Here is a 121936-nt window from a genome sequence, read left to right as displayed (position 1 = left end):
ACATACTCCTAATAGTGTTGACCATCATTCTTTCTATATACAAAATTTAATAATCTTCATTGCGTAGTTCATTTAACTACTGGATTGACAAGCACTTAAGTTCCAGAATTGTTAAATTGGGATTTTAAGACTAGAACTAAATTATTGAATAGCGAATAGAAGAGAAAGTCATTTACTTAGAAAAGCCATACATATATTTTTTATATTACATTTCTCATAGCATAAAGTATATGTATATTCATTTTCCCATAATACCTAACAAAAAGAAATGCTTACTTCTTTTAAAATACTTTGACTACTCACTAACAGCAGTACCTGAAAAACTTTCAGAATTTGTTAATACTGAAAGAAAACGTTCCTGTTTGTTACCATTTCTTAAGGACAAAGGTAACCTGATTTCCTGTTTCTGGTGTTAATTTGCATCACATTAGAAAGAAGGAATAGGCAGGGGTTCCAGGAAGGTATGGTGAGTCTGAATTCGGTTTAGAAGCTGCTGTGCCACAGGTTTGAATTCTGTTTCCCAGTGGAGTTTGTGATAGTTTTTTAGATCTTGGTCAAAACTGCCATCCAGTGCTAATTCTTCATCTGTATCAGAAAAATTAAAATCACAGCAATTATTTGGAAATGTAATCCCACTGAATAAAGTTTAATTTTCGATGGCATGAGTTAAACTCATCCTGGGTCATCCCTAATTCCAACATGACACAGAGAAGACTTGGGGGTTAAAAGGCTTTTTTCTGTTTTTATTTATAAAGGCTGTTTTATTGGAGAAGTTATTTACTCTCTTCTGTTCTTTACAGATATGTTAAATAAGTATATTTTAGTCTTAATAGAAAAAGGACAATAGTCTTCTCAAAAAAAATTCAAAACTGCATTGAGCTTTAATTTCAACTAATCTCTTATGTGTATAAATCCACATCCAAAAGTCAGGTCACAATTGGTCAGAACAAAGTATTAATAGGTTCTTTCCTTAACTGCATTTAAAAAGTTAATTACTTCTTTAACGCACACACAAGAAATAAAAGTGGTTGACAGATATAAAAGGAGTCATGCAACCTTTTGGGAAAGTAGCACAGTTGAATGTGACAATTAAAACTTTACTAAAAATCAACTCTACTGTCTTCAAAGCAGCCTGGACATAATTCTTTAAAAATACCTCTGCCCCTGTGTTCTGATCCCAAGGACTGTAAGAATCCCAAGTGAGTGGGGAATGCAGAAAAGCACTTATTAAAAAAAAAAAAAAAAAAAAGGAAAATTACAATTTTAATTTGCATCTAATTCCAAAGGCATTCTGAATTCTGTAATCATGTCTATCCAAGTAGGGAAATAAATGGCCACTAGGTTTTCTGCGCTGACCTGCCTCTGCATTTTTACTCATTTATGTTGGTCCCATGGGAAGTACTTGAGGAAACTGCAGTGCGTGGTCTGCCAGTCAGAAGACTGGCTCCACCACTTTCTAGGCCTGCGGCTGAGGCAGGCTTCTAAAGTGGTAACCACTAAGTCCTAACATGACCACAAATACTGCTACTTACATAATTTGAAAACTTTCTTCATAGGGCTAATTAAAATCCTATTACATATAAACTGCCTCATTACTGTTTACACCAAATCTTCTGCACTGAATATTTCTGTGCACCGCGTGCTTTGGCACTGGTGGTGCTGGCATCCCCACCCAGAGTAAGATAAGGCGGTCTGGAATCCCAGTTTGTGCCTTCCCCTCCTCCCCTCACAACCAAGGGAACAGCTATGCAGCTCCGAGATAAGTTCTGGGCAGACAAACACCTCCCAGCAAGGTGCTCCAGGGAGACCCGGTAAGCAAACCTGGATCTCCCCACCCACAAAAGTAACCAGGCCCTTGGAAGGACAGGGCTGATAGTGTTTGCTGCCTTCAAAGCCCTTCCCATTGGGCTACTTCTGGACAAGAGGAGTCTGTGAGACTCAGTGGTTTCAGATTTCTAGACCTTCTTCCGGCTCACTCTTTTTCCAGGATTTTCTGAACACTAAACTTCCTTTAATGCCCTTGTGTTATGCACTTCTTTCTCAAGATGCTTAGGGATGAGGGCTGCACCTGCACCTCACAGTCCCCTCCTTTGCCCTGGGTTTTGGTTGGAGTTGGTGGTTTTAGCAAATCTCTATTTTGGTGCATTAAAAAAAAATCTAGTATCGAGACTGTTACTTTTCTTGAGGCTCAGACTATAATTGGTTAATTGACACTTGGACCCTATTAATTCTTAACTGGATTAGACAAGATAATAAAAGTGGCCTAAGAGCTACAGGTAAGAGAACAGCAGGCTGAAACTTCAAAGTAATGACCGCAAATGCACTTTTTAAATGCCATATTACACTAGGTATTAACATTTGGAACTTGTATTGCAAAGAGTGGCAGAGATTAATGCAAGAAAAATTTTGATCTATGATTTTTAAGCTTTTTTGGACTATAACCTAAGAAATACAAATTAGATCATAACTGTATACATATTTCTATACAACTAAATGAATGTTTTATAATAGAATACTTATCTTTACTACATGTTACATATTCCGATATTTCCTTTCTTTGCTACTTCATTTTTTAAAGATGCTACTCATAGTATGAAAAGCACTGACTTAGAAAACCAATCATTCCTAAGTGTTCTTTGTGCACAGGACACTTCCAAAGGCTAGCATTTTAGGCAATCTACTAGAAAGAATTAAAGGACTCAAAACACTGAATGTGTTGGTGATCATTATAACACAATCTCCATTATAGTTTGTGTCCTGCAGCATCAATAAAAGCTTCTCCTACTCACTGCACTGTTTTCTAGCTTGCTGTTCAGCACCGGGGAGCTACTGGAAGGATCTAGCATTGACCTATTCTCTTATAAGGCCCAGTCCTCACGTGTTGCAGATGCACCTGTTGGCTCCTCGGCATTGGGTAGACCATGCGATCCTCTGACTTGAAGCCTGGGCCCCGCTCTACCCCTTGTCACACAACCTAGGTGCTAAGTTCCAGGTACCTTATAGTGAACATACGAAAACCTAGTGTATTTTACATTCACAGTAACAAACTGCACACACTGATCCCCAGTCGCCAGCTCCCCTGAGAGAAGCCCACGGTAGACTAGTGTGCTAGGGCACGCCACTTAAAAACTTCAAGATAAACACACTGCTAATGAATTTAGAAGTGATTGCAATGCATCAGGAAGTTTTAGACAGCTTTTTTTTTTTTTAAAAACCACTTTCCAAAGAGTCTGCCAACATCCCAACCATGTTGCAGACCATAAATTTATGCTTTTATTTTCCTCCCAGTCACCCATCAAAGAAAAGCTGGGTAACTTATATTACTTCATGAATTGTCTTGCCATTATTTCTAAAAATGGTGCTCACACTTCAACATGAGACTTTGTTATTTAACAGCTCATCCTGTGTTTCAAAATGGCATGATGTCTAGCTATCTTTGTAATAGAATCGAAATTCAAATACATTGTCAACCACATATCCATTTCACTTGCTGCTGCCCAACTGGCCAGATACGGCCACAACCCATCAGGAGTAAGGGCCTGAGGCCCACACTGCAGAGACCAAAGCTCGGAAGCAGCCCAGTCCTCAGCGGTCATAAGGAGGGGCCTGTGATGACGTGAGAAATCCTGACACCGTGCTGGTGACTTGGCTCCCGGACCTACTGTGTTTGCTTTTGTTATCCATGCCACAGCCCCCTTTCATGGGGTGGGGTAAGGGGATACAATGCAAAGGAACAGAAAAACTCAGGGCTAGAAGTTTATTTTCTGATGGAAAGTCCTGGCTTTGCTACACTATGACTATAGGCAAAGTCACTTAACCCTCTGAGACCTACTTTCTCACTGCCACCTAGCTGGTATCCTCAGAAAGATCCTATGAGGGTAGAGTGAACATGCTTTTAAAAGCAGACAGCGCTATTAAAATAAAGGCACCGCTAATGTGAGTCAGTCCACGTGCATCTGTCAAGAACCTACTTTGCATGAGGCAATATCCTTTTCTTAAAGTGGCTCAGCTGGAGTAGGGAAATAAAAGATGCAAAGCAATAGTACAGAAGTCACACAGTTCATGATTAATTGCTGTATAAGTACAGATTCCTATGATGAGATGGCAGGGGAAGGGGGAGGGATTGAAAAGTTCCATGAGAAGGGCCTGCAAGGACAGACAGCAGCTGGCTAGGCAGGCCAGGGGTATGCACATTACAGGTGCAGAGATGGGGCAAGCGCACGCAGAAGCCCAGCCTGCCTTTAAGGGGAGGCTGAGGGTGGGGGGTAGTATGCAGTAGGCCCGCTGCCATGCGATGCCTGCTTGTCATGCTGCCCCTGCTGAGAAGCTGGCCATGCTGACATCCCCTTCGAAGCTGTCCTTGTGCCCTGTGGCCCCACCACTCTCATTAGTTACGGTGGATTGTCCCAGGCTTCGGTGCCAAAGGAAGCCACAGATAGCCTGTGGGTAGAGGCAGCTGCCACATAACACATAAAGGCCCTACGGCCCAGAAGAGTTACTCTCTTGGCTGACTCTTGGACCCAACCACACCTTCTCCCCAGATGGGAGACACAAAGATGCGCCAGCAACATAGGAAACTTAGTCACACACTCTGAGTACAGTAAGAAGCAGCCTTGCGTTAGTTGAAGCAATGACCGAACAGGAGCCTAGAGGGAACAAGGCGGAGAAAGGACAATTTCCTAACGGCACAGACGGAGCAGAGCTGGGTCTCCAGCAGGGAGGAGATGATGCCTGCTACTGAGGGGGCCGCCCCAGGACTCTGGTTCCATCCACAACAACCTCCCAGGTCCTCTCTGGCCGGCTTTGAACAGTATGCTGGTTTCCTGGCTTCCTTCTTCCCTGCGCACCCCTCCCTAAGCCCCCTTCATAAACCAGGGCATGGGTTCTTCTCAATCCTGGCTGTGTTAATAGACCCTCCTTTGCAACTTCTTAAAAACACAGATTAATGACCTCACCCCAGAGCTCATGAATCAGAATTCCTGGGGGCGGGGCCCAGATAAGTGTGTGTTTTTTTTTTTTTATTCGCAGCTGATTCCAATGTTCTGCCGCAGCAGAGAACAGAATTAAGGCGAGTCAGTGAACCTCAGTGATTAAAAACCACACACATTTTTTTCTTACTCTTACATACACAAAATTATATTTATCTGGAAAAAGCAAATTTCACATCAACCTAGCAAACTTCTATTTCTGAGTTCCTGTTTAATAACATATTGTTACAACACTTGGGATCTACGAAGAGCTTTCACAACCACGTTTTGAGGGCTTGCTGTGGGTCAGGCACCATGGCAAGCTCTATTCTACACGTCAGCTCATTTATCATCCTATCAAGTCTGCAGAGAGGATATCCATCATCCCCATCTTTGCGATGAGGAAATACAAATTGAGACCGGTTAAAACCTGTAAGTGCTAACGCAAGGACTTAAACTTAGAACTGACTGAAGCCTCTTGGTCCTCCCACTGTGCTCTCAGGATGTTTCCTTGACCCTTGTGAAGATCCCCTGTGGCACGGCAGGGATGGTCACGTCCCCACTTTAGAGATGGAAAGACAGGTCCTAAGAGATTATCTTATCAAATGATACCACCTGAACCCCAGCTTATGCACAAACGGCACCTTTCCTCAAGCCCTGGCTATTCCAAAATGGTGGCTGGGAAATGGTAGGCATCCCATTTTGGGAAAAGGATTCTTGAACACACTCATTTACTACCCCCAATCACTGTTGCTAGATTTAACCCAGTAGGAGAACAATTATCCTAAAAAATGGAAATTTTAAAAATGGAAGAAGCTATCCTCTTGCCTTTGGTCTATATCAATGATTTCCCAAAGGTATGGACCCCACAATAATGTCAAGTAGTTTCACAGGCCCTAAATGCACGCAGACCAAGAGAGCTCAGCTGATAATTAGCACAGCTGCTAATTCAAAGGTATAGATTTACTTAAATGCATGGCTTAATTCAGAGTAGCCTTTAGTCATATTTTCTCAATTACAATGATGTCTGTATACTTTTAAACAACAGCATCCTGTATTTGTGCAATCTGTTAAAAATGCAAAAAAAGAAAAGCCACAAAAGAAATCATGACAGTGCCCAATGAATTAAAAGTCTTTTTGCTCCCATTATAAATAACATTCAGCCTCTTCCAGATATTTCTAAACTGTAATAATCTTTATAGATTGTTATAGAGGCTTACAGAAATCTGGCCACCCAAATACATACCAATCTCTATCCATACAGGGCACAGAAAAAAAAATTTTATCTCACTCTGATAACACAGTCACAGTGAAGAGTCTTACCTAGAAATGATGAGAGCAGCACTAAGAGTGTGTTGGTGTCTTCATCTCCAAAACACGATGAAGCATTAGTAATATTTTCACTGAAGTTCCATAACGTTTTGCAAACCAAACAGGCCAGCTGCCAATCAGTAGGACCAAACTCTCTTAAACACTCCACTAACCTGAGTTAATAAAAGTCAAGTAGGCAAGGTATTAGGTCAGAATTTCTTCAGCTTTTTTATTTTTAGCACAATAATGATTATACTTCTATAATATTTAATTTGTATTGTGTGTAATTCAGTGACTATCTAAAAATATTTTCATATCTACAAATTTAAATAGCTAGAAAGTCGCAGTAATCTACTGATGAATTATTTTAAGTGTCCTGTGGAACCTAAATCCCCTCTTCAGCCCTAAACTTGGCTCTTACCAAATGTTAGAATACCTCCACCTGGAGGAATGATGAGAGGGGCCTAAGCTCCCTGGAAAACTATGTCCTCGGAATCTGGCGAGCAGGAACACCAGGCCTTAAAACTTACTTTTTAATGCTGCCTCCTTCTTTTAGGATGACACGCTTGTCTTCATCCACAGTGAGATTTAGAAGAACGCCACAGGCAGAAAAGCAAATATCCTGATGCTTAGCATCCAGCAGCGCAATCATGAACTTGTGTACTGGGAGGGCGGAGAGCAAACGCAGACCAGTAAAGCCCTGGTTCTCAGCTGTATCTTATGCCCCCTTATTTAAAGGGAAAGGGCACAGGGGAAATGGGGAGTGGCCTGCAAAATGGAAAACCCGACTAGCGGATTTAACCCGTTCCCCAGCACCCACCACATCCAGAATCTGCTCCCCACACTCTAGGTCCCTGTCCCCAGATGCAGCTGTATCTGACCCAGAAAGCGGCTCCCTCCCTACAGCAGCGATGGAGTCCCTGCTGGTGGGAAGGAGGAAAACAAGGACTTCCAGCCACACAGGTGACATTCATCTCTAACATCCCAAGGACCTTTCTGAACCTCCAGCAGCAATTTTCTCCACATACACAGCCCTGGGAGAGGGCCCCTGCTGAGATCTTCCCTGAAGTCTTCCAGGGCCACCGAAGTCTTGGTCAGAATCCTGAAAGCCAGCCTGTGGCAAGGCAGGACCTCCTGGGTAGCGGACACCTCGGAGGGGACAGGCTCCTTGCCTTTGAGAACCAGTTTCCCTTTACTCCTAGGAAATAGAACTGTCTTGTTTTCGCATCCCCAGCAGGGGCTGGGCGAATGGTTGCGGGGGACTGGACAGGCACGTGCTCTGCCTTCTCCCGTTTTCCTGAGAGGCAGCCGCCCTATTCTGACCTTGGCCCCGTTGATGGATGTGGCAGTGAGCTTGGCAAAGGCTGCATCACATATATGTGTTTCTAAGAGTCTAAAGAATGTACACCAAAATGTGAAGAGTTATCTCTGCGGTAGGGAGATGACGGGCGACGGTGTGCCGCCGCTTTGTTTTTCTCTCTCTGTATTCCCTAAATTTTCTACCGTGAACATGGATAATTAGGTATTTGTGGATGAAAAAGGGGTGCTGTAATAAATCATAAATTCCTAACGGAGGGGACAATTTTGGTGGGTAGTCACTCCCCGGGCCTGGACCTTCTTTACTGAATGGCGAGTAAGCCAGCCCTGCCATCTGGGTCGTTCTTGTGCATCTAGGTCAACACACCTTGGAGGTGTCAGGAGTAATAGCCCTCAAAGGGGTAGCCATTCCTAAGAAAGCATAGAATCTTGTAACCCAATCCTCACCTTGCTTTCTCCCACCCTCATGTAATTCTTCTTACATTCCCTCCTTAATTTCAAATGCATAAGAGAAACTGCAAAACTGTTATTCTCAGGAGCATTGGAGCTCTTGTTCCCCAGGATATGTTGTCAGTCTGACTCAAATAAACTCATAAAATTTCTCTACAGGTTTGGACGTTTCTTACTTCAACATATTTTTAGTTAGTGTTCTTACATGAAATATGTGAGACATATAGAGGATAGTATAAACTCTTGTGTACCTGCCACTCAGTTCTTAAGAAATAAAACATTACATATCCAGTTTTATATCTGTGCGTTCCTCTCCCTCCAAAGGTACCTTTTGCCTTAAGTGTGGAGTTTATCAATTGCAAATACCATTTATACCTGACACCATTACTACATGAGTGCATTACATAGACAATACCCAAGATTGTTTTGCATATTTTAAAACTTACCTTAATGACATTATTCTGTATATATCCCTCTAGGAGGAATATTTTTGCTCCTAGATTATAAGCATTTGAGGTTGAATCATGTTGAACCATGGAACTCTAGTTCACTTATTTTCATTGCTGTAGAACATATAGTGGTATGAATATACCATAATGTATTTATCCTCTTGCCTCTTGCCATTTAACTTGTTTCCATTTTTTGCTGTTATAAGCAGTACAGTAATGAACATTCTAGTACATGAAGGAGAATGTCTCTTGAGTCCATTCCCATGGACAGAAATGAGAGTACAGATGACTTGTTTCTCTCTCTCCCTGCCCCCGCCCCCATCCTGGAGCTCAGAAGACCGCTCCCAAGGGAGCGGGAACACAGAGAACACTCCCTAGTCCGCCTTGGCATCCTGAGCTGACAGCCTTACGTACGGACGGAACAGAATGTAAGGCACTTACTCGTCCCAAAGCAGAAACAAGTATCACATTGTCATGACCCAAGCTCCGAGACTGCTTTGCTGTTTATTGGCAAGAAGTGCATGTTTATGAACGTATGTGTCATTCACTCACCATTCTTCTGCACAATGAAATCGCAGATGTCATGGTCCTGGGAGAGATTTCCAAAAACACGCACCGCCTCCAGGATTCCATCCATGTTATTACTCACAAGAAGCTTTAAAAGCACTGGGTTGGGTGACCAGAGGGGAAAAAAAAATCAGTGAATTTAAGCTTTGATTTTAAAGCTATTAGAAACCAATATCATAACTCAATAATCATAATAAATACTGATAATTCAAAAATTAAAAGTGAGAATAAAATATAAATTTCAGGGGACTTTAGCAAGAACTAAGAAGCTAAACTTTCCCCATATTCTAATGTTTCAGAACCAAACCAGGCTCTTAGATATTTGTACCAGGAAATCAGAAAATATGAATGCTTCTAGTACTATGTTTAGTTAATAAAACCAAAACCTTAACTGAACATACATCCACCCAAACCCAACTCTGAACCTTACATTCAGCAATATGTAGCTTTTTGTTCTGGATTATGGAATTCTTCACTTGGTAGTAAGATAAGTTGTTGATTGTTGCTGTAGTATTGATCACCAGCTCCTCACAATCATCAATTGACTTGTATTCTGAAACAAAGGAAGGGTGTCACAGTCTCATAGCATGGCTAGAAACAATGCCATCCTAATTCCAGCAATGACTCCAGCTGCAGCAGGGACAAGCCACTGTCCTAGGCAAGGTCCGGGCAAGGGCATCCTGGACTTGCTGTGTGCCGCTTTATTTCCCTGACTCTTCCTGCAGGGAAATGCACCAAATGCAGGGGATCACTCCTGCTCAGGTATCAGAACACTCCAAGCTCCATTCTCACAACCAGGGGGCCTGGAAAAGTTGGGCCTATCCAGGCCCTGTGTCTGCAGTAAAGCAAAAATGCCAAACACACCAGTGAGCCCCGGCATCTCTAATCCCCTTTAGTTTCCCCTGACCCTAAACACACAGCACCTGGTCACTTCTCACCTACTCTACTACCATCTAGCCCATCTCTCATTGGTTTCTCTTCATCCACCTTTTCCTTCCTGAGTCTATCCTCAGCATGGTGATCCTTTATAAGTTAGTCAGATAATGTCACTGGCCTCAGTTGGCCCTCCGGCCCTCCCCGGGGCTGCCCCAGTCCTGACCTGTCTGCTCTGATTTGGTGCTCCGACCCTCAGGCCCCCAAGGCCAGCCACACTGCTCTTTTTACTCTTTATGAACTTGTCAGCATGATCCTTCCTGGGAATGTTTTTCCTGCTAATCCCTCTGTCTGGAATATATTCTTTTCCCAGTTATCTACTTGGCTCACTCCTCACATGCTTCAGGTGGTTGCTCAGATGTCATCTTAAGGGACATTCTTTCCTTAATCACCCTATGAAAAATGGCTCCCATTATTCTCTCTTCCCCTTACTCCAGTTTAATTTTCTCCATAGAAAGTGTGACCACTTGACTTGTATGTTTAATGTATGTCTTCTGGCCCTAAAAACATTAAGTTCCACAGGACTAGTGATTTGTCTGTTTTACTCATTTCTACATTCCCAGCACCTTGAGCAGCATCTGGTACATGTAAGGTGCTCAAAAAATGATTGCTGACTGCAAGAATAAGTGAGTAAATGAGTGGAGGAAGGAAAGAGGGAGGGAGGGAGGGAGGGAGGGAGGAACACTTAACTTACACACCTCAGTAATTCTGTCCCTGCCTTCCACTCAACCTCCAGACTTATCTGGCCATAGTGCAGAGAAGGGCAGATGCAAGGATGCCAGGGAGAAGCCTCCTGTGGTATTCAGGTGACAAATAATGCAGCTTAGACTTGGGTGATGATGGAGATGGAGCAGATGGACAGACTGAAAAATTATTTAGGGAGGAAAATGGACAGCATGTGATGAAGACTAGATTGAGGGGTAAGAGAGAGGAATCACCCAACACGATTCCTGGGTCTCTAGGTTACATAAATGGACAAACAGTGGTAACATTCTCTGAATTAAGGTTAAGAAGTGCCTGTTACCTCTTATGTGAAACGAAACTTTCTCATGGAGTAAGAGAGTGGCTGTGAGCTGAGGAGGAGGACCATGCTAGCTCTTACGCTCTCTGATTTCATTACTTCTCCTTTTGGCCTTTGTTTCATTAAAGGGAATGGCCTTTTAAAAGCTTACTCTCTTACAAAGGAAAATCCAGTCATTCATATGCCACAGAAAACATATACTCATTTATTCTTTCTTTCTGCGAGTATTCATGTAGTGTCTACCATGTACTGCCCCCCATGCTAGCCTCTGTGCATGAAGGGAGCACTGGCTGAAGGACCAGCATAGATTTTAAGAGCTGATGGAATTCCTTGTGAGGTTTTGGGCTTGCTTGGGGTCTGACAACCATCCCTTTTTTCCTATTTCTCCCTTTTGGAATGAGAACGTCTGAGAATGTCTGAGAATGTCTGTCCTGTGCCTCTCCCATCATTGTGTGTTGGAGGCACGTAGCTTGCCTGGCTTTACAGCTCTACAGCAGGAGAGGAATGTTTTTTGCAGGATAAATCATACCTCAAGTCACACAATAGCTGATTAAATGATATTTAAATGAGATTACTGATCTTGGGCTTTAGAGTTGATGATGCAATGAGTTAAGACTTTGGAGGCCAAACAGTAGATTACTGGAAGTCTTGAACAGACTGCCTAAGGTTAGACAGCATCAACATCTGGCATTATCAGAAGCAGATCCAGAAAGAAAAAAAGTGGTCTCCAACCAAAGAAGTTGATACCACAAAGTCAGGAGATCAAGAGAGATCAACCTAAGAATCAGAAGCAAAAAAGAAGAGTCTCAAATAATGGGAAGACAAACAAATACGCTCCACTCGAAGGGAAAGGAGCAATCCCCAGAAAGAGAACTAAATGAAATAGAGGCAAGTCAACTATCAGATATTGAGTTCAAAACAATGGTTCTAAGGAAGCTCAACGAGCTCAGTGAGCTTAGAGAGAATTACAAAAAGACTACAGAGAAACTACGAGGAACTTACTGCAAACTATATCAGCATGAAAAGGGACATAGAAACTATCAATAAGACACAAGAGGAAATGAAGAATACAATTTCTGAATTGAAGAACACAGTAGAAGGAATCAAAAGCAGGCTAGATGAAGCTGAGGACCGAATCAGCGAGCTAGAGGATAAGGTAGAAAAAAGCTCCCAGAAAGAGCAAGAAAATGAAAAAAGACTCAAAGAGAATGAAGGGGCATTTAGGGAAATGCAGGACAACCTGAAACATAATAATATCCATATAATAGGGATACCAGAAGGAGAAGAGGATGAGGAAGGGATAGAGAACCTGTTTGAAAAAGTAATGATGGAAAACTTCCCCAATTGGAGGAGAGAAAAAGTCACGCAAGTCCAGGAAGCACAGAGGGTCCCATTCAAGAGGAACCCAATGAGGCCCACTGCAAGACACACGATCATTAAAATAGCAAATATCAAAGACAAAGAGAAAATCCTAAAGCAAGCAAGGGAGAAAGAGGTAGTAACATATAAGGGAGCCCCAATACAGCTAGCAGCTGCCTTCTCAACAGAAACTCTGCAAGCCAGAAGGGATTGGCAAGAAATATTCGAAGTAATGAAAAGCAAAGGTCTGCAACCAAGACTGCTCTACCCAGCAAGGCTCTCAATTAAAATGGGAGGCAAAATAAGGAGTTTCCCACACAAAAGAAGGCTAAAAGACTACACTTCCACCAAACCAGCACTGCAAAATATGCTAAAGGGACTGCTTTAAGATGAAGAAAAAGTTTCTATGAATACCCAGTTCCTTTCATAGTTGCCAATACTTGATATTTCCAATATTTTTAATACTCATTAATCTGATTGTGACAATGATGTTATTTTAATTGTTCCTTTACTATTTGTTTAAACTAAACTTGTTTTAGTATATTTCTTGCTTATTTCTATTTTTTTAAAAAAAGCTTTAAATGACTTTTTGGTATTCTTTATGCATTTATTGATTTAAGGTTTTTTAACTTTTAAAAAAGTTAAAGTTTGGAACTTTTTTCCATTAAAAAAAATAACAAACCTATTAACCATGTTTTAGATGTGTTACAAATACTTTTCTATTCTATTCCTTGTCCTTTAACTTTTTTATATGTATATTACTATATAGTTAAATATTTAATATAGTCATATTGTCAATATCTACTTTATAACTTCTGGGTTTGAATATTTTACTTCAGGTCATGAAAAATATTAGTTCTATTTTCTTCTAAAACTTAGGTTCTACATATTGATTTTTAACTCACCTGAATATTTCTTTTATAATGTGTGAAATAGGGCTCTGTATGTGTTTTATTTCAAGTAATAATGGTCCATGCACCTTATTTGTTGAATAAGCCTTATTTTACCCATTGGTTTGAAATATCAACTTAATCATATATTACATTGTTAGATATATACGCTTGTCTCTAGAATGTTCACTGTATTTCATTGATTTACTTGATTATTTCTGTGCTGGTGTCATGTTGGTTTAATTGCTGAGACTTTATAATGGTTTTACTTTTTAAAAATATTTTATAATTAACTTTGACATCTAAAAAAATAAATAAAATCAATCTGCATTTAAAAAAAAAAGAAAGAATGAAAGAAGGAACTCCTACCTTTTGCAACAACATGGATGGAACTGGAGAATATTAAGCTAAGTGAAATAAGCCAGTTGATGAAAGACAAATACCATATGATCTCACCTATAGGTGGACTCTATTCAACAAAATAAACTAACAAGCAAAATAAACCACAGGCACAGAAACATGGAGCAGACTGAAAGTGACCATAGGGGATGGGGAAAGAGGACAATGGTGGAAAGAAGGGGAAGGAACTAGACAAAGAACATGTATGAATGACCCATGGACATGGACAACAGAGTGGGAATTGACTGTGGGAGCAGGGGGTGGGGGTGGGATGGGTGTAGGGGGATAAAGGGGTAAAAATTGAGACAACTGTAATAGAATAAACATGATTTATAAATTTAAAAATAATAATAGTAATAATAAATTTGTATTGAAGTTTTGAGACCATGACAGGCCCAGGAAGACCAAAAAAGATATCATTATCTGGAGAAGAGGGATGAGGACAAGCCATGTCAGCAGTTACCCCACCAGCATCAGAAGCCAGGGACCACCCTGTTCCCCCCACCTTGCCTACATTTAGTAAAAACCAAAAGACTTCCAGTCAAGATGAAGGTGTAGGTAGATACACATTGCCTCTCGCACAACCAAAAGAAAAAAAACAGCAAACTTAAAAACAAAAAATAACCAAAACTGCCAAAAAATTGAACTGTATGGAAGTCTGACAACCAAGGAGCTAAAGAAGAAACATTCATACCATAGGAGGGGCGGAGATGGGCAGCCGGGGCAGAGAGGACACGTGGCAAGCTGGCAGCTGGCAGACCAGGCGGTCTCACATTTGTATCTGGATAAACCAGGAGGAACAGCTGGGAAGCAAGACAGGCCCCACAATCCAGGTTTCCAGTGTGAGAAAAGAAAGCGTTAAACCTCTGGAGATAAAAACCTGTGGGGGTTTCAGCAGCAGAAGAAACTCCCAGCCTCACAGGAGAGTCCGTTGGAGAAACCCTCAGGGTTATAGAACATACACAAGCCCACCCACCCAGGAATCAGCACTAGAGGGCCCAATTTGTTTGTGGATGGAGGGGGAAGTGACTGAAAGCCAGCAGAGAGCCAAGCAAGCAGCATTGTTCCCTCTTGGACCCCTCCCCCACACACAGCATCACAACCCAGCAACCTGGATTGCCCTGCCCTGGTGAATACATAAGGCTCTGCCCCTTCCAACATAACAGGAGCACTGAGACAAAGAAATATGGCCCAAATGAAAGAACAGATCAAAGCTCCAAAAACAGAACTAAGAAATAAACAGATAGCCTATCAGATGCACAATGCAAAACACTGGTAATCTGTATGCTCACTGAATTGGTTGAGCATGGTCGTAAACTGGAGGAAAAAACGAAGGCTATGCAAAGTGAAACAAAGAAAAATATACAGGGAACCAACAGAAAAGGGAAGGAAACTGGGACTCAAATTAATGATTGAGTGTAGAAGGAAGAGATAAACATTCAACCAGAGCAGAATCAAGAAACAAGAATTCAAAAAAATGAGGAGAGGCTTAGAAACTTCTGGGACAACTTTAAACTGTCCAACATCCGAATTATAGGGGTGCCAGAAGGAGAAAAGGAAGAGCAAGAAATTGAAAACTTATTTTAACAAATAATTAAAGAGACCTTCCCCAATCTGGCCAAGGAAATATACCTCCAGTAAGTCCAGGAAGCTCAGAGACTCCCAAAGAAGTTGGACCCAAGGAAGCACACACCAAGGCACATCATAATTAAGTTACCCAAGATAAAAGATAAGGAGAGAATCTTAAAAGCAGCAAGAGAAAAGGAGAACCTTTGTTACCTACAAAGGAGTTCCCATAAGACTATCAGCTTATTTCTCAAAAGAAACCTTACAGGCAAGAAGGGGCTGGCAAGAAGTATTCCAAGTCATGAACACCGAGGACCCACATCCAAGATGACTCTATCCAGCAAAGCTATCATTTAGAATGGAAGGGCAGATACGTGCTTTTCAGATAAAAAAGGAAAAAAAAAAAAGATTTTGGAGGCCCTTGAGAAGGAATGAATGTCTCTTGCACATGAAAAGGACATGAATTTTGGAGCACTAGGGAGAGTGTACTTAACTTACTAAATTGTGTCTACTTCCCCCAACTCATATATTAAAGCCCTAAGCTCCAATGGGATAGCATTTGGAGACAGGGGTTTTAGGAGGCAATGAAAATTAAATGAGGTCATAAGGACAGAGACCTTATCAGATAGGACTGGTGGAGTTTTAAAAAGAGGCCATTCTCTCTCCCCACGTGCACATGTCGAAGAAAGGCCACGCAAACACACAGTCATCTGCAAGCCAGGAAGGGAGCTCTCACTCTAACCAAATAGGCCACACCTGGCCTTGGACTCTCAGCCTCCAGAACTCTGAGAAATAAATTTCTGTTTTTCAAGCCAACCAGTCTGTGGTATTTTGTTATGGCAGCTTAAGCTAATACAGGGGAACAGATAAGACCTGAATGACTGGGGACTGTGCTTACAGATAATGTAACAACCTGAAAAATAAAAAGATAAATACACTTTAATCATGTGGACTAACCATGGAAAAATTTGGGATTTTAAACTCTTTGTGGTTATACTGGCCAATTTTTTGTAATTTGATCACTATATTTAAAAAATATTGCGATGTAATTCACATACCATAAAATTCACCCTCTAAAGTGTAGTATATACAATTCAATCAGTTTTAGAAATAATATGTATTACCATTTTTATATTTTTTAAAAATCTGGATTACTTTTGAGGCAGTTCTGTACAGAAGAGGAATTTTCTTTCACAGCGCTGAGAAGTCTCATTAAAGTGAGCCGATCACACTAATAAATCCCTCAGCACACCCAAGACTCAGAGCTGTCTCGGGCTGCGGGGCACAGCTGCTGCCCGTGTCTACTGCAGCCTGGCGGGCCGAGGGTCTTACCCAACGTGGTGAGGAGCAGGCCCACCACGTGCGGATTGGCAGCCATGGCCGGCCCGATGCCCGGGTGAATGGCCAGGTTGGCGAGCACGCGGGTCAGCTTGATGAGCACGTCCTCCACCTGAGGCTGCAGCTTCTGTTCCTTGGGCTGCTCATCTCCTTCACCAGCTCGTCTCTTGGGGTGCAGATCCAGTTTGTAGAACGTACGGAATAAGGACAGCAGAGTTGGGATGCTCCCGTCCTCTTTGAAAAACTGTTCACGAGCCTGGTTATTTTTCGCTGTCAGGTTGCCAAGAATGAAAATGATACGAACAACTAAGTCCTGAAATAAATGAAAGGCAATGAGTTACAATTGCACAGCAGCTGGGACACATTGTTGGAAAGAGTACAGTATTTATTCATGATTTAATTAATAGTAAAATTGAACACGTCTGGCTTCAACTAACTTGTACAGGATTTGATTCCCAAGACTGGTGCAGATCGACAGGCAGTAGGGCATTTGGCAGGAGTGAAAGAAGACAAACTGGTTGATGCTATTAGAAGGTCTATTAACTTCAGATCCTTCATATGAAATTCTGGCTAGCATTTTTTTTTTCCTGGAGACCAACTAGTGGAGTGAAATATCATTATTAGGAATTATGTATTACTTAAATCTAAGTTTTGATGCTAACAGGTTTCTGGAGCATCTGAGTCTTTTCCTGAAAGATCACCTCCCACGTTTCTAAGCATCAGGCAATAAATAACAGCTAGATAGATTATATTAGCAGTAGGGTTTCTCAGCCTGGGCACCACTGACATTTGGGGTCTCGGTAATTCTTCGCTGGGGGCAGGGGCACCTTGTGTTTATCAGCATTCCTGGCCTCTTCGGCTAGATGCCAGTAGCACCTCCCCAGATGCCACAGACCAAGATGTTAAATGACCCCTTGGGTCCCCCCCGGCCCCCCGGTTGAGAACACTGCTTTATATATCTGTGCCTCACTTCAATGTCGTACTGTGCTTGTCTTTCTTGATCTGGGTAGTAGTTACGTGCATGACACCTTTATAACTATTTGCTACCTGGTACATATGTGTTTCATGACCTTTCCTTTATGTATGATATATTTCACAAAAATAAGTAAATGTTTCTAACTTCCCCAATGTGTGAACACTTTACAACTAAACCAGATACAGAAACAATTACACTCTTAATTCAACAACGGACAGATGAGTACAGTCGGCCTTACAAGGGGTCATGAAGGAAGTCCTGGGAGGGGGAGACTTGAAAGGAAAACTTACAACTGGCCACAACCGGCTTGGGTGCTAACACTTACTGTGGCAGGTGCTGTGCTGCTTTACAGAAAGGAACGGGCTGGAGAAGTGCCGGGCCACACAGCCTGTGAGGGTGGAGTCAGGATTTGAACCTAAGGCAGGACCCAGGCCTGGAGTCCTTCCTACGCCCATGCCCTACTTTCCGCATGTTTGTCATTTAATAACCTTCTCCTTGAACTTGTCTTCTCTCAGAACAGTTATGGAATTATCTCCTTTTAAAATGCAAATATGGCACGAGGAGGGATTCTAAAAAACCTTTGTTTATCAGATTAGTAATTACCAGCAGCCTTAGGAAGAAGGGACAAAAGGCAGAGGGCTGGGCTTGTTTTTATCAGGGAGCCAGGTTGCCGGGGACGGGGGTGGGGGGGGGGGGAGGCTTCGGGGCCGGGGCAGCACGGAGACTGCGTGTGTGGCAAAGAGACAAGGAGGATCTAGGACAAAGTATAAGACTTGGATTTGCCGGGCGACTCTGCCAATGCCAACTTGTTCCTGCTTGTTCTTGAAAAACAGTTTTCCCTGGCCCTGGCTGCAAAGCAATGAGGCTGCTGCTTGTGCAGCTGGAAACTATTTGCCAACATTAGGAAAGGTCGGAGGCTGGGAGTCTTAACACGATGGCGAGAACTGCTGCTGGCCCAGGAGAGAATTTGCTGGGAAGAGCCTCGGCTCAGTGTGCAACCCACCGCAGCAGCAGTCCAGTCAGGAGAACGCCACCGAGGGCCCCGGGGACAGGGGTGCTAGTCCTTAGGCAACTCTTGAATGTGAGGGCTTTAGAGGAATGCATTCTGAGGACAGAGGGAAGATATCGAATATGTAAAATGGAATGAATATTTATCGGAGATGCTAATATTATTAACATTATGAAGGTTTACTCCATTCTTGTCCTAACTGGCCTGGAAAGCTAAACTTTTAAAAACTGTACAGTCCTGTGTCAAAGTCTGGAGGAGATATATATATCCAGATTACCTTCTAATTGTCCCCTGAAGGACTCACGCATCTAGGCCACCTGGCATCCATCATCCAGACTGATAACCATCTGGCTGATAACCATCCTGGACCAATCCTAGGGCTCAGAATGTAGGACTGATTAATCTCAAGGAAAGCACTTTTTCCTTGGAACACTTATTGGGGTTTGCCTTGCTGCGCTCCCAGTTTGCAAACCCTGCTTTGGTAAATCTTTATCATTCATTCCTAGCCAAAGCCTCCAGACTCTTTTTGTTCGACAACACACATTAAGCAAGTTTGAGAGAAGGTGCTCTGAAGAGCTTCTCATCTATTGGAGAGGACAGACTATCTGAGGAAGAAGCTAGGCACCAAAGGGGATTGTGACTCCCAGCTCAAGGGCCAGGCAGTCGGGGTTCGTGTTTGTCCCTTTGCTTAGCTCCTCTGTGCCTCCATTAACTCACTGGGAAAATGGGGAAAATAACGTATTTTGTGACTGATGCAAAACATGTAAAGCACAAATTGTAGTCAATAATGATTCAGGCATTGTTCTGAACCTTTTTCATGCACTATCAAAAAATTGTTAGTGGCATGAAACTATGTGGGATTGGCCCCGCGGTCTTAGAAGGATTTAGGTAAGAGGGCGCTCAGCGAGCAGTGTGTGTGTGTATGGGCGGGGGGCGGGGGGCAGCAAAGTTGTCACACATAGATTTGAGTTCAATTTTGAAAATATATGAACCGAACATATGTGGGGGTGGGAGGAGGGTTTGCAGGGGGAAAGAATACCCTGGGACAGTTCCTTTCCTGGTGCCTGGGGTCACCTTTTCTGTCCCTGATCACCAGAGGGCTCCCTAAAGAAGCTGAAGCCTTCAGGTCACAAATCTAAAACAAGCACATCCAATTTCATTATAACACTTGAATTTCACTTCACCGAAAACCAGCCGTTGCTCCGAGTAACGCGGACAGCGCGGCCCCTCCCTGGGCTCTGGAAGGAAAGCGCACCTCCAGCCCGGCCTCATCCAGCAGGGGAGCAGGCGGCTTTCCAACCGGCGCAGGGCTGTTTCTGAGAGTTAGGCTCCTCGAAGGAAAATTCCATTTTCTATTTGCTAAGCTGAAGAATAGGAGCTTTTTGCATAAACATTGATATAGGAATTCTGATTAAAGACATTCTAAATAAGCTCTACCCTGAAAGCTGTAATAATACTAGTCATAGTAGCAACTAACACATGGTGGCTTGTGATGTGCCAAGCACTGATATATAAATTAACTGATTTACTAAAAGTGATTAACTTGTAGTTCTTCAGACTGAGCAAAGCTGTCCCCAGTCTCTGCAGTCGGACAGCAACTCCCCTTATGCACTTGACAGTAGTTAAGTCGAACATTTTTGAACTTCACGCTGTCCCCTGGATTGGGCTCTTCTCCCATTTCCACAAAAGCACATTAAATGAGACAGGAAAGACATTACATGTGACTTCAAATGACTTCTTAAAGAATTTAATAAATAGTTGTACTCTATTCATGAAACCATTACCATAACTAATCAATATACCTCCTAAAATGTCTCTATCATCTTCTGAAGAATGCTAGACTATTTTTAATTCCCATGTATATACATATACATGAAAATATATATCCCCATATATATTAAATTACAGTTAGCGTTCCATATTATATTAGTTTCAGGTGCACAGTGCAGAGTTTAACATTTATATAACTTAGAAAGTTCTCCTTTGTTTGTTTTTTCCTGGTAGTCTAACTCAGCAAGCGTCTATGGCCCTATTCCACCTCCACCTTTCATTGTCGATGTGTCAGGAGTATTTAAATCCCGGCTGTAGGTAAAAGCAGGTTTCCTTAGAGATGATTATTCTTCAGAAAACAAATGACCTCCACCCACTGTCACATGTGGTCTAATCTAGAAAAATTAAGTGCTGCTTTCCTTTGAAAAATTTTCTCGCCACCCCCCCACCCCCCCCACTCCCGCCCAATGTCTAAGATTCTTTGATTTTAACATCTCTGTGGGTCCTAACATGACCTAGATAAACACATCTGATGTGGGGAGAAAAAACCCGAGGCTTGAAGGCAGAAGAGTTAACACTGCCGGAAAACCTCTCTCCCTGCTTTCGGAGGGAAACGGGAGGGGGTGGTTCCTGGCAGCAGGGATGCCAACTGCGGGACGGCACGCGAGATCCACGGATGGGGACGGCAGATTGCATCATCTGCGGCAACAGACTTCCAGCAACTGCTATCTATGCTCACTGTTTCTGTCCTCTCTCTCAGGTTTGGCTAAGGTTTTCTTCCCCTCTCCCCCTTCTCAAATATATTCCCCAAGAATCAAGGGAGCACAGAGTAGGCCAAAATAGGAGCCGTCTTAAGGAGGTTGGCAGAAGTGGTGTTTCCTTACTCCCAAGCCAGTGCTTGTCTTGACTCATCTGGAATCCTGACGGCGGAGGCCGAGCAGGAGGGCGCTGCACGACCCCTCAGCTCCCCTCCACCGGCCTCTGCTCCGTGCAGAGCTGCACTGGGACAGTATTATGGAGAGGCTGATTGTTGCTCTACAGCCACAATTCATATGTAAAATATGAATTGTAATATGTAAATATGTAAAATATGTAAAATGGAATGAATATTTCCATTCATTTATCTAAATCATTTATCCAAATCATTTATCTAAATCATTTCCATATCATTTATCTAAAATCCTCTTAAGATTTGAAAAGTTGGACAAAAGCCAAAATCACTGATTTGCAGAGACCACTGATTCCACAGCAGAAAACTCTTTTGATATGCAATTCTTCTTTTGAGGTACAGATTCTCTCCTTCGTTCTTAGACAAAATCTGAGAACAACATATAAATCAACACTGTACTTTTATAGCACTTCTACCAAATTTAGCACAAGGTTGCATATTCCTACCACAGCTAGGAAGCAGCAAAATGAAGATGAATCAGGAGAGAGAATTTTTTTTAAAAAAGGCAGTCTAGCTCTGACAAGTGTAGCTCAGTTGGTTGGGTGTCATTCCACAGAAGGAAAGGTCACCAGTCCCGTTTCCGGTCAGGGCATGTGCCTACATGCCTCGGTTGCAGGCCCAGTCCCTCCCCCACCCTCTCCCCATGCGGGGTGAGTGCAGGAGGCAACCAATTGATGTTTCCTCATCGATATTTCTCTCCCTCTCTTCCCCCCTCCCTTCCCTTCTCTCTAAGAATAAATAAAACCTTAAGAAAAAAAAGAAGGGAGTCTAGTATAACCAGTTCATATTGACTTTCTAATTTTGCTTTAAATGGAATCAGCCTAGCAACAGCTATGGCCAATCAGAGCCCAAACAGGTACACCTATTCTAAGAAGCCTGACCTCAACTGTGAGTTCCAGTTATAGCCTGTGGGATGTTCTCTTTAATTTCACATATGTTGTGCCCTATTGAGTAAGCATATCACTCAATCTGAATGAGCTCCTCATGACTGTAAATAAAATTACTTTAACTAGGAAAAAACAAGAAGCAGGGCATTGCGAGCAAAATTGTCTAGGGGAGTCCAGCCCATGGCCCTCGGGCCACATGTGGCTCAAGATGGCTATGGATGCAGCCCACCACAAAATTGTAAATTTACTTAAAACATTATGAGGTTTTGTTTTTGTTGTTGTTGTTTTGTGATTATGTGTCACAGTATTTTTAACGTGAAGCCCAAGACAAATCTACTTCTTCCTGTGTGGCCCAGAGACACCCAAGGTTGCGCACCCCTGGTCCAGCAGCAATGGTAGGAGTTGTTAAATGTTACTGCTCTCCACATGACAGGTTGGCCGAAAGTCAATGAAAGAGATTTCCCCTACTCAGGGATCTGGAAACTGAGGCTTCAAGAGGCTCACTGACCCCGTCAGCCCATCTTCTCATTCCCAATGACCCTCACCTTCCCAATCTGCCAGACTCAGCCCTTGGGACATCTTTGATTCCTCCCTGTCTTACTCCCCTCAACAACCAGTCGCCAAGTTCCCTCCACGCTATCATCTCAAAGTCTCCCCCAACTCCCTCCTTCCCATGTTCCCTCTGGTTAACCTGTCTGGAGACTCCTGTCAGAGGCCCTTGACAGGCTCCTCCCTGTGTGATCAACATTAACACCACTTCTTGAAGCACAGTTCTCACATCATCCCCTTGCTCAAAACATCCACTGCCTATTAAATGTGAAAGCCAGTATCTAATGCGCCATCTGGCCCCATACGACCACTTCTGCATTACCTCATACTACTCCCCGCCCACAGCCAGTCGCAGAGAACACACTCCTGCCTGACTCCTACACCCTTCCTATTGTACCTTAAAATAACTGATGTGCAAAATGTTGACCATGGGGAAGAAGCCACCTCATGCCACCCCAGAAAATACACTATGTTCAGCAGACTTTACTTAGTAGAGAACTACCTCTAAGTAAAGGAAAACAGTTTAGAAAGATTTTCAAGAATGGGTTGAAATTGAAGGGGTTGTAGAGATGTGCTTAAAGTTGCCTAAATACTCCAAAACCTTCTTGCAACCAAGAAATTAAATTAATCAACATGCCCTGTATAAAACTTGGTTAAAAACTTCTTATGCAATCTGGATTTGAGAGCTGAATCAGGATTTGCAATTTGCAAAGTTTACCAACTTCCCATCCTCAATCAAAACCCCAATATAAATTGACCTTATAGGGGGCCAGATGACCAGATAACTTTGACCAGTCTGGCAGACAGACTGCACTACTGTAAAAATGCTAATTAACCGTAGGGTACAGAAAATGGGTCAACAGTGTGATGAATGCTGAACCATATACAAGCATCTGAGACACAGGGGACTCAAAATGCAGAATCTAGTAGAAAATTATTTAAAAACCAGAGGAGATTACGCTTGATGCCTCCATCCCTCTGTCCATTCCATTGGCAATTATTCACTGAGCATCCACTATATGCTTCTGAACATGGTTATCACTCAAAGCACCAAGGCAATGCTAGAATTTCACTGTGTTCCATTCTTTAAGTCAGCAGACATAAATCAGGCATTTGGGTTCTGCGCTGAGTAGGGGAAGAGCCAGTTCCACAAGGGCAAAGCAGCAGGAGCTGGAAAGAAGGAACAAGCTGAGGGCTTATTGCGCTGCCCGCCCACCCGGTCAGGGGTGCAGACCAAGGCCAGCACTGAAAAAAAGGAGGAGGCTCAGCCAAATGCTTTCGGCACCCACTGGGAATGTGCCTGCAGAGGGGCTGGGAAGGGAGCCACAGAGCACACTCCTGCCAGGCAGGAGGCAGAGGGCGAACCAGGAGCCAAGACACCATATAAAGGCGCCAGGGTTAGGGGTGGAGGGGCCTCCCGAACCAATCCTCACTGGCCCCAAAGAGGATGGAGGGGGAGAGAGGTCATGTTATTTCTGGACGGTCGCACGCCTGTGCTTGCATTCGAGGTGCACAACTCAAAAAATGGCAGATATTTGTGTGCTTTGAGCCCACACTGTCCAGACATTCCATGTCTCATTTTCAACACCACGGATGCCTAAACACTCTGCATCAGATGGTGTTCACATGGTCGGAGATAGCCACTTAAGAGGAAGTCTGAATGGAATGAGAGAGGCATGACTTTCAAAGCAGCACAAGCAAGGACATGTCCAGTGATTCCCAGACAAGGTTTGTGAAGGCTCTGATTATGTCCTGTGTCTGGAAGTTATTTTCAACTCTCCTCTCTCCAAACTGACCATTCCTAATAGTGGAGATGGTCAGACAATGCATACAAGTGATGAGAATATAGATAAAGGTTATTATTTGGGGGGACAATGACCTTTGCAAAATATTGCCAGCCTTAAAAGTCATACTGGAGGCTTTTTACCAGATATCCTGCCCAGTAGGTATTTACAAAAGAAATGGGAAAAATCCTTTTATGTTCTTTCAAAACACAAACCCAAACGTATTTTGCTGAGATGCTAAATGCAGCAATGCTGACGTCAGAGGCACCTCCTAAGGCAGGCTCGGCTTTGCAAGGCTGCTATCCACCCTGCTCATTCCTTCGTTACTACGCCCATCTGTTTCACATTTGGTTTGTAACAAATGCACTTTCCATCACAAAACATACAATATGTGCATATTTCTTAAATGAAATGTGTCATCGAATTGAATTTTGGTCAGCATTTTTAATAGATATTTTACTTAATGCTAAAGTTTAGTTTTCAAACTGCATTAAACCAACTGAAATGTGTTTCTGTCTCACTTTTTGTGGGTACGGAAACTGGAGTTATTAGCTGTGCTGTGGATCTTGGACAAACGAACCTCATAGACATGAGCCAAAGACGTTTCCCTCGTTCTCCCTGAGGAAGCCCTTTGTTAGAGCTGGGAGGAGTGGATTCCTTTTCTCTGAGATGGTTGATGGACCAGAAACCACCAGCTCATCCCACGACCGACCTATACAGACAGGCCCACGTTAGTGTGCCAAGAAGGGTGGTATAAACCTGACCATGGTTCATTTTACATAAACTAATGTCCCTCAAATTTATTAGTTGCACACTTTCAAAGTCCGGACTTTCTTGAAACAGGTTATCTGCAGGAATATTTTGTGATTATTTTAAAATAAAAGTTGGTGGTTGTTTAACAAATGAATAAACTTGTGGCTGGTCTGGCCAAGTTGAGGTTAATGAGTTCTCCCTTCGGCAGGCAGTTCTGAGGGTCCCGGGGGGAGGCCCTGTGCTTACCACTCCCGAGTGGCCCCCTCTGACCCGCACCTGAAGTCTCATCATTGTGATGGGTAGCAATCCATTATCAATGTTATCGGTGGGTTTGGCCCCAGGACCACTTCTTTTGACACAAGTCCAGTGGACAAAATTTATGGAAGAGTCTAGGGCACCATCTCATTTTCTCTAACTAAGAAAGCACTCCTCAGCTGCTGCCGGGGCAAAAGGAAAAGGCGTGTGGTTGTCACTCCTTACTGGGGAAACTTACACCAGCCCTTGGCATAGCGTACTTGGTTCCTACTTTGTGAGATTCGCTTTCAGCCACATGCCTGTAGAGAAAGACGACCTTGTGTGGCTGATTTGATTAATTACTTTAAAATCTATTGAGGTTTTGTGGAAAACCCTCTGCTGTTAATATTGGGGAAAAAATGTTTTAAGGGGCCACCTCAATTTATACCATAGGTTCCCAAACCTAGCGTTCATTTGAAACCCTTGAGGAGCCTCTTAAAAAATAGGTTTTTGGTCCCCATCCCAGACCTGAATCAGAATCTTCTGGGGAGGGGCCTGAGAACCTGTATTCTCAAAGCTGCCCAGGTGATTGCGATGATGAGTCACTGATTTAAATCAAGAAAGAATTAGAAATCTCGTTACCTTAATAGCTACTTTTAAAAAAGAATATCACTTTATAAGAATACTTTAAGTCAATGTTCCTTGTAAATAATTCTCTCAACACAGATGTGTAGAAAATAAGTGCAAGTCTCATAGAGGCAGATTTCTAAAAGATCCATTCTTATATGCTGAAGTAAGACTTTACCTTGACAAAAGATAAATATACATAATGTCAAAAAATGAGAAAAATTTTTATGTGCTTACTTGGTTCCAAGCAAGGTATCTACACTGGTAGACTGTGGAAACAGCTTGCCGCAGCTTCCTGCAAAGCTCCTCACTCAGTGTGTGTAAGATATTTCATTTATTACTAGAGAGGGTCTTTCTTTTTCTTTCTTTCTCTCTCTCTCTCTCTCTCTCTCTTTCAGAGTTTTGTTTCTGTTCTTTGAAAATATAGTTGGCCATAAACATGATTTAATTGAAAAGTAAGTCTCAGAAAAATGAAATCTCTGCTGGCTCCAAACTTGCCCTTCAGGCTGTTCCAACAGAGGCAACACTAATTTCTCAGAACAAAGATAAGGTGTGAAGACTTTCTGACTGTTTAATCGCTTGGTGGTGGCTGTGTATGTTAAGAGAATACAAAGATTCTAAAGTCTGTGTCTACAACCCATGGTTAGTGTTGCAGAAACATTTCCTGAAGCTGGAACAAAAATAGTTATGGGAAGTGATCATTCTATTTAAAAAGTTACTGGAGAGCTGATATATGTTTCAAAGGTCAGTTCCAAGCCTGGGCTGTTCAAGTAAATCTCAGGTGTAACAAAGTTTTTAGCCACCACAGATTAATACACTCATATCAGAGCATGGTGTAGAATTTCTGGAAATTACTTTTCTTTCTAGGGAAGGGAGAAAAACAAAGGGCCAAAGGGAATGAAGTGATTTTAATTCGATCGCTTCTGTTTTGCTGTTGTGGAAGGCAGCCCACCAATGGGAAAAATCTGGCAAAAAAATTCTTTTTTCCTCTTCCAAACTAGAAAGAAAGTAAATATTTATGGAAGAAGAACTAGAGTACTAGAAAAAATATTTTACAATACTTTACAGACTTCAAAACATTTCACATACTCAAAATTCATTCTTTAAACACTTGTCATGAGCCTACTATGTCAAGTATCATCTCAGGTTTATCAAGGTCGGGCTGTGTCCTTGAGGAACTTCAACTAGAGGATGAGGCAGCTACACAAGTGATAGCCATTTGCAGAATCACAAAAGAAATATGTATTTACAAAGACCTATGGGAGCTTTTGGTTAATGATTTTAGGAAGTAGTTGGAACACATAACAACTTCCTTGTAGTCCAAACAGTTTCCATGCTCTTCTAAAACAGTTTGGTTTGAGGAAAATATAAATTATGTATGTATTCCTCTTACTAAAAAAATCAAAGACGGTTCAAAAAGGTAACATTGCATTCTTTAATATAAGTAAAAGACAGTATAAAGTTAAAGTATAATTTTAGGAAAGTCAACAACATGATCCTCATACAAATATAAAATTAACATATTTTAAAAATTATTTCATTAATGAAGAATCCAATACAATGATAAAGTTGGTTCCAAGAACAGTAAAAGAACTGGGTGTTTATCAGCATTAAAAAGAACTGTTGGGATAAGATTACTAGATTAGATACAGACCTGGCTGATAGCCTACAGCGGTGATTTTCAACCAGTGATCTGCAGGAATTTTTAAAACGTGTAATATATCTGACTATTTAGTCAGGAGCACTGACCTCTTTTTCCTTAGACTGTCAAATTAAAAAATGACAACAGCCAATAGCTGTCCAGTGTGAATGAATCAAAATTATACCTATTTTTCTGTCAGACTGGCAAAAAAATATATTTGTGTGTGTGTGTGTGTGTGTGTCATAGAATTTTAGTAATTAGTTTATGTGTACCATGAGACATAAGAGGTTGAAAATTGATGGCCTACAGAGTAATAAAACCATAACTTTTGAGGTTACCTTGTCTACCAGAGAGAGATCTACAAATTAATGTGTAACTTCACAATGTCTGGGTTCTTTCTAATCAGGTAGTAAATAGCAAGTTTAAACACAGATGCATTCTCCTCAGAGTTAAGCCCTGCCCATTAAACAATGCCCCAGCTTGACTTTGTCAGGACATGCAGCCTCCCACACCACACCCTTCTTCTAAGTTTTGCATAATTTTTTTCTTTTCTTTTTTAAATTCTCACCTGAGGGCTTAAATCAATATATTTATTGATTTTTTTTTTCTTTTTTAGAGAGAGAGGAAGGCAGGGGCAGGGGAGAGAGAGACATTGATGTGAGAAGGAAACATGATCAGTTGCCTCCCAGATCAGTAGCCCGACTGGGGGTTGAACCCACAACCTTTTGGTGCATGGGACAATGCTCCAACCAACTGAGCCACCTGGTTAGGGCTAGAGGTCACAGATATACTGCTTGGATCCTTAGTTCTGGGTATACTAGCTAGGTGTCCTAGCTACATTAAAGTCTTTAAAATCATGCACTGATGAGGGAGGAATTGACTGGTCTTGAAAAACTTCACAGAGAAGAGCACATGAGAGGTACATCTTGAAACATAAACTGGCTTTTGAGGATGAGAAGTAACAAGAGAAATTTCATCAGAGTCTCTTAGGCCCTTCTCACTAAGGGCCTATTCATATTCAATTATATTTTAGACTTTTTAGGTGTTACTTTTAACAAGTTTGGCTATGATGTTTCCCTACTCACTGCAAGCAAATACATACTTGCCAAAGGCAGAGGTGAGGACCATTAGAAAGGGAAGAGAGAAGAAGACAAAAAGAAGACAAAAACATTGAGAGAACCCCATCAATAGACCCACGTTCCCAAAGTGGACACAGAGCCTCTAAAGCATCAAAAAGAGGCTAAATTATTTTTTAATATCTTTTATAATACATTTGTAGTATATTTGAATATAATTTTTACCACAATGATTAAAATAAGTTTGGTGATTAAGGGGATACAGTGTGTATTTTCTTGATGGTTCTGAATAAACAGTGTGTTACTATATATAGTTTGCAAGGTGCTCTTTTTTCTTTGGACCAAAATAATTCCAATAGAAACACAAAATTATAATATAGGTCAAAAGATAAAATATGGCTTTTAAACACCAATTTTGCTCTGCAGATAACTATTGGACTACGGGGAAAAAGTAGTTCAATGAGAAGTGTGGTAAAAATGTAGTCAATTAGATTTTAATTAACTTAGTCTCTGGAACCAGAAAAATCATACCTTTACCATACTGTCATCGCAAATATCTCCTCTTGGCAAGCTACCAGAAATTTTGTCTGTTTATTAAACATGGCTATCTGATTGTACCTATGCTACAATCAGAGGAACACACAGTATGTACTAGTGATGCCATAAGGCTCTTTGTCAGTACTCAACTGATAGGTTTTTTCCCTTTTTAAAAAATTATAGGTTATGACAACTTGAAAGCAAACTGTTAAAAACAAGTGTTTTCTTTCATCCACCTTTGAAAATTCTAGTGCAAAGCAAAGAGGTCTTCTCCAGTTACAGTCATCTAAGTCACGCATGATCAAAATGTCAAAGCAAAAAAGAATAATTATGGTAAAATAAAATTACAATGAAAATCCATGAAGTAAATCCATGAAAGAAAATTACGAAACAAATTCCACAACTAAACTGTTTTTGTATAATCTAAAATAATTCTCTTAATGCTATGGTAAACTATTGTTTCTACCATTTTAATTTTTTTCCTTAAAAAAGAAAACCAATATGTGTGCCTAAGCTTTTCATGGGGTCAGCTCACTTGTCCAAAGACTTAGTTTTGATAATATATTACACCAAAATCTAAATTAGTAAATGCTCAATAGACACATAAACAGCAGATTGTGAATACCTTAAGGTAAATGAATCAAAAGTCATTTTTGACATGGAAAATTCTTATACCTTGAAATCTGTCAAAGTATGTAATTTAGAGAAAATACAAAGTGCACAGAGGAAAGTCTTTGTAAGCCAAATATTCAAAATCAGAAACTTAGGTGCATATTTAAAAATCAGTGTTTAACAATTAAATAAAAACTTAATCCTTTAAGCAAGGTTTTATCTTTAAATTGTAGTAATGATATAAGAACATAGAATTTTCTCTGTCACCTATATAACCAAAAAGAGACCTGTAACCTTTTAATAAATAGCCCTTAATAATGCAAAATCTGACACATTTTGTCATTCTCAGCAGAAGTACTTGGCTGACTAAAAATAAGCTCAATGCTATTTGTGGCAAACAGGGATTATGTTTTGAGGTGGCTTTGATATGGTTAATATAATAATAACAAACATAAATATTCTTAGTATACATTTAACTTACTTATTAGCTGATGAAACTTACTGTGTGATTTTGAAAATTTACCACATCTGAAATGCATACATATTGTCTTTGACTATAAAATGTCTCCTCTAAAGAGTTGGTGTCACTTTAATCATTTATAAAGGTAAGTAAAATTAGACCACATTTAATGATTTAAAAACATAATAAAAATTCATATTTGTACTAAGTATCATAGTTTTATTAAGGGGAAGTCTTTGTGAATTCTTCCTTTTTTTAAAAAACAACTATACAGGTTTTTGCCCAATCCATTATAAACAAATAATTTCCTTTAAATACTTACCTAGAAATTTTATTTTCTAAATACAAGGTCAAAGAATTAGAGAATTTCAGTGCTAGAAGAATCTTTAGTGTATACCAAGTGCAGAGGTATCTCAAACTGCAATTTGCATCAGAAGTCCCTATAGTCTTTGTTGAAATGCGGGTGGCCAGGCCTGGCCCCGCCCATCTGACGGCGTAGGCTTGGAGCGGGGCCTGGGACTTACCAGGACACCCCCCACCCCGCCCCGTCCCCCGTCCCGCTGCTTGACCCCAATGTGCTTCTCACGAAGAGGTCTCCAGATCATGGGGAAGAACAACACTGTTGGAGTCTACCCACCCCCTCCCTAAATCAGGAAACTTCCCACCACATAGACGTTTTATTGAGGCCTTTTCTCCCTCAAACAACTCCTTCCCCAACTGCTGCAAGTAACTCTCTGCCTCCTGGGGCAGCCCATTACACATCTAATGGAAGCTTCGAATAGAAATATTTACATTTAAAACATAAAGTCATTCAACATGACTACATGAACACACCGATTCAGAGACACACTGAAAAATCAAATGCAAAATCAAACTGACCTGTTTCTTCTGGTATTTGTTTATCAGATTTAAAAACAAGGCATAACATCTGGAGTCGTTGGCCAAGGTGACACAGCAGTCATGGTAGGTAGTAAGTTTGCTGCAGAAATGCCAAATGGGAAGATAAAAATACACTTTGTTTTCCTATAAAATTCAAGTACACATTGTTTTACCTTAAATGCAGACCTTCAAAGCATTGCCCAGTGCATGAAAAGGAGTCTAGAAATATCCCACACACCAGTGCAGAGAAGTCTGAGGGAGGTTTGCTGTCTGCTGTAGACTCTGGGGGCATACGGTGGGGAAATAAAAAAGGTTCTTTGAAAAACAGAAACCTGAAGCCTGTAACACATGTATATGGTATAAATTTATATAATCAACAAAACCCACATGATTCAGAAAAAGGAAGCCAAGAAATTTACGCAAAATCTGGTTGGATACCAACCAGTGAATCCCTAAGACCCCATCAGCAGCAAATGTTCTAAGTGTATATTCTAGCCTGGCAGTTGTATATTAATATCTGTCAAAATAGACCTTAAGGCAAAAAGCCTTGAAAATAGCTTCAAAATTTCTATAGCAGGCAAGCATGAAAACAAATAAAACTAATAAGGTAAACATATCAAATTGGCAGATATTCATAAATTTCTCATTAATTGATAGATTAATAGGTAAAACATCACTAATATTTGAAAAATGTGACCATGTACCAGGCCATTAACAAGTCTCAGTAAATGTTCAGAGAACTGGTATCTCATAGATCACATTCTCTGGTCAATGAAATTAAGTTAGAAATCAATTTTTAAAAATACTTTACAAACATACTTTTGGAAATTTAAAAAACACAATTTGCAGGTCAAAGAAACATGAAAATAAAAAAGCACTTAGATATACTACAAATACTATAAGATACTACCAATCAAAATTTGTGGGATGTAGCTTTAGCTATTTATGGGAAAAATTATAGCCTTAAGAAAGTTGAAAAGACAGGAATTGAGTTTCTACCTACAACAGTTAGAAGAAAATATATCCAAGAACAGTAGGTGAAAGGGATTAATAAGGATAAGAACAGAAGGAAGAAAATAGAAAACAACATATAACAGGGTGGATCAATAAATCTATTGGTTCTGCAAAAACTGGTAAAAAAAAATATTGGCAACACTGATAAAGAAAAAAGAAAAACATCATAAATAATCAAAATTAGGAATGAAAATCAATACCAACAATGAAGAGGTAGAATAAATCATGGTTAAATGCATGGATTCTAGAGCCGACTAGCTGGCTAGAGCTGCAGCTCTGTGATTTGCTCGCTGTGTGACTGTGGAAGAACTAGCAAACCTCTCTGTGCCTCAGTTTCCTCATATGTAAAAATAAAGATAAAAACAATAGTCTGCATCTTTTAAAGTTGTTATAAGGAGTAAACGAGTCAGTATTTGGCAAGTGCTTAGACTATTGCCTGGCACATAATAGGCACTATAAAGTATTTATTAAATATATAAAATAAATAAAAGGAGACATAATTAGAGATCTAACAGAGGTTAAAAGGATAACAAGAGAATATCTGAGACAACTTTATATAGATTCATATAAAAATACAACTTTTTGAAACTGATACAAATAGAAATAGGAAATATGGTTAGATATTTAAACATTAGAGAAAGTACTCAGTAGTCAACAATATTCACCCCCACACACACCAGGATAAAATAGCTTTTCAAGTAAGTTCTGTAAGCTTTTCAAGAAACAGAGGAGTTTAATTTTCATAAATTCTTCTAGAAAAGAAGTCAGAACACTGTCCAGCTCATTTTATGAGGTTTAAATAAACTGACATGAAAACCAGACAAGGCCAATGTGACACAGGAAAAGTAAAGGTCAGTCTAACTCATGACCATGAATGAAAAATCCGAAACTAAATGTTTGTGAACCAAACCTAACAAAATGTAATGGTTTAAAATGAGAAAATCTATTATATGTAATCCACTATTTTAATGAATTAGAAAAAAATCCACATAATCAAAAGAGATTTAGGGCAAGCATTTAAGAAAATCCATCAGCCATTAGTAGAGAAAATTTTTCCTTCTAAAGGGAACCTATAAACACCTATAACAAATATTATTTTCAACTGGTAAAGCCTCAAAAAATGCTTTCTTTAAAGTCAGGATAAAGGCAGCAGGCCAAACACTCTTACCACTTTGGATTGGACATCCTAAGTAGTGTGCGAAGAAAGAAACAGGGACGTGGAAGAAGAATTGCAATAACTGGGAAAAAATCATTCTCAAAGAGAATCTATAGATAAGCTCTTAGACATTAACACAGGGTCTGGCACAAAAACGTCCCTCTTTTATGAGCTGGTAATCTATATCAAATCTTTTATTACAAAATCTTACGTATGTAATTCTGAAACATAATAATATCACATTCAAGCATACCATGTGACATTTGAGGTGAAATGTTCAAATTACTGTCCATTTCGTGCAAGACATTCACATACCCTACCAACCACACCCTAGCAAGCCTTACTTCTGCTGGACCCTGTATTCATCAAGATCCCTGGATACTTAATAAGCAAACATCAATACTATTCATATATACCAGCAACAACCTATTAGAAAACAATTCTTAAAGATTATATTAATAATCACAGCAAAAGCCATGAAGAAATAAATCTAACAAAAGATGTGCAAAATACTTTTGGAGAAAATTGTGAAATATTATTGAAAGATGTAAAAGAAGACAAAAATGTCTATGGATGAAAGATTTAGTATCATAAGGATGTCAGCCTCCCCACTGCCACCCCAATTACACTACACTCTCAGTGTAGATCCATAAAAAACCACAAAGGTCCTATCAGGGACCTTAGCTGATTATCATATTCATAAGGAAGAGAAAAGAAGAATTTGGATTTTAAAGGAAAAAAGAAGTGATAGATTCATCTCCTCTTATAGCAAGACAAATTAAATCTGTAATAGTAAAACAGTGTGGTGCTGGTCTGAGAATGGACCAAATGAATGCCCCAAAACAGAGCTTCAAGTGCATGGAACTTTGTGTTTGGTTGACCAGGCATTCAACATCCGTGAACAAAGGATGGTGTAGTCAATAAAAGGTGCTGGGACAATGGACCATCCATGTGGGAAAATAGTAAATCGGATCCCTACACGTCACCATACTCAAAAATAAACTTCATGATTTACTACTGTTTCAAAATGAGAGTTATCAAGTACCCAGCACAAAGCTCAGGAAAGTGCCTTCTCAAACTAGGGTCATTTACCAATTCAGTCTTTGGGAAATTTTCCATTTCTTTAAACAACTACAGAGGTATAGTTCAAGCAAGGGCCAGCTCTCTTGAGAAAGATCATTACATAAAAACACTGGCAAAGAGCAATGAAGAAGGAAATACAGAGGAATAACTTAAGGACACTTCTTAAATTTGGCATCTTGCTTTGAGGCAACCTGGATTCAGATGATCATCATCTCTGCAGTGAAGGGGAAACATGACTAGTTAATGTGTGAGCCAACGTTCACCCAAACAACTGAAATAATATAAACTTCTCTTACCAATTGTCAGATCAGACTTTCTCAGAAATAGTCCCCTTTCTGAGTTAAGACCCTGAAGTATTGTTTCCAAGTGTATCAGAAAGTTTGCCATGTTTTGTGATGTAATTCTTCATCTTCAAGAAAATACAGAAGTCTTTTTTGTTTCCTTCGTAAGAACACTAGGCTAACTCACAACTCACCGAAGAACTGAAATGACCTATAATCGATGACTTTAAAATCACATTAGAAATATATAGGAAATGGAGTCATTAGTTTAAATTATTCATTTTAAACTTGGGCTCTTAGATATACCTTCGCTACTGGGTGAAGAAGAGGAAAATAGGATTCCTTGCCTGCCACACACACAAATATTAAAGATAACCTGAAGTCCAAGCATTGGCATTTTTGTAAGGTACTGTTTTCTTAGTCCACCTACCTGAATATTCTGGCAATATTGGTGCACACGTCCTTGTCACTCATGAACTGCCCCATCACTGTGCAGAGCTGGGCAATGGCACCGACACTCAGCAACTTGCTTCTTGCTAGTGGTGAATCAACCAAGTTTCTCAATGTAGCAGTCATCTAGGATAAAAGCATGTTTTTGCCATTTTTTTTAAACTGGAAAATAGAGCAACACTAATCAGCCCAGCATAATTCATCCTTCAAGTTTCATTATATCTGTTATGCATCTCCCACCAGAGACTGTGGGTCTAGGCAAGAACAGAATAAAAGGAAAACCAAGAAATGAATACAAAGAAAACCTACACTGATTCAAAGGTAAAGAATGGAATATTCATGTTAATAATCAGTTAGTATACCAACACCCCAGGTTACAGAAATCACCATCTGAGTTTGTAAACAGACACAAGATCATCAATGGACCCTGCGACATGCCACATTGGTTCCACAGATTAGAAATGTCTCATTCCAAATAATGCTCTGGCCAAAGAATACTACTTAAGACTGTTAGTTTCATTCATTTTCTACTAAGAGGCAATTACTGATTTCTTGCAAATTTGTCTTATTTTGTAAAAAAAAAAAAAAAAAAAATGTTGAGAAAGCTCTCTACTTTAGCCTTTGTCTGAAAGTTGAGAAGTGAATAATGTAGTAAATCCCTAAGACTGATATTGCTGTTACCTAATAATTTTATAATATGCACCGAGATCTTTCCTCGTAGGATAGTGTAGGCAGGTTACTGGTTAAGAGAGTCACTCAGGAGTTGGATGGCCTGGTCAAGTCCCAGCCCTGCCACTCACTAGCTTGAGTTAGCAAGTGAACCTCCTTGGGCATATTCTCCCTCATCCGTAAAGCGGGGTGGTGATAACTGCCATGGGGTTGTGAGGGCTGGATGAGATGAGGTGTGGGAATGGCGTCGCCAGTGCCGACTACCTAGCGATGGCCAAAGATCCTGGGCGTCGTCCCCGCCTTTGCTGTGGGACTTCACATCCAACATGCAGGAGAGAGATTACGGGTCTTAGAGTCAAATGATGGAGATTCAGGGCCCAAATCTCTTCTGACTTATGTGACTGAGGCACTCCCTCTTTCTCAACTTCCTCATTTCCTGATCTGTGAAAAGGGCGTTGCAACCCCTGCTCACAACTAGGTAGTTGTGTATCTCCAATGGAAAACATGTGACAATGCTTTTGTACACTGTAAACCATTATGTCAACACAAAGCAGCTATTTTCAACCTTTTTCATCTCATGACACACATAAACTACAATTCTGTAACACAACATCATATATTATATTTTTTCTTGATCTGACACAAAAAACATAGGTATAATTTTGATTTATCCACACTGGACAGCTATTGTTGTGTTAGCCGTTGTCATTTTTTAATTTGACAATCTAAGGGAAAATGAGGTCAGTGCTTAAGACTAAATATTTGGGTATTGAATGTTTAAAAATTCTTGCCGCACTTTTGACACTGGTTGAAACTAGCTGATACAAAGCATCATTATAGCCATAGTTTATAAACTTTAAAATCAACTATTAAAATACGATTCTTTGATTAGTTTTTCTTTGTCATAACAGTAACAAAGTTTTTCATTAAAATGTAACTATCTTGAAAGCAGAAAAAAATATACAATGCTTCAGATAAATGTGTACAAGTCTTTTATACTCAATTGCACATCAATTCAGTAAATGCCTCCCTGAAAGTTTCAGTGTCCAAAATGTTGGAGGAGAAACACACAAGGAGAGCATTTCACTTGACCATGAATTTACATGGTCTCCTAGGCTAAGGAATGGGTCTTCTGTGAAAGCTAATAAACCATTTTAGGCATCCCTGGCCGACACCGCCATACAGTGGAAAATTCTCATCATCTAAGCCTGGCTCTACCTGTTCTCCTTCTTCGGAGACAGCCCAGACAGTCCAGCAAGTGCTGCTGGTTTCCGTCAATCCAAGGAATGACTCACCAGCTTTCCCACTCAGACACTAAAGAACAGAGATGCCCGAATGAATCCTGGCCTAAACCCAGGTGGTCAGAGACCATGGAAGACTGTGGAACATTCATTCTAACCTTACACACAGGGGCAGTTCCTCCTTCCTTGTCCCCAGCCCTTCACAGATTGACACCTTGACCTACAGTCATCTTGCTCCTCACATCTAACCTTCAGCAGAACACACTAAGGGACAGTAGTTTTCTTAGGAGCTTTTATTTCTTTGTCTCAACCTCAGTTTTTCTCCATCAACCCTATTTCTCACCACATTACAAAATATTAAGATAGTTCAAGGTTCTTTTGCCCCCAAAATGCAACTTTTACAGATGGTCCAACTCAATAGTGAAAGCACACATTTACATGTAACACATCATCTGATTTTAAATCCCTATGCATTTACTGCAATACCACAGTATGTGGACAGTTCAGTCAGATATAATACCTTGAATATTTCCATGCTGGTAGTTGTGATGCTGATAGAACATCTGAAACATACACCACACACTTGAAAAATACACAGTAATACCTAGATGTATGACACCACCATCAACTCAGTTGCTTAAGTTCCAAACCTCAGAGACATCCCAGAGTTCTGCCTTCCTGCTTTCTGTCACCGTAAGCCCTGCTGGCTTTTTGTCCATTGCTCTGAGGATAAGATTCTGTTTCCTGACCACAATTTATAAGGTCCTGAACAATCTGACTCTTATCAACCCCTTAAACCATACCTCTCATACCATATACAAACAATTTAGTATTAAGTCTATTGTCTGTCTACTCCTCTATGCTAGAAGCATCAGTGAGGGCATGGACCTATCTGTCTTTCCACCATTGGCCCCCAGGCCCAAATCCAGTGCCTGGCACACAGTGGGTCCTCAATAGACATTTGTGGATGGAATAAATGTCAAGGTGAATACCTACAAAGGAAAGGCTTGGGTGTAAACAGAAAGGTTAGGGTATCAGAACACCATAGATTAATATTTCTGGGGTAGATGCATTTTAAGATGGTTTTAAAGGAAAAGAGGAATAAAAAATAATGGATAAAAGAAAAACAGACTTCCTAGAGGAGCGTCTGGTCCTCTGTGTATTCCCTATTTTATCTCATTCATGACAACAGTTCCTTTCTAGGCACCAAACTTCCTTCCCCCTTTCTTTTGTCACACCAGATTAGTCATCTGGTCTACCACTTCTTTCCATTCCCAGGTTGCTGATTCAGTTTAAGCCTGCTTTATCTCTTTCCCCAACTCTACAACTCACTGTCCCAGCTTCTTCCACAGTCTCTCTCTTGTTCAGTTCATCCCCACAGTGTCTCCCTGCTGCCAGAGGGAGCATCTCAAGACTCAGTCTTTCCTGTTCAAAGACATCCTCTGACTTCCGGTGGCCTATTGGGCAAAATCCATATCCTAAAGGCACTTCGTTCTCTAAAGTACAGTTCATCCCTCCAGGCTCATCTCTTCCCTCTTCTCCCCATCTTTCAGACTCTGCACCACACACAATGTCCTTTCACAATTCCAAGCCTTTGAAGAAACCATTGCTTTTGCCCAGAATGTCTTCCTCTATCACATTCCTGCACACTTTCTCCAACCTGCTCATCTCCTGCTCATTTTTCTGGACCAATCTCAGGCTCACTTGTCTGTGAGGAGACTTCAGCAGTTGATCACGTCCTCTTCCAGGTTAACAAACCACCCCCTTCATGCCTGCACCACACCCATCACAGACTCATAACTATTTGTTTCATGCATCCCCTCTCCTATGATGAGCTCTCCTGGGGTACAAACCATTTCTTGCTCCTCTTTCAACTCAGAAAACAAACATGCCCATGAAAAGCTGGCTGGATGAAACACAGAAGGAGAAGGGGGAGAAAGAGAAGAGGAGGAGAAAAACAAGAAAGGAGGGGGAGGAAGGAGATTAAGGAACAAGGTAGCCAGAAAGGGAGGCATTTCCCCTTTAAGGAGCCTCTGGCAAGAAAGTGCCTGGATTAGCAGAGGCTTGGTAGTAAACCAGAGTTTAAATCCCTGAGGGGGGAGGATCAGGAGGAGGTCACCAGGCAGATGCAGCCATGAAGGCCCCCATTTTGAGATGCTGGCTGTGAGCCACCAATCTCGCTGTGGGGGTGGAGGTGGAGTGAATGCTGAGTACAGTAAAGTGGCTTTTTTCTGGGAAAAATGTAAAAAGATCGGTGGGGGAGAGTCTAGCTAAATACTGTGGTAACAGGAGAGGCAAATTCCAAGTCAACCCACTTAACTCTCAATATTGTTCCAACTTTTAACAGAGATAAATTTGCGGAAATCATGAGTCGTGTGCTCTGTAGCAGTCTTTGTTCCTAGCCCCCTGGAAAGCCCACCCACTGGGCCTGCAAGAGGTCACCGAAACCCAAGCTTTATGCTCAGAAAAACGTATTCATTTCTTTCTTGATTTTCTATTCTAATTTATAGGGTCACTAACTCCACTTAGTTATGTACTCTTCTATTTTATTGTATATAATCTTTTAAGCCATCTCAAACACTTTATGACAAAAAAAAAAAAAAAAAAGAAGTAAAAGTTAGATATCTACGCAAATGCTTGGTTAGCTTCTAAAGGGTTTACTGGAACAATTCCCAGTCTCTTAACTGTCATCTCATCAAGAACTGGAAAACACAATACATGAATTTCAATTTTTATTTTTCCCATCTCCTAATCTGCAACCCTTTGGGACAGCTATACTGAGTTAGAAGGCAACCAGGAGGAAGAAGAAAAAGGAGAAGAATGCGGAACTGGTAACCCACAAAGAGGATTAATAAAATTTTGTGTCCTTGTTTAGTAGCAGTTAGATGATGTCTGGGACAAAAGGGAACCTAACTTTTCAGTGTATGTCAAGGAAGAAACATTCCAGTGTGATTCTGGTTACTTGTCTGTTGAAAAATGACTGAGCTACCCTCCACAACTCATGGTATTCACTTGTTCAAGGGAGTTCTTTCTCTTTGTATTTCCCCAGATTCCTTGACATAGCGGGTACTAATCCTTTCCTCCAGCCACAATGTCCAAGCAAAATGCCTGGTGAGTTTGGCAAAGCTGTTCTATTGCACATTGAATTCAGCCTCAAAGTTCTCACTGTGCAGTCAACATTAGGAGATCCATTTTAAAGGGAAAATTAAGTTAAGAAGTGATTAGATGTTATAAAGGCTAAAACAGCATTTTAACACAGCAAAATTAGAAGGCAAAAGATTTAGCATCTTTTTTTTCCCAAATTGATTATAGGTACTTGATTTTCAATTTCAAGTAGTTTTCAACTGGTAGTTCATTGAAAAATCTTAATAAACACAATATGAAGCCCTTCTGATTTAGATCAGTGGACTGACAAACGACAATACAGACCCAGCAGGTATGGCTCCATTCCCAGCATCCTCTACGCACTGGGGTGAGCACAAGTGGGGAGGGCTGGTTGGCCCACCTGAGCCTCCACATACTGCTCATTTCCCTGGTAGGTGACCCTTTCTCTTCCCTTTGCACTATTCTTCCAACTGAGTCCCCAGTCCCCAGGGATCTCACCAGATTCAGAAGTTAAAAAGGCATTTCGGCTAGCCCAGGAACTTCACCATCAATCGTTAATTGTTTGTTGGAGAAATGTTTTCCCGATTTCAAAAAACTGGCTTTCAAAGAAATCTTCGGAACATAATACAATTGAAAACTGTACCATTGATATTTTGAAAGTTGTTTTTCTTCCTCCACCAAAATTAGCATCAAGATTTAGTTTTATTTATTTTTATACATTGAATGTTATTATGAAAAGGATTTGAGCAGCTACTTTATGATTTACAAAGCTATCTCATGTGCTTGATCTTATTTGCTCCCTAAACCAACCCCAGGAGGCAGACAAAAAGGTATTATGAGCCTCACTTTTCAGGTGAGAAAACTGAAGCCCAGATAGTTCACCAGCCACCAGGCAGGTGGGCGTAAAAGGCTCCGATTCCTTGTCTGTTGTCTCCCCCACTCCATTTGGCTGCCTCTGAAAGCATTTTATTCCTCAGTCATCTGCAATATCCATAACCAAAATCCCTCGAGCTTTATCTCAACTTAACTACCGACTGCAATATGGCTCACTTCCTGCTGATGTGAAAGAATAAACACAGCAGCCAGAGACCACAAACAGTGTCAAATGATTTAAGACCAAAGCCACACCATTTTCCAACCTCAGCAAAACCATGTCCCTCAATTAATAAAAGCACATTCATTTTTTGGATTTGTGCCCAACTGAGACCACATATATGCCAAAACCAGAGCCTATGTGGTAACCCAAGAAGTTTCAGATTGTCTCATATATGATTAGTACAGTTCTGGCCGACAAAAAAGAAACCAATGACAAGATGCTACTATATACATGAAACCACTAGTACCAAAAATCCCTAAGCATTTCATTGGAGTTAAGATATATGCATATGAAAGTAATATTCATTCATAATCCTTGATAACATGTGGTGCCTGGCTATGGAGCCTGTTTGGCACATTCCTTCCGTGGGTGTCCCACATCAGCCACAGGAAGCGGTTCTGTCCTCCTCAGACCCTCAGCGTCCTACTTTGAGGTTCTATTTAATGTGTTTGCCTATGTTTATTATTATTCCTCTATTTACTGCCCCTAGGTCAGTAACCTTGGTAAAATGAGTAGGTAGCTGGCTCTTCCAGTTGTGGCTATTAAATGTGTCAGTGTAGCTGAAATTTTGAATGTCATATAAACTATATAGAAGGCCAATGCAATAAAATAAGGAAAGTGAGTCTGAAGAGGCATGCATTAAGAACTATCAAATAATAACACCGATTTTCACAATGGCATGTTAAAGGTAGTGATGTTCCTTTATTGCCACACTAAATATGTCTATAAGGAAGAGATGAGGCTGAAGCTGATATGACAGCAATTGAAAGCAAATGGCTCCCCCCAGAAACTGCAGGAGCAGGATTACTCATTTCCCACTCTTGGTGTTCCTTCCTTGTGAGGAGACTTCCTTCAGCATATACTCCTGGCCACTCTCCACCTCTCGCTTCCTGTTGGTGAGCACGGGTGTCCTCTGCTCCTTCAGGGATGGCAGCAGCCTGTGACTGGGTGGGCAAATCTGATTTGGGGATTCAGGAGTAAAAGGCATGTCTGCTGAAGCTACAATCCTTCAGCCATGATGGTAACTTTCCCCTCCTCCCCTCTGCCTTAGTTTTTCCTCTTACTTTCTAGTTCAAAACCTCAGGCATTGCATGTTTGGGGCCTGTGAGTCTCCCCAAATCTTCAGACATGTTGTCTCTGGAGAATCTGAGGTAAAGCAAGTTGCCTATATGTAGCTCCTTACCAAGCAAGGGAAGAGTTAGGCTCTGACTGCTTCCTCTCTCACGCTGTTTGGGTAAGAGGCTGGTTAGTTATATTGCTGGGCATCCTTTATAGGCACACAGGAAACTCATAAGGAGAAAATAGTTGTCTTGTTCCCACTAACAAACATATCATTAAAAAATTAGCAAGCCTAATAACCAATACCAAAGATTGTGACCAAAAGAAAATTTCATCTAATCTCAAAATATATGTTAATAAGCAAAATAAGCCAGACAGCACTCTAGTCAACTATGTTGCACCCTATCGCGTCCCTCGTTTTAGTAATGGACTATGATTATGGCAGAAGCTGGGCGGTGGGCACACGGGACCTCTCTGTACTATTTTTGCAACATGTTGTGAATCTATATTTAGTTCAAAATGAAAGTTAAAAAAAGGCAGACACAAAAAAGTACACACTGTACAGTCCATTTGTATTAAATTCTAGAACAGCAGAGCTTATCTATGATGAAAGGGATCAGGAAAAAAACGGTTCCCCTCTGTGGGGGTGGGGAGTAGGAGAGTGGGAATTAACTGGCAAGAGGTGGGAGGAAAGTTTTGAGAAATCTGCATCTTGACAGAGGTATGGATTACAGGGCTGTATGCTTTTGTCAAAACTCATCAAACATATCAGATCTGAGCATTTCATTGTATTGTAATAAATTATATACCTCAAGTAAAGCAATTAGAAGAAAGTAAATGGCCTCATCTGCTGCTTTCTATTCCAGCAAAATCTTCAAAAGAGATGCTTTAAATTTTTTTTCTGTTTAATTATTAAATCTCCAATAAAATTATCTGTATGAATTTAAGAAATATAATCATGGAAATATTTGCTCCCACTTTATAAGTATGCAGTTTATTCCCTCCAAAAACCAGAGCTGGGTTCCATCAGGTAGAAGTTACTGCTGTGGTTCCGATTTTGTGGTTTGAAGAGGGGCAGGCTTCCCATAGGCAACTTAAGCCAGAAAATGAGAGTTAACATACTTTCCAGTTTAGTATGTATACTCATAATAATTAATTACCTAAATACACATTTATTAATCTTTACATTTTAAAACTATTAAATATAACTCAAGTATGATTTAAAAGATCCCAATCACCTTGGTACAATCCTTAATTACTAATATAATTTAAATCACTGCTTAGTTGAGTCCCCAGACTTTGGTCAAAGGCCTCTCTTAAATCCCCGAAACTCTCATAAAGCAGAGAATAACTACCCAGAATTCTGTCTTGCTGACGTAACACACCCCCCTTCCAATTTTAGTTTCTCTCCAGCAATCTTCACCACATAGCTTGTCAAAGCCAGAAAAACAAAAAAGATTCAAGATTTGAAATCCATCTCTAACTCTGTCATCTTAATTCCTTGTGATTAGCTCTTTTTATCTTATCAGAGGTAACTGCTTTTTGAAACTTCAAGTATTAATCATTCTGATCTTACTTTAATAAATTTCTGTTGAATGCCATAAAAATTCTAGAAGAAAACACAGGCAGTAAAATCTCAGACATTTCTCTTAGTAATGTTTTTTACTGATATATCTCTTCAGGCAAGGGAAACTAAGGAAAACAAATGAGGCTACATCAAACTAAAAACTTTTTGTACAGCAAAGGAGACCATCAACAAAATGAAGAGACAACCTACTGAAGGGGAGATACATCCACCTTCCAATACATTTCAGGGGTTAATATCCAAAATTTATACAGAACTTATACAACTCAACACCAGGAAGACAAATAATCCAATTAAAAAATGGGCAAAGGACCTAAATAGACATACAGATGGCCAATAGACATATGAAAAGATGTTCAAAGCCATTCATCATCAGAGAAATGTAAATTAAAACCACAATGAGATATCACCTCAAACCTGTCAGAATGGCTATCATCAATAAATCAACAGACAACAAGTGTTGGCAAGGATGTGGAGAAAAGGGAACCATCATGCACTGTTGGTGGGAATGCAGATGGGTGTAGCCACTGTGGAAAACAGTATGAAGTAAAAAATTAAAAATGGAACTACCATGTGACCCATGTGATTCCACTTCTGGGTACATATCTGAAGGAACCAAAAACACTAATTCAGAATATAGGTACCCCTACATTCATTGCAGTGTTATTTACAATAGCCAAGCTATGGAAACAACCCAAGTGCCCATCAATAGGCAAGTAGACAGAGAAGTTGTGGGACATACATGCAATGCAATATTACTCAGCCGTAAAAAGAGAATACATTTTTACCATTTGCAACAGCATGATTGGACCTGGAGGGTGATATGCTAAGTGAAATACATCAGTCAGAGAAATACAAATATCATATGGTTTCACTTATATGTGGAATGTAAAGAACAAAATAAATAAAATGTAAACAGGCTCATAGATACAGAGAATAGATTGATGGTCGCCAGATGGAAGGGGTGGCAGGGGACTGGGTGACAAAGGTGAAGGGACTGAGAAGTACAGATCGGTAGTTACACAATAGCCACGGGGATGTAAGTACAGCATGGGGAATGCAGTCCTTAACGCTGTAATAACTGTGTGCGGTGCCAGGTGGGTACTGGAAATATCAGGGGGACACTTTGTACAGCACACGATTGCCTAGCCAAGATGCTGTACACCTGAAACTAATACAAAATAATATTGAATGTAAACTGTAATTTAAAAAAATTTACAAAAACAAAGTAGCAGAATTCCCCCTTTCCTGTGTGCTCTCCACAGTATTTGCCAAAGCTGGGCAATCCTTGTTTTTAAAACCTCTACTCTCTCATAGATCACCATCCTATCATAATTTTCTAATCACTTCTTTTTCCTCTTCCCATTCCACAGATCTGGCCATTTTTACAGAGTCTGTTCCCAACCCTCCTGAATTCTCTTTCTATACTCGCCCCTTGAGAAATCTCATTGTCTTTCTGGACTTCAACTCTTACCTCCATGTTGATGACCCTAAACTGCTCCTTCAGTTTTACTTTCTCTGCTAAGCATCAGTTTATATCTCAACTGCCTTCCAGACAGTTCTGCTTGGCTATTATGCTGGCACATTAAAGTTCTATGTTAAGACTAAGTGCATTATTTCCTTCTCTCCTCTCACCAAATCAGTTCCTTGTATAACTCTCTAATTTCTAACCATAATATCACTTTCTAAAATATCCAGGCTCAAAATGTCCAAGTCATCTGTCTTTGTTTAATTCCCTTTTCTTGTCTCCAGACTCAAGCCAAAATGAAGGAATAGAACAGGGATTGACAAAGTGGGAGGTCTTACTGAGGCCCTTCCATTGAGAGAACAGCAGAATATGACACTGGAGATGTACTGAGCAAGGAGGGGAAAAGGTTCAGATTTGAAGGACCCTCTGGGGAGAAGTCTGCAGGCTTAGAGCCCAGAGAAGTGAAACAGGTATGAGAGGAGGAAAAGCAAGCCATGTTGTTTGGGATGCTACAGAACAGTTTTAACTTCAAAAATGTTGTATTTAGAGCAGAGAAAGAATGTATTTCTCTAAGAATTGAACTCAAAATCAAATGGGCCAGACTGTAAAGAAAAAAAAGGTTGGAAATACAAACGAATAATTAAAAAAATTGGAATGGCCTAGTCGATCTGGGCATTAATAGTTACATTATATACCTATAAATTCCCTAACTCTATCTAAGTGTACCTTGAGATTTTCTACAATGACAGTAAAGCAACATTATACATGATGCCCTCAAGAGACCAGAGGACAAACGAGGTACCAGGGGAACTTGGGGTTGGTTGTGACTATAACATACACAGAAGACGGTTCTCTACTCCCCAGAAAAGGGGGCTGGGTGGAGACCACACAGGCTTTCTGGTGGCGGTGACTGCAGCAAATTTCCTCGCTCCTGTGTTACACCTTCTGACTGTTAGCCTTTACAAGTCAGAGAGGAACCCTAGCACCTCGGGATAATCCCATCTAAATCAACAAAGACAAATCTGTTTCCACTGGTCACTTCCTTGGGGCTTCAATTTACTCCTGGCACTTCGGGGGTCTTTGCTTTTTACCTGGCTTGTGTTTCTCTTTTTCTAAGTTTCAGAGAGCTCTCCCAAAATTCTGGTGTTCTGAAATTTCATGATCAGGCACAGTTTAATCTTTACTCTCTTTACAGACACACTCATGTCTCTGGGTTTGCCAGACTGGAAGTGTTAAAGCTTCCACTTAGGTCACAGGTGGTGGCACCGCAGTTCCTCCACGCATCAGCAATGATCCTTTCAACCTTCTCAAAATACTGTTAGGTATCTGACAGGTGGAACTGAATGCAGCATTGAACATGTGAATGTACCATGGTCTGGTGGAAGAATAAGGCCTCAGAACTCTATTGTCTGGACACAAGGATCCCCAAAAAGCCAGCCTCTACTGGCAGCTACCTTGTCCTCCACTATCTTACTCAGCACCTAGAACATGCCTGGCACAGAGCAGCCACTCCACAAACACTGGTGTCACCAATGTCTCTTGTTGTCAGCCACATGGTGATAAACATATATGCATGTGCATAGGTAAGAAACATGAAAAAAACCTTCAAAACCACAGCACTTTAGTTTTTTTCCTCTAAGCAACATCGGCCCATACATTGAGAAACTTTTCTTTCACACCCATTCCTTGATCTCTCTCCTTTAGCTCCAGTATAATCAGTCTAAAATCTAATAACGGCAGCCATGCCTTTTAATTGGGGCTTCTGTGTGTGAGATCTTAACTTTACAATCTGCCTATACCACTGACACATCCTCCTTCCATCGCTTTTCAGCTTTTGGTCTTTATCAGTTTAATATCTTGTACACATTCATCTTTCTGCCACTCTGATCTCGTTTTCTCCTTCCCGCAAACCTACTTCCAATTGCTCCCTGTTGTTCCAACACACTCCACAGCCTGCCATTCGAGACCCAGGACCGTAGCCTCTGAATCGTATCTGCATGCCTCCCCCACAGCACCTTCTGGACAGACCCACCTACCTCTTCAGTATCCCCCAAACACACCTTGTCCCATTCCCTTTCTCTAAATCCTACACAACCTTTATTGTGTAGCTTCAGATGTTTTCCATTCATTCAATGGCCTCTGCTGGGACTGCTTTAGGGAAACAGGATGACTCTAGCACTCTGCCAGATGCTAGAATGTACTAAGTTTTACAGTAGGCGGTTCCCAGAAAGGATGCTAAAGCTACTGAGGTTCTCCCGGTTGAAGTCATAAAGGACAGGAAGTCCCAGCGGTCCAAAGTTGCCTGCCTTTATCTTTTCTGCCTTTCCATGTTCTCTCTGGCTTAGAGATATTATTTTATTAGTACAGCCACAAATAAGTTACTTTTTTCATTGAAGTTGCCTTTTTAAAAAAGTGCCTGGAGCTATAGTTACCAGGTTCTGAAAGGTGGTGTAAACAAACAATTCTGCACATGCCCAGATCTGTTTGGTTGAATTTGCACGTGAACGGCCTGGTCAACAGCCCGTCAGTGTTACACACTCGCAGAGGAGAGGTTTTCATCTGTTCTTGCAGCGAAGTTCTGTTGCTTACTTCTTACCTGGTGGAAGAATAAGGCCTTCCCTACCATTCGTATGATACAAAACAGCTTGTCTTTGTTTTAATTATACATATATGAGGGAATGTCCAGTTCAGGGGATTCATTCTGCAAATGAAACAGCCTAAAACAACATCTCCTCCCCTTCCAAATCTGTAGACACACACATAGTGACATTGTATAGTTGATGCAAATGGCACTTGGTGACCACGGGCTAGGCCCCACTTCCTTTTGCTGGATGAGGAGGTGGGATGCTGACTGTGCTCCAGGGGGAGGCTCAGCCATGGAAGCAGCAGGTCCTAGGCAGGCACAGAGGAAGGCTTCGAGGCATGACAGCGCCTGGCGAGAGCCGGTAGGCAGTGAGGAGGACGTTACTATAGTGCCTCACACCACAGTTCCCTAGAGGGGTACGTACTTTACAGGAAAGAAAAGGGGCATCTGACCTAGTGAGTTAGTGTGCGCCAGATGATGCTGAGGAGAGAGGAAAAGGAAAGAAAAGAGAAACACAGGGGGAAGAACATTGTACTTGCTGGTACACCAGAGGTCCTAGTTCTTGATTTGATATACTCAATGCTCCTATATATTATATAGTTATATATTTTATTATATATGAACAATAAATACACATATAAAGTTATATATTTAAATTTATAAATTATGTAAATATGTGTATAAATATGTATTATAAAATATATAATTTTATATAATTATACATGAAATACATAATACTATATATAAAAATAGGTTGAAAAGAGCTCTTTTTAACCAGGCTATATATCCATCTATCCACAGATATATATCGCTCTCTATATAGGTATAGACATACAGTTTACTTTATAAATATTGTAGATAGATATATAGTCTATTATATATCTATATACACATAGAGAGAGAGAGAGTCTGGTTTTAAAAAGATTATATATGTAAATATATATAAATATAAATGTTTATATTTAATTATATAAGAATAATTTATATTTTACAATTTATGATTTCATAATTCATTTGATTATATAAATAAACATACATAAATAAGTTGAAAAAAGACTTTTTAAACTATGTAAGAATTCCAGAGTTATTGCATCAAAACTAAAAACAGAGTGAATATCTCAACAAGAGAATGGTTGATTTTTTGAGGTATACCCTAATCACAGAATATTAGGCTACCATTAAAAAGAATACAATAAGTCTATAGAATTGACTCAAAAGGGTTTCACTATTGCTAAATGAGAAAAGAGACGGGCATTTCTACACTATTTTTGAAAACCTATGAGTGTATTAAAAGGTGCTGAGTACACCAGTGTGAACAGAGATGGCTAACTGGGTGGACCAGAGGAGAAACAAGGAGGGAAAATAATGACGGAAAACAAGCAAAAACAACTACTAAAAGAATACTTAATGATAAGAAGCAAGAATTATATATAATTCTATATAAGTAAGCACATATATGCATAATAATGCTTGAAAGAATGGGTACTAAAATGTTGGAGGTATGTTATCTCAGGAAGAAAATAAAAGCTGTTTTATTTTTACACTCTTCCTTATACTTTTTTGCATTTTAACAAAAAAAATATAATTATATAACCAAAATAACTATTCATTGAGGGAAAATTTGAATAACAAAATAGTAACACTGGCAGTGTGAATATAATGTTTCTTAAGTTTTCCTAGCCAAAAAAATGGCACATCCAGTAGAATTTTGAATCATTTGTGACAAAAAGAGATTTTCACAATCTTTTTCAAAATGGAGACAAAACCACAAGTCCAAAATTAATAATCATCATAAACACTTTAAGCATCTCTATACCAGGGCCTAAATCTAATTTTTAACACATTTCCCCAAAGGCTTTAAGGGCTTTGAGTGCTTAATCAATCCTCATTAATTGACAAGCACATTTCAAATCTCATTAATTATTACATCAAAGATGCTATTATCTGACATACAAAGGCTATTAAAGAGTAAAATCTCAGCTAAAAAAGAATATGAGGGCTGAAGCAGTTCCATGAAAATAATTTAACTATGAAATTTAATCTGTCACGAAAGAAGTAATAAAACTCTAACACACAACACAATTGTTCTGCCTGCCCTGGCCATCTTAAATGCATTCAGTGCTGTTACCTTCGTTCCTGTAGTCTCGGGCCTGCATGCCCTCTATACCCTCCCTCAACAACTACCCACTCAATCCCATTAACTTTCTGTTTTTTATTGTAGAAACAAGATTCATGACATTTACTACTGATCATCATGAACAATCTCCATATAATTATAATTCTGATTATAACATGCAATTGCTTTGCAAAGAGGTGCAGCTTTTTCATGCCTCCAGGCCTTCTTTCTCTGCAGGGTAGTGGAAAATTTGTCTGCAAGCTGTGTGGACAGCTGCTCCATGAGAAGCCACGGAAGCGCCTTTCCAGGGGAAATGGGCATATGCAGGGAGGAGGTGGGCGGTGACTGCGGCCCTTGAGCCCCAAGCCCAGGCACCCCACCCCCGCCCTCACCCGGCTGTAGGCAGCAGCCCACCTGTTACCTGTTACATTCACCTGGCAGGTAACTGTTGCTAGGCAACATGAAAACTAATTTTACACATCTCACTTCTTTAAGTAAAATACTTACCTGGACTAACAAGTGACCTGAATTAGGCAAATGTGTACTGCATTTCTTGGTGTTCTCATTTATCTGCTTTATCAAATTCATCAATACTTCCACAGCACCTTTGCTGATCATTTCATTAAGAAACCCTGGATTTCCAGAAATGAATTTGATGGCCCCCATACAGTATAAAAAAGCCTCAGTGTTAGTTTGCAGGTCTTCACTTCTCAGGACCTCCAATAGTGATTCTGTCAAAAAGATGGATTATTACAAAGATGTGATTATATCAGCTGGACAGAGATATATTAAAGTGTTTGTATGTGAACATCAAATACAATTTGTAGAATGTTAGTCAGAACCTAATGTCAAATGCTTGTTATGAGTTAGTGATTATTATAAAGAGGAAAACCTACTTTTAGCTAAATCTTCATAATAGTAATGACAGTAAAAGGATGGGCTTACAATATATAAATAAGACAGTGTTCTTTAAATGTTATCCCCTGCCTCTTACTAACATTTGCCAGCCTTTATTTTGATTACACACATTTTGAGTTATTATAGAAGCAATTTAAGAGTTACATTTCAACAAACCATTAAGAATATACCAGTTGCTGTATGAATGGAAAATTAATCAAGATAGGACCTTTTTAAAAATCTCAATCACCATAGAAAGGAATGCTTCTAATATAATATCTACCCTTTCCCTAGACAACTTAAGAGCACCCATCCAAAAACATACTATTACTAGATTTTAGGAGTAATCCAAGAAACTCTGATAAGGTTTTTCACGCCTAATTCACATTTTATTTTATTAATATTAGTGTGATCATTTATCAGAATCTTTGATTTTAGTCTACAATTCTCAATGAGCTGACTCAGTGTTTGACTGGGCTTGTTCCTGTTTACTGGGATAAAAAAAAATATAAAGACCATTTACATTTTTATCCTAGGTTGCAAAAAGAAGACTCAAAGTATAGTTCATACCGCCTTCCTTTAGATCAGCAAGGCTATTTCATAAAAGACTTCCATTTAGGTAACTATTTAAACATCTTAATTATCTAAGGGTATATCAAGAATTATATCTCATTAGCTAGGTAGTTAGAATGTTAAAATTTCTCTATCTGCATTATTTGAGACACTTTGATGTCAAATTTCTACGACAGTTATAGAGGTCTTCCAGGTTTTAGTCATTCCTACCACAGCAAGAGACAGAAATTTCAATTATGTTAAATACTACTAAAAGCATTTTTTTTTCTAATAGTAAATCCAAGACCAGGAAATGAATTTTTAAATAGGGAACACTACAAGCATTACAAAAATAGCAGACTATCCTCCTAGGTTCCAAAGGATATATTAAATGGAATGTGGAAAACGTAGAGGAGGACAGAGTAAAAACAGGCATCACATAACTTCCCCGTAATATTAGAAAGTAAAATATTCCAGCTATCATTAATTGTAACTTTGCGCTCAAGTGCAACATTTGGTCAATGGTAGTGCTGAATGATACTCACCCAGAATGCTGTCGTTTTGAATCAGACAATCATTCTTCTCATTCCTGCTTATTTTAAATATAAGTTTGCAGACATTAAGGAGATTCTTTCTACTCACTTTAAGCTGCAGAGAAAGAAAACACATTTTTAATGTGGAGGAAAGTAAAGACATGCCATCATTTTTTAACACAAACATCTTATTTAAAAGTGCAGCAAGAGTATTTTTAAAACATGAAGAAAAGTTCCAAAGAAATCAACTTTCAAAAGTCTTGGCCACTCATTTGCCAACTATTTGATATAAAAGATATTTAGAGTAAGCACATTTTAATGATAAGCATTTAATTTTTACTTCATAAACTCTCATGCTTATATGTGAGATTACTAGTTACTTTTTAGAGAGTATATGAAGAAAAAGGGGAGAATGATGTTGATGAATTTAATTAAATGGCGTAATTCCTTTAAAACACAAAAGTAAAGGAAAATAGATACCAAAAATTTAGATTAAACTAACCTTAGAAAACACAGTGGAGGTGAAAGGTAGGAAAGAAAGGGGGAAAGTACGATTCTCTTTATTATTTGTATAAAAGAAGTAAAACTGTCATTCTCTCATCAGATAGTATACATATTTATTTTTAAGGCTATTTCTGGAATACTTTGAGATAATGACAAGTAATGTCAAAGTTTCACATTACCTTCTAAATCACACAAAAATATTCAAGTAAATTAAACATAGGGGCATAAGGAAGTATATGAGGTCTGTCCGTAAAATATCCAGCCACTTACTATGAAAAAGATATATTTATTGAAGAAGATACAAGAAACATTGTACATAGGACAATGATGTCTCAGTCCCCTTCAAGATAGGCACCTTGGGACCTCACACAGTTCTCCCAGTTGCCATCAGCTGCCCCATCGTATTTTCATGAATCTCATTGATGGCCTGAAATCTCTTCACTTTCAAAGATGATTTTAGTTTTGGGAAAAGCCAGAAGTTACTGGGCACCAAACCGGGGCTGTAGGGGGGCTGAGTCACTTGGGTGACTTGATGTTTTGCCAAAAACTGCATGAGACATGGTGCATGAGCAGGCCTGTTGTTGTGATGAAGCTGCCAATCACCAGTTGCCCATAGCTGCTGCCTTCTGAATCATCTGAATATCTTCCACAGAGGAATGTACAAGCTTAATGCAAAATTTGATGCAGATTCATTGCTATGCTCACTCAGTCATTTTGAAGGCAACAGCTACATGGTGTACATGCTCATTCAATGGGGTCTACCACCCCCACTGACTAGTACAGTGAAGTCATCATTGTTCACGCATGCGTATCCCAGTCCACTCTCCTTGGCTGCCAGGTTACATCCATGTTGTGCAAACCATTCTCATTATGTTAACGATGGCTGGACTTTTTCTGGACAGACCTTGTACATTTTTTAAAAAGCATAGTATGTGAGGACTAACTGAGTCAAATGGTCTAAATGAGCTGTGCATTTATTTAAAGTAGTAAAAATTAAAAGGAAAATCCTAATGTCCTATATCTTAAAAATCCCAGTATTAGAGAATAATTTAATAAGTTGTAGAACATCAATATTATTCATATTAAGCAGTCACAAAAAGTATAACTGTGAACACTATATTTTTAAGACATTTATAAGCTATTATAAGATAAAAACATTATGTGCCCTCATTGCAAGAATGTAAATTAGGTTTGTAGGAATAAGGTCATCTGAGCAAATAAATCTATCTGTGAAAAGGAAGGCATAAGGGTTATTACTTTATCATTAAAAAGGATCTTTCAAATTATCTTTAATATTGTTTGTTAATGAGTTGCAGTTAGTTTAAAAAAGAGAATGGAATTTGTCAGTCATATTTTTAAAGATGGTTCTCTGTTTGATCTGCAAATATTACTGAGCTCCTATTGTGCACCAGGCACTGTGTGTCCCCTGTAGGGGATACTGTGATGAATACAGATCAGCCCCTTCTGGAGGGGCATAGAGAGGGGAGTGTTCTCCATGGAGCAGCTTCTGTCTGGCCCCTGCTCTGAGCCCTTTACCTGTTATCTCAGAGCCACCCTGTACATTAGGTGTTATCATTCCCAGTTTGAACTGAGGAGTCTGAACCTCAGACAAGTCATTAAACTCATCTTGGCATCATGTGGTCATATTAGAAATGCAGAATCCCAGGCCCCACCCAGCAGGACTGAATCAGAACCTGCATTTTAACAAGCTCCCAGGGGATCATATGCACATCCCAGTCTGAGGAGCACTGTTGAGGAAGCCTCAGAAACAATCACATATGGCAGAATGAAGATCCCTTCTGTTCTGAGGAGGAAAAATGGAAACAGGAACTTGTAAACATTTTTAATGATTGGGTGTTTAAAAAAATATTGTGTAAGCACTCAGAAAATAAAATAAATAGAAAAAATTCAATATCAATGGAAAATATAATGTTCTTAATATTTAGGAATGTATTTTAACCAGCCAACAATCTTCCACTATATTGTGAGACTTTGAGGTCAAAATCACAATTTATTTTTCTGGCTGGTGTGGCTCAGTGGATTCAGCACAGGCCTGCGAAGCAAAGTGGTGCCGGTTCGATTCCCAGTCAGGGCACATGCCTGAGTTGCAGGCCAAGTCCCCAGTAGGGGGCGCCTGAGAGGCAACCACATATTGAGGTTTCCCTCTTTTTTTCCCTCCCTTCCCTTCTCTCTAAAAATAAATAAATAAAATCTTAAAAAAAACACACTACCTTACAAAAATGTTTTTAAAAAACTATAGTTTATTACTCTTTCTATGGTAGTGTGTAGCATGTGCTATATACTTAATAAAGCTTGTTGAATAAATGAATCAATACAACTAACCCCCCCAACACACACACACCCAAGTCTTATATTTTTAGTGAAAAGTGGCAAAAGGAAAAAAAAAAAACAGTGTCAGAGTTTTCATTAAAGAAAACAACAAATAACCCACAATTTCCAGGCCTTCTATAAGATCAGTTTATATTCAAAGCAAATTCTTACACATTCTCTTTTGATAGCTGCAAAATTATTACTTTGAGGTATGAAAAGATAATAAAATATTAAATAATATGCAAGGCATATAGACCACCTTACATAAAACAGCACCTCCCTCGCCCCCAGCACTGTCCGCGTCCTTCCCTCTGGCTGAGTTTCTTCCCACAGCACTTAGCCCGCTGCGGCCCTTCACATGTCTGCTGTCTGTCTCTCCTGCTGCAGTGCCAGCCCGGGGGGCTGTCATTCACTTGTCTTCCCAGGGTCGAGAGTCCCTGGCACAAAGCTGGTTCCTTTGGTCAGGTATTTGCCTTATGTTAAAAATAGTAGTCTTTTCTATTTAAAGCAAATTTGAAAAATTAAAGAGAAGTTTAAAAATCTCTCAATACTACCACTATATATAATCATAGTTGACACACTGGTATTTCTTTTTTGTTTTTTTACCCCTGTATAGGGTGCTAACTGTTTTCCCCTCCTGACTATAGTTACATTCACAGTATATATATGCTTGTTCTCTAAAAAAAATAAAAAATAAAAAATAAAAACTGTAATATAGGCTGATATATTTTTGTAAGATTTTTCAATACAAAGATTAAAATTAAAGTGGCCTGACAAACCTCTGCTTAACCAAAATATGCAGGAAAACAGAACTAACATTATCCTCACTGAACTTTTTAACTATACATAATTTAAAATGTCTGAATTATTATATTAAATTTATAGAGAAACTAAATACTGGCAGAAAGAAGTTATTAAAAACTTCTTAGTCCTATATACCTTTAGTTTTTGCTGATATTTTTTCAACAGCATTTTATGTGGTCTTTTAAAAATTTATCTAGAACCCCATCATCAAGACCTCAGTGAAACAATGTCTTGCCTGGAACATTACAGGTGATTCCGAAGGCAGATGGGAAGTTGGAACTGATAGCCTGACCTCATGGGTTTATATCTAATCAGAAGGAACAGCCGACCCATCTCTCCACTCTGCAGTATAGCCTAGCGAGTCTCGGCCCTGACTCAGCAAAGCAGTCAATGTCACGGACAGGGCTTCCTCTAAACATACATTTCATTCAGAACATGTTCACTGCCTGGCAAATCATCCAGCCTCTTGTCCTAAAACAGTTAAGTTGTGCCATGTATATAATTCATTTGAATGGCACCTTTAATAACCAAGACAATACTTTCTCTGCAAAGCATTAACAAATTCATATCATTTTCCTTCTTTCTATAACCCTTTGATGTATTAATTTTTGTGGCTCAGTATGGACAGAATGTCCAGGATCTGGGTGGAAAACCAAAGGCAGTCCCTGGGCAGCTGGCAGCTACACCGGTAGAGCCCTCCAGCCTCACTCTGGGGCTCTCCTGGTCCAGAAGGTGCCCAAACCCAGGGCCAGAAAGGGAACTGGGCAAGCATGCTGCTATCCTGTTATCTCTGCCTTCAGCTTTTGACTTGAAGTCCCCGCTGTGGTTTATGTTCCTTTTGTTTCACTAAAGTGATCGATCAATTATCATCAAGGAAAGGGGATTTAAATACTGCTGAACACACTATTTTAAAGAAATCTTGCTTTGAGTCATGTAGCATATCATGATTTTTATAAGGAGGGTGAATAGGTTAGGATGACAGCTAAATAAGAATGCAGCTGCTCCAAAAGTCAGCATAGGTATATGCAGCCAGAATATTCTGCTGTATAAAAGATATCAGAATAAGAAATGGTGGACACTCTCACTACACTGTTAGTAAGTATACCAATGCTTACTTTCACTATGTACTTTAAGATTTTAAATTATATAAATTGTGGGTTATTAACATAATAGCTTTTACTTCTATGAAACTGGGTAAACAAAGCTTCATTTGTTTTAGCAGCTCTTTTAGAACATTCTATAATAATTGTGTCTTATCTTTTGGTTCCAACTGTTTATGGCTATGACAACAAAGTGTTCCCCTCAAACAATGATATCATGTTGTTTGAGACAAGAGTTTCTACGCTTTTATTTGGTGTCTGGCCTTTTCTTCTAACACCTCACGAGAGCCTTCTATGACCACCTTCCCACGACCACATGCAGCTGTTTCTCTGCCTTATGCTGGTTCATACAGCACCTGGTCATTGCATCCATTGCTCAAGTTATCTGAAGTTATTTATTAAATCACGTGGCAAAATCAAGCACCCAACAGAAACCACAGAGCAGAAACCACAGCATGCACTCGCCGATACTGCTCTCCAGTCAAGTTATTTGAGCAACCGTTTTGAACATATTTGCCTATAGTCACATTTTTAAACCTAGCCACAGTCCATATGTAGGAGTCTTTTGAACACTTTCTGTGCCCTCAGCCTTAGTTCCTTAGACAGTACATTCTAGTCAAATTCTGTGACATAAGTTTAATACCTTAATTTTTTCAAGATTCTAAATGAATATAGTGCATTTTTGATCATCTTTATAATATTTTCAAATAAAGCATTAAACAAAACTTTTATGTGCTACCATCTAATAGACCAGAGAAAAGAAAAACTTACTGCTAGAATAATTTTTGCAAGTTTAAGGTTGAGTGGGTCTGAACCAACATCAACTAGTTTATACAGCGTCTTCAGGAGAATATTTCTTCTCTTAAGTTTATTTCCAAGCATGTTTCCTTCCTCTAAAGTGTGATGAAGTTGTGTGCAAGCAGCACACACCATTTCAATGTCTCCTCCTGTCAGGGCAAAGAGAGGAACACAGCACTTACTAAGGTCGAGTTTTCGAGTGTGTCAAACACAGACAGCATAAGTAAAAACTATAATTATTTCCCCAGACATCTTCAAATTCCTGAACTATGCTTCTCCCCTTCTCTTATCATTTCTATCAACCTGATTTCTTTTTCATTTTGTCAATCCATCTCCTACCAAGTTGACTTACTTACTAATTAGTCAGCTTATGGAGCACACACTGTCTTTCCAAGAGCATGTTGATGAATGGAGTTGTACCTATTTTGGTTGGTCTCCTTTATTCTAAAAGCCTGCCACCTCAGCCAGGGCTCTCTCTGTTCAGGCTCATGGAAGCAGACCACTTGCACCTCCATCTTCAGCCCTTTGGGGCGCAGTTCTTCTGATCTAGAATGCTCTTCTTTTCCTTCTTCCTACTGACTTGGGTCCTTCAAGGCTCCGTTGATGTTCTGGCTCATCCAGAAAAGGTATACTATTCCATATACAATAAATGTTATCTTGTACTATTATTTCTCACAAGTATATATGTATGCTGTGCTATACGTCTAGTGCCCTCAAACAGATGTCATGCTTAGTGAGTAGGAATCCTGTCTTATGTATGTTTGTATCCACTGTGCATGCTGTAGTGAGAATACTGCGCTGACAACCTATAATGTGGTCTAATACATATTTATTTTCTAATATATCTGTTGATTAAATCAGTAATCAATATTTTTCTGAGAATAATACTCATCATCTGAGAACAGAGGGCTCATCTGGAACAAAATCTCAAAAAGTCACCAAATGCACCATTATTGAGAGGTGATTATTAGAAAAGAGGAGAATAAAAGGAAGGCTTTTGTTAGAATTCTGAGGAAAGCAATTTTTTAAAGTGGCAGCCATTCTAATAGATATACGAGGAAGAAAAGCAGCACACATGAAATGGGAGGAGAAAAATAAGAATTCAAGAAAAGAATTCAGTTGAAAAATATTATCTCTGATAGATTCCATTGCAAAATTTAAAAGTAGGAAACCAATCTTAAATAAATACCATAATGTGCTCTTAAAAGCCCACATAGAGGAAGTGTGCGCCTGCAGAAGGAAATGACTCAGGCCATTTTTAGCTCTTTTTAACAATAACATCTAAGAAAAAATTTTAAACCTCAATGGCTAAGTAACCTTCAATGCCTTTCAGTTATGCACTTAAATAAATGAATTGATGGGAAATGACTTGGACTAACTTTAAATAAAGGGAAAAACCTAAGCTCTATTGTAAAAAACACTTTTGTTGTTGTATTCTTCTGTGACTGGCAGTTTCTTCGCAAACCTGAGCCCAAGCCACAGGCCACCATCTGGCAGTGGGTGTAGACTCCAAGGCATTTTCCTAATACTTCCCTCCACAAAATCTTCAACCTGGTGGGCTCTATTCAAGAGTATCTGTATTAGCTTAAAAGAAATTTAAAATGAAGGCTCAAGGGCCAAATTTTAAACTATTGATCAAATCAACACTTTACACCAGTTGGTTTGTTATGAATGCCATATAGCCTCAAAGACAACTTGAATCTAAGAACTATCAAGATTCTCAAGGGACTAAAGCTAGTGAGTGAAAGTTTGACAAATAGTGTAAAACAACATTGTCCCAAAGGAACTTCCCTCATAAGATACTGATTAATTATGGGGGCGGGGGGGGGGGGGCGAACAGTGATTTTACAGTAGAAAAACCTGGCAGATACCACCTTCCTCAAGTGATCCAAGTTCACATCCCGATCAGGAATGGACCGAGCCAGCTTCACATGCGTCCTGAGGGGATACGCGGGGGCGGGGCACGGGGCCACCCATCCCTTACACCTGCCTCAGATGCCTGGCCTGGATCTGTCAATAACTGTGAGAAAACACCAGACAAACCCAATTTGTGAGGTGGTCTGTAACCTCCTCAAAATATCTCAAGATCATGAAAGAGACATGGCAAATAATTGGAACTTGTGATCCAGGATTTTCTTTTTTCTATAACAGAAATTACTAGGATAACGAGCAAAAATCTGAATCAGGTCATATAGTATTGTATGGTAATTTCCAGATAGGCAACAAAATTCCCTTGTTTCTAAAAATACATACCAGAGTACTTAGGGCTATGGGACATCGCATTGACAACTTGTTCTCAAAGGGTTTAAAACTGTAAAAAACCCCCAATGTGTGTGTGTGTGTGTGTGTGTGTGTGTGTGTTGAGAGTGAGGTGTAAGAAAAAAGTGCAAGAAGGGGAGGAAGGGAGGGAACGATGAAGCACATGTGGTAAAATATTAATACCTGGGGAACCTGGGGGAGGAGCATACAAGTCTTCTTTGTACTATTCTTCAAATTTTCTAGAAGCCTAAAATTATGTCAAAATAAAAAGTTAAAAAATTTTAAAAAAGAATCTCAAAGGGTCAAGTGACCCAGCCCTGTCCCTTTATGCCGTTCTTAAAGTTGCTCATGGAAGACATGCTATCCTTCAGCGTTTAGTCCTTCTGAGAAGGGAGATTCTCCCACATTTCCAATCCCGAGCTCCTGTGGACTCCTGTTGGCGTCCGCGGTGCCAGAGCCCTCGGAACCCTCTTGAAATCCTTCGGGCTGCAGACTTGCTCCACGATGGGCCCTGCGTCGCCGGCCCTTCTCCCCGCTGTGTTCTTCCTGGTACGTTTCTTTCCAAACTCGTACCCAGACTAACGCTGTCCTTACTAGTGTTTGTACATATCTCCTAAAACAAGGGCTGCAGCTGACCTGGCCTGCTGACAAGAGGGTGAAAATGAGTACCTCCAGAAGGGGCAAAGTCACCACATTCTCATCCTCAGGAGTTGAGCTGCAGTGGACTGTGGTGATGATCTAGTCTCACTCACCCCTCCCCTGGCAGGCGAGAGCCCTACTGAGCAGAGATTAGGTGATTTGGCCATCTGTCTCCGGCTCCCCCATTAACCATGAACACAGCTAAGTGCCTACAGGGGCCAAGGTCATTGGAACCTTTAGGAAGGAGGTCTTCTGCTGACTTTCCTGTTTGGCGTGGCTGTCGGGGAGGACTCATTTACCCTGCTTCTCCTGGGGCCCCTTCCTGTGGCTACCACGCTGCTTTGCTCATCCAAGGAGCACGCCACGATTCCTAGCGAAGGCCTGCTGCGTGCTGTGCGCGAGGTGCTGAGCTCAGCCCCGGGGCCAGGACCACAGCTCTACCTGAGCCTGTTTCGACTTCAGAAATGGACTCCCCAGCAGCAGCAAAGAGAGAGAAGGTGGCGGGGCGGGGGGCATTCCCCTGACAAGATTCCCATGGGTCACTTTTGCAGAGACCTGTTGATGGTGGGCTTTCTCTGCTGGGCACTCCGGAGTGCCAGGGCGCTTCCTGCTCTGAGCAGCATCCCTAACAGGTGTGCTCGCCCTAAGGAGAGCAGGACATGCACATTTGGATCTAGAAAACCAGGGGCATGCCTGCCAAGGATGCCAGTCTAGGAGACTTAGTCAGAGTTTCAGAGACCTGGAATCTCTTGTAATCTTTTGCTGTCTTGCTTAACTGCCACCTTAAAGAGTTTAAATCAGCATTTCCTTGGGCAGAGTAGGTGATAATCAATTTACATCGCAAGGGGAATTTTAGAAGTGGGCTTTCTTGCTACATTTAAAATATAATTTAACCCACTAAAAATTAGGTTTACATGTAATATTTAATACATAACAATCCTGGGTAAATAAGTAGATGACTTTATTTGTTTTTGAACATGTTCACAGAAGTGATAGTCAAAGTATGCTAAAAATATCAGGGCAATGGGGACATGTAAATAATCACAGATATTTTTGATTTAAAACAAAAACTGCTTTTTTATTACCTTTTTCTAACTTGTTCAAAATTGGTATGATCCTTGTATTCCAAAAGACATCGTCTGCTCCCATTTCTGTATCCTTTACTTGCAAGCCAGCTTTTGAGACTGCGAAAGAAACCCAGAGCAGGAGAAAGAGCATTGAACAAAGAGTTACAGCTGGAGCACCATCAAAAGTCTTTGCTATGCATCACTAAAGTTAATACACTCTAGAATTAAATTACACTTTGCTCCCAACCTCAACTGACACTAATTAGAACTACACGTCTTCTAATCAAATCACCCCAAATTAAACTCTGATAAGATAATGTAAAAATATCAGAACTTAAAACTCTGATTGGGATACTTCATAAAATCTTAAGCTTTGCAAATGTTGAAATTATTGTCAGGAAGGCAAACAGTTTTGAGTTGTTTTTACTTAAACTTACCCCTCTGTAATGTAGAATAGATAGAAAACTATAGATAAGTAAAGAATAGAGATCTTGAAAATGGTGAATGAAAAGTTTTCTCAAAAGGAGGCCTGCAGGGATTTTCTGTCCTATATAAAACGAAATGTCCACATCACTGGGGGCCACATGCTTTTGCAGGGGAAAGCCTGGGCTTTGGGTGCTGACAAATCTCACCTCAAATTTTAACTTATTATTGATGCAGTAGGTGAGCTGGGGCTGGTTTCTCGTTCCTTCTGAGCTTCATCAGCAAAACAGAGATCAGAATATTTGCCTTCAGGGTTATGTGAATAAGCTCTGACCCCGGTGCCCAGCATCTGATAACACTCAGTAAATAGAAATTTCTTTCCCTGATTAAAAAACAAACAGGTCACCACTGTCTGAAGAGTATCAGGCTGTAAGATAGGCCAGATCTGCAGGGGTGCGCGCTGCTGGGGGTGCGGGCCTTAGAGAAGCGACAGCTGCCACTCATTGAACACTTCCGATGCGGCAGGCCTGTCTTTAATTTTCCTAACAACCCTATGTGGAGGTTCCCAAATTGTCCCCATTTTCCAAGGATGGAAGTGGGGCTCAAGAGTATTAAGCTACCTGCCCAACGTCAAGTAGCTCCATAGTCTTTGCACTTGACCTCTCTGCTGTTCTGCCCTGCAGTAAATCAGCAAACTAAAAGGTAACTTTGAGGAGAAATGTAAATCATATTAGAAACTATAAATCAAGATTACATCTCATACAGGAAATATCTCCAGATCCGACAAACTGGCCGTCTAGCCGGAGGCGGCCCGCTGTGTGCGGCACTCAGGCGCAGCGCTGCAGGCACATTCTCGGCTCCTTTCTGGGAAGTGGCACCCAGTCTATACTGGGTTGGGAAAACCGTACCCTCCCAGGGAAGACCCCACACCAATTAACTGGCTACACGGTGGGTGCCTGGACCCTAAAAATGACATGGCATGAGTTAGAAATCATAGGGATGATCAGAGGGTTCCCCAGAGAGAGAGAAAGAGCATTGAAAGGGTGTGTGGCCTGTATACATTCAGGTTGTTTTAACTAAAATAAAGACAAGCTGAGCAGGGAGGCCTGTGATGAGCATGGATTCAACAGTCACTATCTGGCTTAGCGTCCCAGTTCTGCCACCTAGTAGGTGGTAGACTTTGGGCAAGTTGCTTCGCTTTTCCTCTGTAAAATGAGATGACAATGGTCATCTCAAGTCTTGAGATGATGGGTTATTAACTTCTTTTATGTGCTCTTTTGTATTTTCCAAAACCTCTAATGTACCTGTATTTCTGTTGAATAGAAAATAGACAATGCATATTAAGTTTTCCAAGGATGCTGTAAGGGTGCAGAGAGGCAGGAGAGCTATACAAGTTACTATCCACCCAGTGCCCGCACCCCCCTGCCCCCCACCCCGTCCCCCTACACTCCCCGCTGCAAATGGCCACTCCCAGTTGCAGGAGTCTGGGCTTGCCTTTTAGCAAACTTCCTAATACCAGGAGGGGCTGATGCACGCCAGGCAGGAGGAGCACTTGAGAAGCAAAAGTAGACAAAAGGGGGTGTCAAAAAACTGTAACTAAACACTGTAGGTGCTGCCAGCAGTTTTAACTCAAGGTTTCCCATAACCTGTCTAATCCATAAGCAAAAAGTCACCATAAAACATACAGTTGAACATACAGTTGGATAAAATCAGTCCATCTCTTCCAGGTTCACAATGCCTTATCCAAAGCTTTTGGGCCCAGATGTGGTTTGGAATTCAGAAAATTTTGAATGTTCGTAAGGCAATATGGTGCATACACTGCATGTTACATACCACCCCAACCAAGTAGGGTCTTCTGGGGCAGCCCCCGCCCCTCCAGCAAAACGTGTGAATATTCACTCAAATGAAATGAAGGCTGCATTGGCTTTGCATCAGTACAGGTCAGGCATTGTCACTGAAGGAGTTTGAAAAATATTTCAGCTTTCAGAGCTTTTGGTATTTTGGAATGGAAGAGAAAGAATTGCAGACCACCATCTCAATCTTTTGGATCATTACTTTTAGGAGTCTGCATTAACTTTGATAAATTACGAATATGGACTCTAAAAGTAAACATGAATATTCAAGCAGTATAAAAAACACATTTGTTCATATTCCCAGGTATGTTACATCTTCAAAGTCCAATATATATGAATAAAATCAACATATATTGAGTGAAAAGCCAAAGATAGTGCCAGGAAAATAATTTAATCAACAAATATTTATGAGGCACTTAGATTTACTAGAAATACACATTTCAAGTCCAGTTAAATTCAAATCAGCATTGTTACCTTCTATGCAATATACTCCTTAACAGGATAGCTCTAAGAGAAACCAGGGTTATCAACCCTTGTCTCAGGACAAACAAAATTAGTAACAGGTTCATCCCAAGAAGAGTTAATTTACAGGGCTGAGCCAGAAATCACAGAACAGTTTATTTAACCTTCAGAAAGGAAAGGCCCTCACAGGCCCTTCTGAATGTTTCTAAGATCTGTTCCTCCTGAGAACAGGAGTTAGCCGGACACTGTGGTGTGAGGGTTTGCCTTCGCCTCTCTCCTCGGCACCGCTGCGACAGCAGGGGTCTCCGGCTACAGCCTCTCCACATCTTCACTCTCACACACCCCCTCCAACTCTGCTCTCCACAAAAGTCCCACTTTACATACTATACGAACTCAGTATCTAGTCTAGAAACTGAAGCATGGAATCCTATTATTACTTTTCAAGAGCTACAAAAACATAAAGTTTGTCTCAGTTTTAGGCAACCACCTAATATTATAGAAAGCACTTTTATCTAGGTTTGCTAAATATAAAAAATTATGATTCAACAGGAAATTGGGTAAGTCAAGCAGAAATTTCAGCATGTTTTTTAAGATTTTGCTGTCTCAGTGGTTATAGTTCTTAACCACAGCTTTGAATCCTGGACACAAAAACTTGACACAATGTTTATTGGCTGATGTTTTTAGCATGTAAATGTAAAATCCTCAGCAACAATGCTGACACGGAAATCAGTCTATCTAAGATTTCTCATTGGCCACAGAAGTCATTTTGTTTAAAAAATTAGTTCTGAAGATTATAAAACATTCTGTGAATCTAATGTTAGTTGGGCTTCATAAAATTTCATGTGTACAATAAAAGTACAAAGAACATAACAAACACCTGTATATCCAAAACTACTTTGGTCAAATATTAACTATATTCTCATCCTCCACCTTATTTTAAAGAACCAAAATGTTACAGATATAGCTGATGCTTTCTGGGCAACTCCCCCTACCTAGTCCCCTCCTCTCTCTCCCTCCACGGGTTACTACCATTCTAAATCAGGTCCTTATTTTTATTTTTATCATGCTTGGCTTTACATGTTTACTACTTAGATCCATATCCATAAACAACATATATCATTTTTTTTACTTAATTTTTCATGTAATGTTATATTTATACTCATTTCATTCAGTATTATAAATGTAGTTTAGTTCAGTCTTCTGATTGCTACATTCCATTGCATGATATATTTTGTATCATTTCTAGTCTGTGATTTATATTGTTACATATTTTTTTCAATTAGACAATTTAAACACCCAGAGGGCTCCATGTTGGAGTCAGGTTTTGAAACTTTCCAAACACTATCACAAAATAATTTCATTACAGGTGTAATCTATAGATACGTGAGCTGGGATAATGGTAAGAATGGTAAGACTATTGTGAAAATAATAAAAAGTTATAAAAATAAATGTTGATTGGTGACCAAGTTGGACAAATTGCCTGAAGTTTTCAAACATTGAGCCAACATCAGACATTTTTGGTGCAAATTTTTTTTCCGTGAACAGAGATGCTGAAGATGAAGGAATGGTGGGACTTCTCAGAACACAAGCACCTCACCTGCTTTGGTTTGCGGCCTGCTCGGGTCCGAGCTGTTGAGGCATGAGTAGGCCCTCGAACGCCCCTTCACCTGGTCCCTAGGAGGAAGAGGAATACATACAACACTCAGCGCAAAAACCAAAGCATTTCTCCTTCTGTAAGTGTCAAGGGTTGACCATGTACCGTTTTTGAAGAAACCACAGAGCGCTGTTTATAAAGTGGGGTTTGGTAAACTATATCAACCTCTAATTTTCAACAAATATTTGTCTTTTGAAAACAAGTCATATTTGTTTAATAATATGAAATATAGGTACTAGAAACAACAACAAAAATATATCCAAAGTTTACTTTGCAAATCAAAAAATTGATTAAGGATATATGCCACAAGAGGTCACTGTGAGAAAAAGAAAGAACTGGTATGCTTGAATCACAAAAGCCTCGCATTTGTGAGCTGAGAGCAACCTCTCCCTCCCCTCTCCTCTCTTCCCCCTCCTTCTCTTCTCTCTTTCTCCAGACCTCCCCCCATCCCCCCACCCCGCCAAAAAAAAAAGTTCCCAAATTTGTCAGATGTGCCCAAGGTCACAGAGCAAGGTCAGATCTGGAACCCAGGTTTCATAATTTTCAATTCACTGCTCTTTCTACTATACCACAGAGCGTTCCATTTCCATTTTTAAATTAAATTTATATTCTCTGAAAATATTTAACTTTTAGGCATAATTTAAATGTTAAAAAAATTGAAGATACACTCAGGCAGTCCTAGATGACAAACATTTTGTGCTCCAAATAAAAGTGTAATGGCTAGCCCATAGCAGGATGATATACCTGCTTTCTTTTAAGTTTACATTAAATATAGAAATGGTCTATAAAGGACATAATTTCTCTTTAGCTAGAGCTGATACTTACAAGTACTTGCTTTGAAATATCTGTACAAAATTTAAAAAAAAAGCACTAAGAGACTAGTGAAAGTTTTACAGCAAAATTTTATTTGTCAAATACAATATTTGCTATGAAAATCATAAAGGATGTATATACATGTGGCCAGGGTTACGCACGAACACCCACACGTATGCCCCTCGCTCCTGCCGGCTGTGGCACGGGCTGCCCAGTGGATGTTCAGTGCTGATCTTGCTGGACCTTTACTACTGCCCCAAGGTTTAGCTTCTCTGAATATCATTTTCCATAAATAAGTCCTTTTTCTTTAACACTTGATTTAACACTTCTTTTTATCATACAAGAAAAAAGATCAAGCTAACCTTCTAAAAGATGTCAAATTAGCTAATACTTTGAAACAATTACTTCATTTTTATACACGTAAAAACAGCTCCAAGAGCAAATGTCCCTAAGCCAATCAAACAAAGAAATGGGGATGAGATCTTTTCTGTCAACACTCTCAGAGTTGAGATGTAAATGAAGAAGATCTTAAAGAAGATAGAAATAAAGGAAATCAATCCTATAAAACGATAAAATACCAAAAGTTTGGCAGGGTGTGAGGCTGGAAGTTTCCATATTTACCACCCCTGGAAAACACAAGAAAGTGTGAGGACAAGAGAAGCAAGTCCTTCTTTTCACCATTGTCCTAAACAGTTGTGGAAATCAAGCAAGACAGTTGTCAGCTAATGGCCTTTGAAAGTCACCAGCCTACCCTCCCTGAGGACATGGCCAGTAAAGAGGTTGCCTTACTAAATACCACTATTGTGTACTCATTTCTTAGGGGAACAGAAGAAGGATCCTTCTCATTATATACAAAAGCTCAACACTGCTGGGTTACCCTGGTTCTCAAGAACAGCGTAGGATTGGAATTGACCAGTACTGTGTATGACCATCTTAGTGCCGTGATTGAACGTGCAGGCTCTGGACCCAACTACCTAGGTCCAAATTCTGGGTCCAGCACTTACCAGCTAGGTGGACTTGGGCAATTTGTTTAACTTCCTGGCCTTGGTTTCCTCATCTTAAAATGAGGGCAATGCCTCTATTTAGTATAGTGATTGGTACATTTGAAGAACTTAATAAATTGTCAATATTATTTTTTTCTTTAGGTCTAAGTCAACAAACACCTGTCTGAGCAGCCCAGTGCTAGATGTTATTGTGATAAAGAATATATAAGGAGATGCCCTAAAAAAGCTTAAATCTACTATGAGGAACTGAGGGACTTTTTTAATGGAAAATTCCAATAGAGTCACGACACAAGTACTAGAATGTGAGATTCAGCAGGTTACAAGAACTAGAGGGATACTGGGAAGGAGGTGAATACTGAGAGGAAGAAGTGAACCTCAAAGTGGGCCTTAAAAGAATAAACGTTGAATCAGCAAAGGACAGGCCTACTCTCAGGAGAGGCGCAGGAGTGAAGGTGAAGAGGGGCATGACGGTGCTCAGGGCAGGGGTAACTGCACTGGGCCAGCGAGACAGGAATGGAGGGTTTCTGCCGGGGGCGGTTGGAAGCAGCCGCCTGAACTGGGGGGTGGAGTCAATGGACCTACATTAATGGGCAACCAGAGGCAGTCCTTGGTTCCCAGACAAGTGAGTAAAGATGGGATTTAGAATTATGCAGTGACAATTATTTAGGAGAGTCAGGAGAGAAGTTAACGAGGACTAATCCTTTGAGGGTGAGAGGAGGACTCAAGAAGAAAGAACACACTCAAGAGATCCTATAAAGGAAAAGTTGATAGGATTTAGTGGTTGATTTCAGGCAGAAGGACAAACAGAAGGTGGCCTAGGAGGAACAGGATAGTTAGTAGGATTACTATCAACAAAAATGGGGAGATTAGCCCTGGCTGGTGTGGCTGAGCAGACTGAGTGCTGGCCCGCTAACCAAAGAGTCACCAGTTCAGTTCCCAGTCAGGGCACATGCCTGGGTTGCGGGCCAGGTCCCCAGTAGGGGGCACGCGAGAGGCAACCACACATTGATGTTTCTCTCCTTCTCTTTCTCCCTCCTTCCCCTTCCCCTCTCTCTAAAAATAAATAAATAATATCTTTGAAAAAATGGAGAGGTTTGGGAGTAGAACAGTTAGATGTGTAATGTAAATGTGAGTTTTGTCATATTGAGTTTCTGATGAAAAATGGAGCATCTACAAAGGAGATGTGGAAATCAGGAAAAGAGCTCTGTTAAAAATCAAAGCAGTATACACAGACCAGGGTCATCAGAGGACTGGCCCAAAGACTGGATTCAGAGGACAAGACTGTCATGGGAAAAGGACAAAAAGGGGAAAGGGAGTCCAAAGGAAGAACAGAAATTAAATGTGCTGTCATGTAGTCCGAGCAACATGGTGTGGAAATGAGCATGATTAACAGGTTCAAGAAGATGACGACTCAGGAAGGTCCTGTCTGGCCAGGGTAAACCAGAATTTTGGGTTGAGTCAATGGTCTTAAAAAAGAAAATCCCCTCTTTGCTGAAAAAGAGATGATCTCATACTCAATGGAAATCTGTCTTCCTAAAACTTCTACCCATTGGTCTTGGTTCTTCTCATCAGAGCCACATGAAACAACTCTATATCCTTCTTCTTGACAATTCAAATACCTAAAGGTGTTGCATTCACCACTTAAAGCCATCTCCTATAACTTAATAAATCCCATGGTTCTACCACTTGCTTATTAGCTGTGTGACCTCGGGTAAGTTTTTTGTACCTAAGCTTTGGTTTCTTCATCTGTGTTTGAGGGGGTGGGAAATAATGGCATGCCTCAATGTAAGGTGGTTGTGAGGATTAAATGATATAATGTGGAATTGCTTAGTATAATTCCAGGCACATAACAGTTAAGTATTTAAATGTACACTATTATCACAGCTGCAATCATTGACAAACTTCTCCAGTCCCTTCAACTCTTCCACATCTGATACGGTTTTAACTGTTCTTGTCAGCCTGTTTAGTGACTCTGAGTGTCAGTTTGTCCAGATCCCTTTTAAAGTCTGGAACTCAGCATTGAGCTAATGGTATGGCCTGAGGAGCAAAGAGGAGATGTTCTAAGCAATGCAGCCTAAAACTATATTAGTGGTTTGGGTGGTCACATCACAGTGTTGGCCAGTCCTTGTCTTTTCTTACACATGCAGCTCATTCCTATTGATATCCTTAAACTTATTCTTATTGCATTGCAGTATTGTATTTGGTAGAGCGTTTCTGCCTATCAGATGTTTTTAGATCTTGATGCAGTCATCCAGTATCATTGCTCCTCTTCCCAGCTTCCTGGTCTGTGTTGTTAAAGACCATTTTTTTTTTTTTTTTTTACAATGATTGCGATGTACCAAGGATAAAATAATTCCAGAAATTATTCCTTAAAGGTATTCTGTGAAATTCTCCTTAGAGGTAGAATAACACCATTTTATTAGTGAAGATAGCTTCATCTACAAATAACAAAAACCCAATTCTTGCTGACAAACTATAAGTGAAATTGACTGGCTCATCGAACCCAAAAGTCAGGCGGTAGGGTGGGTTTCAGGTATGGTATGATCAGGGCTTTGGCTCCATCTCTGCACTCTCTCAGGTCTGCCCTTCCTGTGGTTCCATCTGTAGTCAGGTTGGAGTCGTGAGGAAAGCAGCCCACCTGTGTCATGCAAAAGCAAGGCCTTCATAGCCCAGTTATTGACAAGGGTTCTATGTTTCACGCTGAAAAATCAGAATCGAATTTTGTAGCCAAAGCAATGCCATACGCAGACTGAGTTACTAATGCCCATCCATGAATTGGTCACACTAGCAACATCTGCTTGACCAAGTATACATCAAAAATAAAAAATATATATATTTATTTAAAATTATTCTTAAATTCAGATTTTGCTACAATTCAGACAGTTCTTCCAATTATTATGACTAAGGATTTTTTAGTCAGGGGTCAGCAAGTTTTTTCTGAAAGACCCAGACAGTATATATTTTATACTTTGTGGGCCAAGTGGCAGAATGTAGGCTGTTATGTAGGTACTTTTATAACCATTTAATAGGGAATGATTTAAAAATGTATAAACAATTGTTATCATAAGGGCTGCAAAAAAATAAAAAAATAGGTGTCTGGCCTGATTTGGCTCCCAGGTTATAGTTTGTTGACTCCTGCTTTGAGCAATAACTAGATACTAAGAAGTAAACTGTAAACTAAATGGAAGAACTTGGAATTAGGCAGGGAGGATAAATTTATTTCTATTTGGGAAAAAATAACATGTAAAAATGGAAAAGGAAATTTTAAAGGATGCTTATGATAAAAAGGACATTTGTCAAAGTTTTGGTTAAGCTTTTCCTTGCACTAAGAAGATGACACTTCATTTTTAGAATTAGCCTTGACAGTATAGATTTAAGTCAGGTATTAAATATCTTAGACTTTGTGGCCACACCATATCAATCACAACTACTCAAGCTCGGCCAATGTAGCGTGGAAGCAGACATAGACAATAGGCCAATGGATGAGTGTGGCTGTGTTCCAATAAGGAGGACTTCACAAAAACAGCTAATAGGCTGGATTTAGTCCACGGGCCTTAGTTTGCTGACCCCTGCTTTATAGTCTCTTTGATTCTTTGACTGTGATTTGGAAATGCCCTCAACCAGGGATGGCAGTCCCTTCATCATGTCTTTATAGCCTGAAGTACTAGATACATAGTTTCCAGCACTCTGTCTTAATAACATTAAAAATAGAATTCTACTTAAACAGTTACACACAAACACAAGGAAATTAAGGGACATGCTTTTACAGGAATGTTCATAAGACCAAAATTTTAAGAAAGTCCTCCAAAGTATCTACAGCATTCATCAGCTAATGGCCCAAGATTTAAAATACATACATTTAAAGATGATACACATATGCTAAGTACCTTTTTCAATAATCACTAACTAGTTATTATTCAAGTTCTATATGTATAAGCTTGCTTAGACATTGCGTGGTAGCTAACCATGTTAGCTTAGCTTAGTTAGGCTTAAATTTCCTTAGCTTAGAGTAAAGGCCCAGTTTCATGCTTCCCTTGACCTTGAGAGCTCCACTGTTTGAAGGAACCTCACGGGAAAAGCCCTTGGAACTTCTCACTGCTGCACTATGAGAACTTCAGCAGGTTGCTGTGACTGTCCATTCCAGGGTGTTACTGTGCAAACTCATTGACATCACCATCTCCCCGAGACCTGCTGCAAATGTTTCCCAGTGGTCATCTCAGTCCCAGGCCCTCCCTTCTCCAAGTGTCGTCCACACTGCTGCCAGGGTCTCCAGTGCTGCCAGCCTTTCGGCGGCCCCCTGTAGTCTGCAGCCTCAGGACCCATGCTCCTGCTATGTCCAGGCCACCTGCCTTTCTTTGAACCTGCCGACAAGTCAAATCCCCCCATCTGCTTATGCTGCCCCTTTAGCAAAGTACACAACACTTTCTCCCTATTGAAGATCAGCCTTGGGAGGCATTGCAAAGCCCCAAACCCCAGGAAACCTTCCATGATCTTTAGTCAGAATTAGGCCCCCACCTCTACAAGCCCAGGACCTTTCTTTCAACTCTCTTCTCCTTCCTCCATCATCAGAGGAATCATTGTGTGCACACAAATCACCTGGGTATCTTATAAAAACGCAGACACTATTTCAGCAGTTCGGGGGTGGGGTCTGAGATTCTGCATTTCTAACCAGCTCCCGGTGATGTTGACGCTGCTCTCGCAGGGCCCACACCTGAGCAGCCGCGCCCCCTACGTAGGCGAGCTCCTTAGAACAGGGCCCACTTCTGCATCGCCCAATGCCCAGCACCACGCTCTGCTCACCAGGAAAGGTTTACACACGCAAACTGTTGATTAAGGTGGACTCTACCAAGTCATTCTGGCCAAGGCCCGTCTTTTCCAAATGAAAACAGTTTCTCGGCCACATTACCCTCAATTTCTTAAAAGAATAATGACTTCATTATTTTTGGAAAATGATATATTTATTATTTTTTAAAACTAGGCAATATAAGAAAGTACAAAGAAAATTATTTAAAAAATCACCCCGGATCCCACCACCCAGAAACAAATATTGTCAATACGTAGTAAACATCATTTCAGACATATTGTGCATAAAAAGGTAAAAGAATGAAAGCACAGAAGGGGGACTTGGAGGAAGCACAGGTAAACGATACATATAAATGGGATCACAGTACATGTCATTGTCATTTAAAAGTGTTAAGTATAAATTTTACTTGAGTTTAACAGAGAAACAGAAATTGAGGTGAAACTGAAGGAATTGTAGAACTTCAGATGAATGGGTCTTCCCAAAAGATTTTAGTTTCTAAAAGATTTCTCTGAAGTTAAGAAAAAAAAATAATGAAAAACATTAGGATGCTGCAATCATTCTTTTTAAACAAGATATTTCAATTTCAGACTGTAGCTGCTGAAAAACCTATTCCCAATTATGAAGTGACGTAATTAGTACTTATACTGCCTCCCAAGTACTGGTTCTGATTATGCAGGTTACTATGCCGTCATCGAGGGTTCTGTCCCATAGCCACCGTTCTCGGAGTTGTTTCACTTTAGTTCAGTATGAAAACAAAGTCAATACTCACCACAAATGCATTTACCATATCTTCTTCATTTCTGAGCTTTGAATTTTGACTCACCATTTTTGTTGTCTAAGAGTTTTTCCAGAAAGTGCATGAGTACTGTAGTGCCCGAGTTCATTCACATTTGAAACTGTCCGTCTGTTGCCTTTTTCACTGAAGGCTGGCAATACAATTGTTGGGTTATCCCTCTTATGCTTAGGACTTCATAGACATTACTCTACTGTCTTCTAGCACTGAGGGATGCTTTAATAAAGCCAGAGGCAGCCTGCCTTTTTCTTTATGTAACTGCTTGTTCAGCCTGCATGGCCAGAGGGGACCGCCTTCCATTGATCCCCCCAGTCAACAATTACTAATTGAGAGTGTAAGCGTATTGGGTAGTGTTCTAGTGCTGAGCGCTGTTGGAAATTCTTAGTATGGATTATTCCATATCAAATTTGTTGTGACACGATGTGTCCGTATGAGCTTCAGATTCAAATCTTTATCTCAGGAAGTCATCTTCTGTTTTATGTCTTAATATTTTTCGGTTCTTTTCCATTCTCAGTGGGTTGTTGCAAATATCAAATGAGTTAATGTATGTAAATCATTTGGAAGAGTGCCTGGCACTTATTTCAAAGTAAGATAGTACTGGGAGGAGGAGGAGGAGCAGGAGGAAGATGATTCTCTCCCTCAGGAAAACGTGCCATGCCTCCCATATCTACCTCAATCTCTCTAATCATTTTCCTATCTTCTTATTAATTTCTTTTTGACCTGTCCACTAGGTCTCATTGCATTTTCAACTGTTTTTATTCTCATTTTTAATGTCTAATGTGGCTTTCCTCTCCGCATTTATACATTTTCTTTCATTGTTGAGAACTGCAAGCATACTTTTCATCTCTTATGTAGGATTATAACCTCTAATTTGAATTCTTACAATCCAAAGAAGAGCTCTTTTTTCCCTCTTTTAAAAAAGAGATCAATAACATTACCTATAATTTCTTTGATGCTATGAAAAATTGTTTTAACTCTTTCCTTGTGTTTGGAGAGTAATTTCTTTGCGATTCATTTTCTTCATCTGTCTTTTGTTAAGTTCTTTACATACCTACAATCAAGTCCCATATTAACTCTAGTCCTAATACTACTTATCTTTAAATAGAGCCATATATTTGTTGAATAATGAAAAGGATTCACAGAGGGAGAGAACTGGGGTGTGCTGCACCTTCATTCACTAAGTCTGTTATTTCTCTTGATTTGGACTGCGTGTTCCCTTGGCTTGTGTGTTGCAAGTTGCTGCGACTCACAGAAAAGCCCTGTTGTGCTCCTTGAGTTCTGATCATCATACTACCCACCTTCAAACACACATGTACACAGGCGCACAAATTAGCTGGCTCACATGAAATGAGAGCATGTCGCCCTCAGCTTCATTCTCCCCCCCCCTTCAGTTGCTTCATGATCTGGATCTTATATGGGGCCTTTACAGTGGCTTCCTCACTTCTCCAGTGGCCTTCCCACACCTTAGACCTTGTTTCTTTCATTAAAGACTATTGGGTACACCTTCCTGAACTGAGAGACTGTTTTATTGAAACCTGTTTCTTGCTCAAGGTCTGAGGAGGTGTCTGCTCTCAAATTACCTCTTGTTTTCATCTATAGTTTATAGAGTCTGGCAGGTTAACTAGACTCTTTTGGTTGCAATATTCCAAGTAATGAATACCTAATCTGAAGTACTACAAGCTGGCCCTGCCAAAATAAACAAATAAAGGAAAGAAGAAAGGTAAGAAAGGAAAGAGGAAGGAAGGAAAGAAAGGAGGGAGGGAGAGAGGAGAAAGAAAGGAGTAAGAAGAAAGAAAGAGAAAGGAAAAGGAACATATTGGTTCAAAACAGAGCAGTCTAGAGTGTGGACGTGGTGGTCTCAGGCACAGCTGGGTCTAGGGGTTTATATAGCATCCTCGAACTTGGCCATTCTCTCCATTCTGTTTGTTTAGACATTGGTCACTGTTGGCTCTAAGACAACATCATCTTTATTGCTTGTGAACTTGGAGAAAAAGCACTTTCCCGAAAGACTTTGGCAAAAGTACCAGGGAAGAATTCCATGGGCCTTGCCTGGATCATGTGACCACATCTGAAACAAGTAGTACGGCTGATGGGTTGGGGAATTCTGGGTAGCCATCTTGGGGCCACTTTACCACCTCTAGGAAGAGGAGCAGGAGAGACAGGGACAGGCCTCCTGCAAACATGGACTGAGCAGGATTTAATATACAATGCAAGACAGCCTACTTTCCAAAGGGTGTTGGTGGTGGGACAGAAGCCATAGTGCAGTGTAAAATTTGTTTCTTGGTTTGTAGTTTGGAGTTGGAACCATTTTTTCCCCTTGTTTCATTGATGCCATTTATTTCTCTGTTTTTTATTCTTTGTTGCTTTGATTGGGCTTCTGCAGAACACCTTTGCTCTGCCATCTTTAACCAAAAGCCCTCTTTTCTTATTTTTGACTCAAACAATACTAACAGCACTTGATAGTTTAAATATAATCCTTTCAAGCCTTATTGATTATTCTACAACCTTCGGAGACAGCTGGGAGGAGACAGGAGTGAAGGAGCACAGTTATTTCCAAGTTACAGATTAAAAAACTGAGCCCCCAAAAGTGCTGAGAGACTTGCTGAAAAACATATAGAGAAATCATGTGGCTGAGAGAATAACCACATCCAGGGATTCTGGATCCCAGCAAAGAGTTCTTGACTCTCTACAACTGACTACTCTTGGCCTTTCCTCCTAAAAATTACATTTCCAAACCACAAACGTTTGAACAATATTACACAGAAAACCTTAAAAGGTTTTTTAAGCAGATATATAAAGGATTTCATCAGAATGAACCACTGGAAGTATGGATGGATGGACAGATGGACAGGTGGACAAATGGAAGGAGATTTATACATATACAGGGGTTAGCAAAATTAGGTTTACAGTTGTGAGTACAAAACACAGAGTTAATAAAGCTACTGTAATAAGCATAACCTGCATATCTTTTTCCACACAAACAGCTATAAACCTACTTTTGCCCACCCCCATATATACAGTTTAATGAAAGCTCTTTTCAATCCATATACCAAAGTAAGAGAAAATGGAGTGTTGCTAAAGAGCAAGCCTGCCAAACTTTAAATGAATCCTTAAACGAACACACAGAGACTGTTGTAATTGGCACACTGTTTTAAAATGATAATTTGTTAAGTGCTTGAGAGTGTCTTCTCTTTTGGAAAGTTAAATAGTTCCCCCAAATCTTGTTTGCCATGATACCTTGCTTAGCAAATCCTTTTCCGTCACATCCAGCATAAAGTTAAACTGCAGGCCCTCCTCCGTCTGCGTTATCTATATTCTAGATTGAGGGTGCACAGACCAATGCTGCGTCACTGAAAGGAACTGCTCTGTTCTCTCCCCAGCCCGAGCTCCCAGCGTGAGGCGCAGGACCCTGGCAGAGCAGAGCGCGCCCTCCCCTCCTCTGCCCCCCTCACACAGCCTGCTCCTGCTTTGGTCATCTCAGGCCTCTCCCTTTTCTAATGGCATAGTCCCTTCTCTCCCTTCTTCTGACAGCCCGGCTCACTGACAAGCCTCCTCATTTTTCAGTTTATGGACGAAAGATAAAAAAAAAACACGTTAATTGAGGGTAAGGCTTTAACATCAAAACTGGGAACACTCCACTGCAAAGCAAAGATCACTTCTTGGAATTATTCACTTAAATGTTTACAAGAAATAATTATCAAATGTCCCAGATTGATTCACAAATGTAATTAATGAAAGAATTGCTAATAGTTTCCATTTGCTGGTTTGTTTTAATTTTACTGTATAAAAAATTTTTTTGGCACCTCAACAAAATCCCATTCAGTGATTAAAGGAGGTAAAGATTCATAAAGCAAAAATGTTATTGGAAGTTAAACTTGCCAGGGTATACTGCAAACACAACTCAGACACAATCATTACATGATACAAAAGTCATGCTAACAAAACAAAAAGAAAACAATTAAAAATTAGTGCCAACGCCTCATAATTTTGGACAGCCAGGAATAAGTGCGTCCAGTCCCTAATTGATTTCTCCTTTGCTCTTTGTGGGATAAAATATGTAATTGAAAATGCCTTTGCTGTCTCAGACGGGAGAAGACATAATGAACTCTGGCTTGCCAGATTATTCTGCAACATCTGAAGGTTTGCAAAAAAAATAAAATAAAACAAAACAGCTCTTGTCTGGTTTTCCTAGTCAACTTTAATTACTGTAAGGATGGGTGCAGCAGGATAAATATTTCCTTTTCACTTCAGTGCTGAAAGAAACACAAGTTCTCTGGCTGCCTTTTATGTTAAAGCTCTGAGGCCTGTAGCCTATTCTTACTCACCAACTGGAAAAGATTTGTTGCAATGGCCAGTGTGATGTTTTGTGCTCAGCTCCCAAAGTCCCAATTTGAAGTTTGTTCTCTTCCACTTAAGGAGACATTTCATTTTTCCTTTCACTTAAAAAATGTTCTGAATGCGAAGTGACATTACAAGGACTACTAGGTTGCCTAATATAAATGCAGCATGTGCGACACTCCTCAGGCTGTGTTAAAAGATGAGATCAGTTCAGCTACACTAACCAGCCGCCAAGCTGCTGGTTTGGAGAAAAGTTTTAAGCACGTAACATGTGTACAAACCAAAGTCAGGCCTGAAATCTAAAGTGAGGGTAACAAGAACTTGGTCTTAAAATGGCCCATGGAATGTAATCTTGCTCGGCCAGTTTGAACTGGGCAGTTGTCCATAATGACCCAATGGAAAGTCATAGAAAAATATGTTTGAGTGACCCTGTCCAGTCTGAGACTTTCTGCTTATCTTAGCAGCGTTAGTGGCTGGGACTAGAAAACCCAGCCTGCTCCTGCCCTGGCCCCCAGTTATTCAAGGCCGCCTTGGAAAAACACCAGGTAAGAATCCACGTGGGCCATACCATAAACATTTCTTACAAACCCTTAATGTGGTAGGATATTTGCTCCCGATTTTCTGGGCAAAGTCCTAGAAAGCCCTATCTAGGAACATAGTATGAACTTAGGGGCTCCCAGGTAAGCGGGGGCGAGGGGGCCAGTGGGTGTGATGAAGGTGTCAGTGAGAATTGGGGTGAAAAAGAAAGTACTATCTAGGAACGTGGTATGAAGTAAAGCAGCTCCCAATCATTCATTTTATGAGGGATTAGTAGAGGGATTGTCTCATAACCAAAATCTACAGGACTCTCCTATTTTTACTACTAGTTTACAAAATAAATATTTTAATCCAAGTTTCTACTGAAGAAAAAAATAAATTAAATGCCTACTCTTTTGCGGAGTTAACAATGGTAAGCCAACCAAAAGGGAGCTAATGAGATTCCAGTCCAGGCAAGAATCCCAAATAACATAAACAGAATCATCAGTCGTCACTCAACAGTGGGCTGGAACAGTCCAACTAAAGCAAAGACTTTCTTCTGACAGTCCTATCAGAGCAGCATTTTGGCAAGAATGAATAAATGTTTTCCTAAGGATTAAATGGAGATGATGTAAAACCAACTCCATTTAGCTGTGAGAAGAAATCTTTGCCACTCATGTATCATTAATTTAAAATTTGCTTTACATAAAAGAGAAAATGCAAGCCAACCATAAACATAAGATAGAAAACAAACTGGTAAATGATATTGTTATCCTCACCAGAAAATGATATAGAAAGAATACTGACCCTCCGTTTCTGAGAGGAGATGGCAAAGATGTTGTCCCTTTGAACAGTTCCTGTTCCTTGCCTTCACTGAGGCCTCCCTCATCTGTTGGCTGAAGCAGGCGGCTCTTCACGAGGCCAATAGCCTTTGATTCTGCCACATAAATCCCATTGATTTTCATCATAGAGTTCCCCATCCTAACTGTTTCTTTGGATTCCACTGTCTTCTTTCCTGTAATAACAAAGGAAATGTTTTGTCAAAGCATTTCTTCTTTTAGGAATCACCATCTTTCAATTATTTTTTTCAGTCTAAGAATTTACACAATTTGACAATTTTATATTGCTTATAATCAAGTCTGCGACTATATGGATAAAACCTCCTTGGACATTCAAGACCTCACCCCTATTTTAGGCCTGGTATCATCAATGGAGCAGGTGAAATGAATGGAATCTTGTTGCTATTAGCTTGGAGTCTACCTAAGGCAAACACTTGAATTTAGGCTTATGAACTACCTAAGTCCCCATATATACTCTGCATCCCATAACAATAACTCCTATTCCTAAATTTGATCATGTTCGTAATTTTTGATTCAAAAAAATATTTATTGAGTGTCCTCCTGATGTCAGGCACTGTCCGGGGCACTTGGGATGCATCAGCGACAAAACAAAAATCCCTGACCTCATAGGGTTTACATCTTAATAGGTGTATACAGACAATAAGTAATCCACCATAAAAAAAATAAGGTATATAAGATAGTAAGTGCAATGGAAAAGAGCAAAAATAGAAAAGTGGAGAAGGATAAAGGAGACTAGGAATGGGGGTAGGTAGCAAATTTGAACAGGGTGGACATGGTAGACAGACCCTTAAAGGAGGTGAGGCATGTAGCCATCAGATGATGAGGGACGGGGTTTCCAGCAGAGGGAGGAGCAGTTGCGGAGGCCCCAGGGCAGGAGCGTGCCCGGCATGCTCAAGGAACAGCAGGAATGGAGTGTGTGAGGGGGAGACGAGGAAGAGAGGTGACCAGAGGGGCAGGGCTGGGTCCTGGAGGCTAGGAGGCCTTCACCAGGTGATGAATGGAAGGGTGCACTGAAAGCCCTATAAGGTTTGCTAAAGGGGAGTAAGGTAGAGTTGCAAAAAGATGTCCAGTCTTAGAACTGAAACACCTGTCTTGCGTATGACTGCAGCATCTTCGACTTGTAATAAAACACTGTTTCTTCATCAGCAATTGACATTATGCTGCTGCTATATTCTAGTCTGTGATAATTTTTTTTTCCCAGAAGGGAAGGGGGGAAGAGCTTCACATAGAAAAATACTTCTGCAAGCTTTTCCAAAATGACTCAAGCCTTCCTTTTCTGCACTAGAACCGAAAAAACAATAAAAACCAACAACAAAACCACCTAGTCTACTTCTCTGACAGAACACAGTGCTTCCAAAACACTGAAGTTTAAAGCTGAAAGAAACCACAGAGACTGGCTAGGCTAATCTTCATTTTTTTTTTAAGATGGGAACTGAGAACCCAAAAGGTTAAGTGACTAGTTTAAGGTCACAGAGGAAGTTCGGGGAGAGCAGGACTATACGGTGGGAAGAGCGTAGGCTTTGCATTTCATCAGACTTGGGGTCAAGTACAGGCTGTGTGAGTGGGGAAGGCTACTCAACTTTTCTCTCACCTTCCTCAATGGTCCCCACCCCTTGGGGGTGTGGTGAGAGTTAAATGATATGGCCTAGTGACTTACATGGCGCCGGAACACTCAAAACGTAGACGTTATCGTCATCATTATTAATGGAACTCAAGAGTGCTGACTCCTGGTCCAGGGCTCTTTCCATAGCTCATGCTCCCTTGAGGATCTTTACTCCTGAATCACAAAGCACCTATTTTGTTTTAGATTACAGAGCATCTTTAGCCTGTGCCTGCATTTTAGCATCTGCTTCTTTCATTCATTCACTCCATAAATATTTATTCAGCATTCATGGCTGTGGGTCAGGTGGTGTTCTAGACCCTGGTGGTCCAGTGGTGGCCAAGAAGCCCCAGCTGAGTTCTAGAGGGGAAAACACCCCCACACTCGTAGGTGAAGGAGCTGCATGCAGCCCTTGTATCGTCACAATCTACAAGGTGAGCTCATCAGTTACAGTGAAGAGGCGCCCTGGGGCTCCCCCTACTCCTGCAGGATTGCCACCATTAAACTTAGTGTGAGTGAGGATGCTCTGTCTGCTTGGCAAATATCTGCAGCACATGGCACTAATTTTGTAATGGATCACCAGTAAACTTCAAAAGGATTCTACCACCTGCAGCATTACCAAGCAGGCACTGTTCCATTTCACAGATGTTTCTTTAGCACCTACTATATACTAGACCCTGTTTTAGGCTCTTGGGCTATGTAAATAGATAAAATCTCTTTACCGACTGAAGTTGCTCAGTCTAGTAAGAGAGGCAGAGAAGCAGATGTGTATAAAGCAAGAAATGCAGTACAGAGAAATGCAATGGTCTGAGCCAGGTAAGGATGGTAGAGAGAGCAGGGGAGGTCTGAGGGGTTAAGAGTTGGCCAGGGAAAGATTCACTGAGGAGGTGGAGCCTGCAAAGCATTTTGAAGGGTTACGAGGAGGCAAAAAGGAGTGCTGAGAAGAACAAAAGCCTGGTGTCTGAGCCAGTTTCATATGTGTACAAGCTGGAAAGTCAAGAAGGGCCCCGTGCTTAGAAGGGACCCATACTGGCTTGATGCTCTGCTGTTGCCATTTTGAGATTCTGAATAATTTTTGAACAAAGAGCACCACATTCTCATTTTGCACTAGGTCCAACAAATTATATAGCAGGTCCTGCATGAGACGTGAAACAGCAGGATGGGAGGGTGTGGGGAAATGCAAGGAGTTCCACATTGCTGGTGCGCAGATGGTGGAGTGGGGTAGGCAAGGAGAGTTGAGAGAAGGGCCGGGGAAGTTAGGCTGGGCCAGATCACAACAGAGCTGTGCATACAAGGAGACAGCAAACTACTACCAAATCTGGCCTGCCTCCTGTTCTGGTACAGTCTGCAAGCTAAGAATGGCTTTTATAAGTGATTTGGGGTAAAGATGAAAAGAAAAAATATTTTGTAACATCTAATTATATGAAATCCAAATTTCAGTGGCCATATATCTGTCTCTGGTTGATTTCCCACTATAATGGCACAGCTTAGTAGGTTGAACAAAGACTCTATGGCCTACAAGGTCTAAAATGGTTACTATCTGACCTTTTATAGAAAAGATGTGCGTACTTCTATGTGAGGTCAGTGTTTCCCAAACTGTGTTCCCCAAAACGCAGATTCCACAGCCATGCAGATTTCTGAAATGCTGGGTTGAATTAAAATTAAACAGGTTTCTTTACCAGATGGCTTTACCAACCCTTTAAATATACTCATCTGTATTGCAACTCCAAGAGGGAGAGAAAGTAGACAGACTTATTTCAGCACTGAACCCTTTTCCAAGGAAAAGCTATTAATATTTTGCTAAAATGTTCCCTGGAACTCGGTTTGGCAAACACTCCTTTAGGCACAGGTAAGGGTTTTCAGCAAGATGATGCAACCTGACTTTTGTTTGCTTGCTGACCTCTTAGCCCTTTCAGCATGCCCAGAAAATGGTTTTTCATGGTCCATTAAGATAAAGGGATAAGACCACTGCTCACAGCCGTGTCTGGTTGGGAGCTCAGCTTCCCCAGGCTCTGCTCCAAGGGCTGAGGATCCTTGTGTTGACCCACTTGCAGCCCCCCTGGAGAGCAAGCCAGGAGGGCCGAAGACCAGGGACAAGGCAAGGAGGGATAAAGGCAGCGTGGCAGCGGCGGGAAAGGGGAATGCAGGCCAGGAGTATTTGGAAGCCCATTTAGAAAGCCTGTGGGGCTTGGTGATGGCAAAGATGACAGGGATGGGTGAGAAGGCGGAGGACACATTGAGGTCGCTGGTCTGGCTTGAATAAGCAGGGAGGCATTAGCAACACTGCCCCCTCCAGCCAAAAGCCCTAATTAGAATGCGGAGCGATTAGACTGCTGGACCTGTGAGGATGACTGCACACATCTCCTCCCCTTTCATTTTCTTAAATCAGAAATTCTGAACCTGTCACCGCAGCCCTAGTCCTGCCTGTGGCAGTGTTGCCTGCAAATGGCTTCACATCAAAGGGAGGGACGCACCCCTGTCTGCACGGTGGCCTTTGCAATTACCCAATAAAGGGCGCCTTTTCTGAACAACAGAGGCTCGGAAACAGGCCCAGGGAGCTCCTGTACAAGTGCCAATGATCACAAGGCTAGTGCGCTAAAATATATTTTTTAATGGGGCTTTTAAAATGACAATGACTTTTTCCTGCCATTGTTTCCTGAGTGCTGACACCACAGGGGTGATGGAAATGGTGAAGCAGGGCCACTGCAAACAGGCGGACGGAAGAACCACAGCAAAGACTGCTTCGGGGCAGCTTGGAGGCACGAAGATGGCCTTGCTGCAGGGACGTGGTACCGCTGATGGCACCTCCCAGAGCACGACCGGCATGCTTCGGCCAAGGGCCAGGCGGCCCAGGAGGGAAGGAGCTAAGCCGGGGCGGGGGGACACCCAGAAGACGAGGCGGAGGGGAGGGTGAAACATCCGTCTCTTCAGCTACCTCCTCAAAGACTCGAACAGCTCAGCACACAGCAGGGCTCTCAGGGCGAGCTCCCAAGAGTGAAATGCCTTAAACATGGATGCGGCATTCAGGTCCAGAAGCAAAACCATCGAATAACAACTATTTGGTAACTCAGCCCTGCATCCTGTTTACAAGAAGTGACCCTGCTCCTATCTAAGTCTGACCTCGCCGCCAACCTTGAGCTGCAGATCCCATCCCCTTTCGTCTTGTCAAGGACCCGGCTCTTGCAGCTACCAAGCCTTCCTGAGTTAACTGGTCTGACGTCGGGTCCCAGTGTGGAACGTTTGAAAAGTTCCTCAGGTGATTGCCGTGTGCAGCTACAGCTGAGAAACATAAGATGGATGATGTTTCTCCATTGCTTAAACCCCACTTCTCACTGCAGGCAGAATAAAGCCCGGGACCACCCCCCTACCCTGCCGGCCCACCGTGGAGGGGCCCACTCTCTTCCCCATACCACCTTTGGCCTCAGCTCCCTCCACCTTCCCTGGGGTTAGTGACCTTACAGCCACACTGGCCTTCAGGTCCTCTGCCACCCGAGATTGCTCCCATCTCAGGCCTTGCTGTCCCTTCAGTGTGGCGCTTGTCCACAGATATCTATATGGCTGTCTTCTTTTTATCATGTACATTGCAACTCAGGTGCTACCTCCTCAAGGACTCTTCCAGAGCCAGGAGCTAGCCCAGATTCCTGCTGTCACAGTTACTCTCCATCCCATTGTCTTGCTTATCTTCTTCACAGCACTTGTCAGAACCCAAATTATCCTGTTTCTTTCTGTTCCTGTTTTTTGGCTGTCTCCCCTCACGGACTGTAAGTTCTTTGAGGACAGGACTCTGGTGGCCTAGAATGGTGCCTGGCACTTTGTAGAGGCTCAATAAATTTCTGATTGATCGACTGTTAGAAAAGAAACACATTGGGACATCAGGGTAAAGTGAGTTGCCTCATTACAAACAGTCGTCCCTCCACATCTGTGGGTTCTACAGCAGCAGATTCGACCAATCTCAGATCCGAAATAGAAAAAAATGGTATATTGTGGCTGATGTGTGCCATGTTATTAGGCCTAAGACAGTGGCATCTACAGACTTTTTTCTTGTCATTATTTCCTAAACAATACAGAAAAACAACTATTTGCATAGCATTTACATTGTATTAGCTATTAGAAGCTATCTAGATATAATGTGAAGTACACAAGAAGATTGTGCAGGTTATATGCAAATACTATGTCCCTTTATATAAAGGATTTGAGCATCTGCAAATTTTGGTATCTGCAGGGGGTCCCAGAGCCCATCCCCCATTGATACTGAGGGATGACTGTACGCCAGTAGGGCCTCACCGTGTGCCACACACGCTCTGTGCTGCCTGCCTTTTCCTTTCTCCTTGATTCTACCTCTTCAGCTGTGACCCGCTGGGGACCCCAGGAACCAGGCAGGAAAGTGAGGGAGGGGGGCCGGGACATGGGCAACAGCAGAGCGTGGCCTGGGCTAACGGGGGTGCGCACACTCAGCTCCAATCATTCTCATGGGGGCAAACAGAAAGGGGGTCCAGAGGTGCCGGGCCTTTTGATTTTTCCTAAGTCATAAACCTGCACTCTTCCATGAGACCTACATTTAAATACTGATGGTTAAACGATGATGCTTGTATGTGAAACAAATATGATGCTCAGGTGGTGGCTTGTGACCTTTGGTGTCTGTCCTCAGATTATCTCCTCCCCGAGACTCTTGACCCATGCCTCCTCGTCCCTCCTCAGACCGAAGGAGGGCCGGTTCTGTCAGCCCCTGGTAAGCTGGCTTTGCAACTTTTTTGACATATAGATTAATAATAAATTTATAATATGATTTAATGTAAAAATGCTAAATAATAAATTTATAACGCGGCTCTGAACACCCATGTGTGTGTCTGAAATCTCCTGAAGCAATACTTACCCTTATTGTCTGCAACGCACCCTGATGTTTTCCATTACATGCAAGTCTACTTCAGTTTTTTTATATGCAGGTGTGATCCACTAAATTGACTGTCATCCCACTAATGGGGGAACGTTTCCTACAGTTTGAACAACTCTCAGCATGCCCTGGATTGCAATTGCTGGGAACACTCCTGAGAATTCCAGGATTTTAGCCTCTCTCTTCCCAGGCTTAGATGCCTGCCGGCGATTCTGTGACGGCAGAAAAGCCCCACCTGACTTTTGCTTACTTTTCCCATGGGATCAGATAGGTATTTTCAAAGACCCAAGCTTACTGTACACTTGCATGCATCTTAAGTATGCCTAACAAAATGAACGACTCTTCAAACTCTAATTTAAAAATCATTTAACCAATATAGATAATAAACCCATTCATTAGAAAATACTTAACCTAATATTCTTTTTCTACCAAGTGAAGATTTTTTTGAAAACTGTGATATTTAGGTATTCTTTATAAACACCCAGAAAAACATATGAACAATATTTCTTACCCAGCTTTTGTACAATATTCACCAAGTCTTAGTTCACATAAAAAAATCACGTGAGGTTTGAAAAATTATATAAAAATAGCTTTTGTGTGCAAATTCAAGAGACATGCCTGCCCCCAGGTTTTAAAGACTGTTACTTGGCCTTACGCTCGGCGGGAGGAAGGGTCCTGTCTGGCAGAAGAGGCCCCTGGGAGGCCGCCCTGAATAAGCGCGCCCGGGCACTGCTTATTCTTCTAATCTTCGCAGGGTCCACTGGGGGTTTAGGAAAAGAAAGGCAGGGATCCTCCTCCGTGGTGGGAGATGCTGGGGCTTTCGGTTTCTGCAAAGAGATTTTTTTAAATGATTGGCATGAGTTTCTGTGTCTCCAATAAGTCCACCACCCTGGAGCTGGCTCTGACGCTCCCAGACGAACACGGACAGAGCTTTCTGCCTGGCTCCACCCTGGCCCCCAGCCTCTGTGTCCCGCTGGCCCATCGCACCTAATATGTTCTACAGATAACACTTTTTCATTGTTTTTGTCAAATGCGTTGTATTAAATAGTCTACTGTCCTGCTTAGCGTAGTGTTTGGGGTTTTTTTTAATGGTTTACCCATGCTAGCACACAGATATCTGTATGAGACTAAAAATTTTGGTAGAATATATTCAATATGCTTTGCAAATTTTTGTGTTTGGTACAGCTCAGAAAACATTTATTGGGCACCTATATGTGTCAAGAACTATATGGAATAGAAATACTACCTTTAGACTATCTCGGACTCCACAAAAGTACTTTTTTAATGATATAAAATATTTTAAATAATTTAAAGTCATAAAACATAAGAGCAAGGAGTTGTCTTGGACTTAGGACATAAACATGTTTTATTCCATATCTCTGAAATTCTATGCTGTCATCCTTAGTAAAAAAAAAAACAAAAAACACTACTGGCAAAATTCCAATTCCTTAAAGACTTTAAAAATACCTGCACCAAGCGCTAGGCCATCCAAAGCGCCCTCTGGTCTAACCTCCAGACGGCAGTGGCCCTGAGCCAGGGCCAGGTCCTCGCGGTGGCCTCAACTCACTTTTAGAGTTGCCTGCCGGTCCATCCTTTCCTCTCCAATTTGAGCATGATTATCTGCCTGTGAAAGGGCAATCTTATGGCAGCAAGTGCTCTGTAGTTCTCTAACCAAAAATAATCAAGTTCAAGTTCCTCAAGTCACTTCCATAATATGTGAAATGAGTGACTCTCAATCCAACAGGTTAATCAACAAATTTTTAAAATATCTAGTATGAAGTTCAAGTCAGATAATGTGTTAAAATGGGTGAAGTCATCTATCATATACCACACATAATTTTAAACACTTATTTTCTCATATACGTTAAGAGAAGAGTGACATCTATATTAGAGTTCTCCTTCCAAGAAGTTGCTTACTTATTTCAATAATGATGACATTTTTCAAAACATTTTTGTTTTATTTTTCAGGTGTATTCAAAATATCTTTTATACCCTTGGGTTCATTTGCATCTGAAATCTGTCCACGAACCACGTAAGAAATTAGTTATGACATTAGAGACACATTCTTCTAAACACAGAAAAATGGTAATAAAATAATTAACACAATATAAAGGGAGAGTAAATAACTTTGGGATCAGACCGACCTGAAGTGGGATTCACTTACTAGTCATGGGAGCTTGGGCAGGCCATTTACTTCTCTGAATTTGCCCAGCTACCCAACGGCGACAGCATTTCCCTTCTTACAGGGACACTGACGTATCTTGTATCCTTACAGGGACATGACACTCTTGTCATGGAGACTCAAGAATGCTAGCTCCCTTCCTTGTGTAGGTTACTCGCTCTTTATTTACTGAATTTGGCTCTAGATTACTCTGAAGTCTTAAAGCCAAGGCCCTGGCCTCTGACACAGCCTTACTGGAGAAAGATCCTAAATTAAGAGGGCTCTATTCTGAAGGAGAGAACACTCATTTGTCTGTATAAATTCTGCTGCACTTGTTTGATAAATACTCACTTTACTTTTTATTCTCACTAATTTGTTGTAAAATATTCATTAGAATGTGTCTTAGGCCATGAAGCTAATAGTAACAAAAAAGCTAAGAGTATAATATAGGAAAAGAAGTGCTTTAGGTATAATTATCAAAGATAAGATACATAAGGATAATCTCAATAGTGAATGTAGATACAAGGTTTTCTTATCTAAAAACCTGTATTCTGCAGGTGCAATATGTTTCTTAAATATGAAACAAAGATCGAGAAGTCTGCCAAATAATAATAATGAGATAAAGTAGGTGTTTTCTTTTACAAATGCCTTAACTGTTATAAATGTTTTGTGTGCTAAATAAAAGATCTTATAAAAAGAGAAAATATAGTTTTGCAAAGATAACTTTTACCCAAAAGAGAATAACAGAGTGGCCTTTGGATGGCAAGACAGAGCCCCTTAACTGCTCCTTGATAGCAGGCATTATTTTCCCAGTGCTAAATTAGTCATCGTTTGTGCAATGAAAAATTAGTTCCATTTTACTACTGACCTTTACTAAATTATGTATCCCATTTTAACATATATCTCACTGCACAACTTAAGATATAAACTGATACATGTAAAGCATTTTTAATTCTTCAAGGAGAAAAACTACTAAACAAGCCATCAATTTCTATCATGCCAGGTTCTATAAAAATTGTCTTTCACTTTGTGAAACCAAATGGCTTTTAGAAAGCAAAACAGTAACACATTTTTCTTAGAGAATTCATGTCACTTTACAATTCAGAGAACGTTGCAAGCAACTTTACACCTTCACCTGAGGACCTTCCCGCCCTCGTGCTTTGTGTCATGACACTAACCAGGGACTTGAGGATATAATCAAGGACACTGGAGAGTCAGAAGTGAGGATTTATTCCGGTTGATAAAACTGCTAGAGTCCACTGAAGATTGAAAGACTGTTTTCATAGAACAATCTAATCAAAGAAGACAATATTCCTAGAGCATTTAAGAGGTCTGGCTGGCTTCGACGTTCCTCCCAGCATGCGGGCCTTGATCAATTTCTGACATGGCTCCTTGGGGATCACCACACGGGAAGGTGATCCCTATAGACTCCCTATTCTACATGAAAGCTGGAAAGGGAGTCTATGACATCCCAACCCAGAAGGCTGCTATGATTTAATTTGTAAAGCTGCAGAACACACACACACACACACACACCACACACATACACGTCTTGGAAGTTAGAAAGCAAATATTAAAAATTCCCCCCAGCACACAACCTTGGGGTGTGGCAATTATATGTGCATTTCTAGTACCATGATTTTCTCCACAGGTGCGCTGGGATCCACTATCACTCATGTGATTCACTGTGGTAATGTTACCCCTCCTTTCAGAAACAGTGAAAGAAAAAACACTGCTTTAACATTCTTATTCTTCCTATTCTTACCCTGGATTCTCCTCTACCCTCAAGGTATAGATGGGCTTCTAAGTTCCTTTCTTTTAAAAATATATTAAATTTTGTTTTACTTGTCAGGTACTTGGAGCTTGGTTCCCATAAGGTATAAAAAGAATGGCTCAAAGTAATCTCTGCTCTGGGAAGTCAGGGCAGCAGTCACTGTGGGGAGGTGGTGTCGGGCCTGCTAGTAATGATCTATTTTTTCTTTTTGAATGCTGAGTGTGTCGTGTTTGTGTAAATTTTTCAAGCTGCACTCTTAAGATCTGTGTCTTTTCTATGTGTCAATAAAAAGTTTAATAGAAATACCTGAGCTTAAATGACGAGGCTTTGTAACGTGAGCAGACACAGGGAGAACTCTGTTTTGACAATGACGATGAAGAACAACAAAATTTCTTGTTTACTCACATGGTCACATAGCTTTTCCTACATGATCAGTGCAAAGCAGGAGAGCAGCTGCCCCTGAGTAGATCAGTCTGAACACCAGAAACCGCAGCCAGAGCCGCAGAATGACAATAGGAGTAACTACCACTACACAATAGCTCCAGGCTCAAAGCGGTGGTCGGGGGTGGGGGCAGCTAAGAAGGAAAAAAGAGGTACCTGAGCGTTCCTACAAAGCAGCCTAAATGTTAATGGGAGACTAAATTGCAGGGGGTTCCTGTCCTAAAGGTTGTATGTGCTAATGGGAACCCTGGTGAGCCAGTCAGACCAGCCAGCCAAGGCCTGAGAGGTCAGGACCAGGAGCCCCAGTTTTTCCATCGCTTTCTGAAGCCCAGGTCATTTCTGGGTGCAGAAAGCCCACCACCAGATGAGGGGGAGAAAGACGGAGAAGAGGGTAGGTGTGCAAAGGCAGAGTTGAGCTGATGTGTTAAATGTAGGAGGGGAAGGAGTTGCGCTCCAGGTCCCTGTTCCCTGTCTGACTGCTACTGAGAAACTACAAAAAGGTAAACTAGCCCAGGAAAGTGTCCTAGATCCAAACAGTATTGAAATTCAATTGGTTAGGCCTTCACCAATTCTTTCAGCAAGCGGGTCCCCTATTAGAACCCCACCCCCATGATACTGCCTTATCCTGTCTCCTTTGTCCCCCTTCTCTTATTGCCCCCCCACCTCCTCCCTCAATTTAGTGTTTACCAGAGGCAAGGGCTTCATTAAAAGGTGAAGTGAAAGAAGGAAAGAACGTGGGAGGGCAGGTAGTTATGAGGCCACTTTCAGAATTTTTTGACTGGGAGCTCCAAACTTTAATTATTGTATAAAATAAAATATACTTGAGACCTTACATAATCTACTATAAGAGAAATATTTCAAACTAAAGGAGTTATTTAACTTTATGTGGAGATTTCTTAGCCCATTTTTACTTTGCATATAGTATCCAGCCATTCTGCAGTAAAGGAATTTAATAGCAATGACGCTAAACAGAAGCAAACACCAATTTATCTTTGCCTAACACCTAGTCCTGCAGTCTTAGAACTAAACCAGCTTGACAAGGACCAGGTTAAGTCTATAAGTAGAGATTTTTCAGGAAAGAGTGGGTGAAAATTGAATGAGTCCCCAAAACTATAGAAATATTAAAAATTATTTATAGGAGTCAAAATGCAGAATCATAGAATAGAGAGCCATTCTACAACCAGGTAGACCCACTGGGCTGCTGAATCAAGGGTCCTCTTATGGCAGCTGACTCAAAACCCAAGTGGCTTCCAATGTCCTGGGTACAAAAAGCCATACACCAACAATGGCTGGTAAAATATTCATTGTGCATTGGTTCGTACATACTATTTTGGAATCTTATTTTTGTCATCTTCAATATAAGTATAATCTTCCTCACAGAGGCATTTTGATGAGTGCTTTAAGAATATAAGATACATGTCAAGCCCTGGCTCGTGTGGCTCAGGAGACTGAGCGCCAGCCTGCAAACCAAAAGGTCTCTGGTTCAATTCCCAGTCAGGGCACATGCCTGGGTTGTGGGCCAGGTCCCCAGTAGGGGGTGCACGAGAAGCAACCACACATTGATGTTTCCCTCTTTCCACCCCTTCCCTTCTGTCTAAATATGAATATTTTTAAAAAGGACATAAAAATATAAGATACATTTCAAGACAATTAGGGTCATTTGGACATGGACTATACATTAAATGGTGCTACTGAGTAATGTTAATTTTCTGAGATATAATAATAGCATTGTAGTTATGTAGGAGACTATCCTTGTTCATATGCGATACACTTAAATTTTTATGGATGAAGTCTTATAAGGTCTGCAACTTACTATCAAACAGCCCATCAAACTCTCTCACACACACCCGTGCACACACGTAAACAGAAATAAAAATTGAGAAGCAGCTTGAGTGACACTCCGACTCCACAGACATCTAAGGAATTGGTATCACTGGTACTTGTAATAGCAGGGGCCTAGGGGAGGGGAACATAAAATAATGATTGGCTGCCAGTCTGTCGTGACACCTTCCCTCCCGGCTCTGAGTCACCAGGCTACTGAATTCAGGAGTAGGTGGGAGATTTGTTCTTTCAAGAGGGTAAAACAGAGGGCCTCTGAATCAGCTAACCAGGCCCAGGTGAGGGTTGGGGTATTTTTTTGTAGCACAGATATTAATGAAACTTTCAAATACCAAATGTCACCTTTACCTGGCTGCTAGTAGTTAGCAACTAGCCTTTATCCTCCAGGCAAGAGTTCTGAAGCTACTTCTATAGAAAATTAACTGGCCCACACGGAAAGTCCTGAAGATACTATCTTTGGGAGTTTCATAAACAACACAGCCCAGCCAAATCCCTCCCTGCTAAATGTAGGTGTGGGTAGGTATCACCGAAGGGTTAACCAACCCATTCTACATACTTCCACTCTCAAATAAGGACAAACAAGCAGCATGAGCTTTGATAGATGAGCTATCAAAGGAGAGCCTCTGATACGAAAAGCAGAGGCCCGAACAGACAGAAAAATGCAACAAGATGGAGGAAAGACCATATGGAAACAGAAAGATGGCCGTTCATCAAGCAGATAGTCCTCAGAAGTAATCAACCCAGCTGCCACCTTGATCTCAGACTTCTAATCTTCAGAACTGTGAGGGAAAAAACAATTGAAACATCAAAACTATCACTAATTCATGCAGATAAGAGGCTACAACCATGAAACAAGAACTGAATACTATATATACATATATATACACTATATATGTATAGTATTCATATACATATATATAAAAGATAATTTAAAGGGAGGTTAGAAATTAAAAGTAGCAGAAATTAAAAACTCAATAAAAGGATTAGAAGATAAAAATCTCTTCTAAAAAATGACGAGAAACAGAAAAGAGAAAAATAAAAAAATTAAAATGCCAGTCCAGGGGATCCCACATCCAAATAATAAATTCCAGAAAGAGTAAACAGAACAAAAGAGAGGGAAAGACATATCAAAATAATTCAAGGGCATTTCCAAGAGCTGGAAGGCATGAGATTTCTCACTGAAAGTTCCCAGCAGGATGGATGAAAATGGACTATCATAAAGGCCCATTATCATAAAATTTCACAACAGTGGGAACAAAGAAAAATCCTCCATGCTCCAGAGAGAAAATACAGCAATCAAGGTCTCAAATAATTTACTTCCCATACACTCTTTCTCAAGAAGTTGTTGGAGGGAGTGCTCCACCAAAGCAAGAGTAAATCAAGAGAGAGGAGGACTCTGGATACAGGAAACAGGAACTCTAGCACAGGAGAGGAAAGCCAGCTGTGTGCCAGGTGCCCAGGGCAAGTGGTCCAGCAGGGAGGGTGGAAAATTCTCCGAGGAGGAGGTGAATCAACAGAATACCTCCTGCATCTAAATATACGAAGGAAATTTAGAGCACAGGGGAAGAGCTTGGGATTGAAATAATAATACTACAAAACTAAAGAAGCAGGCAATTATTAATGCCAGAGGGAAGAAGTAATCATCATTAACCATCACTAGTTCAAGGCTCAGCTGCAAACAGGGTTTATGTAGTCAGAGAAAAGAGATCTACCCAAAATTATGATATACCTATATTGGGAGTAGCAGTGGGGACAGAAAGGGTGAGTGTGTTGTGAGGAGGCTTGGGAGGATAGACAAGAGTTAGATCTTCTTCTTCCTCAATGGAAAGTCATTAGATAATTCTGCAAGCTCACAAGTCAAGAGAGCAGCGACACACTGTTCTATTTAGAAATTTGGATCTAAATAACAACAACAACAACAAAAAAAAGCCAAAAGAGTTTAAAGTGAGAGCCACTGGGGAAGGGACGATGAAAATAAGGGGAGAGGAGACTGCTGGAGTTGTTTGGGCAGCAAGTAGTTGTATCTTTATGTACATGTATTTATCTGTATACAACTATTAAAATAATATATATATACATAACTTTTTGAATTTAAAAAAAATTACTCTGACCCATTTTGTTTGCCAGGTTACTCTATTTCTAAAATTATTTATTATTAAACTATAGGTAACTAGAAATGTTTTATTAGGTACTAACCATTATATTTGAAAAAGTATAAAAGGATTTGCTTTCATATTCAATTCTTAGCATTACATTTAGGTCTATGTGATCATTTTCTTAGCATCTATTAGTGCTAATTCCAAGCATTTTTGACCGATTCCATTTCATAGCACTCATGATGCTATAAAATACTCACAAGCTCTAGTGGGCTGAGGCGTGTACCAGAGATGGACCTGGAATCAGAGGACTCAAAACTGGACGCATAGAGACTAGCAGAGAAGATAGAACAGAAGTATCAGTTTGTGAAGAATCATTTCTTTTACTTCTAGTGTATATCAGTTAATGCTAGCCCAAAACAAATATATTCAGTACATAAGTCTTGAGGAAGAGGTAATCTTAAAAAATCATAGTACTTAAAACATTTTATTAGTAAATCTTTTCATTCCTTTTAGGAGAATTAAAAATATTGAATAATGAAAAGAAGAAATGCATATAATGATTTTGTTAGAGCTTTGTTCATATTGCTTTATAAAGTAGATATGACACCACTATTAACCATTGCAGATCACCTTCTTGGACTCGAGGTCTGTAATTATCTTTGGGAATCCTGAACAGATACAAGAGGTATAACTGGTGTAAGTCAGCAGAAAGAAATCAAGGGGAAGTGTCATCTGGTGGCTTACATATCAGAAAGCACAGGCAAAAGAAACGTCATATACCTGAAGGAGGAAGGGGGTCTATTTTCTGATGTCCTCGAAGAGGCAGGCCCAAATAGTTTCCTTTGGTCTTCCTGTGGTGTATATGGTCTTTGGGTCCTTACTGTTCTTAATGCATTTCGGGCCTCACTTATGATCTCTGCACTGGTCTTCTGCTTGGCCACTGAAGGCCGGTAAAACGGATCCAGCTTTTCCAACTTTTTATCATTTGGAGACAGCATCTTTCCTTTTAAAGTAAAACGTTTTTCAGCTAGACTTCACACTCTAGAAATATATAATACAAAATATTAATTATTTTCATCCACAGTTTAGAAAGGAATGCTTAAACCCATCCATATAGGCATAAACCATTCCTCTATATTAAATTTGAAAAAAATAACAAATACATTTTAATTATAAATCTACCAGTTGATTACAGTTAGAAGATCAGGATGGGAGAAGAGCTTTCAAAGAGATAGGTTGATGGGCATAGTTATGCATATGGAAATATATGTGATTAAGGAAAGTGATGTGCAGGGAAGAGACTCAGAATGGAAGCTTAAACCTGGAGAGACAGGCCAAGTCATGAAAAAAAGATGGACTAAGAAGAGAAAATCATCTCATATCCTCTACTCCTTCCCCCTCAAAATATTGGGAGTTCTGTTAAAACTTTAAACTACATTTTCCTTTTCTTTCCTATTGCCCTCCGCACAAAATGCTAGCATAAGTTTAAATTTAAATAGATGGGGTCCATTTCCAAACTACATTTGCTTTTATAAATGTAATTTGTAAACTCAGAGAAAGGTTCAGTCCCAATTTGCCCATTTATTTAAAAGAATTGATTCAAACCACCTTCAGTGTGAGGTAGTGTTCTAGATGAATAAATGCCAAATATCAATATCAAATGACCCCTTCCCGGGCCACATAACCTCAGTTAAAGAGTTAAAGTCACACACAAGGGTCTTGGGAATGCAGATCCTGCTTAAATGTCAGTGGCCCATGGTGACCTGGTTAACTTGGCACAACACCTCTGACAGCTCTAAACTTTAAATGGTCGAGATTTTAAATACTTAATTCTAATTAGTATATGGTATTCGGTTTTCATTTTTTTTAAAAAAAACCTCTAATTCCCTGAATATGTTATAATTCTAGGGAGACAGAGGTCTGGAACTTATTCCTGTTGTTTCAGCTGCCCAATTTTAGAATAATCTGCCAAAAGAAAAAAATTGGTGATGTACCAAAGGAAGCTAAAAAGACTCATTTCCATAAGTAGAATCAACAAGGGATTTCTTGGACAAATTGAGATTTACTACATCATGACTTTATACATTGTTATATAACAACGCACAACCGGGACATTTGTTTAGTTCTACCCTGGCCTCACCCTAAAAGTTTCTGAGGAAAAGAGTATAATGAAAAGTACAAACAATATGCCATTCTTTTCATGAGGGAAGGGAAGGTGTTGAGGTAAAACAGTATAAAAATTACTAGATAAGCAATACTATACTAGGAATTTTTGATGTAGGAGGCTGAGGTTAAAACAAGGTCTCCAAAATTACTATGTAAATTAAAACAACTAACAGAATATATGACAGGCCTGATACATTTTACTTCTACTATGATATGATATGATAAGCTCTTTATTAAAAATATTCAATGATAATTATTAAAAATATGTATAAAGTGTGTTTTATATATATATATATATATGTTATTTTTGGATGCATAAAAATATAAATTTATTCCCACAACATCTAACTTAAGTGGCTATGACAGGTTTGCTTGTTTTTGAAAGGCCCATTGCAGTAAGAAATTATACCACTTAGTGAGAGAAGCTTCAGGACAATGAACAAGTTTCTTCCAGAACCCAAATCAGGTTTGCAACTCCCTTGGCCCCACGTGTCACTAATAAGTCTAGCGGTGTCCAAAGGTGATCTGACAAACCAAGTAAAGATGAGGTAAATGGCTTTGGATGAATAATAGTTCCTGACTAAGGCTCTCCCAGGTTGTATTAGTTTGCACTGAAAACTACACTCTTTCACAGACTAATGAAGCAGGAATGTTGGCCCAAGTCAAATTCCAGGGAGTCTGTAAATTATGTGGGCACACAGGAGTTTGGACTGATCAAATCATGGTGGAAACAATGCAGATAATGGACTTAAACATTTTTTGTCTCTAAATTTTTACCATAAATTCTAACACAACTTTCTCACCTTTCCTTCCTCTTCCCCTCAGGTTTCACATTAACGATTACATTGTGAAGAACTGTTTTAATAATGTAAGATCTGCACAGTTAATCTATTATTATATTAATATTAACATATTATTAATGAAATAAAATATAGAAATGTTCAATAACACAAATGAACTGAGTTAGAAGTGGGTTTTCTTGAGGAGGACATTTTTTTATTTGTTAAAAATTCTTTTTATAGATGGTTTTTACCAACTTAAAAAACAATCACTCAGAATTTGAAGAAAGCTTGCCTCTTTATAGTAAAGTATTACACAATAGTATCATAGAACTTTTAACTTTACAAAATTCTCCTGACAGCTGGAGCAAATTCATTCCGCTAGAACTGGTGAACTGTTTCCTATGTGCAAAGCCCTCTGTTTGGCTCTCTGAGAACCCAGGCAAGACTATATACTACCTTCATTCTGAGGCAAGAAGGACCACTAGTGCTAGTTAACATGTATTTTAATACCAAGCATTATGCTAAGTACTCTCGAGTACATCATCTCAATGCATCCCCACAACAATTCTGTGAGGTGGACAGGGTCTTAAGCAATACCAAAAAAAAAAAAAAGGCTAGGACATATACTCAGAGATGATGTTCAAACCATTCCCCTCTAGATGGGGTAGTAGGAGGTGGGGTACTCAGAGGCTTGGAGCTGTAGCTATTTACACACCAGTACAGAGACATGCCATGTTTTCACAACTGGAGGGTCCTTGCTGTGTACCAGCTGAGTATCAGCCCTATTTGTACCCAAATGATTGGGGTGGCCGGGGTGAGGTGGGGTGGGGAACTGGGTGTTCTTTTTTAAATTTTTATTTTTTAGTACATTTTATTGAATATGCTGTTACGGTTGTCCCAATTATTTTCCCTTTGCCTCCCACTGCCCAGTACCCCGCTTCCATCCAGCAAGCTGCTCCCTTTAATTCATGTCCATAGGTCCTGCATGTAACTTCTTTGGCTTCTCCCTTCCCTATGCTGTTCTTAACTCCCCCTGTCTATTTTGTTCCTACCAGATATGCTTCTTGATCCCTAGTCTATTTCCCCTTTTCTCTCCCTTCCCCCTCCCAGCTGATAACCTCCAAATGATGCCCATACCTGTTCTGGTTGTTGGCATAGCTTGTTTTTGTTTTTATTTTTTAGATTCAGTTGTTGATAGTTGAGTCCGAAGTGATTTTAATACAAAGTAGAAACTGATGGGGGCAATTAAAAAAGTAATAAAGCACCATGTGGTTGCAAAAGATGAAGGAACTTCTGACTGGAAGAAGGTGTCAGGTAGACTCTCTGGAGGAGGTGACGATTGATCTAAATTCTGGAAAAACAGGCTGAATTTGAGCAAGTGGCAATGACTGACTCTGGAGTAGAGTAGGAATTTCCAGCAAAGTCAGTGAGTGAGCCAAGGCGGAGTGTCAAGGACATATTGGGTGTGTGTTGGACAGAAAGGAGCTCTGGAAATAAAGGCTGGAGTGGGAACAGAGAGCTAAATGGCAGGTCAAGAAATTAAATAAAAGCTGATGATATAATTAAAAGATTTTGAGGAATGATGTGATCTGGCAGTGACTGGCAGAATGGAAAGAAGGGAAAAGACTAGGAAGAATAAAAACAGACCGTTCTTATATATACAATCACCCAACATATGCCTAGAGATCCTCATGAAAGCTTTCCTGGACATGCTTCACATCCTCCCAGCCTCAGTTAGGTGTCTGTCCTCCATGCTCCACAAGGTCCCCGGTTGGCCTCTGACAGTCCACCCCCCCACTGTGCCTGTGTAACTGGTGTTGCCCCACCAGGCTGTGGACCCCAGCTCTTTGTGTGAGGCACAGCTGAAGGTCAACAATTGCATATATTGGGTTGGCCAAAAAGTTAGTTTAGTTTTTTCTGTAGAATGGCTCTAGTAATACTTGTCTTTAACTTCATTCGAAACAATTTTGTTAGGTTGTATTGTGACAGCTGACATATCAATGTGCACTTAAAAAACATCAACTCTGGTTTCTCTTCAGATCATATACATCTTTCACCTTTTACTAAAAAAAAACAAAATTGGTGAATTTTTGTGCAGCCATTTAAATATTGAAGGTGGAACAAGATATGCAACATTTTTGCTGTATTATGCTTTATTATTTCAAGAAAGGTAAAAAAACATAACTGAAACTTAAAAAAAAAAGATTTGTGCAGTATATGGAGAAGGTACTGTGACTAATTGAACTTGTCAAAAGTGGTTTGCGAAGTTTTTTGGTACTATTGACATTTTGGCCAAATAAATAATTCTTTGCTGTGGGAATGTCTTATGCATTGGAAGATGTTTAGCAGCACCCCTGGCCTCTACCCACTAGAAGCCAATAGCAAGAGATAGCCAACATACTCACAATATCCAAATCAATAAAGTTATTGGTGAAAATGAAAAACGTGTCTTTTATTTTACAAGCAAAACTAAACGGACTTTTTGGCCGATCCAATACCTACATGAAGACCTGTCTACCTTTGCTGCTAACAGTCACCTGAATCAGTGCCTTCTTGCTAAATGCAATCAAGATGTTTAATCAAGATGTTTGCAACAGGAAGGCAGAGACAAATGTATTTAAAAAGTAAATAAATTAATTAAAAAAACCCACAATTTTATTATGCTAAATTATCTCACTTGATTAGACCTCAGTGGTTTCAGGAGTCAAAGTGGTTGTAAATAAATTCATATTAGAGAGTTAAAAAAAAAAAAAAGATGTTTGCAACAGGGACAAGACCGGCCATCTCCATACTCTTTTCCCTGCAAATCAAATACTCAGGACCCTTATCTGATTTTGAATTACTTTTGTGTTAATATAAGCATCCAAAGAGGCAGTGGTTAAGTACTTAGATGCTGGAGTAAGGGTTCAAATACTCTGACAATTCACAGCTATGTATCCTAGGGCAGCGCTTCTAACATCTCTAACCATCAGTTTCCTCGTCTATAAAATAATAGTAATTGCCTCATACAATTAGTTTGAGAATTAAATAACATAATTCATGTGAAGTGCTTTAGCATGGTGCCTGGCCTTTGAAAAGCATTAACTATTGTTCAAGTGCTATGTGATAAAGAAAACAAAAATTTCTCCTATGAATGAAAAGCTTCATTTTAAAAAAACAAATTGCAAAAGAAAAGGAATGACATTTGTTCAGCGTTTTCATTCATTTTTTATAAGTTTTAAATTTAAATGAGGGGTGTTTTCCTTTATGAACACAATTTTTATAAAGTATTTTATTTAATATCATCTATGCTAAATCAACAACTATTCAGAATTTAATACATTCACAAAATAGGATACAAGTGGAGTGGTGCTTGCTTTTCTACTAAGTGAAAGTAACTCCAAATCAAAATGAGATGAAAGATCTGCTGTAATACTCATGGGAATGGATGATGAAACGCGTTTTATGTACATACAATAAATTTTAATGTATATTGTTACACATACATTTATTGATCGAGGCTGTATCTGTTGCGTAGAAGAGCCCAGGTAAAATTTGTGTGACCTTGGCCGGGTCACTGTCTGCCTAGACAAAGCCCCTTAGTCTACCATTCTCTCATTCAACAAATATTAATGAATTTCTACCAAGTGCCGCGCACCTGGCTAAATGTTCAGTGTATAAATGTAAAGACAGCCATGCCCAAGCCTGGGAGTATGCACAGCGCTCTCATCGCCTCTCTTCCCCATCCAGGAACAGAAAGGGGGACGGCAACAGGAGGGGGGTCCCGGTGAACGGGCAATGGACGCCTTAGCCCCCGCGCGGACAGCGGCTACCCAACTCCCAGCAGTGCCCCTCCTCCACAGGTCCAGGTGGAGCAGCATCTTCACCCTGCGGGTCCGCCCCACCCAGCAGGCCACCGTCTCCATGGCAACCGTACACAAACTACCTACCTGGGACGCCTGCTGCAGAGCCAGGTCACTGAGGGGCTATCCGGAGAAGTGGGCCAGAGAATGAGCTGGGAGGGGGCGCAGCGAACGGGGCTTCTGGCCAAAGCCAAAGCACCTGTGTGATGAGCGCTGGAGACAGTAACAGCTGCGGGTCTTCAGCTCATTTTCCAGTTTTCCCAAGGCACCTGCAGCCGAGATGGAGAAGGAGGGGCCGGGCGGGGCGGGGCGGGGAGGACCCGCTGAGGAGGGTGGGGCAGTGAGGTCCCCTGGCTCCTCAGCTTGGTCACTCGGCGGGTGCCCTTCCCCCAACGCATGCGTAGAAATGCCGAGGTGGGGGAGTGGGAGGAGCATGGGCAGGGGCTGGAGGCGGGGAGTGCGAGGATCCATCACGGAGTGAGACAGGGGAGGGCTCCTCTTGGACCAACCAGAGTGAGAAGGCGTCTACTTTTATTTAGCAATTTAACGATCCATGTTTGTGGAGCCCCCTCTGAGATTTCAACGACTCTATTAAATAACAACAAGAAGGAAGACTGCTTAGTACTTAGGGGTAAAAGGTTTTACTCGTTCTAGTGGCACTGTATAATGTCGAACTAGTTCCTTAACCATCTCAATCTGTAAAATGGAGGGAAATAGTAGTACCTAGCCAGGTCTTATGGTGCCGAAGACTGAGAAAATCGATTTAAAACGTTATGGACATGGCAATCAACAAAATGTTAAACGGCTGCTATTACGGAGCCCTTGCATTTGTGTAGTACGTCATAGATTAAAAGGGATATCATTACACTGTATATTATCTTTTGGGGCATCCCTGCCATTCTGAGCCAGGCAGCTTGGCATCCCCATTTCGCAAGAGACAAAATAGGGGCTCGAGGGCTACTGAGTGACAACCTAGATTCCATTCTAGGCATCCCATGGGCAAGCACCTTTTGTTTTCACTCCATCACCACAGATAATTGGCAAAAAGAACCCCACATATATTTCTGGTTTAAATTCTGTTCTCTCCTCTTACATCATTCAGCAACACTTTACAGTGTTAAATACAAGTGAGACCATAATCACTCTCCATTCAGGTTTGCACCACATTTTACAAATACGGGGATTTTTCAGCTGAAGTGTTGTTGTCAACATTGGAAAAATGCCACATCCCTTGGTGCTAAGTATATGGTAAAGAATAATTAAATTGAAAATATTTTTGAGCACATCCACGTGTTAAGTCATTGTGCTAGGTGGGAAATGATACTAACCTGAACTAAAAGAATGCCAGTGTTTTTCAAAGTACTGAACAGGATTTAGAAAATAACGGACAATAAATATTTACTGGTTGACTGGACAATTTAAGGGCCTGAAACAAAGTATTTGTTTTTTTCAGGGTTGAAATCTTTTTTCCAGTGATTCAATGTGAATTATCACATCAGGTCCCTTTTACTGGCCACTGGACTCCATTGAGCAAAGGAATTTTTGCCCATTTAATACAAAATCATATCAAGTATTTTGAATTCACAACTTGTGGTATGATCAAAGGGCAACTTAATTTTTGTCTCTCACTGTCATTTTAAAATATGTTCAGTGTTGTTATCTTCTGCTGCCTCTGGATGGAAAGTTGGGTAGAGTCCTTGTATATTCTGCTCCTTTTTAGAAGACTGATAGTCCTATATAGTAACTACGTGTCAACCATAGCTTCATTCCAAAATTATAATGTTGTGTACAAGACATAAACAAATGCAGCAAACTTCATTTGGCAGTAAGGCGTTTGCTGCCTCCTCCCAGCCCCCCTCCCAATTCCAGCTTAAGGTCCGTACTTGACTTTCTCAGCAGGGATGCAGTGGCTTAGGCTCCAGCTCCCCCATTCACTAGGGGCTACTTAAGACCCCACCTGGGTGGAGGTGGGCAGGGATGTGTGGGGAAAGGAGAAGCCAGGAGCAGTTCCTCCTGGAGTTGATTGGCTTTGAGCTTGCTGTGCCTGGCCTATGATTGAAGGAACTCACGTGGATCTTTCCTGGGTCCTTCAGAAATTTCCCATTAATGAGGACCTCCCTCCCGGGGACTTTAGGGTGGATGCACTGCTTTTCCACAATTGCCTGCAACTCCTTCTCCACTCTAGAAATCTAGGATTCACTCTAGCCCCTTTAAATTGGCCCCAAGTTGACCCCCACATCTTGTCCAAGGGAAACCCCACACATCTCTTGCCCCAGTGACTCTGAGAGTGCAGGCGCATCCCTGAGCAGCCTCCTCCCTGCTGCCACATGGAGCTTCAGCTTTCCCAGGAGCGAGTCCGGCTCTAGTCCTCTGGACCCCTAACTGTAGTCTCTGGCAGGAGCCCCCCAGGCAGCCCCTCTCGCTGCCTTGAGATGAGGGAAGTGGCACCCCCACACTCCACTCCAAAGATGTGTCTTCACACATCCTCCCACTTCATGCTCTCACTCCTTAGTTTTGCTTCAGCCTGGACCCTGAGGTCCAGGGAGTCTGTATGTTTCTTTGTAACTTGCTTTGTGGAGACTTTGCCTCACCTTCGCTTTGGAACTGATGATTATATGATCACCAGTGCAACTGAACCTTCAGTTTAAACACCTGTTGTGCAGCCAGTTACTAACCCTGCTCTTGCATCCCAGGATCTTGGTCTAAAATAGTCCTCGTAAGCACACTGCTGGAACCTGAAGCTAGCCAGCACAGCTGGCCAGGAAATATTTGCCAGGCAAGTTGGGGCAACTGAAAAGAACGACAAGAACAGAATTATAGGAAGCAATTATTTAAAAAATAAATCTGCCCGGTTTACTTCACTGAAGGACACAATATGGGAAAATATTGAGACTGCCACAGTAGTGGCCTTTCATATAAACCTGGCTGTTTCTCCATCATTACCTAGTGGTCATTTAATGGAATTGGACACAGTTAAGCTATGTTAAGAAAGTGGACTTACTTTAGAAACAAAATTTTTTACTTTTTTTTATACCTTAAAGAGGAAAATAAACTATTAATTTTAAGTATGACACTTTGCAGTTTCCAAATCGCTTCCATTTGTAGCATTTTATTTTTATTGTTTTGTCTGGAGTTCATAATAAGCCTGGGAGGGAGGGAGGTCAGGGACTATTTTCCCAACCTGAGAATGGCGAAAACTGACGTTCAGAGAGGTAGGTGATCTGCCCACAGTCACACAGGCAGGAAAGTGACCTGAAACCTGGTATTTTTTATGCCCAAGGCCAGTGTGTCTTCTGCTAGTAGACTCACATACACGCAGTTTTTTCAGGCTGAGGCCTCTCATTCACAGCATTGAGAGATACAGTGGGACCTTGGTCCTGAAACTTAATTCATTCAGGAAAACTGTTCAAGAAACAATTTGTTCGAAAATTGAATCTCCTTTGTCACCTGAGAGACACATGACTTATCATACATGTATCGGCATGAAAGGGTTGTCAGGTACAGAAACAAGACCCACAGTTTTTTTTTTAAATTCTTTACATTTTATTTTATTTTTTTAAATCATGTTTATTCTATTATCTCAGTTTCCTCGCCCCCTTGCCCTCCTCCGCCCATCCCACCGCCTCCCCCACCCCCACAGTCAGTTCCCACTCTGTTGCCCACGTCCATGGGTCATTCTTACATGTTCTTTGTCTCGCCCCTTCCCCTTTCAAGACCCAAAGTTTTGTTAGGCAACCAAGACAATTTTCCCATGAACAACTTGGTCGAGAACTGAACTGTTTGAGAACCAAGACAATTGAGAACTGAGGTTTGACTGTACTGCCGAGGCTGCTAAACCTGTTGAAGTATTCTTTTAATTTTCTCCGCTCACTTATCTCAGAGTATGTCCTGTGTGGGGCTGTAGTCCTGCTAGATTTCTAAATTTTGAGTTAAGGTGAGAATTATATAGATGGTAGGATGGGTAATAAATAATCTTACATAATTTAACATGCAAACATGTAACGAAATGATGAACTCATAGATACTTTTATCCACATAATTTGCCAGTATATTTTATAGTTTATATTATACTTTGCATCACATACACCTCATATTTAATATGTATAGCTTATTTTGATTTATATATTAGCTATATTCTTGAAAATATACAGTTTAAATAAATACTTCTTGAATGCTTATAATTTTCCCCAATGATTTTTATGACCATAACAGAGATGTGACTCACGGAGGGAAAAAATGGCTCCGACATGGAATAAAAATCACCAATTTAGAATTCTAATATTCACTTCCAGATACTTTCTGCTTTTGTAAATATGGAATCTCAGTGCTTTAATTATATTTATCACAGAATCCCTGCGACGAGTTCATCAAATTGATAGCCTATGCAATCTTTGCATACAAATTTAAAGGTGTGAATACATTAAAATTCAACTTGGTGGAAATTTACAGTGCAATGAAGATTAACTAACCTCATGGAACTGGTAGGCACAAGACTGTGGAATGGTCCTAAAACTTATTAGCCAAAAAAGATTACATGAAAATTCTCTATTTAATGAGGCTCCGCGGTTACCTGTGTGCCTGAAGTATTAGTCTGCCTTTGAACACAGTATCCCTACCCGGCATTTCCACCACCCCAAGCCACCTTCTTCTTGAGCAGTCGAGTGTTGCTAGAGACGCTAATGAATAAGGGTCCACTTAATTACCATTTGATTACAAAGTCTCTAATTACCTAGTATCTCATTGGGGGAGAGAGGGTTCTGGTTGTCAGGGTTTGAGTCAGTAGGAGTCTTAACTATGAATTGCTTTGTCTTAAAGAACTGCTGAAGTACCACCAGCAGGTTGGAAGAGACCATCAGAAACCCCCATTCCTTGTCAAGCTCACCTGGGAGACATTACTAAGTGAGCATGCCTGGATCTTTTGGGAGCTTTGGGCCACAAATAACAAAATATCCCATCAAAAGTAGCCTAAGTCTCCAGAACATTTATTATTTTGTTTAACAATAAATTTCCAGGTAGGCTGTTTTCAGTTTGTCCCTGCAGCTCAGAGGTGGCCTAAAGAGTGCCCGGCACGACGGACGTACCTTGTGGCAGCACTGACCAGTGCATTCTTAGGTGATAGTGTTTCAAAGCAGGGAAGAGAGAGACAGGCCAGGGACCTCTTCATATAATGCTGTTCTTTACTTAGAGAAGGCAAAAGTTTCCCAGAAGCCCTTCAGCTCTCTTTTCCTTACATCTCATTGGCCAGATCTGTGTCACATGCCCAGTCCCTGCCAGAGATGAATGGAATTACCATTGCTGTGACTGACTTAGATCAATCAAATTTCACCCCCTGGGGTTCGAGGGAGAAGCCCATCTTCTCTGAGGGTTTTGCCACCACAACCTGAACCAAACTGGAGTCTGTTTAGCAGGAAGAAGGAGCAATGGCTGTTGGGTCGATGCTAATGATGTCTGCCACAGTGGTCTGGGTGTCTCCTGATAATCAAGAGATGTTGGAGGTTGCTTGTTCTGTCTGGAACAAGAGAACTGAAAGAGCAAGGCTCTACTAGGCAGGGCACTCCAGTTCGGGGCTCCCTGCTGAGGTGCGGCCGCAGTCCCTGACTCACTGCTGCTCACTCCCGCCTGCCACGAGACTCAAGCGGACAGCCCCAAACACCGTCTCTGCCCAGCACCCGCCCGGACGCTCTGACTCAGTTGCAGGGGAGGAGCATACAGGGTGATGAAGGGTTCGGTGTTTTTGAGAGTCGGGAGGAAGATGTAATGTGCAGAGGCCCGTGTGGAGAACCCTGGCCTAGGCGAAGGCCAGAGCTGCCCTGTCTGGGGCCTCAGTCAGGACCCAACAGGAAGCAGAGATGTGAAAAGAATCCTTGGTTTTCAGAGCAGAAGGAATGGGGAGGACTCTATGCACAACCCAGAGGTGAGTATCACAGACTCCTGATGCCCCCCTGGATGTCCCTGTGTCCTGTTCACATGCCACGGTGAACACTTTTTATATGTTCTCTCCAACTGGCCCCTCTGACTCCACGGATTCTCCTCCAACTGCAGTCCGCCCTGCACTCAACAACCCAACAACCAAAGTGACTGTCGTAGGCCGCAGTCCTGGATGTGCCCATCCCTGCTCACAAGCTGTCAGTGTCTGCCCATTGACCACCAAACCAAACCCCAGGTCCTCTGCAACCTTGCTGCTACCTCACTGTGATAACTAGGGTTCACTTGGGGGTAATAACGGGCCCTCTGCTAAGTTCTGTGATGACTTTAAATCTGCAAATCTTTCAACCCTAAAGTCCTACTGCTATTCTCATTTTACATGAGAGGAAATTGAGGTTTATTTTTTTTTTACTTGCGCAGGTTACACAGTCGATAAAAATGGTGAATCTAGGGTTCAAGTCCAGCTCGTCTAACTCCGGGGGCCACGCTCCTACACACACCATGTGCGCAGCCAAACCAAATGCTGCCATTCACTGGGCACTCCCTGCCTCTCCCCGCATCAGCACCTTGACTTTCGATAGTCCCTCCCCCTTAGAAAGCCTGGGCACTCAGCAAAGATGTTTAGGCAGCTCTGGGAGCATTGCAAGGAGGAGCTTGCCTGGAGTGGTCCACAGGAGAAACAAAGAAGATGAAATGTATCTGCTCATTCCCTCCTGCCTCCTGTTTTCCACAGGTCAAGTTCATGGTGGATATCGCTGGGGGCCTTCCGTAGCTTCCTGTACAATGTCCCATGACCCAGTAAGAAGAACAGAAATAGTGTGAATGAAGGTGACCAGGGCTGGGGATGGCCCAGAGGATAGAGCCTAAAGGGGTGGGCTAGAGGCCTGGGTTGATGGGGAAGTATAGGGAGGAGGAAAGGGGCTGGTCTGTGAGGTTTGGGAGAGGCTGGAGGACAGAGGTCACACGAGGGCCCAAAGCAGATGAGATGGTCTGAGAGAAGAAACTAAGAAAGTCCTATGGCAGGTGTAGCTCTGGACTGGAAGTCAGGAGACCTTAATGACTGATTCTGCCACTCTAGCTGTGTACCTGGGAGCATGTCAATTAATAGCTGTAGTTTTCTCATGTGTGAGATGTGGAAGTTGAATGAAATAACCCTCGGGACATAGCCAAGCTCTAGGATTCTATGGGAGGAGGCTGTAGATAGAGACGAGGCTGAGGGTTAGAGATTTTGGAGGTAGCCCACTTGTGAGAGCTGAATAATGAGGTCCAAGGTGTGGCCTGGCTGGCCACTGCCCTGGAGAAAGTCAGGGTGGTTGGAGAGGCCCAAGGAGGCCAGAGGAGGCACTGGTAGAGAGCGGACAGAGGGAGAGAAGAACCTGAACTTTCAGAGGTTTGTTCCTCAAGGCTCTCATGCTGTGCTGGTGACACCTGTGCACAGGTGCCAGCCCACAGAGCCAGGTAGCCCACAAGAAGGCTGCGACCAGTAGGGCTTGAGGCTCCAGGAGAGAGAGGCCTCCTGGCTCTCTTGAGTGATGATAGCAGTGAGTCGCCTGAAGAAGGAACCACCTAATGTGCCTGGATCTGTGGGGCTAGAGCGGGGGCAGCCAGGCCACTTGATTTGCCACTTCTCAGGGCTCTCAAATTCAGTAAGTTTTTTCTTGATGATATATTTATGGACTATCGAGTGATCAGGAATTATAGATCTCAGCTTTGGATTTAAATATTCAGACAGAAGGAATCCTAGCAGGTCCCAAGTCTAGCTGAAAGCATCTGGGCTTCAAATGCCAGTATCTTTAAGAGCTAAAGATGTTCAGCGCACATATTCATTGGGATGAGAATAGTCATACAATTCTTTATGCTCCTCAGATAGAAGGTATTACTAAATAGAACATACAATATTTTCTACCAAGACTGCAAAAGTAGTAGGCCAAAAAATTAAAACCCCATGATAATCACTTGTCCGCTTGCAAAGTACTTTTCTTCATTGGAACTCAGAACATTTCACATTTCATAGAGCTAAATATATACACACATACATGTGAATATGGTGATGGGCTGTATGGATGTCACTATCCTAGCTGTGATATTGTTCTATGTAGCTCTACAAAATGTCATCATTAAGGAAACTGGGCAAAGTGTACTTGGGACTTCTCAGGACCTCTCTATATTATTTTTCATAACTGCATGTGACTCAACAAGGATCTCAAAATAAAAAGATTAAAATAAACTACTTTCTCACTTCCTATTTCATTTCTGCGAGGCTCATAGATAAAAAGTTGTGATGCAAACAGAGGAAATATCAACTGGGACATAAACAGGATGATTAGCCCATGACGCAGTCTGAATAGAACAATTTCTGTCTGAAACTTGAAAAACAGTGGACCAAGAAAAGTGAATTTCAGCATTGAAAGTCTCAGTGAAATTATTCTTTCTTGGCTTTTTCTTAAGTTCCCACTCAGGGATTGTTAAAATAAACAGGGTGTCCATCACAGTCCTTTTTAAATTTTTATTTTGTTTTTCCAAGTTTAGCTTTACTGAGGTGTAATTGTCTTAAACTTTTTTAAAATTTGAGTGTCTCAGTTCTTAGTAGGGTATGGAAAGCAACAGAAAATTTTCAATTTTATGACCCTTTGATTTTGAGAGCTCAAACCCAGGAGAAAGAATTCTTGGCCTTAGACAGCAGTGTTCAAAGCAGCTTGTCTTCTCTCCGGAGCAGCGGCCCCCAGCTGCTCCAGGCCCCTGCGGCTCTCCGCCCACTGGCTGCAGCCGCCCTGGGCCCCCACTGGCCCCACCGCCCCTGCCCTCTCATTTAGCTGCAGGGGCCAAGCCCCAGCCAGCCATGATACATCACCTCCTATTTTGGCCTAGCACCCACATTATAAAGCTCTGCCAGGCTTTGCACTAAGTGGCTTAAGTTCTTAAGGAGCCATGTGACTACATCTTATACCAGCTGGTCTCCTAGAACAGCTCCGGACAGAACAGTTGTCCAGCCAGGACCCACCATGAGGTCACGATTAGCTGTGAGGGAAGTGCATCCTGAATGGAACCGTGTCATCCCATGGTCCCCAAGCACTCCGTCCAGGAGCCCTATGCTGAGATACAGTCCTTGCTTTCGAGAATCTTACCAAGAAGGATTAAGTCCTCTGTAGGAAGTTTTAAAAGATGCCTCAAACCATCTTTCTCTCTTTTTCCACTGTATAGTATATACTTCTTGTTCATCTGGGTGACAGACAAGAGAATCCCAAGAAGAGAATGGAAATGCTAAGCTAAATGGAATGGTGAGCGTCTGAGATCAGAGATCCTGTCTCTCTTGCTCAGCTTTGGGGATGCTCAATATAAGAATGGTAGCTGGAGCATATAGAGAGATGTCAATAAGTATTTGTTAAATAAATGAACAAATGAATGTGGGCTTGAGAACATGATATTCAGGGTCAGGGTATCATGATGAGTAGCCCTTACGAGGCAGGATGTCTCTCCATGGACAGTCACCCAGGACCCAGGAGCACCCCCCACCCCTGCCTCTTGCCAGTTATTTCTGGGAGTGCCCGCGGCGGCTGTGCCACCGCCTGATTCTGCCTGCATTTTGGCCCTGGGCCCTGGGGCAGCACTGCTTCTGCCCCAAGTCTCACACCACCATTCACGGGCAGTGCACCTTGGGCTTCTCCCCTGAACCTCTCTCAAGGGGGCTCCGAACCAGTCCAAGGCCTGACCAAGAGGCAGCACCTCCTCCACCCCTCTTATTTTCTTGTCTCTCCATTTTTTTCCCTCTCGCACCCACACACTCCTCCCTTTTCTGTCAGCACAAGCCAAAAGCCCTTCTGCAAATGAGCTCCTGCAAACAGGCACCTGCAGGGGTCACCAGCCTCCCAGGTCTATAGGCAGCAGAGGCCTGGTATGAACTCTCCGGGAAAGAGCCGTGGGCTCATGGCCGGGAGTCTGAGGTCAAACCTCACATCCTTCCCCAACCACTTTGTAATGTGGGAGAAATCATGGGAGCTCCTTGGGCTTCTGTTTGTGTGTCTGTGAAATAAAGTGGTTCTAGCAGTCTAGGTACCACGAGAGAAAAGAAAAATGAAGACAAGAGGCACAGGAGGGAGACAGAGGGTGGGAAATCAATGGTTGGCCAGCAAAGGTATGTAAAGGAGCTTTCCTCTGAGCATTGGGAGGAAACAGCCCATCCAGAAGCCAACGAGGGGAGCTTGTGTAGCTAAAAGTCACCTCTTAGGTTCCCCGAGCTTCTGTAGGTTAAAGAGCAGGTGCAGCTCTTTTGTACATTCATATAGGATGGCCGGTCACACTCCTAGTCCAGACCCAAGCTGTTTGTTCCTTTGTTACTTGTGATGTTGCTGTCATATCTAAGAATGCATTGCCAGATTCAAAGTCATAAGATTTTCTCCTGTTTTCTTCTAAGAGTTTTATAGTTTAAATCCTTACCTTTAGAAGTCTCTCACCCATTTTGAGTAAAATCTTGCATATGGTGTAGGGGATAGTCATACTTCATTCTCGTGCATGTGGCTATCCAGCTGTGCCAGCTATTGAAGAAAGGGGAGAGGCTTTTTTTTTAAGCCTTGTGTCACTTAAAAGTCCTTTGATGCAGGGCTAGAGGGTAACCTGAGTAGAGTTTTTCAGGAAATGGGGCTGTAAGATCCTGAGGGTGTGAGCTTATCAAAGAGTGACTGTAATGCTCTGAGGAAATAAAGCCTCCTTCTCCTCAGCCAGACCAGCGTAGGCACTCGCCTGAGGCTGAGCAGGGCAGAATGGTGGCTTTGGGGCAGGAACAAGGTGAAATTATGTGGAGGCAGCAGCAATGGTGGCTTTGAGACCACCAGGGGGCAGAGCAGAGGGTACCAAGGGGTGGGGGCGGGGGGCATTATAGGGCCACCACCAGGCAGGTTTCCCCCGCGGGACCTGTGTTAGGGAAGGAAAGGATCTGGAGAACATGGGTTACCGCCTTTCCATTGCTGGGCTCTGGGAGCCAAAAACTATTTTTTTTTTTTTACTTTTTGTTTGTCCTCCCCCAAAAGTTACAATTAATTTCCCTTTTCAAAATGCAGTTCAAAAAAGAACATTCTGTTTTCCAGGATCCTGGCTTCCTGTGAGAAATTCTATACTAACATTTAAAATTAAGCCACATTCGCCAAAATGTAAATTTCCTTTAATGGCTAATTTTTTTTCTGAGTGACTGCTTATGTTTGGAGCAGAGAAATAAGAGAAAAAAGGAGGAGTAACTTATCAAAAAAACAAACAAACCAGATTTATTTTTGGGAAAGGATGTCACAGAGAACCAATGTATTTCTGTAATATTAATCTATTTCAAAATTTTTAAATGTCAAAAATACGGTTTACGTTTACTGCCACAAATTCAGTGAACATTTTTCATTAACACTAAACAGGAAATTTGGAATTAAATGTTCAGCGATGTTCAGACAAATGAAAAAATGCCCTTCTCCAGGCCATCCTTTGACATAACTAGGACAATCCAATATAATAACCCTCTAAAGGATTAATTATGCCTAAAGCCAACTCCTGAAAAAAAAACACATGGCAACTTCTGAAACATTCTTGATAATGTGTACATCTATTCTTGTGATTATTTTATTGAATTTATTGGGGTTACATAAGTTAATAAAATTGTATAGGTTTAAGGAATACAATTCTATCATGCATTACCTGTATATTTTATTGTGTTCACCACCCCCCCAGGTCACCCCCAGGTCATCATTTATCCCCCCTTTACCTACTCCTGCCTCCCCCTACCCCACTTCCTTCTGGTAATGACCATGCTGTTGTTTGTCTGTGAGCTGGGGTTGGTTTCTTTTTTGTTTTTTTCGGCTTAGTCCCTTCATCTTTTTCACCCAGCCCCCTACCCCTTCACCTCTGACAGCTATGAGTCTGTTTCTATTTTGTTTGTTAGTTTATTTTATTCATTAAGTTCCACATATAAGTGAAATCATATGGTACTTGTCTTTCTCTGACTGGCTTATTTCACTTGCATAATACTCTGCAGGTCTATCCATGCTGTTGCAAAAGGTAATATTGCCTTCTTTATAACGGCTGAGTAGTATTCCATTGTGTAAATGTCCCATAGCTGTTTTATCCACTCATCTGCTGATGGGAATGAAGAAACCTGAAACGCTAATTCCAAAGGTAATGTGCACATCTTTATTACATTTACAACCCATGAGCCTGGTGCTAACAGTCTTGGAACAGTCTATGACAATGTTGAATGAGGGAGTCTTTGCAATTGGAATCATAGGAAAACATCAATAACAATCAACATATACAAAATAAGAGAGCAATAAAGTTCCATGCTGCTTCTATTAAATTAATAAAATATTGAAAACATACTTGTTGCTGGCAATGATATAGTGAAACTAGCGTCCGCATGCGCATTGCTGAAGACAATGTAAAACTGCTATGCCAGGCAAAACAATTTAAAATATTTATATGATTCAGCGATTTTTATTATCCACAAGAAAGACAATGTTTTATGACTGTTTAATACAAAATTAACATAAGAACATTGGTAAGCTGGGAGCCTCCTAAATATCTGGTGGTGGTGATTGGTGGTTAAGTAAAATATGTTGTATCCTCTTAACGAATATAAGGGCACAGTTGACACTGTGAGATATGCAAATAATAAAATGCTAAGAGGCACACGTGGCTAACCCTGTTAAGCCAGAGAGAAGGGAGGAATTTTAAGTGCAGTTGCTCCTTCTGTTCTTGAAAGTTTCATTAATGTGGCCATAATTTTTTTGTTTAGTAAAAATGTTAAATAAATTGCAGGAAAGGTACATTGTAAGAGGATACAAAGTTAAGCATATATAGCATCTCAATTTTTTTTACCTTTTAATTTATGCTTGGCTTAGCTAGACTGGTCTGTGATTTCTTCTATTCAGTATTAAGTTGCACCTACCCATGGGTCTAGGAGGAAAAATTCTCAGGGTATGAAGCCAGTCAGTGGAAACACTGAAGGAGAGAGAGCAGATTTCCATTCCAAGGAAGGTAGTGGAGAAAGGAAGCCACATTCACCAGCAGGCACCACTTCTGGGACATTTTCATGTTTTATTCTCTGCAAGTGGGGTGCACCCCACAGAATACAGCCCCCTGGTGTTTGGTAGTGCCAAGTACCTACTGTTGTAGACACAGTTTGCCTACCCAACAACTTTTCTTCACTTTTTCCTTGCTGGTAATGAGGTCCTGGTAATGAACAATATGACCCACTCAGACGAGTTAGTTTAAGCCAGAAAGGAATTTATTCGGGAGCTCACAGGAATGGAATATCAGACTTGAAAGCTACATAACCTGGAACGATACCCAAATTATACCCCCAAACTGCTCCAGTGGAGGCCCGTGGCCATGCTGCCTGTAACACTGATGCCATGCACGGGATGCTACCATGCAGCTGTCTCTGCAAACTGGGCTGTCTTTTTGCGATGATCCTCTCTTTTCAGTGGAAAATGGATTGATTCTTTCCGGCACTTAATTCCTTGATTCTGAATTCAAGTCTTATGCAGGTGTGTCTGATTGGTGGCGTTCAGATAACACACTTGCTGACTGGGAAGGAGGTTCTGCTCCTATCTTGGATAGGCAGAACTCACGGTGTGGGATATTTCTCAAATATAGGGAGCTACTAATATGACTAATGTCCACAAAACTTCACTAACTTTGTCCAGTTGCCCATTTTACTCTTTGTGACCACAAGCTTTTGGGAAGGCTGGCCCTATTTGCAGCCATCGTGATTAAGCCAGTTGGGGAAATTCCATTTTGCTTGGTGGTAACTGGCCACAAAAGGCATGTGACCCGGCTCTGACCAATGAGGCACGAAGAGACATCTCTTGAGAGACTCCTGGGAAATGTTTCTTAGCTCTTAAAAAGAGACACTAGGATATAATAACCCTTTTGTTCTGCCTCTGGATAGTGGGGTGCGGGGATTTGAAGCCTGGAGTTGTGGCAGCCATCCAGTGACTGACACACTTAAAATGACAGAGCAAACTGATGAAATTAACCTAGGTCACTGACAACACTGCTGAGCCACTGACTCCACTAACCGTCTGATCTTAGGATTAGCTGTTAAGTAAAATAATAATTTTCTGTAATGTTCGGGCCAATCAAGGAGAGGTTTTCCTTGCAGCCCATAGTATCCTGAGCCATCCACTCTGTGTCCAGTGTTTCAAGGGTATTGGAGATAAACAGGAACAGAAGACATGGTCATCTCCTTGGTTTGAAGAAGCCTGAGAATGCACCAGTGAAAATAAAGTGGATGTGGCCATATTAAGAAAGTCCCTTCTGAACAGTTTTCCCCCCTCAGAAGTAGACCAGCCTCCACTCCTCTGCAACAGCACCCTCTTCTTTTGTGGACTTTTATTTCCTCTGTCATGTTGAGTCATTGGAGACACCCTGCCCTGTCACGGAGAAGGCTGGAGTTCCTGGAGGTTCTTTCTGGCAGAAACATCCTGTCAGCCGCACCCCAAATAGCCATGGGCAGGCTTAAGACCAAAACTCAATCAGACTCTTTCTCTTAAGCCTTTACATCTCCAACCGAGTGACTCAAGGACAGAAAATAGAAGTTACTGTTCATTTATTCCAGAAAACTCCCACTCCACCTGGCTGGTACTGCTGAGTCGTTCCTGCCACTTGGTTGCCCAAAGCTGCTCTGGCAGAATATCTGTTCTGATTCTAGACCCACCATGTTCCCAGGAAACAGAGATTTCAAAACCTCCCCCAGTAGCCCAGCCAGAGACATTCCAGCGTGAAAGCTTACATACCTGAAGAGAATCCAAATTAGAACCTTACAAAAAGTCAGTTCTACAATTCCGCCTCTTTCTCTAAGGATTGTTTCAGTGAATTTATACTGAAATGTTCTCTATACAAGAAATCCATGTTTTTTATTCTTCTGACCACCCATCCCCAGATTGGGGTTTTTAAATTATAAAATAAAAAAAAGCTGACATAAAATAAGCTGCTAAAATTAAGCAAACTCATCAAGAAATTTACAAATGAATCAACGTTTATGAAACATCTATGTTTATAAATTTCCAGGAATATTGGTATCCCAGATCTTTGCTCGTTGGGCACTGGAGGATAATTATTTGAAATATTTTAGAAAGCATTTTATTCTCAAAACTATAATAGTATCATGTGACATCTAAGGGCAAGATAAATAATTATTGAGTATGTGGGAGAAAAAGAAAACCATTTCATCTCTTCATTTAGAATTCTTTTACTTACATAAAAATGTTAATGTGGTGCTAAAATACACATAAAATTTAACATCCTGACCATTTTTAAGTGTATAGTTCAGAGGAATTTAAAAAGAAACCAGACCATTTAATGTTTTGGATTTGTCAAATCCATTCTCACACAATTTTCTAACATGAAGACTTGTGAATTTTCTAATAAAATCAGCACTCTTTAATAAGTTCTCTGAGGAACTGTTAGTTAAGCTCATTACTGAGACAGCATGACAGGGATGACCTCTCTTCTATTTTTGAACATTGAAACAAATGAAAATGATCCAAGAAATAAAGAGAAACACATTTATGATATAAGCCACACGATTTTCCATTTTTAACCTCTAGCTAATTAAAAATAGTAGGTAATGTTTAGTGGGTCTTGCTATATTCAAAAGCAATTATATGTCACCTATTATATTTTTAAAACTTTATTGTGAAATAATCCCAATGCGTACAAAGTGAACAGAACAGTAGAATAGACCCCCAACTTCAACAATTATTAATATTCTACATTCTTATTTTATCTCTCCCCCCACACACAATTATTATAATTTTTAGTGTTAGTTGTTTTGGATAATGTCAACACATTAAAATATGCAAATGTCAACTGTACAATTTAGACAAATTAATACACCCAAGTAAACTAAACTCCTATCACAATACAGCAGCCAAGATGGAGGTGTAGGTAGACATACTTTGCCTCATCACACAACCAAAAGGACAACAAATTTAAAAACAAAAAACAACCAGAACTGCCAGAAAATCAAACTGTATGGAAGTCTGACAACCACAGAGTTAAAGAAGAAACATTCATCCAGACTGGCAGGAGGGACGGAGATGGACAGCCAGGTCAGAGAGGACGTGTGACAAGGCGGCAGCTGGAAGATCAGGTGGTCCCACATTCAGAACAGGTAAACTGGGAGGAACAACTAGGGAGCGAGACAGACTGTACAGCTCAGGGTTTCAGCATGGGAAAGGAAAGCCTTGAAAACCCCTGGGTGTAAAAATCTATGGGGGTTGTGGCAGCAGAAGAAACTACCAGCCTCACAAGAGAGTTTGTTGGAGAGACCCACAGGGTCCTAGAATGTACACAAACCCACCCACCTGGGAATCAGCACCAGAAGGGCCCAATTTGCATGTGGGTAGTGGGGGAAGTGACTGGAAGCTGGCTGAGAACTGAATAAGTGGCAGTGTTCCCTCTCTGACCCCTCCCCCATGTACAGCGCCACAATGCAGCAACTTGAGTTGCCCCGCCCTGGCGAAAACCTAAGGCTCCACCCTTTACAACATAACAGGAGTGCTGAGACAAAGAAATATGGCCCAAATGAAAGAACAGATCAAAACTCCAGAAAAAAATGCAACTAAGTGATGAAGAGATAGCCAACCTATTAGATGCACAGTTCAAGATACACAGGTAATGAAGATGCTCACAGAAATGGTTGAGTATGGTCACAAAATAGAGGAAAAAGTGAAGGCCATGCAAAGTGAAATAAAGAAAAATACACAGGGAACCAACAGTGAAGGGAAGAAAACCAGGACTCAAATCAAAGATTTGGAGCAGAAGGAAGAAATAAACATTCAACTAGAACAGAAAGAAGAAACAAGAATTCAAAAAAATTAGGACAGACTTAGGAATCTCGAGCACAACTTTAAAGATTCCAACATCCAGATTATACAAGTGCCAGAGGAGAAGAGGAAGAGCAAAAATTGAAAACATATTTGAAAAAATAATGAAGTCAAACTTCCCCAATCTTGCAAAAGAAATAGACTTCAGGAAGCCCAGGAAGCTCAGAAAGTCCCAAAGAAGTTGGACCCAAGGAAGCACACACCAAGGCACATCATAATTACATTACCCAAGATAAGGAGAGACTCTTAAAAGTAGTAAGAGAAAAGGAGACAGTTGCCTACAGAGAAGTTCCCATCAGATTATCAGGTGATTTCTCCAAAGAAACCTTACAGGCATGAAGGGGCTGGAAAGAAGCATTCAAAGTCATGAAAGGCAAGGACCTACATCCAAGATTACTCTATTCAGCAAAGCTATCATTTAGAATGGAAGGGCAGATAAAGTGCTTCCCAGAGAAGGTAAAGTTAAAGGAGTTTATCACCACCACGCCTTTATTATATGGAATGTTAAAGGGACTTATCTAAGAAAATGAAGATCAAAACTATGAATAGTAAAACGGCATCAAACTCACAACTTTCAAAAACTGAACCTAAAAACAAAAACAAACAGCAAACAACTAGAACAGGAACAGAATCACAGAAATGGAGATCACATGGAGGGTTATCAGTGGGAAGGGGATGGGGGGAGAAAAAGGGAAAAGGTACAGGGAATAAGAAGCATAAATTGTACGTACGAAATAGAGAGGGGGAGGTTAAAATAGTATAGGAAATGGAGAAACCAAAGAACTTATATGTACGACCCATGGACATGAACTAGGGGGGAAGGGAATGTTGGTGAGAGGTGAGGTGCAAGGTGGAGGGGAATAAAGGGGAGAAAAAAATTGGAACAACTGTAATAGCATAATCAATAAAATATACTTAAAAAAAGAAAGCCACATTATCACAATTACTTATGTTTTAAACTAATCTATATTAAATGAGGGTTTTCTGATTTAAAAACAAACAAACAAACAAACAAACAAACAATATAGAACATTTTCATCTCCCCAGCAATTTCCCTTGTGCCTCCCCATTCAGGAACATCCACTGTGTTGGTGTTTTTTCACTTTTATTTTTTCCTGTTCTAAAAATTAACATAAATAGAAACATACTCCTTTGAGTCCGCCTTCTTTCACTCTACATAATGTTTATGAGGTTCATCCAAGTTGCTGAGTAATTCCTTCTTTATTATTGCTGAATAGTATTCCATTGTGATAATACTGGTTCTTACAGTGGAAGAACCATCATTAAAAGGGTCTTCCTGTCTGGTTAATGGACACTGAGTTTTTCCCCCAGGTTGTGGCTGTTGTGGGGAAAGAAAAAAGCTGCTATCAACATTCTTGTATAAGCATTTTTTAAAATGGATATATGCTTTCGCTTTTTTTTTTTTAATGGAACTGCTAAGTGAAAGTATAGCTCTATGTGAATTGTATGACACTGTTGAATCATATTCCAAAGTGTTTGTACCATTTTGTAGTCTAACATATACCTCTGGTATCATATAACAACATATGAGAATTCATTATCCCACATCCTTGCAAACATTTAGCTTTATCAATCTTCTAAATTTTAGTCATTCTGGTACCTCATTGTGGTTTTAATTTTCATTTTTCTTGAGGGCTAATGAGGCTGAGCTCTTTTTTGAAATGTATGTTCAAAATAGTGCCTTTTTAAATAAATTTGGTTGTTCATTTTTATATTATGAATTTGTAGGAGTTATTTTATATATTCTGACACAGGATCTTTGTCAGATGTGCATTTTGTGAATATCTCCTAGTCTGTGTTTTGTCTGCTCATTTTATTAACACTGTCTTTTGACAAGCAGAATATTTAATGAAGACTAATTTGATAATTATTTTCCTTTATAGTTATTACTTTCTGGGACCTGTCTGAGCAATTTTTGCCAAATCCAAGGATATAAAATATTATCCTGTGTTTTCTTGTATATGCTTTGTAGTTTTAGCTTTTGTTTATATCTATAGTCCATCTCAAAATAATTTTTATGTATTATGTGAAGTCAAGGCTCATTTTAAAAATGTGCACATCCAGTTATGCCAGCACCATTTAAAAAATTCTTTCCCTTTCCCATTGAATTCCTATGGCATCTTTGTGAAAAATCAATAGACCATATCTGTGGGACTCTATTTCTGGATTCTATTTTGTGTCGTTGATTGTTATGACTACCTTTATGCCAGTACCACACTGTTTTTATTACTGTAGCTTTACAGCATATGTTCTCACAGTGGATGCATTAGATTCCTAAAGTTGTCGTACCAAATTACCACAAACTTAATGACTTAAAAACAACACATTTATTCATTTAGGGTTCTGGAGATCAGAAGTCTGAGGTGAGTGTAAAGGGGCAAAAATCAGAGTGTTGTCAGGGCCTATTCCTCTGGAGGCTCTAGAAGAGAGTCCGTTTCTAGCTCTTGCAGCTTTTCAAGGCTGGGAGCATTCATGCCCTCAGGCCATGGCATTGTGAGCTCTGCTTCTGACGTCACATCACTGTCTCTGACTCTAATCCTATGGCCTCTCTTATGAGGACCCTCATATTCATCCCGCCAGAGGATGATTAGTTAAAATTTTTTCTATCTTATAATCATGAAATACATTGATCTTTAATTTTCTTTTCTGCTAATGCCTTTGTCAAATTTCGGTATCAGGGTTAATGCTGGCCCCTAAAAGAAGATTCGAAGTAGTATCTCTTTTCCCTCTTTTTCAGAAAGGATGTTGTATAAAGTTGGTGCTAATCTCCAGAACCTATGTATATGTTACCTTATTTGGCCAAAGAGACTTTGCGGATGAGTTAAGGCTCTTGAAACGGGAGAGAATCCTGGGTTTTTCCAGCTCTTCCCTGAGCGGCACACAGACTGGGAAGCTGTCTAAAGCAAAGAGCTGCTGCAAATAGTGGGTCTCACCAGGGTAGGTTCTTGTCTCGTTTCTCTCAGCCTTTGCCTATTCTTCAGTGCTTCCTAATAGCCATTTTTATTAAATTTTTTTCTCCAGATAGCATTATTGTTATTTAGGAAGGCTTGTCTAACCAAAGTATTCTGTCACTGTTGGCTATTACTTTAAAACATGTTCAAGAGATTGGAAATTACATATTGAGAAACTCAAAATTACCCAGATGCTCCTATCTGGAACCTAGCTGTACATAGGACAAGATAAAACATGCTTCGGGCCTCAATTTAAAAAGGGGGCACAGAATCTATGCATCCTCACAAGGTGCCATCCCTTAACAATTGCTGCTGACACTTTTGCTCCCATTGGCAAGTGACGTAAGACAACGCAGTCTGCGGCAGGTGGCATGGGCCATATACTCTTGAGGGGCGAGCAGTGGGTACCTCACGTCTAAGCCCTTGGCACAACTAGCTGACCACCAGGCTCATGGCCTTCATTATGAGACAACACATATAGCAGTGATTTACGAGGAGGTCTGGCAATGGAATGGTATATGAGCAGACACTGTATACTCCAGAAACAGAGCAACCGCAGGCGGGATGGGCAGAAAAGTGCTTTTAAGGACATACAATTTCAAGCATGAAACCAGTGTTAACCAAGTTTACATTTGACAAAAGAGGGAGGGTGAGTGATAGAAAAAGTGGGAAGAGAAAGTATTCCTAATACTTTCATGTCCTAATTTCCTAAAATACTCTTATCATTATTCCCCTTTATAAATTAAGGGGTATAACGACGTCCAAATTTTCTAAAATAACTTCTATCTTTATTCCCCTTTATAAATTAAGACTGAGGCTTAGAAAGGTAACTGGCTTAAGTGACCCCAGCATGTTTCATATACCACCAAGGCAATATTAGAAATTTTTAGAAGTTAGAGGTCAGGTAGCTAAACCCTTTGCCTTTGGTGGACAATAACGTAGTCACTAAAGACATGCAAGAGACACAGAGAAGTTGCTGTTGTTTTAAAACCTCTAATTCTGCTCTACACACTCACTCAGAATCTATTAATCAATCAATCCTCCAGTCAGTTAATTAGAGTTTTAAGTGGGTTAAAAAGCCACTCTTAAAAAAATAAAACCTATTCCTGGGAGGCTTATATATCAGTCATACACATCATTGTATTAATTATTTTACTTACATGGCTTTCCTCCTAATGGCTATTTGAGAGAGAAATGTATCGTCTTTTTTCCTTCTTTGGGGAGGGAAGAGAGGCAACTGTAGAGCACGGGGACTTGGAAGAGGACCCTGGGGGAAGCTGGGTGGGCTTTAGGCACCCAAGAATATCATGGTTTCTGGAAGGCAGAAAGAGGAAAGATGCCATTTGTCAATAATATACCA

General features: G+C 40.8%; 1 protein-coding gene across 1 annotated transcript; it reads right to left on the bottom strand.

Annotated features, from left to right (window-relative positions):
- Positions 1-427: 427 nt before the first annotated feature.
- ARMC2 (armadillo repeat containing 2) lies at positions 428-95025 on the bottom strand. Its single transcript, XM_054568884.1, has 17 exons — positions 94808-95025; positions 94285-94357; positions 86369-86540; positions 79170-79377; positions 66038-66114; positions 61721-61819; positions 57711-57886; positions 52213-52315; positions 50726-50949; positions 35276-35421; positions 31312-31411; positions 16562-16880; positions 9492-9614; positions 9047-9160; positions 6809-6941; positions 6291-6451; positions 428-585 (listed from the first exon to the last, which is right to left on the bottom strand). Exons 1-17 carry the CDS (start codon positions 95023-95025, stop codon positions 428-430), a joined length of 2604 nt encoding a protein of 867 aa, XP_054424859.1.
- Positions 95026-121936: the final 26911 nt, after the last annotated feature.

Source organism: Pteronotus mesoamericanus, unplaced genomic scaffold (genome assembly GCF_021234165.1).
Source record: "Pteronotus mesoamericanus isolate MK-2021 breed Mesoamerican mustached bat unplaced genomic scaffold, CSHL_Meso_final contig_20, whole genome shotgun sequence".
Taxonomy (NCBI): Eukaryota; Metazoa; Chordata; class Mammalia; order Chiroptera; family Mormoopidae; genus Pteronotus; species Pteronotus mesoamericanus.
The sequence above is the reverse complement of the archived record's forward strand: the minus strand, read 5'-3'. Positions and strand labels throughout refer to the sequence as shown.

Bases quoted from the DNA above. Each gene is read 5' to 3' on its own strand.
- ARMC2 (XM_054568884.1), bottom strand. From the start codon at position 95,025: ATGCTGTCTCCAAATGATAAAAAGTTGGAAAAGCTGGATCCGTTTTAC. The intron at 31,412-35,275 runs GTAGGTGGACTA...GCATTTCTGCAG, and splicing joins AATATTGCCAGAATATTCAG to CAAACTTACTACCTACCATG. The intron at 16,881-31,311 runs GTCAGTTTGATT...CATTTATTTCAG, and splicing joins ACAAATACCAGAAGAAACAG to GACTTAGTTGTTCGTATCAT.